The sequence below is a fragment of the Squalius cephalus genome (genome assembly GCF_949319135.1).
Source record: "Squalius cephalus genome assembly, chromosome: 17".
In the NCBI taxonomy this organism is placed as follows: Eukaryota; Metazoa; Chordata; class Actinopteri; order Cypriniformes; family Leuciscidae; genus Squalius; species Squalius cephalus.
In genome coordinates, this window is record NC_137138.1 from 15,454,002 (window position 1) to 15,598,180 (window position 144,179).

Below are 144,179 nucleotides of genomic sequence, written 5' to 3' on the forward strand. Positions count from 1 at the left end.
CACGGCAAAGTTTGAAGTCCTTAGTGATTTTAAAACACAATTGGATAAATTCAAGGCGCAAAATTTTATGAAAGCTCTGTCTTTTACAATAAGTGAGTCTATTTTGAACTTGACTAAATAAATGAACCAGCAACAGATAAAGGAACAAACGATCATCTAAATCAGATTGTACTTTGCTGTTTGATTATCAAACAACAACTACAGTATCAAATCGATGCGTTATCAAATCAGGTTATAAACCATTTAGGCTTCTAATGTATTCATTCAAAATAAATAAAATAAAAATAATTTAGCAATCGATCTCTCAGCCCCACACGGTTCTGGTGAGCTTTGGATTCCAGTCACCCAGGATAAACCATGGGTCTAGCCATATCCATTGAATTCTGGGCATTAACTTGGATACAGTTAATTTCCAGGCTGCACTGCACTGCAAAGGATATTTCTGGTTTCATCCACCTTCTCAGACATTTTAAACTGTCCTAAACGCGAACTACTATCTTCGCTCGGCCACTTAAACTTCAGATGTGCATAATCCTGCAAGGCTGCCCTCTAAACTCTAAACCTACAAGCTCACCATATCCACCTTTCCCGTAGGATCCCATTTGCTTCTCACATTGCCACAGCAGTGTCATCTCCTCCGCTCCCACAGCAGCTCCGTCTCTGCCGTTCCTCTGGTTAAACTTCTTCACTGTCACAGCAGTCCATTCTGCTCCCACTGGAGTCCAGTTTCTCTGGCTAACATTGATTTCACTGCCGCAGCAGTGATGTCTCCTCACGCTCCTGCAGGAGCTCAGTTTCTCTAGCTAATGTTCTCCACTGCCGCAGCAGTGATGTGACCATTGGCTCCCGCAGGAGCTTAGTTTCTGTCTAACCTTCCTTAAATAATTGAATGGCCTGTCCTTTTTCTATAAAAAATCTGATTTCTCTCCCTGTGGATATCCAACTGTACACCGACGCAGCTCCCTCTATCGGTTTCGGGGGATTCTACCAAAGCCGTTGGTTCAAGTTTACATGGCCCGCCCAGCTGTTAGACTCACCGCAGTCATTAACATCCTCAGCGCTGTTCGAGTTGTATCCTTTAGTGGAAGCAGCTTTCCTGTGGGGTAAAGAATGGTCCTCTAACAGCATCATAGTACACTGCAACAACGAAGCATCCGTGCATTGCATCAATAAGGCCGCTCAAATTTCCCCTGCAGTAATGCCTCTCCTAAGATGCCTCATTTGGATTGCAGCCTGCGATCAGTTCATCATAACTGCAAAACATGTTCCCGGGTCACGTTTTGCTTTCCAGAAATTCAGGTTGCTGGCACCAGACACGGACCCATTCCCAACCTCAGTACCTCACTTCAGAGCTGATATCCACATTAACCACCCATTGAAACCACTTCTTGACGCCTCTCTTAATTCCATTCTTCAAGCCGTTTCACCCAGCACCCTACAATCCTACTTAACCGCATGGAAGCTTTATAAGTCTTTCCACTTCCCATACAACCTGCCTTTTCCCAATTTCTCTGCTCGCCATCACTTCATTCATATCCTATCTCAACAGCATCAAGAACTGCAATGCTCTTCTAGCTGGACCTCCATCATGTGCAACTAAACATCTACAAAGGATTCAGAACGCTGCAGCTCGTCTTGTCTTCAACGAGCCCAAAGGGCCCACGTCACTCCTCTGTTCATCTCTCTGCACTGGCTACCTCTCGCATCAAGTTCAAGGCATTGACGCTTGCTCACAGATCTATCACAGGCTCAGCTCCCTCCTACTTTTACTCACTCCTACAAGCCTACATCCCTACCAGAAGCCTACGGTCGATCAACGAGGGACGTCTCGTGGTTCCATCACAGAGAGACACAAAATCACTTTCCAGAACATTATCATTCACAGTTCCATGCTGGTGGAATGCTCTCCCCACCCTCATCCGGAATGCAGAATCCCTGGCTACATTCAAAGACAAATGAAAACCCATCTCTTCCATGAGCAATTAACCTCATAACCCAACCTACTCGCCCAGATGCCAGACAACCAATAACGTTAGACATACTTACTATATGCATCTCCACCCTCCGCCAAGGCTACCACTCTACCAACACTGCCCGCACACTGGACGCAATGTTCATAGTGGCTTTTTTCAGTTTCCTCAGATGCTCAGAACTCACCATCACTTCCAGCTTTAACCCAAAAGTCCACCCCACAATCACAGATCTATCAGTGCTAGACAATGAAACCATCTCCTACTCCATAAAGCAAAGTAAGACAGATCAAATTTTGCTCCATTCAGGCATCCCAGAAGACCACTTTTCCAGCCATTCATTTTGCATAGGCGCAGCAACAGCTGCCCCCAAAAAAAAAAAAAAAAAAAGGCCTCTCTCAGCAGCAGATCCAAGCACTTGGCCACTGGTCAGCGGAGGCTTTCGAGTTACATCTGCTCAAATCGCTTCCATATCAAAGAAGCCCAACGAACCCTCATTAATTCTTTGACAACTTCTCATACACCCAACCCTACAGACCACCACTCCTGCAGGAGCCACGTTCCCCATCCTAACTCGCTTTACTGCAACAGCAGTGCTATTTTCCGCTCCAGCAGGAGCTCAGATCTCTGTCCCACTCACCTTTTGGATCACAGTTTGAAAGCAAGTTGTTTCCAACACCACAACAGCAGCATCATCTCTTTCAACAGGAGCCCATTCTCCACCCAACTGGCTCATCGGACAGTTAAAAGCAAGTCAACCAAGTCTACTACAGCTAACCTACTCCACTCCCGCAGAAGTTCCGTCACTCCATCCAAACTTGCTCTACTGCCGCAGCAGTGTCATCTACTCCGCTCCCGCAGCCAGCTCCGTTACTCCGTCCAAAATAGATTGGATATTTAAGAAAGCAAGTTTGGTCCACTGCCGCAGCAGTGTCATCTAGTCCGCTCCCGCAGCCAGCTCCGTTACTCCATCCAAAATAGTTTGGATATTTAAGAAAGCAAGTTTGGTCCACTGCCGCAGCAGTGTCAGCTACTCCGCTCCCTCTGGAACTTCGTTACTCCGTCCAAACTTGCTCCACTGCCGCAGCAGTGTCATCTACTCCGCTCCCGCAGGAGATCAGTTCTATATCCAAAATTGTTTTGGATATTTAAAAGCAAGCTTTGGTCCACTGCCGCAGCAGTGTCAGCTACTCCGCTCCCGCAGGAGCTCCGTTACTCCATCCAAACTTGCTCCACTGCCGCAGCAGTGTCATCTACTCCGCTCCTGCAGGAGCTCAGTTCTATATCCAAAATTGTTTTGGATATTTAAAAGCAAGTTGAAAGCAAGTTTGGTCCACTGCCGCAGCAGTGTCATCTACTCCGCTCCCTCAGGAGCTCTGTTACTCCGTCCAAACTTGCTCCACTGCCGCAGCAGTGTCATCTACTCCGCTCCTGCAGGAGCTCAGTTCTATATCCAAAATTGTTTTGGATATTTAAAAGCAAGCTTTGGTCCACTGCCACAGCAGTGTCAGCTACTCCGCTCCCGCAGGAGCTCCGTTACTCCATCCAAACTTGCTCCACTGCCGCAGCAGTGTCATCTACTCCGCTCCCGCAGGAGCTCAGTTCTATGTCCAAAATTGTTTTGGATATTTAAAAGCAAGTTGAAAAGCAAGTTTGATCCACTGCCGCAGCAGTGTCATCTACTTTGCTCCCGCAGGAGCTCCGTTACTCCATCCAAACTTGCTCTACTGCCACAGCAGTGTCATCTACACCACTCCCGCAGGAGCTCAATTCTATGTCAAATTGTTTTGGATATTTAAAAGCAAGTTGAAAGCAAGTTTGGTCCACTGCCGCAGCAGTGTCATCTACTCCGCTCCCTCAGGAGCTCTGTTACTCCGTCCAAACTTGCTCCACTGCGGCAGCAGTGTCATCTACTCCACTCCACCAGGAGCTCAGTTCTATGTCCAAATTGTTTTGGATATTTAAAAGCAAGTTGAAAAGCAAGTTTGGTCCACTGCCGCAGCAGTGTCATCTACTCCGCTCCCGCAGGAGCTCCGTTTCTCCATCCAACTCGCTTTCACTGCCGCAGCAGTGTTTCCTCTTCCGTTCCCACAAGTACTCAATTCTCCATCCTTCTGCATCAGATAGTTGGAAAGCAAGTCGAAATCAAGTTTGATCCACTGCCGCAGCAGTGTCATCTCCTCCGCTCCTGCAGGAACTAATTCTCATCACACTTGCTCCATCACACTGCAGCGGTTATACCATTCTCTTCCGCAAAAGTACATTACGTACCATCCCTAGCCTACTACCGGAGAGGCACAACCATCCAACGTCATGACAACCAACTCCCATCCGATGTTACAAGAAGCCTTCCAGCGACTAACCCTTTCCCACTTCTGATACCTTAAGCTTTGCACTCTGCAAGTTTTTGGGGGGTCATCAACATCAACATCATTCTGGTGGCTGTCCGGCATTTATTTGCAGCTTTTGGGGGGAGTACTCTGGGTTCGGGCCAAATACCGAGCCCGGAGCCCTCTCCTCGGACAGCATGCCAAATACGCATTTATTCTATCTGACTTATTTGTAAGTGTGAACTCGTGAAATGATGTTTTATTAACAAAGTTCGGGAGGAGCACGTTCAAATAATCAAGCAATCAATCAATCAACTCATCAAACAATTACCATGTCTACCCTATCAGCATGAGAGGAAGCATATATATATATTCACTCTGTCAACTCACCTAACTTCCTTGACAGTTTTCAGCATCCCTCCACCACCCCGACTCCTCACTCTTGGCTTGTTCTTTCACAGCCAGGAATACGGGGGGAGTACTCTGGGTTCGGGCCAAATACCGAGCCCGGAGCCCTCTCCTCGGACAGCACGCCAAATACGCATTTATTCTATCTGACTTATTTGTAAGTGTGAACTCGTGAATTGTACTATTTTTAATCTGATATATCTAAGCCTATAGCACGTCACGTGACAGGCAGTGTTTAATCATATATTTTGAATTAGAAAGCAATGAAACGTGGAAATGTCTCCGTGGAAATGGCAGATATATTTGGCAGATTAATATGGACAAACAGAAAAGACATTATATCACACATTATTAGGACAGCGTATTTAGGTATTTATTTACTAGGCTACTTACCAACAGCTGACACCATAGACTGTAAAAAAAGATGGACGACGCCCCTTCGTTCTCTTCCATTGATGAAAACTGAAGCCGCCAGAGTCCCGATATGGCGCTGACATATTGGAACTTGAGTCTGCGCAGTAGCGATCTCGGGACCAGACCTGCGCAGTAGTGAGCAGGAAGTAAAGCCGCGAGATCAACGCTCCGCCTTCACTCTCGCAGAACGCACTCAGGGAAAGTGGATTCTGCACACTTTTTAAAAAATTGATTGCAGTACGACGAGAGGCTTGTTAAAATAAAGTAAATACAATCTCCTCAGTCCTCCGAAGATCCCGAAAAAAATGTCCGTTGGTGCTTCAGTGACTACTTCGCACGAGAACCTGTCAATCACAGCTGTCAATCATGACGTTACACCACCGCATCACGTAACTAACTAAAAAACAACTTATTTTTGAAACAGACACTTGAACTTACATCAGCGTGATAAAAATGACAGCAAATGAAAGAAACCACCTTTGGAAAAAAGATATTTGAACTGTAATTTAATTGTTTAGTTGGTCTCACGTCCCGTTGAATAACACGGGGAGGCGGGGCTTATGACCTATACTAGGACCAGCCACCGGGGGGCGATCGAGACGTTTTGGCTTCACTTTTCAGTGCTTGTGCGGCACGCTTGGCTGACACACGTGAACTGATGCCAAATATCGCGATGTGTTCGGAACGAGACTTCTTCAGGGCGATTTCCTACTAATAAAATATCATTTAAAAAATATCAATAAACAGTAAAACAATCCAGCTTCCCTGGCAATAAGACCGAAATAATAACATAAAAAAAAATACATAAACCACGATAAGATCTCGTGAATAAATGTTGATTAAACAGCTTCTCTGCTGCAGCCGACAGGCAGAAATAATCGAGCTGTGATCACGAAAGACAAAAAATTACGAAATAAACGTGTCCGTGACACGAATCAATAGATTAAATTACGTGACCATACCACGAACGTTGGAGTTATCCGTGGTCTCCCCACAGACTCAATCCGTGCTCCTATCACAGATTTTAGATCTGACTATAGCCAAGCGAGCAATAGGTGTAAAACGCCATCAAACTGGATTTTATGATGACAGGACAAGACAAAATTGCAACACAGTCGACATAAAGCTTTCAAGTGTCTAAACAAGTGAGCAACATCACACCATCCAGTGAGTGAGGTCAGGTTGTTGAGGTCCGTGGTGCCATCACGGGACTTCAGTTAGGCTAAGAGAATCAGACTGAATTTTTATGATGGCTGGACAATGCAATAGCTACAATAACACAGAGGTTAAAGTCTTTATGGTATTTGGTGTTGGAAAATAAATAAATACTTAAAATGTTGTGTTTCCAAATGAGAAAGCACGTCCATTGAGTGAGATCTGTTCTCGGTCATTGAAACGAATATCCGTGTGTGGACCACGGAAGATGAGTGTCATTGACTTGCGCGTTGGAGTTATCCGTGGTCTCACCACAGACTCAATCCGTGCTCCTATCACAGATTTTAGATCTGACTATAGCCAAGCGAGCAATAGGTGTAAAATGCCATCAAACTGGATTTGATGATGACAGGACGAGACAAAATGTCAAGTTAATTACATGCCATTGCAACACAGTCGACCTAAAGCTTATAAGTTCCTAAACAAGCCAGCAACATTACAACGTCCATGAGTGAGGTCAGGTTGTTGAGGTCCGTGGTGCCATCACGGGACTTTGGTTAGGCTAACTGAAACAAACCGAAATTTTATGATGACAGGACAATGCAATAGCTTCAATAACAATCAGGTTAACGTCATTATGGCATTTGATGTTGGAAAAGTTCACAAATACTTCAAATGTTGCGTTTCCAAATGAGAAAGCACGTCGATTGAGTGAGATCTGTACTCCGTCATTCAAACGGGTATCCGTGTGTGGACCACGGAAGGTCAGTGTCATTGACTTGCGTTGGAGTAATATCCGTGGCCGCATCACGGAATTTGGGGCGATTCCGTGATGGCTGCACGGATTTTGAGTTAAGGGCCCGTGGACATTTCACGGAATCCTGTGAGACCAGGTTGCAACAACGGTGAAAGATGAAGATGACCTAGTTTATGCAGCCTAACATTTAATTATTGAAGTTGATAATGTGTTGTGTGTATGCTAGGTTAAAAATATGTTTTTAGTCCAGATTTAAACTGACAGCGTGTCTGCTTCCCGGACAATGTTAGGAAGACTGTTCCAAAGTTTAGGTGCTAAAAAGGAAAAGGATCTACCGCCAACAGTCAATTTTGATATTCTAGGTATTATCAACTGGACAGAATTTTGAGATCGCAATAGACGTGAAGGACTATAATGTGTTAAGAACTCACTCAAGTACTGCAGAGCTAAACCATTTAGTGCTTTGTAAGTAGTCAACAATATTTAAAAATGTATACGATGTTTAATAGGGGGCCAATGCAGTGTTGACAGAACAGGACTAATATGGTCATACTTCCTGGTTCTGCTAAGAACTCTATAGCTGCTCCGTTTTGGACCAGCTGTAGTTTGTTTATTATGCGTGCAGAGCAACCACCCAGAAGAGATATGAATGCATGAACTAACTGTTCACCATTTGTCATTGAGAGCATATGTCATAATTTAGATATATTTTTACAATGGAAGAATGTGGTTTTACAGATACTAGAAACGTGACTTTGAAATTAAAGATTGGTATCAAAGAGCACACCCAGGTTCCTAACAGACAACAAAGACTAGACAGTCAAATGTTAGACAGTATTCTAGGTTATTATGTGCGGAGGTTTTTGGTCCAATAATTAGAATCTCTGTTTTTTCAGAATTAAGTAGTAGGAAATTACTAGTCATCCAGTTTTTTATATCAGCTATGCATTCCGTTAATTTTGAAAATTGGTAAGTTTCGTCAGGGCACTAAGAAATATACAGCTCATATCATCAGCATAACAGTGAAAACTATCCTCTTAGTTGCCAAACATCTCTGGTTGATGTGGTCCAGTGTGAAGGTCAGCTATCTAGTGTTTTTCTGCTATGACTGGGTGACGTTGGTAGTTCCTTCACTGATGAGTGAAACTAAATGATTCAAATTAAATCCTATACTAATTCAACATGTTATTTGGTTTGAATAAAATAAGAAAAATAAGGATTGCAAAGTTTGCAAGGATCATATTTATAATTAATCCCAAGATGCTTTATAACATCTTCAAATAATTTCCCAACTGAATTTTTTTCTTATAAGACGTTCAGCTCTTCACACGCAGATACACAGCTCGAGATTTGTTGATCTGACTGTTTGCCTTTTTTTCTAAGCTCCATCTTTGATTGTCTGATTGAGTAGATTGTAAATGAATGTAGTCATTTTACCATATATTTTTTATTCTAATATATTTTTTTATTATTATTGCAGAATATCATTGTTTTGTGTGATTTGAAACAATATCCATAACTTGATGAATAACATGTCTTATCCTGTGATACTGACTCTTATGGTGCCCAAATTATCTAAGTCATATAGGCATATCTATTTCACTTGCTTTCTTTTCCTTTATCTGCTTATCTTGTCAATTAATATTCGTCTTGTTATGGTCATTATCAAGACAAAAGCACTTCATGAACCAATGTACATATTCTTGTCTCATTTGTGTGTAAATGGGGTTTATGGAGCCTCAGGATTCTACCCTAAATTTCTGTCTGATTTAATATTGGATTCATATGTGATCTCCTCTCACATGTGTGCTCTGCAGTCCTTTGTTATTTACAGCTCTTTACTGTGTGAGTTTACAATATTAACAGTGATGTCTTATGATAGATATGTAGCCATATGCAAACCTTTAGACTATCATTCCAAGTTAACTAAATTCACCTGTGTGAAATTAATTCTGTTTTCATGGATTGTTCCCAACGTCTCTGTGATTCCAGCAATACTGTTATCAAATCTGAGGCCATTTTGTAATTATTACATTGATAAATTATATTGTGACAATTGGTCAATTGTAAAACTTTCTTGTACATCAGCTTTTGTGAATAATATCTATGGATATATTTTTGCAATTATATATCTTAGCAGTGTTGTTTTCATCATAGTGTCCTATATTAAACTGATCTCTGTATGTAAAGCATCTTTAGAAAACAGAAGGAAATTCTGGCAAACGTGTCTGCCACACATATTATCGCTGATAAATTTCACTTTTGCTTTGGTTTTTGACGTTATGTATAGCAGGTATGGCTCAAATGACATTCCCGAGAGTCTGCGTAATTTTTTGGCTTTAGAATTAGTTATAGTTCCACCTGTTTTTAATCCCCTAATCTATGGATTAAATATTAGAGCAGTGCGCAGAGTTTTTGTCTCATGTATTTCAGCAAGAGTGAATGTTTTAGAAGCTAAAAAAGGCTTAAATCCTTGACAATTACTTGATGTACTTGCAAACAGACATGCAAAATAGTATATTTTTAAAAGTAAATGAATTACAACAAAAAGTAAGAAAAACAAGGATGTGCTGTCAACATTATTTTTATGTACATCAGTGAATATTTTCATAAAACATTCAAAAGAAAATGAGGCCTATTCTTTTTTCTTTCTTTTTTTATGCTTTCACTGCTCCCACATCCACTTATAACATTTATTGTATAACATTTTACATCCTTTGTTGATTTATTTGCTGATGTTTGTCTAAATTACCAAAAATATATTAGAAAAGTCCTGGGAATTTCCTGAGATGTGTATAATGTGTTTACATTTTACGGTAACACTTTATTTCGATAGACCACTTTAGACATTCTACTAACGATAAGTAACTTTGCAGCTACATGTCAACTAACTGTCATTAGAGTATTAATAGACTGTCTGTTTAATATCTGCTAACACTTTATTTTGTTGGTCCCCCAACAGATATTCTACTGACTATAAGTAACTAGGCAACTACAAGTCAACTTATTCTTCTAACCCGAACCCTAACACCTAACCATAACCTAACAGTCTACTACAGTCTACTAATACTTTAATGATAGCTAGTTGACATGTAGTTGAAAAGTTACTTATAGTTAGTAGAATGTCTAAGTGGACTATCAAAATAAAGTGGAACCCATTTTACTTATATTTTACTTTAAATATTTTACTTTTTAATTATTTTACTTCAAATTATACTGCTATTTTACATGTACACCAATAATGTGATTATTGCCAATAATCAGACTTAATAGAATCTTAATAGAATCTCACGTAAAACCTTAATTCTGAACCTCCATTATTCTGATGATAAAATAAATGATTAAACCATTGGTTTAGTTGTGTATTTTTATTTTACATTTTTGTTTTAAAAAATATGCCACCTTCAAGCCCTTACAGTGTACATGAACCTATTCACCGGTTCCCTGGTATTTGGCCTTCCTATGAAGGTAATATGATGCCATAAAGAATCACATGCGCAGGGTAAGATTTGTGAAAGTGTACATAAGATTGCAAGCCTAAATAAAAATTTGCATGTGCAAGAGAAGATTTGTAAAGGTGTAAATCGCCTTTCAAGTGCAAGAAAAAAATATTTGCAGCATTACTGTTATTCGTAAGTGTAATGGATGTATTGTGAAACTGCAGCTTCATGTTTACGCAAAATAAATATTATCTGTATTCTTCTGACTTCCATTTTTCCGCGCTTACGATGCAATTTGCAACCAAAAAAACAACAGAGCCAGGAACTGCGAAACAGATTGATCGCTTAAAATCAACCTTTGTGTAAAAAAATAAACTGTTGCAAATGTCTAAATTAATTGTTGTGAACATGAGGCAAAAAAGTTCCCGTAATAACCCGATTTGTTGCGTCTTTCTTTTAGTTGCGCTTACAGTTTTGGTACGATTCTCTCACGCATTGGGCCCTATTATACACCTGGCTCAATGCAGTGCCAAGCGTGAAGCAAGTGTTTTTTGCTAGTTTCAGCCCGACGTGGTTATCATTTTCACGTCCTGCTGTTTAAATAGCAAATGCATTTGCGCCCATTTGTGCGCCCATGGGCTTGCTGGTCTGAAAAAGAGGTGTGTTCAGGCACATTGTTGCCTTGTTGCTATTTTGAGGCAACTGAAATAGACTGCACCATTGACCAGGATGGTCTGCTTAACCTTGCACACGAGCAGATCAGTCTTTCCGTTTGCAAAATGCGCCATGTAAATAGCGAATCCGCCATGGCGCGAGCACAACTGGCTTTTAAAGGGAATGGGAAATTACACTCTGATTGGTTTATTGCACTTTATGCCCAAAACACACCCATTAAGAGAATAGAAACAACCCTTTTAGGCGCGCCGACCATTTTTCCTGTCGTTAAACTAGCAAAAGTGGATTCGGACACGTCCTAAGTGCTCTTGCCGTGCACTTTAGACCATGTGCTTAGATCCTTAAAATAGGGCCCATTGAGTTTTGCAAGCGGGAGGAGGAGGGCGGGTACACCTTCTTCATGTAGCCAATCAAATGATCTTCTCGCTGACTCTCAATTTACTCTTATCTGATTGGTTCAATAAACACGCCAGTCGCCAGAACACATCTTTATCTTCTTTTGGCTCAGCATCGTTCTCGTTGCCGAAATGGTACTTTTAATGCACACATAGCCTACATGTGATTTTTCTTACGTACCTGGACCTAATTACCTGGGGCATCGACACCCAAGCGTCTACAGTCGACACTTAATAAATAAATTTACCTAGTCTCCAGTTCTATTTTTTATTTTTACACTAAGTAATTTTCTATGTATTAAAACCAAGTATACAATTCATCAAGTCAGTATTTTTACATTTATTCCAAAATAATAACCAAAGGCAGTAACAATTTAAACAATATATATTATTTGTGTAATGTTCATCTTTTCTTTTAAATAAAAAAAAGACCCTCCTCCCATTTTTCATTAACACCATAATTATCTTTAACAAGAGGCGGGATTTACTGCACGAACCAATCATGTACGATCATAACCAATCATATCCAATCATAGCGCGATGGAGCCATTGCCTCCTCTCACGTGACTTTCCCCCATTCATTCTCAGTTACCCCCCACTAAACCCACCGCACGCTTTTGGGTGTCTGTTTTAAAGGAACACTCCACCGTTTTTTGAAATAGGGCTTATTCACCGTTTTTCCTACATTTAGATAGGTGGGAAAACGCATTTTTGTCTCAGTACATGCATTGTTTTAGTTTGGCAGCGCCATTTTAGCATAATGAATGGAATCCTTTGTTGCCAGCTAGCATGTCGTGAGTAAAAGTGATAAAAAAATAAATAAATAAAAATTACTTCTTGTGGCCTGCGTATTCACAACGAGTACAAATAGCAATGCAGATTAAGACTAGGTGATTTCCTAGGCAGATATTGACATGGGACTATATTGGGGTGAAGCACAGGCGAAGCACTGCTACTTGGGCGCAGAGATATCACGCAACACCTGAAATCCCCAAACTTCCGTCAACATATCAGCGTGAATAGTAGCCGGCTATTTTTCCTACAGTAGACATAGTGAATGGCGATGAACATGGCGGATTTTGTGAGAGACGAAGAGGGTCACTTCTCAGACAGTCGAGAGCCAGAACCTATGAGCCAGAGTTTTCAGAAGATGAGCTGCGTGCTTTGGAAATAGAACGACAGGGGGAGGAGGTTGCGATCGCTCAACAGCCTGAGGACTTGAGGAGGATGAGAGTCAACACGAACTGGTGGTGAGTGTGTCTCTGTGCCCAAGTAGCAGTGCTTCGCCTATGCTTCACCCCAATATAGTCCCAATATCTGACATGCCAGAAATTCATCCGACCATCCGATTGCCGGTCGGGAAAGGTTAATTGCCTCTCGTTTACCCCTGTACACTGCACGAATACTGCACTACGACAAAGCTGAAGATCGGCCCGACCCGAAAAAGAATCGCACGAGTCAGAATTCGGCTCAAAATTGGACGAAAATCGCACAGTGTATGCCCACCCAAGCGCTAGGATTGTTAAAATGGCACCCAAAGACTCATTCATCAACACTGACTTGTTGCCACCTACTGGCGGTTTTAATTTCACAATTAAAATATCTTTTAATTTTTTTACATAATTTCTAATCTCGGTATTCAACGTTTTATGTTTAAAACATCATATATTATTTATGCATTTTCTGCATGTTAAATGCATTCATGTCCATCTGAGCTGTAAATGCAAGATCAATTTAGTTGATACTGATTTCATTTGATTGTTAATGCCCGTGCAAAATCAGTTTTTGTGTGTTTTTAGTAATTGTTGGTTTGGTGTGTGCTCATTGTTACAATTGCACAGCAAAAGTTCAGTGACTTTTTTTATTTGTGCATGTTAGAAAGCACACAGTGAACTCCGAGAAAACGCTATGCTTGAGCAAACAGTTTGTGAATAGGCAACTACAAATGATGCCCATGAAAGAGACTGTGAACACACTGAATAGGATATGTTTAGTTGGTGAATAGCATAGGCTACTATTACACAGTAGCGATAACGTTAAGCGCACCAGAATGAAATATAATATTCAGAAGTAAACAGCATAGCTGACTTACAGATTCAGTTAACATCCACAAATGAATAAGCGCGTCGATTCAGGGAGTAGTGCAAAGTGCCCGTGCAAAATCATTTTTTAGCGCAATTTTCCACCGGACAAAATTGCGATTGTTAACTCATGATTTCTGTTCTGTCTGTGCGCACCAATCTTGCACTTCTATCTCCTCCTCAACCAGACCACCTAGAGACTTCGGGTTTTCGGCATTATGTTAAGGAAGGTCTAATCTCGGGAACGCACAAAAAAAATCCAGGAAAAGATTTACTATCTCTTAGTGTTGTGATCCCATGACGTCAGAAAATTGCGCTAAAACACTCACTGAGTTTTTATTACTTGTTTGTGTGTGTTTTTAGTAATTGTTGGTTTGGTGTATTTGAGTGCTCATTGTTACAATTACACAGCAAAAGTTCAGTGACATTTTTATTTGTGCATGGTAGAAAGCAAATACTGATACTGACATAATGACATACAATAAATGTGGAAAATTTAACTGCACGATTGAGGGAGCAGGCTACGCAGTGAACTCAGAGAAAACGCTACTTAAGCTCCACTGCTTTCTTTTTTTTTTGTTGCTTTTCTGGTCCTGTGCTGTGCTCACTCAGTGTGCAGTGTGAGAAGGGGAGTGGCCAGCAGCTAGAGTGGCAAAAGCCAGTGTGTGCTTCTTTTATCGATATATATTTAACAATATATTTTGCATTTCTAATCCAAACAACGTCAAACTTGGCACTCCACTTACTCATGCCCGTAGTAAGACACCTGTCAAGTTTGAAATCCATCAGACTAACGGTTCGAGAGATATGCGAATAACACACACACACACACACACACACACACACACACACACACACACAGATGTTCCCATAATTTATAGATAGATATAATATACAGAAGTAAACAGCGTAGGTGACTTACAGATTCAGTTAACATCCACAAATGAATAAGCGCAACGATTCAGGGAGCAGGCTACACAGTGAACTCGACGATTCAGGGAGCAGGCTACACAGTGAACTCGACGATTCAGGGAGCAGGCTACACAGTGAACTCGACGATTCAGGGAGCAGGCTACACAGTGAACTCGACGATTCAGGGAGCAGGCTACACAGTGAACTCGACGATTCAGGGAGCAGGCTACACAGTGAACTCGACGATTCAGGGAGCAGGCTACACAGTGAACTCGACGATTCAGGGAGCAGGCTACACAGTGAACTCAACGATTCAGGGAGCAGGCTACACAGTGAACTCGACGATTCAGGGAGCAGGCTACACAGTGAACTCGACAATTCAGGGAGCAGGCTACACAGTGAACTCGACGATTCAGGGAGCAGGCTACACAGTGAACTCGACGATTCAGGGAGCAGGCTACACAGTGAACTCGACAATTCAGGGAGCAGGCTACACAGTGAACTCCGAAAAAAATGCTACGCTTGAGCAAACAGTTTGTGAATAGGTTACTACAAATGATAGCTGTGAATAAAATATAATATTCAGAAGTAAACAGTGTAGCTGACACTGACAGTGTAGTGTTTATGTCAGAATGTTTATTTTTAAACCACAACCTTCTTGGGGCTTCTTTGACCGATACAACCCTCTAATGTCAGAATGTTTATTTTTAAACCACAACCTTCTAAGTGCTTCTTTTACCGATATATTTAACAATATCTTTAGCATTTCTAATCCAAACAACGTCAAATTTGGCACTGCACTTACTCGTGCCCGTGGCAAGACACCTGTCAAGTTTGAAATCCATCGGACTAACGGTTCGAGAGATATGCGAATAAAAGACACACAGACACACAGACGGACAGACGTTTCTGTAATTTATAGATAGATTATTCCAATAGAATTTGATTTAATTTAAGAATTTGACTAATTAAATTGCATGCATTTAATTAGGTTAAAACGTTTATTTTTAAAGGAAAAAATGCCCATAAAAGGTACAAATCAATTTAATCTTATTGGAAAAGATGATTTCTGTCACTGCTGCAAACTGATATAGAATATGAAGAATATCCAAAATTTTAGGATTCAGCGGTCCACGACAGTCCTAAACCTGCAAAGGTACCAACACAATAAAAGCACTCAGCAAAATACCGTCTAATTATCGTTATCGATAAAATCCCAGAAAATATTGAGAATATTTGATTTGAGAAATATTGATTTTTTGTCAATATCGCACACCCCTAACATGACATTTTGAGAGCTATAAATTATATGGTTTCATTTAGTAAGATTACAACAAAATCCTTTAAATATGGGGTGTTCCAAACTTATTAAATGTGGGGCTGTTTTTGCAGGTATTGTTACTAAAATTGACATTTATTTTATTTTGACATTTATTTTAACAGATCAAGACGTTTGCAAAGTGTTGTGCTTGAACCCATAATTAGTCCCAAGAAATGTTAGAATATCTCTCAGAGTCAGAGATTTCCCTAATGAGAAATCACTAAATATAAAACTAAGCTAGAGTCCTCATCACTTTCAGTTGTAAACACATTTTTGGAAACTGTTAACTTTCCCCTTTTTTTCTGACTGCTTTATGTCCTTAGGCAACTTTGGTAATTGAAGCTTAATTAAATGTCTGCTTTAGTTATTCATTTACTGACCATTGACTAAAATTGTCTTGTATTAGGTTGTTTTGGTTGATATTTGTTTGTTTCGTGTGATTTAAAGGACTATCCATGACATACCTTGACTTCCATGATGGATAACATGTCTTATCCTTTGATACTGACTCTTATGGTGCCAAAAGAGACTAAATTATATAGGCATGTATATTTTATTTGTTTTCTTGCCTTATATCTCTTTATATTGTTTATAAATATTGTTGTTGTTGTGGTCATTATCATAGAGAAAGCACTTCATGAACCAATGTACATATTCTTGTCTCATCTGTGTGTAAATGGGGTTTATGGAGCCTCAGGATTCTACCCTAAAATTCTGTCTGATTTAATATTGGATTCATATGTGATCTCCTTCCATATGTGTGCTCTGCAAACATATGTTATCTACAGCTCTTTACTTTCTGAGATCACAATATTAACAGTGATGTCTTATGATAGATATGTAGCCATATGCAAACCTTTAGACTATCATTCCAAATTAACTAAAAACACCTGTGTGAAATTAATTCTGTTTTCTTGGATTGTACCCAACATCTGTGGTGTTATAGCCACCCTATTAGCAAACTTGAGATCTATTTGTAAATATCACATTGACAAATTATATTGTGACAACTGGTCAATTGTAAAGCTGTCTTGTGTATCATCTGTTGTAAATAATGTATTTGGATATGTCATTACAGTCACATTTTTTAGCTTTATAGTTTTCATCATAGTGTCCTATGTAAAACTGATCTCTGCATGTAAAGCATCTTTAGAAAACAGAAGGAAATTCTGGCAAACGTGTCTGCCACACATATTATCACTGATAAATTTCACTTCTGCTTTCCTTTTTGATTTAATGTATAACAGATATGGTTCAAATGACATTCCAGAGAGTCTGCGTAATTTTTTGGCCTTAGAACTGGTTATAGTTCCACCTATTTTTAGTCCTCTAATTTATGGATTAAATATTAGAGCAGTGCGCAAAAGAGTTTTTACTTCATGTGCTGCAGCAAAAGAAAATGTTTCACAAAAGGTCCACAACTTAATTGTGTACAAAAACTGATACAGGCAAAACAAAACACATGTTTGTTTTTAACATGCATACTTCTGGTGTGATGTATGTACAGACTGTAAAAAATAAAATAAAACCGTTTTGAATCCACCCAGCCTAAGCATCCTGTCAATTGGATGTGATTTATACATCAAGTTGTAAGATCATATTACAACACTGTATTTTTTTTGTCTATAGAATGGAAGTCAAAGGGAACCGAAATTGTTTGGTTACCAACATTCTTCAAAATTTTTATGTTCCACAGAAAAAATAAAATGTATTCAGGTTTGTAACATGAGGTGAATGAGGACATAATTGATTTTTTTTGGTGAGCTATCCCTTTAAGCCAGGGGTTCTCAACCTTTTGCAAGCTGGGCCCCCCCAAAGCTGGTTCATTGCAGTTGGGGGGCTAATAAACTAATCGAATATTCAAAAATCGTGACTCATCCCTGCATGGAATCTCTTGTTTCTTTTCCCAAATCTTCACTCACGTCTCACCCATTTTCGCAGGGGATTATAAACGTTTCTTCCTTGGTTCGCTTTTAAGCATATTATATTCGTATTCTTGTGGTAAAGTAGAAAAACGCTGTAGGACAGATAGCCCACATTTTTACTTGTAGGCTACGTCAAATTCTTTTTTAACACAGTTTGTGCTTGTTATTAGACATGCGGCGTCTCAAGTTTATTTGTAAAGCGTGTTTCATACGCGCGGGTGATTTTTGTTTCACTTTCTCAGTGCATCACGTATGTTTTTTAAAATAGATTTAACTTTATTAGCCTATATTATTTAAGTTTCCAATATTTAATGATATTTATTTTAATACTTTACAGGCCTAGTGTGTTGTTTCTTTGATGGAATTGCTCAAAACAACCCCCCAACCACCGCAGGTAGGCCTAGTTGGTCCATTACCACCGCGGTGGTAAAAAAACTCCCACCGTCACAGCCCTATAACCCGAAAGTAAAACAGATAATTTTATATTTAAATACTGCAATATTTTGCGCTACTGTATTGAATTGCGTGCGCAAAATATCGTGATACTGAACAGAATCGATTTTTTCCCCCACCACTACCAATAACACCATGTGATTTTTTTTTTTTTTTTTTTGCCTACTCAGGGGATTTTGCAGTAGGAAGGTTGCCTCAAAATTCATTTTAGTCTTCACAGAATGCGGGTCTATTGAGGCTGCATTAGCTACAACTGAGCTCCATGCCTGCAACAATAACCCAAAGCACTGCCTATTGTCTAAATGACTGTTTTGCTGTTGGTTAAAAATGTATGACTGTAGTGACGTCTCCAAAACTTCAAAGGCAGAGCAAGTTATTTCAAACTGATGAAAGCAACTTTTTTCTTTGGAATGACTTCCATTAAACACAAAGGAGTCAGTCGATCCCATAAAGAATAGATGAGAATTAAGATTTGACTCCATTGAATCACCTAACTTAAATACTTAGATTACCAAACTACTACACATCTCAGAAGAACCTTAAAGTAGTGGCAAAGCATGTTATTTAATGAATTATTAATTAAAAATAACCCCAACTGTGGGTTATTTTAACCCAATGCATTGGGTTAAACGCCAGTTGGGTTAATTAAAATAACCCAACAGTTTAATTCAATATACATTTTTATTTATGACACTATTTTAATAAATAAAATGCACTGTTTTCAAATTCAGATTGTTTATTTGTATAAAACAATACATGTTTCAACAAATATATTTTTAAATTACAAACTATACATTGGGGAGTCTAGCATTTAAAGGGTAACTCTCGCCAAATTGCATAGGCTATTTTTGTTAATCTACCCAAGTCAAACATTTGTGTAAAAGCATAATTAGAATGGAAACTCCACTTTTAAGATTGACCGTATTTTCGTATTCGGTCAAATTGCCTTTTGAATGGGAGTGCTAGGGGCACTACAATGATATAGCATCAAAATCGCTATTTTTAAAACACTAAGAAGGCTCGACACAACATGAAACTTTGCTCGAAGTATCACCAGGGGTTCTACACATGACCTCGAGCATTGACAACATTGTTTGTGTACACAAAGTTTACTAAAAAGAAAGGTTTTGTACGACTCACTTTATCAGTTAGTGTTTCCGGTGGCTGGAATTTTGTCAGTCAGAAGTAGTCGATCTCCGAATCATTAACACTATGATGCTACATAATGCAAAAAATATTGAATGTATTGAGTTACATTTTCAACCCAGTGTGCATTCCTTTATGACTCTCATGTTAGTGTTAAGGTAAATCATGTGATCATAGATGATCATATGCACTGGAGATGGGTTCCATAAGTGGACTGTTAGCAATAACATGATAATGGATTTAGTTCTTGTTAAAAGCATCTGAATGTCTTAAATTAAATGGTAAATGTGTGTTTACTCTTTATGTTTTAGATACATTCCCTTATTAAGACACTGTACATTTTCTGTCTGATTGTGCAACACATTCTCACTCCCAATTCGTCACATATGGACATTTGGTCAGGACTCCTTGGCGTAACTTTTTAACACGCAGGGTAGCTAGCATACATTTTTGATGTGCAACTTCATTGATTTCAAAGAGAAACCTTTGGATATAACTCTGCACTGCCATATTGGTATTACCACACATTATATTGAATTAATAGGAAATCATCTGATTTCAATGAGATAACATACCCAAACGAGTCTCCCTGTACATTCTTTCATCTCAATAGTCCTAAACAGTTAAATTATTTAATTAAAGTTGGGAATTTTCCCTGTTTATAAAAAGTGTGAGCAAGTTATGTTCTTCTTCATTAGTGAACAGATCAGTGGACAGACAACAAGACACCTCAACATTTAGGCCTACTGCAATTCGCTCATTCTGAAATCTGAATACAGATTTACTTATGTTTTGTTTTTTTGTTTTTTTAAGCGCCTCCATAACCATAACTCTCTGACCTGCCTGTGTTCACATAGTGCAGGATGAGGGAGAGAGGCTGACGACTCAGAATGCATAAGAATAAATTACAATTGAAGTTGGGCATTTACCCTGATTGGTCTGAATAACTCGTTCCTGCTCTGCCTTGTCATTGTCTGTATCCTCCTTTTGTTCTTTTTTTCTTACTGTGGGAGAAAATGGATGTGTGGCCTGAGAGTTTGCAGCCTTGATTTAAGACAATCAATATAAAATATAATATAATAGCCTACATAAATATAACACTTCATTCATATGCATACTTACACGCTAGTGAAATGCCAGAGAATTTGCGTGGTCCATTAGCCCATTAACTGTCATTGTTTCCAAGTTCTCCAAGATTTTGAAGTGGACGTTGGTCAATAAAAGACATCTGGGAAAAATACACGTTTCACAATTTCATGAAAAATAATAATGCTTAATATTTCCTGCACAATTGCGTTCATACAGTGGCAGCTCGTCAGGAGAGACAAGGAAGGCACAGCCTACCCAAGATTTTAAGGAGGAAAATAGGAGAAGAACAATTTCATAATATTAATAAAATTCCTCATTATTCATTTTATTTCACCTCTCAGAATGTGTAGTCCATGTTTGTAATTTCATCATTGTAACATCATAAAATATTAGCCTACTGAAGTTGACTGTAAAAAAAACAAAAACGTGGCTAGTGAACACGACGCACAGCGGAATTGATTACTGGAAGTGCTCATCGAAGCAGTGCATCAATTCTTTCGGTTATGTATATTTGCAATGTGTTTTAATCACCTAGTAGAATAAACGGCTCTTAAAACGAGCATCCGCAGGATGATTTCAAAATCCGGAAATTTCCAGAGACAGGAGAAAATATATTCTTATGATTAATTATAAATGTGTTCAGCATTCTGAAAACAAATATATTTTTGGGATTTTCTAGACTGTTTTAAGTCGTAAAGTGAGCAGAATATTAATTTAGTGCATGATGTTTCCTGATTCTAAGCGGGGCAGCCGATCTTGGAGCCCTCCCTAGCTCTACAGCGCCCCACAAATTTCCAATGTAAATCTGTGGTGACAAATGGAACTGCAGTGAACTCTCATAGAGAGCCATTATCCGAGCTCGGAGCCCTCCCCCCAGACAGCACGCCAAATATGCATTAAACTTTACTCTCTAATTGTATGTAAGTGTGAACTCGTGAAAGTGACTTACATAAGGAAGTACATAAGGAATATCAGCAATTCAACAAAAAGCTATAGACAACAATAATGGAGTGACATCACCTTTTGTGTATTATTTGCAGTCTAAAAGCATGAACCGCCTAATTATCAAAGGGCCGATAACCCATCCCATCCTCTGACCCACTGTTATATAAACTTTACAGGTGATTCAGCCACGAGCACTCTCCCTCAGAGCACAGAGCGGTATAGGAAGAACTTTCGAGAAAACCTCAAGATTAAAACTCTCTTTTTTTTTCAGGTACAAACACAATTCAGTTTATTAGTTTTCTCATCAAAGGATTTTCTCTGCTACATGAAGTATTTGACTGTAAATAATTATGTGTATGACCAAAATGTGTGTGTACAAAAAGAAAATGCATGTGAGGAAGTGTAAAATAAGCATTGATTATGATTGTAATTTTCCTAAGATGCTTTTGTTTATGCATTTTTGTCTGGTCTGCATTAGTTTGTCAAGTGGAATGGACAACGTCTCCTCCTTCTCCTTGTTCTCTCTCACAGCTCTGAATGACACCAGCAGGATCACTATATTCTCTTTTGCCCTCCCAGGATATTTTCTGACCATTTTTGTCAACGCAGTCTTGATTTTCATAATTGTTCTGGAGAAAGTCCTTCACCAGCCTATGTACATTTTTGTGTGCAATTTATGTATAAATGGATTATACGGAGCCACAGGATTTTATCCACCCCTACTGTATTATTTACTGAATGAAACCAATGTAATCTCTCTGGAAGAATGTGCCATACAAAGTTTTGCCATTTTCACCTATGCAATAGGGGAGTTTACTAATCTAAGCGTAATGGCATTCGATAGGTACTTAGCAATCTGCAGACCGCTATACTACCAGACTGTCATGACAACTATCACTGTTTGGAAGCTGCTGACTTTCATATGGATGTTTCCCTGCTGCACTGCAATACTGATCATACTGATGACACTCAGGTTTCCAATCTGCATGAATCAGATAAATAAACTGTACTGTGAAACCTGGGTCTTGGAGAGACTTGCCTGCAGGGTGGACACTGCTCAGTTTGTGATCAATGGAATATTAACATTTGCTGTTAATGTTCTGGTATGGTTTGTGTTTTTGTCATATATTAAAATAGTGATCGCTTGTAAGCACTCGGTCCAAAACCACAAGAAGTTCATAACCACATGTCTGCCACATTTGGTAGCTTTTTTGAATTATGTGGTGTGGTCACTTTTTAATTCCCTATATGAGCTGTTTGGAACTAGCAGTCTGCCTCAGGGTTTTAAAAACTTGTTGTCAGTTTCCTTTGTGATTGTTCCACCTCTGGTTAATCCTATAATATATGGAATTGCATTAACTCCTATTAGGACCAAAGCAAAGTGTATATTCCAAAAACTGAGCACTGCTTATTGATTCATAACACATCAGACCTGGAAAAATAACATGGCTCGCAAGTAGGGTTTGCGTGCTCCCTGATGATTCATGACTGTTATGATAAATATCAAAATAAAAAACATGAGTTTGTGGTAAAACTGTATGATATTGAATATGAATACAATAAATACATAAATATTAATAAAAAGATTGCAATGCAACTATTGTGGATTTTTGAAAATGACCTTTCATGTAGTGAAACATAGCTCTAAGTGAATGAAAACATCCTGCAAAGTTTTAAATCTGAAAGTGCACCGTATAAAGCCAGTTTTTTTTTTTTTTCACTGCCCAAGGACGAGCATGTGAAGAATCAGTGGTTAAAGTTAATCTTTACCACGATATCACAGCAGTACAATCCCAAACTTTTGCTGTGTTCCCTTTATTTCACTGACGACTGCTTCTCAAATCTCGGAGTTCAATGCAGGATTCGCAAACCGCTGGGCTCTTGTAAGATGGTGTTCAAAATACTTAGTTTTGAGTTTTATATTGTGTAGGTCTCCTGCTAACTGGCTAACTCACGTTATTACTGTCTTACTGAAATACTTGCTAATCAGTTGTGGGCCACGATTATAACTGTGTCAATTAATGCAGATTGTCTGTCGTTCTCACTACTTTGAGGAAATATTTGTTTTACCAACGTTTATGTTACATCCAAGGGGGTAATCCAGCAGCCGGAAAGCGTACTTTCCCTGGGGGCCACCATTGGTTAGTAAGCGAATAACTTTACATCTGAGGCGTTTAAAGACTCTATTTATCCATTGTTTATTTCTAAAGAAACACAACAATGTATAAAAGGCTCCATTACCTTGTATCTTACGTTATGGCCCCGTAGAAGCAGTTTTTGTAAAAATAGGCTAACAATTGTGTCATAACCACGCGACTCTCTGTCGCACAGTAGAGAAATTACCGGAGAAGCTCGCGGGCAATTGGGGGGACGTGGAGGCATAAAGTCCGATAAAGTCAAGGGAGAAGCCCATAGAGAGTCATAAAGTTGCTCCTGCTCCTAGCTCATGGACACCTCCTACTCACGCTCTCCGTCTCTGCAAGATTCGGAAGGGAATGATTCAGATTTCTCTTGGCACAGCTACTAGAAGACTTACAACTGTCAGACAGGTTGCTCACGTCACATCTACGTCGTCAAGCTCAGTTTGAGGCTGCGCACGCTCAGCCATCAGGAAGTGAGTGCTTCTAACTGACTTCACTTTTCTCCGTTGAAGAAGTCTATGGGGTCGCTGTGTCCATTTCTTATACTGTCTATGGTTACATCAGGTTTATTTATTTATTTATTTATTTAACAGGGACCATACAGTCAAACATAGTTACAATACAAAGCCTGTAACTGATGCGCAGCATATAGAGTTTATAGCTAATGCTAATTTTCAACTCGTGTCCCTCATTCACTCTAGAGCTCTGCTAATGTATACATGCACGGTTATTGATACAGTTTCCACGTGTTCACCGCAATATATTAGAAAAATACTCGGTAAATAAATTAGTACTAGTAAAATAATCGGTTTGTTGATGGACATGCACATGTTAATGCTGACGGTGACGAATTAAAGTTGCAACATCTCATATAATGTACCTCAAACTGAGTAGTGTTTCACTGAGAAACGTCCTGTTCGAGTCGTCCTTGCGATGGAGGTTCGGGCTGAATAACAGTTCTTCCAATGTTTCATCATCGGACTCGCGCTCGCATTGATATGATAAAATCGACGTCATTGTTCGTTACTGTGTTTAGTTTACGGCGTAGGAAGCCTCATATCAGGACAAGCAGAGCTGACGTTGTTATGGCAATGGGCGGTTTTGTTTTCGATGCGCTGTACACGGTATGCCAATCACAACAGACTGAGCTGTCTGGCCAATCAGAGTAGAGTATATCGTGGAAAGGAGGGATTTAGAGAGATTGATTCATTTTACGAGTTGTTTGAGAGTCATAAAAAATGTGATGATGTGTAAATGTATATTATGAGGAAATTAAACAGTTCTTTTTTTTTTTCTTTGATGCGTGTAAACATGTTGTAGGAGAGTCCATAACAACATTAGGAAACTTTAAAATAGCATAATAGGGGCCCTTTAATCATTAGAACACTGATCCACTTGTCCTTCCCTAGAAAAGATAATTAATCAAGTTAATAATCTACATTCACTTTTGGAACATTTATTTTATATAAACAAAAAGCAAATCATAAAAGAGATTTCTAAATAAGTGTCCATTTCTGCATTCATGTCTGGCACTGTACACGGCAAAGTTTTATCAATTTGAAAATGACTAAAAAAGGGCTACTAAATAACAATAAAAATATAATCTTGGCTTGAAAAAAGTTATAGACTTTGAAACACCCATTTGCAGACATGACATAAACTTTTCTGTGAAAGCATTTCCTTGTTGAATCTTGGATGCAAACAAGATATTTTTCAAAGGATCTATAATAGATTTATCTATATCAGCATGTCTGTCTTTTTTGTTTTTGTTCTGGTTTCCTATTTAAAAATAATTCTAGCTTGTAGAAAATAAAGTAAATCAAGAGAAGTTGTATGCCACACTTGATTTCCTTTCTGAACACAATCTGTGGTCTTTTTTATTCTCTCTGCACTGTTTTTAAAATAGAAACATTGTCTTATTATATACATTTTTTGTCTGTTATATTCCTGACTGTTCCCCCTATTGTATATACAGTATATGGTATACAATTAGCTCCAATCAGGGCAAAAATACTGTATATTTTCTCAAGTTCGAGGATTAAAAACATGTAGCATTTTGCGGTTAGGGTTAGGGTTAACCAGTTTCTGGTCCCCATTGAATTCCATAGTATTTCTTTTTTTTATATGGAAGTCAGTGGGGACCAGCAACTGTTTTGTTACCTAAAATATTTTATTTTGTGTTCAAAAGGAGAAATAAACTCAGGTTTAGAACAATTTGAGGGTGAGTAAATGATTACAGATTTTTTACTTTTGGGTGAACAAAAGTATCCCTTTAAAAGTGACAGTGATAGAAGTTTTATTTTGAACTGCAGAAGCAAGTGTGCTCAAATAATGTTATTTAAACACGATAATGTATTCTTTAAGCTGTACTAAATGTACATGATTTAATAGCTAAGAAATATATGTAGGCCTATATATGCCTTGCTTATGGATTGGCAATTGACACTGCATATAACACATCTATAATGCTATTAAAGTAAATAAAAATGAATCAGGCCTGTATCACATGCTTTAACACAGCAGTGTTTTATCTAGATCTGTATTGGATGTTATGAACAATGAAAACACTGAATCTCAGACAAGAAAACGGATATCAATGTAACACTTAAATGCCATCTTCTGGTATAAACCTAAATGCCACACAGGATATTTGTAAGATTATTGGCAAGCCATATTCTTTCCTCATCTTTTCACACTAGCTCTATTTCACTGCCTCCAACCAAAACACAATGAAATAATAATAATAATAGTAAAAATAAAAAATACAATAAAAAATAAAAAACCTTACCCATCACACCCTATAATAAAGTCCAGTTTTCCTTAAATAAACTATTAGTTCTCTCACCTGTTCTCTTTGTCTCATACTTAGGGTTGTTTAAGTGAGTTCCTGCACCCCTAGCTCCTTATATTTTCTACAATATAGAACGACATGCTCCACAGATTCCTCTTCCTGGCAATCCTCACATAGACCAGTCTGATGTTTCCCTATCATTTTTAATGTTTTATTTAGAGCACAATGTCCCAACCTTAACCAATACAATTTCCTCTCTCCTGTTTTCACTTCTTACCTTATTTACTTTGATACTCCTTTGAATATGGTAAAGATGTTTCTTTCCCACATTTCTTGCCACTTTTGGTTTATCCACCCACAACGATACCATTCAAATATGGTAAGAAAAAAAGAGAGAGAAATTAACACATTTATTCATAAAGGATGCATTAAATTGATAAAAAGTGACAATGAAGACATTTACACTACAAAAGATTTCTATTTAATAAATGCTTTACTAAATTTAATAAATAAATTTAATAAATGCTGTTCAATTAACTTTCTATTCATCAAAGAATCCTGGGAAAAGTATCATCATTTCCACAAAAATGTTAAGCTGCAAAAACGGTAATAATAATAATAATAATAATAATAATAAATGTTTCTTGAGTATATCAAATCAGCATTTCTGAAGGATCATGTGACACTGAAGAGTAATGATGCTGAAAATTCAGCTTTACCATCAGAGGAATAAATTACATTTTTAAATGTATTTAAATAGAAAACTATTATTTTAAATTGTAATACCATTTCATAAAATTTCTGTTTTTACTGTATTTTTTATTAAATAAATTCAGCCTTGGTTGAGCATACGAGACTTCTTATAAAAACATAAAAAGATGTAATGTTTCCAAACTTTTGACAGATACCGTCAAAGTGTGTGTGTCTTAGCATTTGACACTGCCTATCTTTTGTGGTATTAAACCCAATAAAGCAGGCCTGTATCACATGAAAACAGTGGTTAGTTTTCATAAATATAGTTGCTCAATATAGAATGTCATGATCAATGATAACACTGAAACTATCAAAAGTATCAAAGTAACACTTTGGTGCCATCTTCTGGCTAAAAATCTACATGTATATGATTTTTGCAAGAATACTGGCAAGCCAAAATCCAAAGGTTTGAATATCATTCTATTGTTCCATTATTATATTGTTATTTGCAGACACCCATCACTGATTAAACTGAATCTGAAAAATGCTATAGTGCAAGAAGATGATGCTCCAAATCATACTTTAAATAATGTATGGGTATTGCATGAAAGATATCCTAAACAAATAATGTAATGTCCCAATGATATATATATATATATATATATATATATATATATATATATATATATATATATATATATATATATATATATATATATATATTATAGTTATATATTTGATCACTAATGATAAATGTACATTGATGATATACTTTTAAAATATATTTCTAATTTAAAGTTTACATTATTTCACTTTAGTTAAATTTGATTACATTTTTCTGAATTTTCTCCTTCTTCTAAATTTCTGTTACATCAACTGTGCTGTATTGTTTGCCAAGTAACTTTTTAAATTTTGCAACAAGAGCCTATATTTCAAATGAAATACATTAAGGAATTTACTGGACATTATTGGAAATGAAATAGTATTTATTGTAGAAATGAGTCTATAATGTCCTGTAAAAAGCAACTAATACAAGGGCCATAACTATAACTATAAGGTTTGAGTAAAAAAAACAAACAAAAAAAAACAACAACATCTATCTGTTTCAAACATCTATTTTTGTGAATTCTTTCTTCCAAACTAAAATTCCAAGTTAGCGTTGAGAAGTGAACACAATAAAACCATATTGGCATATGCAAGAGTCAAGAGGGTCTCAGCAATGTCAGGATACTCAAAATTAAGGCACATAAAAATTAAAGCCATCTGGATAAGCATGTGTTTCGGATCAGGTGATGATTTTTTTAAGTTGATAATTTGCTGCAGCCTCAAACACGTGATGGTGTGAATGCCTCTTGCGTTTTGGTATTTTCTGATTACACCAAATAAGATTAAGAACAGTACGTCTATTCATTCTGCTGCATAATTCAATTTTTAACTAAAAGTCTGATTGGAGTGGTTTCAGATGAGTTACTCCTCCTTCTAGAGACACATGGAAAATAAGACCCAGCCTGACCAGAGTACTGAGCAAACGTCTCAGGAGTGCCATCAACCGAAGAAACCAACATGAAACCTCAGAGTATACTTGTCTTGCTTGTCCTTGCCGTCTTAGCATTGCACTGTAAGTTTTGTATGTTCGCATGTGGTGCTAGAAGTGTTTAAACTGACTTTTACTTTTTATTTAAAGCATATGTGCTTGTGTGAACCTAAAACTTTAGTTTACAGTGGGAAAAACTTGAATGGTAGAACAGCAAAACTCATGGCTAAAACTCATGGATACATGGCTTCTTTTTTGTATCATTTTGGTAGAATTACAGTGCTAAAACATTTCATTTCTGTCTAAGGCAAAGAGAACGAGGCTGCATCATTTCCCTGGAGCTGTGCAAGTCTCAGTGGAGTTTGCAGACAAGGAGTGTGTCTGCCTTCAGAGCTTTACTTTGGACCCTTAGGCTGTGGCAAGGGATTCTTGTAAGTATGTTACATTTATATAGCAATAGACTCTTAGAAAAAAGGCCCAATGGGGTTCTCTATTTACCCTATGGGTTTCTTGACTCAATTTTAAAGAACACTTTATGCCAAAAAGGTTCTATATATAGGTTCTATAAGTATGTTTACAAGCTTTTTCATTTATCAAATTTGATGGATCCCATGATGGGAACCCTATTGACAGAACCCTGTATAACAATTTCTTCTAACTATTTCATAGTGTCTGTTACTTCAGTTACAGTATAACCTTTTTTTTTTTCTTCTTCTTTTCAGATGCTGTGTATCACATTTTCTTTGATAATTGAAAATGATGTGGCAGAAGTTCCTCAAAAGTCCACCATGTGAATCCAGTCTTACCTATGATAATTCTCTGTGTTTTAACTCATCACACGCCTATATTTAATTTAATAATGTACATGAAGAGATGTGTCAGAGATGCCTTAAGGATTGACATATATTAAACGGTTGTGTATATAACACTGATTGTCATCGAATAGCATCAGATGATCAAGGATTTCAAATCATCATGTTAAGAGGAACCTAATAAACTGTTATCTTGTCTGCATATTTAACAGCACTGATGGAATAATACAACTAATAAACTACTGTTTAACTTTCTGTGATTTTTTTTTTCTTTGTAATAGTCCTTAAAGACAATTATTACTATAATAATAATAAAAAATATATAAGTCTGTGGTTGTCAAATGTCAACTTGAACTGAAACCAAAGGTGGAAAGACTGCTTAGGCCTATGTGTGTGCACAGGTAATATCATTCATTTGAGAAACTACACTAATGAGTTCAGTTAAATAGCTATTTCGAGAGAAATATTTTATGTTTCTGACAGACTTTTGCTGAGACAGCAAATTAAACCATTTTAAACAATGCCATAGAAAAATCATACCACGGTAACACAGTTTTTGCCAAAATACCTATAACTTTAAATAATTAACATTAATAGCCTAATAATAATAATAAATTCTTAAATAAAGTTATAACTTAACATAAATTATAAAATATAATAAAATAAAATAAACTATAAATACCTCTCAATAAATTAAAGATCATTTAATAAGATAAGCTACAATAAAATGTTAAAACTTATAATAGGCACCACTGTCATACTTATAGAAAACTGCGTGTTGCATTGTTTATAATAGTAAGCTATTCATAGGCATGACAGACATCCGATCTGACATCTGTCAGATATGACCCTATGGATATGACAGACATCCGAAAATTTTGTAAGGGTTACAAGAGCCGCACAAACATACAAGAAACTGCAAGCAAATTAAATCGGTGCAAACGTACTCGTACTAACACCCTATGATTAAATATGTCGCGTAAGCATGATAAAAAGCTAATGCACATGTTTTGTTGTAAAGTGTGTAGTGGACTACAGTAGTACCTCTGGCTGCTATTGGACGTTCTAGCCCACATGACCGGAAGTAAATACGGTTCAGCAGCAGTTCCCGCTTTTGGCAGCTCTTTCAATCACAACTTGTAGCTACTAGCAGCAGCCAGTCATTCCGGATATGGATATGGATATGGATGACCTGTATTTAGACAATATTGATGAATTTGTGAATGATCAAAATAAGATCGTAAGTCATTCTTCACAACGAGATCGCTATTGTCATTTGTAAATGTGAATTTGCAGTTGAGATACCAATATGCGTTATAACGTACATGTGGATGCTGTGGTTGAGTGCTTGTTTACTTGACTGGCCAGAGTTGGGAACCAGTACAAATGACCGACTGATTTTATGACCTTCGGTTCCGTTAACGGGTTGTCTTCGGTGCAGTCTGATTTCAGACAGAATGAATTGTAACTTAGTTATGATTCGGTTCTTTTATCGAACCAAGAACTCGTAACGTTACTATGTTATGTTGCATTTAGGTAGCATGAGAAGCATACGACTACAAGTCAGCATTTATATTTTGTTTTTTGCAGGTCACCTACAAATGGCTCAGTTTAACTCTTGGAGTCCACGTGAACACAGCAAAACAGTAAGTCCTGTCCTTTCCATTCATGCCACTTTCAATGTATTTAAGCATAAATTTTAGGGGTGTAACAATATATCGTGTCACAATATATCGCACTACAAAAATGCAACAATATGTATCGTGGATAGTTCACCCAAAATAAAAATTACCCTGTGAGAGTTTTCAGAGACAGTACTACATTAAACTACAATATATTATGTTGAATATAATGTATAATAATGGGGGAATATTAGTGGGTCCTGATAATGCTAATGTTATAAGTCTTATGTTACCAGTAAAAAGTGGCCTACATTATTTTAAATATATCTAGCCAGTGACAGAGTGCAAGCATATTCGTCTAAAATAATTCTGTATTTTCAGGTTCAGAATCATGAATATATTTATTCTGGTGTCACCATTGTCCAAGCCTATTCATTTACACCCACAATATTATATCAAATTTAGCATTTAATCAACAGTAAAAAATTTCTTAACCTTTTATTATATGTCTTGGAGTATCGCAATAATATCGTATCGTGAGTTCAGTATCGTGATATGTATCGAATCGTGAAATTAGGGTATCGTTACACCCCTAATAAATTTCTTAATAAAATGTTGGAGTCGCTAGTGTTCATGTCACTTTGTTGCAGAATGTTGTATCATTACTTGGAGCAGAAACGCAGGGAAAGTTCAGGGACTCCCCTTCATGCCACCTACCTTGTATCTGGCAAGTTTGTTGAGAATGGCAGTACGGTAAGGACTGAGATATGATCATTGCTTCAAATGAATTAACATTATTTTAAGATCTGCCATGAATATTTCCCTTTCCTTTTAGTGCCATAAAGTATCAGTAGTACGTGAGGACAAGCTTGACGGTAAGATTATCATATTTATATCTGTAAATTACAACAAATAGCATTTTATAAATTCAATAATTCTTAGCTCAGAAATGTCGCAGTCTCCCACATCTCATCTGGGTTTTTAAAAATGATGTTCCGTGGTAGCTTACATATATTTGAATTGTTTGAGGGGGTGATTTTATATCAAACAAATTATATTAAAATGTTAAAAAAATGTTTTTGGGGTGATTTATATTATTTAAATTTGTATTTCTATTGTTTATATAAAAATGATCGAGAGCAAAATAAATAGAAATATTATGTAAATCTGTGTTAGCGGTAACCCAAGTGAAATTTCAGGCCATAAGTGTTTTCATGTAATTTTCTATTTAAATTTTTCAGTTGAGGAGAATCTTTTTTTTTTTGGTTTGTTTTTTCACAGCTGTTAAAGCAAAGATGGATGTGACAATCAGTGTGCATGTCTACAGTGTGCAGAGAGCGGAGCTGAAGGATAGTTCTCCACTTTACAGTACAGATTACGATGCTGTTAAGGAGAACCTAAAGAACTGCAACAAGTAAGTGATCCTCATATAACCTGTATGCATGCATTATATGAGCGATCCCTCCACTAAAGTACTGACACGTCCGATATTTCTCCTCTTTCGTCAGGTACAGCGCTATACGTTGTGCTGCGGCGGTCCCCATGGCATCTGTAGAGCTGCAGAGAGCTCAGGAGGTGGCTTTGGTCCCTCCGGTGGAGAAGGAAATCAATAAACCTCGCTTGAATGAAAACACTTCTGCTAACTCAAAACCTAGTGCTAAGCAGCCAGCAGGCATCATGGGAATGTTTGCAAGCAAAAATGCTTCTAAGAGTCAAGAATCCAGCAAGGATGTGAAACCAGAGCAGAAAGATGATTCTTCCCTGGTAAGTTTTTAACTCTGTAGTTTAAGGTTGAAGACACAAGATTGTGTGTAATAATGTATAATGGTTTCATATGTCGTAGGTTGAAACCTCAAAAACCAAACCGGCCTCAAAAGCGAACCCTATGAGTAACTTCTTTGGGAAGCCTGCCCAAAGTGAGTGTTTTTTTTTTGTTGTTGTTTTTTTGTCTTCAACTATCAAAAAAACTAAAAAACCATAACGTACAGCAATAAACAAAACGTTTTCCTGTAAAATTTAGAAAAGGTAGATGAAAAACCCAACAAATGCATCAAAGATGAGACCGACGGTGACTCTGTAGCATCGACTACTGCAAGTGTGAAACTGTCACAGCCGTCTCCCAAATCTGAGTTTGCCATGAAAGAGGAACGATCTAAGGTGTCCAGTGCTTTGAAAGTTGAATCAAAAGACACTCGGAAGTAAGCTTTAAAAGTTTTTTTTCCCCTAAAATGTACATACATACAGACACACACACGCACAGCGATGGAAAAAAATTAAGAGACCACTGCAAAATTAGCAGTGTCTCTGGATTTACTATTTATATGTATGGGTTTGAGTAAAGTTAACATTTTTGTTTCTATATTTCTGGAAAAAAGCGTGCTTCCTTCTGCTTTGACAATGTTTTACCGCGCAAGACATTGTTCCATGCCATCAGGGCATGTGTGCGAAGTGGTAAAATTTCCTCCAGAGCAGAGCACGGCTTTCTGAAGATTCTGCTCCACTCGCTAAGTCCGCACACTCAACCCAGAATGCTCTTTGTGACACGCTTTCCTCTCAATAGCAAAATAAACATACAACAAAAATAACAGCGGTGAGAAAACAGCAGTTAAAAAATCATCTGATCTTAGTGATGTGGATATGTCATTGTCACGTTTATTTATAACCTACTACATTATTGCTTTAAAGCCACAAATATCATAACTGCTTTGTATTGGCCTACTGTAATTGAGAGACATTTATTCAAGTGTTACAAATAGTACATAGTACAGAGTAATTTAATGAGTGAGGATTTGAATGAATGTCGTTTTACCGCTGAACGTGAGCAGGTGGATGAGTGGAGCGTTCGCTCGGGCCGTGAGCTCTTGCATAGAGCCGAATATTGAGTGGAGTGTCACACCACTTTGCTTATATTCTCTGAAATCCACACAGCCAGGCCAATCAAGGTGTGGATGGAGGACCACCAGATCAAGACCCTATCATGGCCAGCCCAATCTCCAGACCTGAACCCCATTGAAAACCTCTGGAATGTGATCAAGAGGAAGATGGAAGGTCTCAAGCTGTCAAACAAAACCAAGCTGCTTAAATGTTTGCACCAGGAGTGGCATAAAGTCACCCAAAAGCAATGTGACCGACTGATAGAGAGCATGCCAAGACACATGAAAGCTGTGATTGGAAATCAGGGTTATATTGATGTCCACCAAATATTGATTTCTTAACACTTCTGAAGTTAAAGCATCAGTATTGTGGTGTTTTGCAATATTCTTCAAGGTCTGAAAACATGGTATCTTTTGTTTGTTTTTTGACCAGTTGTCATTTTCTGCAAATAAATGCTCTAAATGACAATGTTTTTTTCATTTGTCTGTAGTTTATAGAATAAAATTAAATTAAAATTTTACTCAAACGCATACATATAAATAGTAAATCCAAAGAAACTGCTAATTTTACAGTGGTCTCAATTTTTTCCAGAGCTGTATGTGTGTATAAATTGTGTGTGTGTGTGTAGTAGGCTATATATACAAAATAAATATACAGTGTAAACAGCCATTATTTTGCAAATAATGCTACATTTAAAGGTTTAATCAATTTCCTTAAAGAGTCTGGATTTTATGGCATGTGTTATATTTGTCCTCAAAAATGTGAGCTAAAATATGTTTGTTTTCTCAAAAGTAAATCGAAGCGTCCTGAGGTTGTGGACAGTGATGATGAGAAAATGGATAACCAGCAGAAGAAGAGACGGCGTATAAAGAAGCCCCAGCCAGACAGCAGTGATGATGAAGGTACGAAAGAGATAGGGGGAAAACAAGAAGAAGAAGAAAAAAAGAACAGGCTCACGTCATGCTTTGTGGATTTGAATCAATCCAGATGAGGCGTTCTGTGACCCAAAATGAAGAAAAACAAAGAAATAGGTTCTCCCTCTGGGCAGAGTGCTGAATAAAATATCAAAATTGTTCTCTGACAAACAAAAGCTAATTGATAACATTCATTGTGTTTCTTCTCTCATTCTCTCTTTTCCTCTGTCTGTATATTTATCTGATGTATATATGTGATCTGTCTTTTCTTCTTTTCCTCTTCCAGTTGTGCCAGATTCTCCACCTGTGCCAACCAAACAGATTCCCAGCCCCAAAAAACACGTGAAGAGAGAGCCTGTTTCACACCAAGTAAGCATTACCAAAACTTTTATTTATTTTATTTCGGTATTTGTTGACCTAGGTTTGCCTGGTTAGCATGGCTATTAAGCTCCTTCTGATAGATAACCAAACTCATTGATGGTCATTCAAAGTTAGCCATTGAACAAAATGTATTTTTTTGCAAGGAAAAAAAAAAAAACTTAATGTGTGCTATTTCCTTGTTACTAACCTGTATTGAAATACAGGTCACATTAATTTACAACACAAACATCTCACTTGTATTTTACATAAAGCAATATTGTCATTTAATTATGTTTAGGAGAGCTCAGAGGTGAAGAGGAGGAAAAGGAGGCGTGTTTTGAAGTCTCACACATTTGTTGATGAAGACGGTTCCTTTGGTAAGTATAATTTCAGTTGACATTATCCATTGTCTTGATTAGTGATTGACCTGTATGGATTTTTTTGATGGCAGATGCCTATATCTTAGAGAGCATTGTGTCCAATGGCTGATATATATGATGATTCTGATTCTGTAATGCTATTATAGTATTTTTCACAAATAACAAAATAGTTAATTAATGAAGCATTAATTAATGATGGAAGTAAACACTAGCCAACAGTGCACTCAGTAAACTGGTAAGTTTGTGCTGGACATGGACATCAAGGATTTAAAGTGAGGATACTCATAATTAATTGGGTAACTGTTAAACAACAGTAAGAATTTTGACAGATTAATACTATCAGTTAAATGGTTGAAAAAGTAATTTAAGTCATGCTTAAGGTAATTTTACAAGATGTTTTAAAACGTTTGCTGCATGGTAAAAAAAAAAAAAAAGTATAATTGTATTTTATTTTGATAATGAACAGGCTGTGATGTCAAGTTAGCAATGCTAGAACTGATGCGTTGTGTGTGTGTGTGCGTGTGTGAGGCGTCTGTGTGATCATTTGAATTTTTTCCTTATAACAGCGGAAGCAACTTAAAATAATCCATAATTTATGGTCATACAGATAAGAGTAAGACATCATCATCATCATCATCTGTAGAGTAGGGATTAAGGTTTTAATGGTATTACTACTCCTACGATACTGCTTATCAATCCGATACTTTAACGGTATTCTTATCTTTTTTTTTTTCTTTTTTTTTTTTTGCTATATTTTTTTAATCAAAAAAAAAATTAATAACAAATAAAATTGCTTTATATTCTGAAATTTAAAATAAATATCTATAACAAAAGAAACGGCAATGTTTGAACAAAACAAATATAAAACAATTATTTGTAAATGCACCAGTGTGCAGGCATCTATTTACGCCCATTTAAGGCATAAACTGTAATTTGGCATTATGCTTACCCTTTCTTTCCTATTTAACCAGGAAGATCCCTTTAAATAGCCGTGAATGTACTGAACCCTCTCCTTTTACAAGCACATTTTATGCGTCCTGACAGAAACTCTTGAATCATTGAGTAAATCATAAGATATATGAAAGAAATACAGAGTGCTGACAAACTGTTTGTGCAGAAACTATTTTTTACAGATTATTTTTGTCTTTGTTCATGCGAAGGAAATCTTTGTATTTGAAGACCAAAAGCATGAATGTTCGTGTTCGATTCCTAGAACTTCGAGGCTCTGGTATTATTTTTGTACTTAGCACAGTGTCTAATATTACACATTCCTTAATGCCAGTTTTCTGTTCAGCACAATAACTCTTTGAAGTGGACATTTTTATTGTATGGTGGTAAAAACTCATTGCATATTTTTGTTTGTTTTATTATTTATTTGCTGGTGCATACTTGGTTGACCAGATGAAGGTTTAGAGTTTCCAGTCAGAAATGTGTATGGTTCTAAATGGTATGGTGCTGTCTACAGATGCAGTATTTAAATTTATAAGCACAGTAACAATGTTAATTATGCCACCTAAGGAACTTTCTTTAGGCTAAAATGTATGGCAACATCTCTTGTGAAAAAATAAATTCAAGATATAGTTCACCACATGCTTCTTGACAGTGTCTCTCTGACAATAAATATCAAATGTATCTGTTTTCCTAGTGACCGAGAAGGGTTATGTGAGCGAGTCTTACTCTGAGAGTGAAGAGGAGCCTGAACCCAAAAGTCAAGCCAAGGACTCAAGCTCACTCAAGCAGTCATTTGGAAAAAGGGAGGAAGAGAAAAAAGAAAAGAGTCAGAAGAAGACCTCTGCCTCTAACAAATCTACAAAACAGCCATCCATTATGGGATTTTTCCAGAAGAAATGATTTTTTATTCTTATTCTTTCATGGACTTTTAAAGGAATAGTTCACCTGTAAATGAAAATCGTTGTTAACTACTCACCTTCATGTTGTTCCTAAACACACACACACATAAATATAACATTTCTCTCTAAAGAAGGGACAAAAATAACAAGGGTGAAGAAATAATGACAATTTTCATTTTTGAGTGAAGTATATTCCTTTTAAGCACTTCATTTTCAGCAGTGACTTTCCTATGAACCACATATGATGCTATAAGGAGGAAGTATATCTTGTTTGTCAATGAAAGGCCCCTCATAGACATTGACATGGAGTAGATTTCTGCTTCTACAAGAACAACATTTATGTGCTGACTATCACTAACTTTACATGCTGGATGTCCTTCCCAAAAGCATATGGCCAACTTCCATTACTTGACTATTTCTTTGCAAGTGCATGTTACATAAGTTTATTTTGTCATTATCTGGACATTTTTTAGAATGTTGCTGGATAATAAATAAAAGTTTGAAATCATTTTTCTTTTTGTTTGTATTAATATTCTTGTAAAAGAAATATTAGTGCTTTAGCCAGAAATTACTCTGACATTAAGTCGTTATTAAGTCCATTAAAAAGCTGCTCAATGGTCAAGAAAATGTTTTTCACTTGCTGTCTTGTTTGGTTCCTGTGAGTCGAGTTGTTTTCTCCTCCAAGCTTCATATTTCTAAATGACATCAGTTTCTGGCACCGTAGTTGTGTTGATCTTGGACATTTCCATTTATCAAAACTAAACTTACTGTGTGGAATGGCATGCCTCTGGAAATGCACATCAAAATCAGTCCAAGCTCTTCTGATCCAGTGCCACAGACATGAAATTGAGCGTCTTGTGCCAAGACATCATTCCCCATAAACTCACTTTTTTTTTCCCCTGAGGAAAGGCTCCTAAACTTAGACCTGAGCGGGTGTGTGCAACCGAACACAAGAACAGTGTTCTTTATATTGTTGTAAAACATTTGTAATTGTGCTTTCAGACATGAAAACCAGCAAAGTGAGAATTTCTGGCTGTTTTATGTATTAAATATTCAGATTTTGTCACTTTGTGATCATTTGATATGGAAAAAAAAAAGTGTTTTTACACTAATTACCTTATCCAGCTGCATTCTGTGAAGGAAAACAATTTGGTTGTGTTTGTTTTGTGCAGTTAGGTGTTTGCTCATTCCCTTAGCTCACCCCATGCAGGCCTCTCATTTATGTAGAGTGGGGTAAGGTGCCCATTCTGGATACCTTATCAAACAGCCGTTTAAAATGTTAGGTGCCTCGTTGTCTGAGAAAATCCTTTGCTCGATTGCATAGCTGGTGTTGGAAAAATGCGCCAATGCTTTTGGCTCGCCGATGCTTCAGGAGAGTGCGGGTAACTGTTTCCAGGTTCACCTTCAGTCTTCAAAGGTACACTTGTTCAGCTACCTGTTTGGATCCTTTTGGTTTCCATTTAAATCACTAATACACAGCAATAATGGAACATTTGATACAATTAAGTCCAATTTCCAGCCTGATTGCCAGTGAGAATACAGGCTGCATTGTTAGATAATGTCATTTTTAATGACTTTATTTTTTCTGAAAATAGACAATATTTTTAAAGGAGTTTTTGTCTGTACAATGTACATCAACGGGGTCCATAACAACCATTCTATTTTTTTTTTTTTTTTTTTTCAATTATGGAAAACAGACATCTTGCATATATCTTTTATGTTCAACAGAAGTCATACAGGTTTGGACCAACATAGTGGGTGAGTAAATCATGACAGAATTTTCAGTTTAGTTAGCTCAAAAATAAAAAATAAAATATTTTTGGGTGAACTATCCCTTTAAGGGCGAGTTTAAGGCTCCGCCATCTGGTGAGATGCTTTTATAAAATATAAGAACGGTTTATTTTCCATAAAATAAGTCTTTATTCCATATGTCATTATTTACCACATCCATTTGTGTAACACTTCAGTTTTCACATCTCCTTATCTTGTTCTGTCCATCCATGAGATTTAACGGTCTTGGCCACCGTACGATTTCAATTAGATTCCTCTTGCATAGCTGCTCAGAAGAATGCATTTTTCAGCCCAGGTGGAATAAATCAATAGACATTTTCAAAATATATCAAGTGAACCCACATTATTAAATTTAAAATGGCCTTGGGCACTCTGCAAAGCCATTAAATATTGTGTTTGAGTGCTTCATTTTTTGCTCCACTGTCTTTTCTGCTCATATAAAAATAAACATCTGACAAAATCTGTGCTTTCTACAGTGCTTTTGGAGGTTTACTGTTTTTCTATCCTAACTCAGGTATTTGACGAACACTATCCACTCAATACCGAATATTTAAATCTTAATTAGTTACATATTTACCCACGTGACCCCTCCCTCTTTCCTTTTGCACACTGACCCTGACTGTGGTTGCAATAATCCACTAAGCATATTCCTCTGAATAACATACACTCAAGATGTTTTGTCATTTTTTTAAGATTCTTTTGAATTTTTTACAGACCCACATAAAAGTTTATTATGTGTAAAACAATTAATACAGAGAATCTGCATCTCCTTTTAAGTGCGGGCAGACCTCGCGGGCACGAGAGAGTCTTGCTTTGTAGATCAACGCCAACAAAACACATCAAACAGCAATAACTCAAACATTCAGCAGTGATTTATTTATCAAATCCCCCTCACTGTTCTCATGCAGAGCTCTTAAAGAATAAATCATTGTGCATTAATTGAAAGCAGATTTTTACACATGCTCGCCTGACTGGATGATATAAGTGCATTTGGCTGAAGAACCACTGTTCTTTGTCAAAACAGGAAAATATGCAGAACATGATTGGAAAAGGCAGAGCATGCATCACCTTTTTTGGGACATGATGTCTTTGGGTTATTTTTAGGGTGTGAGGTGCCTCACATCTGGATTTGTCTTGTTGAAATCAAGCTAAAAAATTGTATTTAGCTGATTTTCAAATGGACATGTGCTCTCTTTGCAAATGTCATTAAATGCATCGAAACAATTCCCATGTGCAACAGTTGGCATGAATCCAAGCCCTGATTATCTCTAAAACACTTCACCTCATCATTCATCATTGTGTCACATTAGTTAAGTGGCCATATGACACCCATCCATCATTGGTTGATGTGGCTTAATTACTGTTTTCCGTGGCAAAGGCTATGCAGTCTGTTCTCACTCAATTTAGTGCCTTTTAGAAGTATACATTTAAGTTATATTCAAAATACTTTCATTTTGGCAGAACGTTAAGCATCTAATACCCTTAAAGTTTCAGTAAAGCATTAATCGTAAAGGGATAGTTCACCCAAAAATGAAAATTCTGTCAAACGCATATGACTTCCTTTCTTCCGTGAAACATGAAAAGGAATTATTTATTGAGAATCCAAGCAGCTCTTTTCCATACAATGAAAGTAAATGATGACCACGGCAGTCATAAGGCATAACAATCATTTAGCAAATTTCAGTCTGTTCCTCACACAAAAATATCAGAGATTTTGGATTTTAGTGCACATTTATCATGGTGTGACTTTTTGGAGCTCGAAAGCCCCTGGTCCCCATTCACTTTTATTGTATGGAAAAGCACAGCATGGACATTCTTCAAAATATTTCCTTTCTTGATCTGCGGAAGAAAGAAATCATACTGGTTTGGACTTTGGAACAACACTGTGCTTTTAATATCGTATAATGTTTCCTTGCACTTTAAGCAGTAGGCATCAGGAAAAAGCAGATCCATGGATTGTTCATGGCAGGCCGCTCAGTGCTTGCTTAACATGATTCAGATCATTGGCTGAAATGATCAGGGCCAACTCAAGAAAGCAGAGAGGGAGGAGGGTGTACAAAACAAAAAAGTGCATATTTCTGAAGTATTTGGATGGCACACTAATTCACAGTTTACATGAACACCTTAATCAGCTGCGAAAGCTAACCAATCCATCAGAGTTAATTACCTTAACCCAGTTTAGCTCCCTTTGAATCTTGTTTCAGTTGCTTAGAGACTGTGAATCTGCAGGCGCCGTGCAGAGCAGCAGTTCAGAGGCAGAAACATTACGTATTCGCAGTGGTGGACATTAACTAAGCATTTTTACTTCATTACTGAACTTAAGAACATTTTTAAAAGTATCTCTACTTTATTTACTTGATCTAGTGTTTTTCTTTCAGAAAACTTTTACTTCGTTATTTCATATTTTACTCCACTATATTTGATAAAAAAAACATTTAGTTCGATCTGAGGAAATCGTCACCTACTCTGAGACGAAATAGCGATGTCTGGTTTGCAAACAAGCTGATTCTTTTAATACCTGTTGAATAATTTTCGCAAATCGCACCGAACAATTGCGAAATGATTGCAGCTGTTCTTAAACATTCCATGATCTGGTCAGAGCAATTCTACATAATTCACTTAATTGACTCAAAATGTGTAAGAACATGTAAAAACAAAAAATAACATTAATGCATCTATAAAATTGGTATGTTTGCAAACCATTCTTAAACCATATTTTAACCATACCATGCAACCATATTTTGTACTGTGTGACATATACATAGTTCAGGCATGAAACTCTAACCGAACGCTGATTGGTTCTTCTAACGCCGTGGCACCAGCCAATCAGAAGTACTTCCAAATCCACGTAACCATATACTGTATATTATACACTAGCCTGAGACTGGCACGTTGCGCGATTATAAAAGCTTCTGTTATCCTTCCTCCTCCCCAGCGCCACCTGTAGAGATCTGCTATGGGGCTTCTACCATTTTCTTGCAGCAGCCTTTCCTTTTGTTTGTTATTTTGACTGAGCTGAACAAATGATTGTACTTGCTCTGCAGCAGCAGCAGCGTAGCAGATCTCGTCCGCCAAAATCAAGCTATTTATGTTCCATGCCGTGACTGATCTGTTTTAATTTTGGATGTTTATACTATTTCTTACAACACATTTAAATGCATTTTGTTTTTCATCTTTTTTAAATACTATATATTTTCATATTTTGTTATTTTCACTTGTTGTCATACTTACATTTTCTGAATATTTTAGTATATTGAAGTTTAATGTTTTGATAAGTGTATGTTTTGGTAATAAAATAAAATGTTATTTGCAGATCAATACAAATGAGTCATTACCACATACAATACATGAATCAATTTTTTCATCCACTAATTTTCCTTTTTGTAAGATGGAATATATAAATGGGCAAAATATATAAACATGGTTCATCTATTAGTACTTTCTACGTGTAATACAATTTAATTAAACTAGGAGTACTTGTACTTTTACTGGAGTAATATTTTATTAGGGTATCTGTACTTTTACTCAAGTGTACATCGTCGTGTTATCACCTGCCTTCACTCAGGATGTGCTACAACATGGCTTACTCAGACAAGAGTAATACAGCAAATAGCACTAGATGCCTTTCAAATAGCTGCAGAACATCACAGCGATATAAAATGCAACTCCCATTTACACTTTTATGTGCAACAATGGGAAGCAAAGCTGAGCAGGAAAACTCACACAGAGAACTGACCCATTCACCTGATTTATACCCAGTGACTGCCCCCAGCTGTTCAGATTGCCAGAGCCAAGACTAAGCATGCATAGCTGAATGCTATTTATTGGGAATTCACAACCATTAGCCGAAAGCGAAGGTGCCAATAGGGCTATGTTTAAAATCAAATTCGCAAGTGTTGAACCCCGGGGAGCTGAAGCCATTTCAGACTCCATCAAATCAACACGGACATAACGAATTCTCAACGAGTTCTCGACGTAACAATAGGCTCTTTTTGTGAAACGACGGCCAGCGTATTGATCAAACGGCATGTCCGACCATCTCCTTAAACTAACATACACAAAGAGAGAAAATGAAATAGGAGCGCACAGTAAAATCCCCTTTGTCCTCCCTCCAAAGCCGTTCAAAGAGAACAAATTGCCAGAAACTGTTAGATCCAACAGCCAGCGGAAATAATTCACAGCTTCATTGTGTGACTATTAAGGTCTGCAACTGAGGGGCTTCTGTTTCAAAATATTTTGTCAGGCCTTCAGTGAGAGATGAGCAGCACCGTCTGGCACTTTGTGTGCGGCCAGCACAATGACTCATTGTGACAGAAGAGGAAAGTGGGCTTTTGGGATCTGGAGAGAAGGGATATTAGTCACAACTCCCTGAACTGCCCCAATCTGGGTTCGGCGGCCCGTCTCGGTTCATTGTGATTAGCACGACCGAAGAACAAACGATGTCAGGAGCTTGTCATGTTGACTGGCCGCAACAGGTTTCTACTCATTTATGCCCGAACGGATTGTTGGTTTCAGCTCAAAGTAAAGATTTACAACATTATGAAATGAGTCTCATCAGTATCAATGATCATGTGAACTAATGACCTGCTTTAGTACATGGTTGTTTTGACACCTAAAAGCCTGTAAAAACTACATGTAAAAAAACCCTATGATCCCCTTTTATAGATATTGCATTAGGCCATAATTATTTTTGAAAACAAGAATCTATAAACTAATAGAAAAAGAAATCTTTCAGCTCCTAAATACGATTTTATATTGTTTAGTCATGGTCATCAGCCCAATATATTTGTCATCATTTTAAGTGCATACGAGTTATACATAACCAGATCAATATACACGCTACATACATTACAATGCAAAACATGTTCTGCATAGAAGATAGACAGAAAAAAAAAGATCTATTGAAATAATGACGATGTTGGCTGCTTTGACTTTACAATAAATAGTGTATTTTTAGTTTACCCATGTTACATAAATGAGTAGTGAATAACTAAGTACAGTGGGGGGGGGGGGAATGTGGCCTACGTCAACTTTATAAAAGCATTCCGGCCAATAAGCTGTCTATATCATCCTTTGTTTTTCCTCTTATGTACATACAGTGGATGCCTGCTAAAATTACATACATCATTTCCTTTATTAATGATGAGGATTGCTTTAAACCTTTTCTTCCTCATAATTCCAGCCCAAATAGCATATATTCACCAACTTTTTTCTTACCAAACGTGCATTTATCAAAGCAACCTGACCTCAAGGCTTCCGAAAAAAAGAAAGAATTCTGGGATGTCAAACTCATAAAGACTTGCGATATACCGACTCATGGTAATAAACAAGATCTTTAGACTACCTGCTGCCAGCATCTGGTTTTGTACTACATGCACATTGTGTGAGTGTGGGTGTGTGTGTTCTTCTTGTAATAAAATGAGTGTCAGACTGGGATGGCACAGTGTTAGAGCGGGGAGGAGACTAAGAAGTGCAAAGACTGTCCAGCTGTTCAGGGTTTAAGTACTTCACCACTTCCTTGATCCCGTCTTCACAGCTCCTAATCTTACTGAAGTCCTTCTGCTTGTCCTCTTCTTCTTTGAACTTTCTCCAAGTGTCTATGCAAACAGAAGAAGGACAGTTTAATACAGATTGCTTTAGCGTACAGTGTGAATCAGGCCTGTCTCTCTGTCTGTCTGGCACAGAATTTAAGCTGAAACAGCCAATGCACAGAAAATGTATCAAGAGTGACTCACTGAAATAGTTAGACGGAAAATTTCCGCAAAAATCTACATGTTAGACGTTCAATTTCCTCTGGTCTCCTCTACCTTATTATATTTCCTGGCAGCTGAAAATACTCCTAGCTCAAATATTTAATGTTGTCCCTAGTCTCTTTTCATGGCTGTTTAAAACACTTATTAGGAGAGGAAAAAGTTTACCTTTTATTCACCTAAAATGTTCAGTGTGGTCAAACTCAATTTTAACTATCAAAATACAGTTGAATGTTTAAATGTCACATTTTGCAAACTAATGCGGAACTAATTTGGTGAAATGCACAAAATTAAACAAACCCTCATCTAATGTGGTCAGCAAGATGTAATTTTCTGGATGCTCTATGAGGTCTTTCTTCTGAACGTCACCTGTCTCCATCAGATGCAAAACACCTGCAAAGATTAGAAGACAGTTTTAAAGGAATAACACTACAATAATAAACATCATATTTCGGAGCGATTCCAATAGGCTCCTCGGGCCTTAATTCTAGTTCCATAGAGTTAAAATAAGCAACCTTGTCTTGCAGCTGAGAGCTGGCAAAGATTTATAAAATTGCATATCTAGGTCAGTGACTAAGAATTTGGATGGAATCTAGAAAAGTGAAAGAATCTCTATTTTTGCTCTCCAACAATAGTTTGTTCCAGGGCTGATAGAAATGATGTGCTTAACACTATAATAGTCTTGAATTACCAAACAAATGTAACAACCTCATGATTAGCTATATTATAACCTGTTTAAATCACCAACATCACCTTCGACAGTTTTCCAGACTTGCACCTCAACTTCAGTGGCTCCTTGTCTCTCGATGGCAATCATCCGTACTTTATCTTCAGACTGAGCAGCTGATGAGGGTTCAACTTTATAAACCAGGAGACTGTTATTGTCCTGAGCAAGATAACACTCAGTCCTGTTGCTCTCTGCTTTGAGCTCTGGAAATGCAAGTTAAAAAAACAACACACACTGATAAAAGTTAAAGTTAAATCATTGCAAATATGATAACACTGATATGCCTACCTGGACAAATCTTACAGCATTTCCCCTCTATCTTTATGGGATGTTGGCATGGATACTGGTTGGGACACGTGATGCGCCTGCATTCTTGAAAGCCGTCCCTGCAGGTGCACAGAATGCACTCCAAGACCTTCCCTAGCGCCGGGTGCCACACGTCACCATGAGAATAGGTCTTGCCACTGTACACACAAGCTTAGACAAAGTCAGAAACCCTACATTACTTTGACAGGATATGACTTTATTGGATTTTGATAAGCAATTCCTCACATTTCCAATCAGTGGTGCATTAAAAGGGCTTTTCATACTGTGCTTAACACCGGGTGGGTTATCGTCGTTCTAAACCTCGCTTTTAACCCTGGGTAAAGGAACGTTTCACACTTGAAATGTAGAAGTGGGGTTAGCACTGCTTTTTACCCGGGGTTATATGCAGAGTTAGCATCGCTTTTGCGGTGTTTACTCCATATTGCGGTGCCAAACCTGTAAAATGGTGATGCGGTTACAGCTAGATGCTTAACAACAGACAGCCAATCGCATGCCTCATATTCACATGCTTTGTGCATCACAGAAACACTACGTGTTATACAAACAGTAGGCTATGTTTCAGCGTGTAAGGTGGAAAATGTGAAATGGTGACATGAAATGTGACAATTGGAGTGAAGAGGAGGCCATTTTATTCTTACCTTTAGATCCAAAAGTCCATTCAGTATAAACTTGATAGTACAGTAGGCAATATATGAGGATGCTCAACGCTAAAGCCTTTATGTAAACAGATCGCATGATGTGCTCGTCCAATCAAAGACACTGACACCGCAAATATGCATATAAGAACGTTAACCTAGGGTTTAAGAATGTACAGTGTGAAACAGCAGCTTATAAATAACCAGGATTAGTTGTTAACCTGGGTTAAAGTGCATGACATCAAAACCCGGAAGACTAATTCACCAGTGGTTCCCTTAAAATTTTCCTATGGGATTTTATAATGGGGTTTTTCAATTTATGAGTAAAGTAAGGTCTGTCATTTTTTATGAAATTAACATACCAGCTTTAAAATCCACGCTTTTGATATGGGTATGTGTAATTTAAGTTGGAGAGCAAAACGTATTCAAGTTATGTTTACCATAGACCTTATTTTACTTATAAATCCAAAAACCCCATTATAGTAAACACTATTGCTCAAAATAATTAATTGTTTTATTTAATAAAATAAGTTTACCCTACTCAAACCAAATTAGTTTAATCAAATTAACTTTAGAACTTTCTTTTTCTATCTATAGTTCACAAAACTGACACATTTTAAGTAATCTGAATCGTTTCATTGTTTTGAGTTTTATGAACTCTTAATTTAGACAAACTAAAATTCTTTGCCCATAACACTCGAAAGGGAGAGTAAATGCTCAAATTAAGTGTATAATAAAAAAAAAAAATTGTGCTAGATAAATGTTAAGTGGGAGATTTAGTAGTGATTAATGTTTTGTTATGCTGATTTTGAAGAATTTCTGGTAATGTTGGTTTTAGGAGAGTTACCATCATGTGACAAGTGTTGCATGTGGCTTGGTTTGAGAGGAAGTATGTTAAAAGCTTTATATTGTTGTACCCATAAAGCAAGTGCTATGCTATTGTTAACATGATAGTAAATTAGCAAGTTAGCATTTATTGAACTAGCTTGTTATAGCTAGCTAAGTTTATGCTAATAAAATTGTTCAATGAGGTTACATGAAAATTTAAGTTAAATGTATGGATTAGTGTACTCAAGCATTTGTAGTTAAGAACAAGTAAAATGTATGAGTACAAAATAAATTGCCAACTTATTCGGGTTTACAGAAATTACTATGCTATGCTATTAAAGCATTGTGTTACTAATTAGCAAGATAGCATTACTGAATTATCTAGTTCAAGATAAGTTCCATTACAACAAATATTTCATCACATGATAATTTTTTGTTAAATGTATGATTTAGCTTGATCAAATATTTCAAGTAAAGAGCAATTAAAATGTATGAGTACAAAACAAAAATCTGCCAGTTATGTTTACCTAAACTTTGAATTTCTTATCTTACTTTTTTTTTTTAATGATTACCTCACATTTTTTGAGTTTCACCAACTTATTCAGGTTTACAGTGTAAAAACCCATAGGGAAATCTTAAGGGAACCACTAGCGAACTAGTCCTCCGAGTTTTGACATCACGCCTGCAGCATTCTTTTTACCTAGGGTTAACAACTATATTCAGTCTTCAGTATACACAGGGTGTAGAAAGACCCAGGGTTAACTAGTTCAAGTGTGAAAAGCCATATTGTTTACCTCTCTGATGTTTGCGCTGCAGAAGAATTTTAACAGTAGTTTCAGCAGCTCCTTTGATGTGTAGTGTCTGCAGGTTGAGGCCTCTGGGAGACCCCCGGAGTGTCGATGGCGTGGTCCTGACTGAGCGACCCCTGACATGTTCTGCACCACACTGATCCACAGAATGCCTCTTGTGTTTCAAGACATATAAAATCAAACGTTGTAACTGCACTTATTTAAATATCATCCTATTAAAGAGTAGCATGAATGAAACACATTTTAAAGAGTCTCTTGAAAAAGAAAATACATACAACTCCTCTGTTCAATTGTTGTCCTCCATCCTCAAATGATGCAGAATTGATATCAATTGCACTTTCTGTTTATTCAAAGGAGGCAATGGCATTTATTTATTTTTACAACAATAAGGGGCTTAAAATATGAATACAGCCTCTAACATCCAATTTCGTCTCAAATAAATCAATTTCAGCAGCCTATAATATAACTGAAATCGGCTACAATACTCTAAATTGGGAAAAATAAATTGCAAATATATTGTTACCTTTGCACACCAAGCAGCAGGTATCCGGGACTGACACTGGTGAGGAGCATGTAATGGGCTGACAGGTTTTCAATGCGCAGAATATATTTCCATTCTTTAATGAAAAAGAATAAAAAATGTAAAAGAATATTAATTATGATTTCATTTATTGTACATAAAATTACAACCATAAACCCAAACTTTCTTAATGAAGACATTATTACTTGAATTGCTTTGTTATTGTTTTAAATGTCTGTGTGTCTGTTACTGAAACTATGTAGTTATTTGGGGAATAGCTAGGAAATGAATCTGCAGTTATGACAATGGTGAAAGCATTATGGTTTATTGAGCATTATATTATCATTTCATTTTAAAAGCAGATAATTTTAGCCAAAAGAGCGTTATGCTCCACTGTTTGAGCTACAGAAATTCAGCATTTTTACCTGCTCTCTCACACTATCTTTCAGGACACTATAAAAACTATTAAACTGTTTGAAGTTAGATTCCCATGTTTGCAGGTGCCAGTCAGTTATTCGTGAGAGATGTACTATGGTGAATGCAACAACAATGAATGCAAAAAAAAAAAAAAAACTTACAGAGCAAGTACACATGACACACTGGTTCGACTGACGGGATGGGAAGAGCTCATGGTTGGCAAATGTTTCCCCTGTTTGATAAATGCTTCCATTATAACTACAGGTTTTAATGGGTGCCCGCAGACCAGCAGGAGTTCTGTGCTCATCTGATTATGACAATAACAATAATATGCATAAGTCAGACGGTTCAAATAAAAATGTACCAGAATCATGCATATAAATTAAATTCACTGAACTCCCACGTTAAAAAAAAAGTGTTGTAATACCTGCACAACGAGGACAACACTGCTGTGAGTTAGTCACTGGATTTTCACATCGCAGAACAGGGCATTTGATGCTGTTGCATTTCACATGACCAGACTATACATACACACACATGAGAGTAGACAGAAACACTGGCACATTACACATACAGTAGTATGTGCATCTGACAAGTGCATGCACACGATTACAACATTAAAAGTAATGGGTAATTCATGAATGATCAGCTAAAAAGCTATGGCATTTTAAAACTTAAAACAGTAAATTAGGCTTGAAAGATGGATACATACTTCTGTGCACGTACAGCGCATGCAGAACATGAATCCAAAGGGCTCCAAATAAGGATGCCAGCTATCACCTGGCCTGTATGACTTCTCTTTAAAAGTGCAAAACACACCTGACACTGCATGCAACACAAACACATGATCATTTGATTGCTGGGATTTACATCAACAATGTTAGCAATTATAAATGTTTTAATTCCAGAAATGTATTCTGTAAAGCTTTAGCTTTAGGTCATGACACTAATAGATATTTATTTAAAAGACAATTAAAGAGAATAAAAATCAGTTGTTTGTTGTAAAGAAAACTAAGTAAACTAGATTTAAGATTTCCCCATACTAACAAACCTTACAAAATATAAGTTAGTGATAAAAAAAAGTGAGACAATGGAAAATCTCCTGATAGGATGATAATGTCATTAGGACAGTTTTATTTGAATCAAATTGTACATTAAGGGGGAGTTATGATCATAACTGATTTGACGCATAACCTGGAAAGTCTTTTCTCTAAAATTAAATGTTCACTTAAACCTACAGTTATAGTGAGGGAGAATAAATACATAATTAGCAAACATGGATGGGGAGACCAAAACGACGTTTCACTGGTTACTGGATTTTTGTTGTTTCATTAAAAAAAATGTCAATAATAATCTCGTTGTTTACACATAAGTTATGCTAATGTAGGATACAATGTCACGGTTTAACGGAATGACCTATAATTTGCATTACTTTAAAAACACTGAAAGGACCGTTAAAAAGGAACTTGTATGTATTATATAACTTAATCACGGTATTTTCAATACAGTCGCATCGCTGGCAGAATGATGCATGCCCATTTACTAATAAAATATTCTTTGATGGAGTCACTTACCTTTTCCTGGTCGTATTGCATCTGTTTCACCTTGAACGACGCATCGTATTGTGACCAAAATGAAAAGATGTCTCAAGTAGGTCATTCTTTTCTTCATATTTCAGAAAACCGTGGACATGCAGGATTTGTCTTCTCAAACTTCTCCGCACTTTATAACTACGATGGTCTGTGGGAGTTTCTGAAGCGCCTCTAGGTTTTATCAAAAGCGCCTCCTACAGGAAAACCGATTTGTTCGCTGTCTTGAACAAACATTATTTTAAAAACTTCACAATTAATGTTTGGTTATGAAAAAATGCGAACTTCTGGATATTATCACGATATATGCGCATGAAATCAGATATTTTAAAATCTATATTTAATATACTAAATAATAAAAGCTTTTATATATTCAAGAAAAAAAACAAGCATGGAACATTTTTTTTAATTATGTAATTATTTTCTGGAGCAGCTTACCCCTTGTTAATGTTAGTCCTATTGTAAATATATTAAAATGAAAAGTGTGTAATGACAGTAATATAAAAAGTACGCATTGAGTTCCTATTCCTTTTTCCCTTTTAAAAAAAAAAAAAAAGCAAACTGTTGCACACTATCAATATAATGCAAATTTTGAGCTAATCACATGAAATCTGTTATTATCCTGATATATGCTATGATATATGTTATACATAGTGTATATTATATATACTATATGTTATATAAATGTTTTATTGTTGGTCCTGTTGTAAATATATTAACATTAAAATTGACAATGGTATAAAAAACTACTCACTGAGTTACAATACATTTTGTTCCTATTTCTTTTCTTCACCTTTCAAAACATTAAAATTCCATAATGACAAATGCTAAAATATATATATATATTTTTTAAGTATACTTTCTGCAAATTACCAATCATTTATTTTATTGTGTCAAAACAATCAAAAGACCTAACAGCCCAACTCTTGCCATATAAAAAAAAAGTAAAAGTTTAAAAAGGGTGACCAAATCTTGATGTGAAAAAAGGATTATTTGAGACTTTTTATGTCAGAGAAGAATATGAGATAAAACAAATGCCAATGAGATAAAACAAATACATGATGAAAATATCATTATATTTCTGACAGCAATGACATTTACTGTTTATTTGTATTCAATACAAAATATCACATTTTGTCGCCATCTCTCCAATATCTTAATGGTGATATTTCTCTAGTAAAAGCAGAAAGTAAAGCACCTGTTAATTTAGATTACACATCTTCTCAGTCTCAATCTGTGCTGCTTGTTCCACTCTTTTCAAATGGGCCGTCCTGTACTTCCTTTTCATGTCCTTCAGCAGAGTTAGAGCCTCTTCATATTCTCTCTTACAAATATCATTCCCTCCTTTGAGTACATGATCTGCATAGAGAATATATGAAGTTGCATTTAATATCGTTCTATGAGCAATGCTGCATTGAATGTCATTTTATTCATATTAACAGTAGTCTGGAGGTTCCCTAGATGGCATATCCACAATCACTGCACTGAAGTTCATTTATGCAGCACAGTCCAACACACTAGCAATCTGTTAAGTGTTGAAATAATAGAGGAACAGCTGCAGAGCCAAATAGATCATTTCAAAGTAAACAGTGCCGCACAATCACTATAACATCTCAGTAGTGTTCTTGATAGTTGACCTGCAAGTTGATGATAACATTTTAATGCTGCTCCTGCTAAAATAGCATCTTGACTTGCTTAATTACACAGGTTTCCATCTCGGTTTTGTCATTTTAATAAATAATTGACATTTCAAAGCCTGCTATAAAATGACAAAGGAAGCATCGGTTACCTAAGGGAACTTTGCTTATTGTTTTCGTCTCATTTATTTGGGCGAGAAGTTCTTCAACTTTTTCTCCCTTTGACTTCTTTGGTCTCAAAGGTGGCAGATTTCTAATCTGTGAAAAGAACGTTCCTGCTGTGTTATTCATAACAGATGACCCAGGATTCAATAATGGCATTAATATCTTATTCGGTGTAGATGATAACTGCACCATATAGAGCTGATGAATGACCACAGACCCTTTTCTCTCTTTCGGCGTACGGCTTCTGAGGAAGGTCCAGATTTGCTTTAGAATCTCTATACACAAGCAGGTTCTTGAGCGTGTGCTCCAAAACCCTTACGGCATGTTGAATTCCTGCGTCGAGAGAAATCAATGACCACACGGACAAAAAAAACAGCACTGAGTCAAACAAAGCAACGGGTCAAACAAAGAGTTCAGGAAAATTCTTACCAGAAATCTTAGGCATTTCTGGCTCAGATGTGTCATCAAGTAAGATTTCGTAACCAGTCAGTTTTTCTGGACATGCTTTACTGGCTTTCATTTCCAGGCTGGTTTGCTTTGGATCATCCAGCTCTTCTTGGTATTCAGACTGATGTAGGCCATTAATCTGGAAAATAAAATAAAACAAAAAAAGTTTTCTAACATGCATATCATACAAGTCTTGCTATGTAGATGTAGGTACAAAAAATTACCTCTGTCACAAAGAACGGCTCTGCATTTTGATTCGCCTCAAAGGATATGTCTGCACTTGCCAAGTCTAAATGCTCCTGGCCCATCGCAATGTCTACCTCGTCTTCAATGCTCGTTTGAGACGATAAGCCAAACTCTGAGGGTTGAGGACTATCTTCTCCAGTGTATTTCTTTGGGCAGAGTGGTTCTGTAGCATGTTGATTTTCCATGATCGAAGGAAATTTTGGTATGTTTGGAATTGTAGTTCTCACCTGAAAATGTAAGTTGAAGGTAAACTGCTTCTGAAAAGACTTCGAAAACATTAAGTGCTAAACCCAAACTTTTAAATTTGTGACACCTTTCTTTTAGGATTGACAGGGAGTTTAATATGTCGCTTAATGCGAGCCGTTGTCTTTTTTCGCGTTATCTTAATACCCAGCTTGTCTTGAAGAAAACAGGTCAGCATTGGTGGGTCGCCTGTATTGAAAAACACAGAAAGAAGATGTACTTCTTTTTTTTTTTGTCAGATTTAGTTCATTTAATGCCCTGGCAATGAGCCTGCCCAAGGATGTGTGAGCTTACCACTTCTCTGTGTTGTCAAGGGGTTTGAGTGAATAACAAGCTCACTGAGCTTTGGAAACAATGCCACAGGCAACAATGCCTCTTCCTCAGCTATCTAGAGGGAAAAATTGGCAAAAAAGCTCTGCTGTCAATGACTTAATTCAGCTGTCTATGTTTGTTAAAAATCAAAGACACAGATACAAATACACAGACCTCATTGTTGGCCAAATTCAGATGACGAAGTTCCTGAAAAGGTAGACCGAGATCCATGGAGCATCCATCCTCCTTTCTCTGATCATCACAGTATTTTAAGGGACCAGAATGAAGACATGCTTTGTCCTCCTATTGCATATAAAAGTTACATTATAAAATGCTGATGAATATCAATGATAATATTGAGGAAAAAAAATGGATATGACTTATATAGACTTCCGATCCTACTTCCAATGTTTTTTCTGTTTTTTGCTGGCTCATGGTGATTTCAGAGACTATTTGGCAAAGAAAGGGGAAAAAATGAACAGACAAACAAATTGTTTTCCAAACTAAAATTACTCATTATTATTATTAAATATACTAACACTTTATCCTCTTGTCATTTGTCAATCTCGCGCTCTGTCCGATGCTCTGTGGCATAATGCCTGTCAGGTCATCTTGTAATGTTGCCATTTGTTCCAAGAATGGGACTCCTGAGATACAATTTCCTTGTAAGTTTAGATGACAAAGCCTAAATGCACAAAAAGTAAGATAAAACGAATTTAAGAGAAAATGTGAGAATCACTTTAATGGTTCCTAAACAATAAAATGTCAAATGTAAGCATCATACTTTTGCAGTTTCCTTAGTTAATACGTTTATAAATTATACATTTAAAAACAAAACAGAGCCCTCTAATCACTTAGACATGTTCTTTCATGTTTACAACACGCGTAATTTCCTCGGGCTACAGCATTGTTTGGTTTAAAATTCTAAAAGGCTGTGCCTCAAGGGGTCAGTCTCCACCGAGAAGAATGAAATCAACTGAGACTGATTTGATAGGCTACCTAATGTTACTAATAACTGATTGTAATGAGTGCACATTTTGTTTAGAAAATTAGGATTATTTAAATTTTTATTCTTGTAAGAGAGATTTTGTGCTAAATAATATTGCTATTTTGGCTAATTATAATTACATAGATAAATGTAGATTATAAACTCAAATGTTCTTGCATATATATAAATATATATATATATATATATATAATGATCTGTCTTGTTGCATGAAATGAATTAATTTGAACACTTCAGAAACTTCATTTATGCCACATATTTCTCTAGAAAAAGCTTACTAACCTTTGTAAGTTAGCAAGACTCATAAACACTCCTGGAGATGATAATTTGTTCTCATCAAGCATCAATACTTCAAGTTTTTGAAATAGCAAGGAACCCTGTTGTGTGCTCCTAAGAAAAGGGAAAACTGTTCTAAGGTAATTTCAAACATTCAAAACTGCACTGAATCTTCTTGTTTAGTTCTTTTACAAAACTTTAGGCAAAAAGCCACTTGTGACTTAATGTTCCATACTTTTAAAATAAAGGGTAAGCATAGCATTTCTAAGCACATATGCTACTTAGATAAAGTCTTTAAAAGAGATTTTAAAGTCTCTTTTACTTTTCTCCAGGGCAGGTACAAGGTCCAGCCATATTGAGTGGAAGCATCTGCAGTTGGTTTCCAGTTAGATGGAGCACCTTCAGACGTGCTAAAAGGCCTAGATTTAATACACTTTCTCCTGATATGTTGTTGAAAGATAAATCCAAAACCTGAAACAAAGTAATAATGTCAAGCTTTTTAGATCATCACAATACTCACATCTGCTTTAATCATTCAAGAGCAGAATACGATCACAACCCAGTATTTATGCAAACTGACCTCCAATCTCTGGAATTCTTCAGCATGAATCTCAAAATTATAGAGACTGTTCAGTGATAGTTCCAATTCCCTAAGTGCAGGAAACCTGTCAAAAGGCTCTAGAAAAATTAATAATAATAAATAATAATATATACACACATAAACAAATTTTACACTTGTCACACTAGAAATATAAAAAATATATAAAAAAATTGGATTACCTAAAGTTAAATGGTTATCAGAGGCATTTATGTAAGCAATGTGATCAAATGTTTCCAAACCCTCAAGTTTGACCTGTTTAAAAAAAAAAGAAAAATCCTTTTGTGATGTAATGGCAGATGGCTTAAACCATTGGTTCTTAAACATTTTGACTGTCCACAATAATAGATAACAATCTCCATAAGTCATTATCTAAAATTCAAGTTGTTTTATCTTAAATTAAAGCTTGTTTCCTGAGTCCCCCTGGTAAAGAACCACTAAACTAACAAATGAACTTTAAATAATGTGTTTTACACAGGGCTTACCATTTGCAAATGCTTGCCACTGATGTTAACAGAACAGAGGTCGGAGGGTTTATCCACACAATGCAGTGTAATCTGAAGTATAGTGGAAGTGTGTGTTAGTAAGAGATATTGAACATCAGAGTCACATGTGAAACCAATAAATGAAATAATTAATAGCAGACCCAGTTACTAATGTGAAAGCATTCTTACTAAAAGTTGAGCATCTAAAGTGTTGCTTGCACTCTCTGGTCTTCCCTTTTCATGTTTCCCAGAGTGCACTTCGAAACATGATCCTGAAACGTTTTTCCTTTTTGATATTCCCTCTTCCAATGTATTTCTGTGTGCTACGAGCCAGTGTCCTGCCCCTTTAAAAAATATAGAATACCACAGTGCACTGTTTAGTAGATGCAACTATTTATTTTAAATGTTAAAAATTCAGAGGCATGTTTGGACCATAGTCCGTAATATAAAAAAAGAAAAAAAAAGAAAGAATACTTTTATTTAGCAAGGGTGCATTAAATGGATTAAAAAATGACAGTAAATACTTTCACATTGTTAAAATAATTTCTATTTAAAATAAATGCTGTTCTTTTGAACTTTCTATTCCTTAAATAATCAGATTAAATCATATAAACATTAAAGCTATTATAAAGCAAAAGTATTAACTGTCTTCGACATTGATAACAATAAGAAATGTTTCTTGAGCAGCAAATCAGCATATTATAATGATTTCTGAAGGATTATTTGACACTAAAAACTGGAGTAACGATGCTGAAAATTCAGCTTTGCCATCACAGGAATAATAATCACCTTCGTTTCTTGGATGAAAATATGATCTTGTTGGGAAGCAATTTGATGGGTAACTTTCTCCATTTCCAAATTTGTAAATCCCCAGTCCTGTCATCTCCTTTAGTGAGCTGTTAACTTAACGTTACCTCCTAGACCTAGATAACAATAATGTGATTGTGAACTATTAACGTTACACAGCAAAATAAAGACCAACCAAGCCGTTAACCAGATACGTTAAGATTAAGTACTATTTAGTAACTCTGGAATTGTAATTTACATTAATTCGGAACCACTAAGACCCTTCTAGCATGTCTCTCGAATAAACAATACTCGAAGTCTGTTTCTTACCAACCGTAGTTAAGCGATATGGGAAATGTAGTACTTTTGCAGCGTTTACTGACATCGTTGTGATTTTAACTCTATGAATACAGTTTGAAAAAAATAAATTAATAGAACAAAGAGTTATTCAAGATCCCACTGAATTCATACATGTGAATGAAAAAAGATACACCGTGCTTGTTGGTTCGGAACTACATGTCCCACAATGCACAGCGTGTACTTCGTTTCCTCTTTCGTCTTGTCCAGCTGGAGGAAGCTGGAGACGGAAAGCTGCATCACACACGGATTGAATTTAATTCAAACGGATTGCTAATGAGATGCAATGCACGAAAGGTGAACTGTATAGACAGTTCTTATGTATTTATATGTATGTATTTCATATTTTCATTAAAAAAGGTTTGTGGTCGTATCGTTTGATTGAACCATGCACATGTAAGCGACGTACCACTGAAACTTGACTAAATGTTTCCCGTTCAGGACGTTTAAATCGACTTAAATGATTGTTATGTTTATATTAATTAAGCAGGACAAGTTTTCTCAAGACGTCTCAAAACGAAGAAGTGTCTAGATATGTGCATGAACACTCCAAAAGTTCAAAGTCTACTGCATTACAACGTGTCATACTCTATACCTATATGTTTGCCTACTTGTTTTTCTAGGAATGATTAACAGCATGGCGTCAAAAAGCTACCCAGAAGAACCCCAGCAAGCTCTACCTGCACGAACAGCATTATTCCAGCAGAGGGATGGTAAAACATACAGAATCCCTGCTCTGATCTACATCAGTGATGGTCAGACTTTCCTTGCTTTTGCTGAAGAGCGCAGCTCTCCACGTGACAGTGATGCAAAAGTGTTGGTCATGAGGAGGGGATTACTGCTAAATGGATCTCTTCAAGTAATTAAAATATTTTCTGTACAATATATTTTAATGTATTCATATTTAATAATATACTTTAGGCCCGTGATCTCAAACTCAATTCCTGGAGGGCCACAGCTCTGCACAGTTTAGCTCCAACCAGCTCCAACTCACACCTGCAAGGAAGTTTCTAGTAATCCTGAAGACCTTGATTAGCTGGATCAGGTGTGTTTGATTAGAGTTGGAGCAAAACTGTGCAGAGCTGTGGCCCTCCAGGAATTGAGTTTGAGATCACTGCAAGGCCCTACTGTTAAAAAGTTGGGGGTCAATACGATTTTTGTTGTTGTTGGGGCTGGGGGTGGTATATAAGAAATTACTTTTAGTCAGCAAGGATGCATTTGATCAGTGACAGTAAAGGCTTTTACATTGTTAAAGAGACTTTATTTCAAAATAAATTCTGTTCTTTTGAACTTATTTTCTTTTGAAAAATTAAAATGGTTTTCACAAAAATAATAACTGTTTTCAACATTAATTATAATAAGAAATGTTTCTTGAGCACTAAATCAGAATATTAGAATGAGGATAACGTGACTGAAGACTGCTGAAAATTCAGCTTTACCATCACTGGAATAAATTACATTTTAAATGTTAAAATGTAATCAAATAGAAGTCATTTTATAGTGTAATAATATTTCACAATATTTCTCTTAATGCATTTTGATCAAATAAATGCAGCCTCAGTGAGCATTTTAAAAACATAAAAAAAAAAAAAAAAAATCTTACCAACCCCAAGCTTTTGAATAATAATGTATGATTTCATAATTCAATATTTGTATGCAATTTAATGAATTGTCATTGTGTGCAGTGGTCTCCTGTTCAAACACTCTCTTCTGCCTGTTTGCCGGATCATCGCACTATGAATCCTTGTCCAGTCTATGAGAGGAAATCCAAAATCATCTATCTGTTTTTTGTCTGCATATTGGGCAATACCACAGAGCATCACCAGATTGCTACGGGTAGGAACAAAGCCCGGCTGTGTTACATCACTAGTACAGACTATGGCCAGAGCTGGAGCAAGCTAACCGATTTATCAAATAGCGTTATTCGAGATGAGATTTGCAACTGGGCTACTTTTGCAGTAGGACCAGGACATGGGATTCAGATGAAAAGCGGAAGACTAATCATTCCAGCTTATGTTTATTACATACACTGTAGGTGTTTTCATTTTCCACTCAAAGTCAGGCCTCATGCTTTATCATTCTATAGTGATGATTGTGGTGTCACCTGGCAGATGGGGGAGAAAATCCAAATGAAATCCTGTGAATGTGAGATGGCTGAGATAATAGACTATGCTGATCGGAGTCATTTGTACTGCAATGCCCGTAGTACAGGCCACAGAGTAGAGGCTTTAAGTAAAAGCAACGGAGCAGATTTTGACAACCCTCACTTTGCAAAGAAACTAGTGGAGCCCCATCACGGCTGCCAGGGTAGCGTGTTGAGCTTCCCCGTGCCAGAGCCATCGGAGGAAGGGGAGCAGAAACCAAGTGATTGCTTGACACAGTCAGACACAAAAACTTGGTTACTCTACTCCCATCCAACTAACAAAAAGAAAAGGAAGGATCTTGGAGTTTACTTGAATAAATCACCCTTGAATTCTTCTGGTTGGGGCAGTCCATGGATCATCTGTAATGGTCCCAGTGGATACTCAGACTTGACGCAGTGTGAGGAGCGATTTGCATGCCTCATGGAGTGTGGAGAGAAAAGTGAGATTGAGGAGATAGCCTTTGTGGAATTCAAGCTCAGCGATGTATTGTGCACTTGAAATGATACAAGAGCAAATTAAATTCATTTTGGACTTCCTGTGGGATCTTTTAACATTTGCTTCTGGGTTAGATTTACATCTTTCAGCAGTATAAAAAAAAAAATAGCATTTTGAATTCAGATAGATTTATCTAAGGTGAATCCTAGCAGCTCTTGAAATCATGAAACTGTCATGATATAAAAACTAAGCTGTTATTGTGATCATTTAATTATGCCTTTATTGGTGCTGGCTTAATAATGTAAAGCATGCTTTACCTTGTATTTATTTATTGTAAGACAAATGCCTCATATACATTGACTAGCTGTAGGAGTGAATGGTGGTCACTGCTCATTTGTATGTCAAATCTCTTTGAGGGCATTCACTGAAACGAAGTGTCAAACTGTGCATGCTAAAATACTGATTATGCTTGGAAAATAAAAACATAGGTTATTTATATACTTGCATATACATAAATACTTATTTACAAAATGAAAAACCTGCTACTGGCTTGGGGTGCAAAAGTTACTTTAGCTCGTCAATTTAACACGTACTAACTTTGGTGTAGAGTTTACTTTTTTCTCTTCATTTCATTGTAGCCTAATAGCTGTGTTGCGTCTGTAATTGCCACACAGATTCATTTCAACCATCTGGTTTAGGTCAAATAAATTAGTGTTTTCATTTAAAGTAGCCTACTTCTCTGTTTTAGACTGGTGTCACTGAAACTTTTGGAATGATATGGATAATTTTAGTGTGGTCATCATTTTAATCAAAATTGACTGATTGTGTTAGATATAATCTGCAGCCAAATACACTTATATAAGGTGGACATTATATTGTACTAATATAACATTAAAACGATTGTAAGCAACACAGACGCGCTACGCTTAAACACTACGTGAAAAGACCCGAGGCCCAGAGAGAAGGAAATGAAAAGTGGAATAAAGTCGTTATTTTTGTTTGTTTTTGCGCACAAAAAGTATTCTCGTCGCTTTATAAACTTAAGATTGAGCCACTGGAGTCACTTGGACTGTATTAACGATGTCTTTAATACATTTTCTGGGCCAGCAAGTTTCAGTCCCTTAGAAGCCTATGGAGGAGTGAGACAGCACTCAGATTTAATCAAAAATATCTTAATTTGTGTTCCGAAGATGAACGAAGGTCTTACGGGGTTGGAACAACATGAGGGTGAGTACTGGCAGAATTTTCATTTTTGGGTGAACTATCCCTTTAAGTTGTCAGCCCTGTTACCATGATGTTGTACAGTAAATTGAAAACTGAATATTTGTTGAAATCATAGACCGTAAAAAAAAAAGAAAAAAAAAAGTAATAAACACGCAGGGATTAAAGTTATCCGTCGCTATGGCGGATTCCCGTTAAAGATAGGGTAGGTAGGAATTTTATAAAAAACCTTTTTCCAAATTTGTTTAAACTTTCTATATATATCAATACATAATTAAAATGTAAGTACTCTGAAAAAAAGAGTCTAAAAATCGAGTGACTCTAGACCGTTTAATCTGCATTAAACACAGCTCATTATTTCCATTCGGGACGAAACAAAGGATTGGCTTAGGCGACTGTCACTCACTCTCGCAACCATGGCAACCACCCTTTAGCTAAAGGATCTGCCCACTTGCGCGCAACCGGCCGTTTGATTTGAGGAATTCAAGAGGCACGGAACCTAGGAATAGGAGATGCAAAACTCGACGCAGGTCCTCATGTCCAAGAAGTGCTCCTTGCCCTGCACTTCGACCACCCCGTCCTCGGCCTCTACTTCCTCGGACCCTAGTTGCACGGCTGCTTGCACGACCTCCTCTGCTTCGCCCTCGACCCCGGACCTGTCCTCGAGCTGACGATGCGGTACTTGTCTCTGGAGTGTAGTCCTCATCAGAGTCAACAATGCTTTCATCATGGAAACTCTTACATGCAGAACACCATATATGTTATGAATCTTACACGAAATTCATCTTCATCACAGTGTAACTGATGGTAATGGAAAAACGTGTATCAATGCAACCTGTTTTTAGCTTTGCCTTATAGTTATAACTAGCTCGTTAGCGAATCAAAAAATATATATTTTAAACTTTACCAATATCGATATGCTAGCTTGATAGTGAGTACTAAAATACATCTTATTTGTTTATATTCATAATGATAAAGTTAGATTTTTTTTATTACATGTGATTCTGACATGATGTCACTACATCCACAGTGCTCCTTCCTCTCCACTTGTCTCAGATAAATAATGCGTCCAGCTCAGCGGTCGGAGTCTCGCGTTCATGCGTTTTGGGGGCGTGGCTTTGGAAGGAGCTCAGAAGGGAGGGGGTGGAGTGAATGGAAATAATAAGCTGTCTTTAAAACAGTCGTGAGAGGTCTACAGACACTCGATTTTTATACTTTCTTTTTCAGAGTACTTACATTTTAATTATGTATTGATATATAAATAAAGTTTAAACAAATTTGGAAAAGAAGTTTTTTAGACAATTCCTACCTACCCTACCTTTAATTGCAGCGAGTCTACGACGGATTTCCGTCAATTGCAGGGTTCCCGACTGTCCTATATGTGTTAAATTCACTCATAATTTTAAGGCCGTAAATATGCTTACATTTCTCAAATAGTGTAATAAATGTTTTAATTTCCGTTTGAATAGGTCTTACTCTTAAATTAAGGAAAGATGATGAGGTGTATATTCACCCTGCTGAGAGGAATGTGATCAAAGCCTGGAGTGGAGCACGTTCCTCTCTGCACTCTTCTGTAATCACTCCGCTCTGAGTCCACTCCGGGTTTTCCATTCCCGCTCAAGCGGGATATCGTGCCTGTAAAGTAGCCTGAGTTTCGGTTCATTTATGTCTCATATGCCCACGAACCCCCATAGCAGGATCACTATAGCAAGGACCTCGTATTTATAAAATCCTGCGTAAGGCCCTGCTCATGCTGTTCACTTTTCATATAGGCTAATCAACATAGATAAAATAAAAAAATAACATTATATTATTTATTTATAATGGCTATGTTAAAACAGATATTATATTATGTATAGTTTGTGATAGTATCTCACTTTTCGGCAAAAGCTCTGTTGGCTTTTATTATTTGAGAAATAAAAACTTGCGTTAAAGTTATGCAAATGGTTAATTATTTGTAGGCTATGACTACATCACAAAGAGTCAAGTACGGTGGCCGAGAGGTGCAAAACAAATCACAATTACAAAAACAAAATAACAATTCAGAAAACACAACGACAATTTAGAAAACAAAATAACAATTCAGAAAACACAACGACATTTCAGAAAACACAACGACATTTCAGAAAACACAACGACAATTCAGAAAAAACGGAAAAGGTAGGTATATTTTGAGAATGACGTACTTTTCACTGATTGGACGAGATACCTGTCAATCAACAAATTTGTGATCAACTTTGTTTTGCTATGCGAAAATAGAACACATTAAACTTTTACTTTGAAGAAGGACATTCATGTGCCGTGATTGTGGACATGCTGGCGACATACCACATAATATTTACTATATTAATAGTGTGTCATGAGTTTAGTATGCCTGAGCACATGGTTAGCATGAGTGTTTCGCGATTAGCGCGATAGCCCGCTATTCATTATAACTGGTCATAATGAGTGTATGAGAGTACATGATGTTGTTTCAGTCATATTTAGTTTGTAAAAAGCATGAGATTAGAGTGTTACTACCAGCTGTCACACGTCATTTTGGGGCTAGCTAGAGCATGAGAACTGCACAGAGAGAGTGTTAAATAGCTTGTTGATCATATTTTTCCTTCTAGTGTAATGGAATGTGTACAACGGTCATTACTGTAAAAAAGTGATATACATGTTGAGATTGTATGTTTTGAGCTTTTGTTATGCATATTCTCTTATGCTTCATTCTGAGTAAATACACCAACAAAGAAGCCTTCACTGCAATGCTCTCTTTTATTTCATTTTTCGACATACCACTACATTAAAAGCTGCGTCGACCAGGACAGTTGTTCGGCTACCGGACAACGTGGTTAGTAGCCTACTTCTCTGCAGAAGTTGCGTGTTAAACGTGATGACATATGCGGCTGCTGCAAGAACTCGACCCACCAGGGACAGAACAAGGACACGTCGTAGATTCGTTAGGCGTACCTATCACTCCATGGGACCGAACTATCTTTGGCACGTTGATGGGTAGTCTACGATTTGTTTCTACCGGTACTTCCCATAGACAGTATATAAACCATAGACATCATGATATAAACGGTACTTCCAGACAGTATCGCTTGATTCCGGTTCTGGCTTGATTGACAGGTATCTCGTCCATTCAGCGATAAGTACGTCATTCTCAAAATATACCTACCTTTTCCGTTTGTTCTGAATTGTCGTTGTGTTTTCTGAAATGGCGTTGTGTTTTCTGAAATGCCGTTGTGTTTTCTGAAATGTCGTTGTGTTTTCTGAATTGTTATTGTGTTTTCTGAATTGTTATTTTGTTTTCTAAATTGTCGTTGTGTTTTCTGAATTGTTATTTTGTTTTCTAAATTGTCGTTGTGTTTTCTGAATTGTTATTTTGTTTTCTGAATTGTTATTTTGTTTTTGTAATTGTGATTTGTTTTGCACCTCTCGGCCACCGTAGTCAAGTCTTGAAAAAGCATTCGATTGAAAACTTAATAAAATTTGTAAATAATAGAAACGCACTTCAAAATGGCCTTTCTTTAAATGCAAATGTTCTTGGTGTAGGCTATTTCATTTGTGAAGGTAAAACAAGTCAGACTATACTCCTAATTACAAGAAGAAAAAACTGCCCGGGTGTGTGGCTGTGGAATGGGGTTTGACCGAGGAAAAGTTTTCAGTCAAAAAAAAAATGTAAAAAAAAATATTTATTTATTTATTATTATTATTTTTATTTATTTATTATTATTTTTTGCTTTAACCTCTGAACACGTAAGCACAAGGGGATAGGAGTGACTAAAATCTATTACCCTACTCGTCTAGCTGTCGCAGTAAAAAAAAAAAAAAAAAAAAAAAAAGACCCAGCACGTGTGTAAGATCAAGTTTGGTTTCTGGTTGAAGTCTGTGGTCAAGTATTCTGCAGCTCACGTTTTTGTAGCAGAAAAAACAAGAACATTTCTGTGAGTAGGCTATGTCATTCATGCGGTATCATATCAACATGTTTCACGTTGCTATTTAGTACGCTTTAGTACTACTGTACGCTTTAAAAGGCAGCTACAGCTAGTCACTGAAAAACAACGGGAACAAGTTTGGCTAAAAGTAGGCTAACTTTCAAGGCGGCAAGCGTCGAACCGTCACGTTTGCTTTCATGTTTCATTATTTGTCGTGCACGTGCTTCGTGGTATGGTTAGTTTTATGACCGCTTGTAATTTGATCGAAGTAAGGGAAATACACACTTTCCAACTCCAACAAACCCACACACTGCACAATGCAATCTCTCTATGAATAGTGTACGGGGAGATAGCCAAATGAAGGAAGGACGGGGTACAGCAAAAAATATTCTATGCAGTATTCTTTCATAAATGTAGCTTACAAGCCCTCTATAGGACTTCACCAGGTGAATGCTAATATAAAACTGCTTATTCTATTTCTAGGACTTAAATTTAATAATGGACAAAACACAACCAGGAAGCAAATCAAGACCCTTTCCACTAACAACATTATTCAAACAAGAGAGTCAAAACTCTGAAAGAAAGCAGGTGACGTACAGAATTCCAGCTCTCATCTATATCAGTGACAATCAAACCTTCCTTGCTTTTGCTGAAAAGAGAAAAACTGCTGACGACACGGATGCTGATGTCCTTGTGATGAGAAAAGGAATATGGAAAGATGAAAGAGTTGAGGTGAGACTTTACATTAATATTTAGTCAGTCTTGTACATTATTACACAGTTCTCTGGAATTTGAAATAATGTTAGGCCATAGCCTAAAAGTAAAATTATCAAATCATTTCAACTCGAATCAGTATTTCATGTCCATTTATTTATTCGGTGAGTAGCATATAATAAGCATAAACTTTGTATTTTAATACAAGATTTTTAATAAGACATGAATAATATCACAGTGTTTATTATTGTATAATTTATTTATTTTTTCAGTGGAATAGTGGTCATGAGTTGCTCACTTCAGCTTGTCAACCAAACCGCCGTAGCATGAATCCATGTCCGGTCTATGAGAGAGATTCCAAGACCCTCTTTCTGTTTTTCATCACTGTTCCTGTTGGGGTCTCTGAACACAAACAAATACATAAAAATGAGAATCAGGCACAACTTTGTTACATAACCAGTAAGGACACTGGCAAGACCTGGAGCCATATTACAGACTTGACAGCAGATGTGATTGGTGAGCAGTTGAAGGACTGGGCCACCTTTGCTGTTGGACCAGGACATGGTGTTCAAATGAAGAACGGGAGACTGATTATCCCGGCCTATGTGTATCCTTGCCACCCACTCAACTGTAAGCCCACAGCGCATGCATTTGCATTCTACAGTGATAATAAAGGAAGCACTTGGCATGTTGGAAAACGTATGGATGGTGAGTCTTGTGAGTGTCAGATGGCTGAGATCATAGACGACAAAGGTAACAGTACACTGTACTGCAATGCTCGAAGTACATCCGGCCATAGAGTCGAGGCTCTAAGTAAGAGTGATGGAGAAAATTTTGACAAACTTTCATCTGAACATAAGCTGACAGAGACTGGACATGGTTGCCAAGGAAGTGTGTTGAGTTTTGCTCCTGATAAAGCTCCTGAAAACACATGGCTACTTTATTGCCATCCAACCAATCCAAGCAAGAGAACGTGCCTTGGCGTCTACTTGAATAAAACCCCTTTGGATGCCTCTGGATGGGAGGATCATAAATTGATCATCCATTTTGGTCCAAGTGGATACTCAGATCTGGCTCAGTGTGGGGATGGAAAACACGTTGCCTGTCTCATGGAATGTGGAGAGATAAGTTATGTTGAAGGCATAGCTTTTGCCCTTTTTAAACTCAGTGATGTCATCCAGGCCAAAGGCGTTGAATGAGACAGCAAATCAAGTTTAGATAGTAAATTATTAAAATACTGCTAAAATAATGGACATGTACTCACAAAACTGAAATTAAACATTTTTAGATCTTCAAAATATGAAGATCTTATACAAAACTGTTCAAAAGTTTGGGTTCAGTAAAGTATATAGCCAGCTGCTTTCCTCACTACCGCAACAGTTCTTCTTCCAACCCTCCAACCCTCCACTGCTCTTATGCTTTTTTTCTGTTCATTTGTTACAAACTTATTTAAGTAGTCCTTTAGTGCATAAGTTGTATCTCAAGCCCTCTATCTTGGACAGCATTAATTATGTGAACATGCAAACTTCTAAAAATATTAAAGTGAATGCAACCCTTCAATGCCTCAGGTTGTCATAATTGAGCATCCATTATGATCCCAATGTAAAATGTGCAAGCTGTAGTTTTTCTGGAACTCTTGAAATCACTGAATATCTTAGAAACCCTGGGTATTAGTATTGTGTTGCACATTCTGTTGCTTCTGCTGTATCACACCTTATACTTTTCACTTACTGTTACTTTTGAGTGCTCAGTTAAGATAAGGGCCTAGTGTTTTGATAAATTTGTGCAGAGGTGTGGCTGTCAACATAAGGGGTGGAGAGACCATAAATCCTTTTTGACATGAGAGATAAAGTTAATGAACTAAATTAGCCCAGCATTTATAGTTCATGCATATAACATGCATTTGACAAGTATTAGGCTCTTCATTTATTTAGTAATTCTCCTACACCAAATGTTGCCATTACAAATGAAGTCTTAGTGATAAAAGAGATTCTCTTCTGTCAATGATTTGCCTACCCAGTTCGGTAAACATGATGGATCCGTAATAGTTCAAAGATTTTCATATTGTCTTCTTAATGATTAAAATTGGATAGTTTTCTTCTAGAAAGACAAAACGTTCAGGTGGAGAAAAAAGCTTTTTTCTTTACCTTGACATGTTTCGACTGCAACCTGCAGTCTTCCTCAGAAGCGTCTTCTGACAGCTGTGACGTGTCGTTTATCAGCTGTTATTTCCTGGGCGTGACCATCGAGCGACGGGGAACGTTTTGTCTTTCTAGAAGAAAACTATCCAATTTTAATGATGGATCCGTCTGAGAGTACTGTAAGACTGGAGGAACTGGAAGAACTGGAAGAGAGGGCAACTCTCTGATCCATACCATATCAAAACCATATGGATCTCTCATCCATACCATATCAAAACCATATTTTTTATCCAACACAGCCATTTAAGATTGTGTCAAACAGGAGAACTAATGCAATTTATCTCTATTTTGCATTGCAGTCTTTTTCCTACCATTTCCAGAAATAAAACATACTGTATACTTCACATTCCAGGAGAGTATTTCTCAAAAGACTAATGCCCTGATGTTAAAACGCAAGAACATCACATCCTTCCGAGAGAGAGAGATAAACATGTGTTGAGTGTCTTTTAAAAAACCCTAAATCTCTTAACAGGGTTCAAAGAAACTTTTCACCTTTATCAGCATTGAAAGGTGAGATATTTCTCAGAAAATACTGAGTGAAAGTTAAAAAGATTAAGCAAAAGATTAGTTGAGGAAAAAATGTCAAGAATGTACAGTACTTCAAATGTACACACTTATAGGTTTTCCATGTTTGTTGTTGACTGTGAATCACCTTGTCCCAGTGTGGTGAGAAATAAAAGAAAAAAAATAATGAAAAAGAAAAAATATTGTTGTGCAATGGAAAGAATCCATGGATGTTAATGGTTGTGGATAGCAATAAAGAACCTTTGTTTTATGTGTTAGCCTAATCAATAATTATAAATATATAACCACATGCTAACTGTTACTTATCCTGATGTTTAATGTTTAACCTAGCTTCAGCAATTTGTTGATATAGGATATTATAAATACAGGACGCTCAGCATGTTTTGGTTAGACCTGATGAGAGCCTCCTGTAGTGTCTGTGGTGACAAACCTGCTGTGAGAATCATTTGCTGCTTTCTGTGAGTATTTTTTCTAATAGTCTTTTGGAGAATTATCAACAAGGACAGAAACCATGGAAGTTCCCCATATAGGTTATGGTAAACAAAAATGTTGTCATTTACTGAATTTTAAGTATAAATTAGATAATAATAATAATAATAGTAAAGCACCCCTGTAAAAAAAGACATAAAATAAAAAAGTGGCATCATTGAATTTGCAGGTTGAAGTTGTGTAACTTTTGTCTGTACAGTGATTGGATTCATTGTTTTGTTTTGGACTTGAGACAGTGATATATGATTCCTACTTTGTCCTACCTGTGAAGGAAGGCATGACGACGTTTTCATTCGGGCTGAGTCTCTCTTGACTGTTTTTATTATTGAGTATTGTGCATTTTAGAAGGAGCAAGGAAAATGTGGCAGCAGAAGATATATACTATATTAGGTATACTGTATATATTCACCTCATAATGACAAAGCAAAAACAAGAATCGTGACATTTTTGCAAATCAAAAAAAAATTTATTAAAAAAACTACTTGCATAAGTGATGCGAGGAGAAACAGTCAGATGATAAAATCAATTTTTATTTCTTAGCAGCAGATGATCAAATAATAAATGAGAAGTAATAATATTTCATCCATAATCATGAGTAAAAGTTTAAAATATTTTATACAGTTAAAGATGAGCAAAGCCAAGTTCCTCTTTTAATTGCCTACTGAAACAAGTTAGCCTCACCAGACACAGCTGCAAAAGATACCCTTGGGTGAAAGTACAATTTGTCATATTGTTCTAGACCATATGCGACAGAAATTAGTCTCACTACACATTAGTATCTAAAGAAACTGCAGCTGTGCACCTTTCCTCTACTTGCTAGATGTTTTTTTCTGAAAACATGATACAAACTTATTTAAAATAAACATTTGTTTCAACTGTGGTCTGGCTGTTCGACTTCTGCACACGTCTACTGAAAAGAAAAGGTCAACCAAGTCAATACAGAGAGACATCAAGGATAATAGATGAAAAGAGCATTAAACATACATTTCAAATGATATTAAGAATAAACACAACAAACTATATGATTTCTTAAGATATGATTGATAGATTTGATTAAATGATAAAACATAAACAAGATATATATATATATATATATAAAAAAAAAAAAAAATTCTACTTCAATAAGTATTCACACCCTTTTCTGGCTACTGTCTTGTTACTGATTCTGATGCTGTTTATTATTTTTCTAGAGCTCAGCTTTAACAAGAAGCAATTTAGACACAACAACAATATACAAACAGGAACAGCCTCAAAGTTGGTGTTGCTGTTGTAAAAAACAAGTGACATACAGAATTCCAGCTCTCGTGTATTTCAATGACGATCAAACCTTCCTTGCCTTTGCTGAAAAGAGAAAAACATTAAGTGACACAAGTGCAGAAGTGCTTGTGATGAGAAGAGGAACGTGGAATAATGGCAAGAAGATTAAAGAAGTTGAGGTACAAATTCATTTTTTAACAACTTCGCTATTTCATAGATACTTTACACAACCTGGCATGAAAACAGCCATGATGCTTTTTTATTTCAGTGGGTCAATGGTCATCAGTTGCTCACTTCAGCTTGTCTACCAAAACACCGCAGCATGAATCCATGTCCGGTCTATGAGAGAGATTCCAAGACCCTCTTTCTGTTTTTTGTGTGTGTTCCCAATGGGGTCTCTGAATACGAACAAATACGGTCAAATAAGAGCCAAGGACGACTTTGTTATGTAACCAGTAAGGATGCTGGCAAAACCTGGAGCCAAACTACAGATGTGACAGCAGATGTGATTGGTGAGCAGGTGAAGGACTGGGCCACCTTTGCTGTTGGACCAGGACATGGTGTTCAAATGAAGAATGGGAGACTGATTATCCCGGCCTATGCGTATCGATACACTGGCAAACCTGATTGGACATCATGTTGCTGCTTATCATTTTGCTGTTTCACACCTTATGCTTTAGCGTTCTACAGCGATGATAAAGGAAGCACATGGAAAGCGGGAAAACAAATGAATGTTGAGTCATGTGAGTGTGAGATGGCTGAGATCATAGATGACAAAGGTACCAGTACTCTGTACTGCAATGCCAGAACCCGCCTTGGCTACAGAACGGAGGCACTAAGCTACAACTCTGGAGAGGATTTTGACAAAGTTTTAACCTCAAATAAACTAATAGAGACTGGAAAAGGTTGCCAAGGCAGTGTGTTGAGTTTTCTTGAACAGAGTAGTCCTCCAAATACATGGCTGCTCTACTCTCATCCATCCAATCCAAAAAAGAGAGTGGATCTTGGTCTCTACTTGAATAAATCCCCATTGGATTCCTCTGGGTGGCCAGATGAACCTTTACTTATATTGCATCATGGTCCAAGTGCATATTCAGATCTGGTTGAGTATGAGCCTGGACACTTTGCTTGTCTCTTGGAGTGTGGGAAGGAACATGAGAATGAAGAAATAGCCTTTTTGCTGTTCGAACTCCCTGAGAAAAGACTGTGAACGTGTACATTTAGTATTAATTGAATCCTCAAGAGTCAAGTACTTTCAAATGAATTGTTGATCTAATGTAACCTTTTTTTTTCATTTATAGCATTACATACTTTATAGAGCTATTACAAAATATGTATTTTATTATAATGTTAATTTCGTTAATGCCAGTATCTCCTAATTTGTTAATTCATAACATTATGTAAGCTGAAAAACTTCTAGAAAATATAATTTCCTATACTTCATGTCATCAAAAAAAAAAAAAAACCAGCAGAAATCCTTTACATACTTCTGTTAATAACATTCTGGAAACTATCTATTTGGAACCAGAGATTCAACATAATAGTCACTGTCAGCAACTTACAGTAGATGATATGTGTTGTGTATAATTCTTGAAATGATCTATTACATACTAAGCTCAAATATTGGACAATTTAAAGCATATATTTCATGTTTCATCTCTGATTAGTGCGAAATGCAACTGACTTCTAAATGCAACAAACTGTGGCAGATATTAATATATAATCAAATGTAACATGAATAAACATTCAAATGCAACCTAAACATGGTTTCCTCATTTTTAAACTTTATAAATATCATCACACATAATGGGTTTTAATCTGTTTTCCATAATTGACAATTAAGTCCATTGCCAACACAACAACAAAAACAGTCACTGGACAAACACTGAAACAATATTACATAATATGAACACTGACGTCCTCTGAGGTCATTTCACTACAATCGATAATTGAGATGCAAGATGATGCCAGCTGTTTTTATGAAGCAGAATAAAGTATTCCAGAGAGCCGTGTAAGAATATAGTTTATTGACTTAACAGTCATTGTAAAAGCCATTATTAAAGCCATTAAGACATTATTTTTTAATTGTTTGATATTACTTCATATACTCGTACAGAAATATTGTATGCAAATCTGTTAAAAACATGCATATGGTTTAATTGCATGCATCACAGAACAGTTTTGTCTAATGATCAGCAACATCATCTGTCAGTGATTATGTCCACCCAGTCCCATACATGTAGAGATCCATCGGTAGCTGCTGAGAGAAGAGTGTTTGGTCGTGACTGATGCCAAGAATGGGTGGTGATAACAGCTGGGGAACCACTGTATTTTGAATCATGTGACATTTCATGACCTCTGTGTGAAAAAATTGGCTGAGGGCTCTGGGCCTCTGTGCTCCAGTCTGTTGTGTTATAAATGTGTACTGTTCCATCAAACCCTTCAAAAAAGAAAATTGTCATGTCATTGGTGAGCAATCAATGGTCTTCACACAGGTTCACATTATGAAATACGTATACAACAATTTGTATCAATTCAATCTTAGAAGACTAAATATTAGCTAATTTCAGAAAGAAAAAAGCTCTACTTACCAGACACAGACAGACAACTGTCGAGAACAGGAGCCCAAGAAACGTTCAGAAAGTCATTGTTTGGTGGACTGTGTTGGACATTTAGTTGGGTTTGACAAATTGGACTCTGTAAATCTCTTATGTCTGACAGCAGAATGTGAGCGGAGGATGAAAGTCTTGCTACAATAGAAGGTTCGGACAGGGAGCTGTCACTCCTCAACCCAAATGACCAGTGCAAACCACTCTTACTTTCTTCCAGAGGATAATGAGCAGTTGAGGGGTCTCTTGTGTCACCCATGAGCAGAGTGCCATTGCTTGCACAAATGAGAAACGCATGAGCATTCACAAACTGTAAGCCACTCACTGAATCTAAGGACTCATTTCCTGTAAAAAAAAAAAAAAAAAACATAAATCATATGAAATGATATATATATATATATATATATATAGTACTAATATTTCAATTAAACTCATTAACTAATGTAAAAAAATATATAATATTTAATAAATACATAAATATCTTATATTTCAACTAAAACTCATTAAAAACAACAGTGAAAAAGGTTAAAGGTAATAGGTTTTGATATTACCTAATGTATACAGAACCCGCCCTGTTGCGATCTCTGTCAGCTGAACATCACTTATACAAGAACCATGAAGAACTGTTGGATCCTCTGTCAATCCAGGTGCTATTTTAATGCCTTTTGCTGATGTGCTCTTGAGGTTTATGACTCCAGTCCTTTTTATAACATCTGTATTGAAAAATGGTAAGATACTATGTAACATGAATCCAAAAATATAAGAAAATTATATAATAATAATTAAAAAAATAAAGAAAGTACACAATTACACAGGACTCAAAATATACATCATTATTTTCCTATTGGTAATCCTGGTATATCCTACCACTATCATCGCCTCCAATATCCCAAATCTGCAACGTTGAGCTAGAACTTCCACTAGTCGCCACACACCTGTAAAGAGCAACTGATATAAATAACTAAAATAAAATATTACGTAAGAAAAACAAAGGGGGGGGGGGGGGGGGGGGGTTGCAATGCTAAATGAAAATAGAAAAATTTAACTAATCATATTATCATGCACATACATAGCAAAGTAAATAGGCCTATACATTTTGAAACCTGTGAAGAATTGAACATTTCTCAATATCATGCTGTTGTAGACAGTCAACTCAATTAGCAGTATTTTTACCTCAATAAATAGTTTGAATTAAATAGTTACAATAAATAAGATTTGATAAATTATTTGATAGTATTATCAAATATCCCATTAGCAGATGACATTAATGTCCACTTTCTGTTCTGAGCATATCTAATTCTTACCTCGTTCCAGGGATATGTATCAAACACTCAACAGGTTCCTCTGAAAAGCCACCACGCTGTACTTTGAAGTCTCTTTCTGCACAAAGACCCTAAAGTTGTGACCAATAGGCAGTTAAATGAATTGCACATTCAAAATACATACCAGAATTGCATTTCTAATGTCTTCATTCACCTGGTTGTCACCAGCATATAACTTAAGAGGCAGAAGTAACTCTAAAATTTCACTTTTTGCTCCAGTGTATCCTGCAACACAAATACCTGGAACATAAAAAAGAAAACTGCCTTTATCGGATTTGATATTTTAACGGTCAACAATGTTTCAGGGATTCAGAGATGTTTTACTTTTGTCACCCGTCCACTCTATTACTTTTGTAGGATGCTCCAGTTGAAACACATGCAGGTCTTTGTATCTGAAATCAAGAAGACGCAGAGTTAGCGGATGATGAAACGTGCCCCTGATGCCCAAACATGCCGTCTAGGCAGGGAACACAGTGGATGTTGAGACACAACCACTATACAGGCAATTAAATGCAAGTCTAGTCTACGGCTGTCAGACTCACGTGTTTAGAGACTCCATAAACCAGTCATCAGCTTCATCAGAGGATATGTCCATGCTCAATGAGTGTTCACTTCCAAAACAAAGTAAAAATAATTATAATAGAAAAAATCTCTCAGTCCTCCTTAAGTTTATTCATCGGGAGATATTCAAAAACAGGTTAATATTTCCGGGACATGTTCTTCTGTAGCCTACTGCTGATGTGTTTTTTAAAGTCCGTGTTGCCTTGCCGCCATCTGGCGGCACGAGGTTAATGTCGCGCATTCCGTTTAGGACCTTAATTATGTCCACTACAAAGATGATTTTTAAGCAACATAAAGTTCAAAATAATCATCATTCATTCAACTTTTGTTTTCGCTTAAAATAACTTTTGTGGTGTAATTTCATAGGCATTCATTGGCTGATATAAGTTGATAGGTTTGGGCCTCTTCAGCCTGTCAGGAAATCAACATAATTATGATTTGATAGAGATGGCTGATACCTAGAATCATTTATTTATATTTGTTTAATAGAGTCATTTTTTTTTTAATAACTTGAATATCTCCAACAAGGCAAACAAAATGCACCTACCTCTATCTTGGCTACAAACAAGCTGTTAGATATGTTCACTACTATTCCCCAAGAAAATAAGGGCATAGTTTAATGAACAATAAAAGCTGATTTGAGCACACAGGGAATGGCAATTGTTGAAAACCATATATTCTGGTTTATTGTGTCGTATAAAGAAACAAAGTAGATAAATAAAACAGAAAAGCTTGGGATAGTAAACAAGAGTAAAAACTGTTGGCATTTCATTTAGAAAAGCAGCATTCCACAAGTGCTATTGGGTTAGACCCTTCATTGGATGTGTTATTGTCTCTATAGTGGCTGTACAATGCAAAGCAAAGCCAGCGCCACTTAAACCAGACCATCCTTTGACTTTCATAGGATCACAGTCTGAATAGAGTTAAATGTTGGAAATGTTTGGCATGCCTCTCTTGAAAAAGAACCATGTATTAATTGTAATCCAGGATTTACAGTGGTGGCATGCTTTAGCTCTCCCATCAGCTTTACTCACTTTATGTTTAAAACTGCACTGTTCCACACCTCATTACTTCATCTGCTTTTTATTTTGTGTCTCACAATTTTCAGATGATTTCTTTGTTTTTCAAACAAGAATAATTTTTACAAGAACATTATTTTCATATTTTTAAAATCCTTGTTAAATGTCAAAAGACTCACTACTTCGAATGATAAAGAAATTGTTTCTTTCACCACATATAAGCACTTAAACCCAAATAAAGATTTCTTTGGTGATGACATTATTCTTCTGAGGATGTAGCTTTTAAATCAATCATCAGTTGAGGTCTAAGATTATGTTATTTTTGCTAAAACCGCACAGCACAGCATCTGAAAAAAAAATGGATAAATCATTGTTAGGAATTATGACCTTTACATTTGTTTAATGAATCCTGAAGTATTATATACAATACTGTTTGGGTTTAAAAAAGACATTAAGAAATTTAGCAATGATGCATTAAACTGATCAAAAGTGACAGTAATGTTGCAAAAGCTTTCTATTTCAAATAAATGCTGTTCTTTTGAACTTTCTATTCATCAAAGAATAAAATATATATCACAGTTCCACAAAAAAAAACATTCCAACATTGACAATGAGAAATGTTTCTTGAGCATGCAAATGATTATTTTTCAGAAATTCAGCTTTGTCATCATATAATTAAATTACATTAACATAGAAAACACTTATTTTAGATTGTAATATTTTACACTATTGCTGTTTTTACTGAGTATTTGATCTAATAAATTCAGCCTTGGTGACCATTTATAAACAGATACAATATTACATATTTATATACTATTTCATATAAATATAAAATATATTTTCAGTAATTTATTGTAATCTTATATCAACATACCTGTATCTGCGTGGACAAGCATGGTGACCAACAATGTATTCTTGGTCAAAACAGAACCGACGGCAGAGTCCTCCATAGCCACAAGTCCAATTCTGAATCTGCACTTCAGCATTATGCACTGAGACAAAATCATATCCAAAATGTATTGTTGTGCATGTATAAAATGTTAGTATCATCTGTGCACACAAGTTTTAATGCTATTGGTTAAAACAAACAAATGTTATGAAAAATTCCAATTAGAAGTTATCCAGAAAAGAAAATATGTGCGTCTAATAAGCAACACTTTTACAAACTCATTAATTTTACTATAATAAATGTATAAAATCAATCTTCTCTGTATTCTAAATTCAAATTTCTCATCTTTCACTTTAATCCACAAAGATACACATGCAAACACCCTACCCACAAAGACAACATGCAGCAAAAAACAAAAATCCTACCATTCCCTGCAAAGAGTGCAAGCAATGTAACAAACAGAATCATGGCAAGTTTCTTCATAGTTTTACAGTCTCAGCCTCTTCGGCTGTGTTGATGGCAGTGCCAATGTTTCATTTATACAACATTGAGGCAAAGGGGAGGAGCTTTAGTGCTTTACACTTTCCAGAAAAGGTGTCTTAAAATTAGGAGAATAGATTTTGTCCAGGAAAACTGCTGGCCTGAAGATTTACCAGAGTATATAGCATCTAAAAAAGCAGTGTCATACAGGATTGTCAGAAGGATTTTTATCTAAAGCTATAGTCTTTTCCATTCTAAATTATATGGTGTAAAATATTTAGAGACCATATTCATGCTGCCAGTAAACTTAAGTCCCTCATATCCTACCTAAACACACACACTTATAATGTATCATCCATTGTATGTATTGTTTGATTTTAAGGATAAATAAGTTAATGAATTAATATCAGCCAACCTTACTTGGATGATCTCTGTTTAGCCTGAAAAATGTGTTTTATGAATGAACCAGCAGATGTCACTGCAACTTTAAAAGTCAAGGAGCAAAATGAACTCACTAAATTGATTATGACAAAAAAAAAACTTCTCTAAATTCACTTTTTGTCTCAGTATGTTTCATAAAACCGTTCATTTATGGGAATACAAATTATATGAGTATAAAATATGTTCTTTAATAAAGCTGTATTGTTTTATTTAAATCAAATCTTAGCACACCTCCCATTTCTTTTTTTCTGCAGGAATTTTAGCTAGCTTCCTTGATGTGTTCATGATAGCAATCAAACAGTCTTATCTGTTATTAAAGCAGATTATTCATGGTTCTCACATTGTTCAGTGAAATGAGGGTAAAAACCACATCCTTTAGAAGACAGAGCGCAGCTTATGGGGAATTGTACTGTATGAGTTAAAGCGAGTTAAGTTGCTAAAAAGAGTGAAAATGGGTCACGGCATTATTAGCCTTTTTCTAATGTGCGTCATCTAATGCATCACAAGGCCATTATGGAAGGACCGAATACAAAAACATTCCCCCTGGAGACCGAAGGGAACATTAGAGAGATTTGAAATTGATTTCACTGTTGTTTTTGGGTCTAAGGACTAAAACAGATTCAGTTTGGGAAAAATATACTGGTTTAAAACTTCTCTAAGGTGCACACGCATGTGGTTACAGACACTTTGTTTCTGACTTTGCCTTACTGCTGAGGAAAATTATACATAATAGACAATTATGCAATGTGACAGGCTTTTAAGCTTTCTGTGTCTGCTAATGGTCACATTTCCCTGTGTTTTTAGTCTACCTTTATTTCAGATGGGGGAAACCATGGCGACTGCATCTCCCACATACTGCCCGGCATAAAAGAAGGAAAAAAAAATGGAGCCAACGGCTTCCTGATATACCGTGGAGAAGGTTGAAGTGCCTCGAGTCACGACAATGAGAGCACAACTGACCTTGCTTTCAAACTCAGAAGTCCTCTTCAAATCTGATGCTAAGGACAGTCTGATGCAAATGAGGACATTTAAATGACAATTCATAAAAACCAAAATAAAGACACAAAGATTTTCTGCAAATGTCACAAATGTGATTTTTTTAAACACCAGGATGGATTTGAAATGCGTCATCGCCACTATGTGCTTTGACATGATGTTGGATGATGAACTCATGGGGAGACTTTTTGTACACACACACACACACACACACACACACAGCCACAAATGAAAAGAGACATCCCTCCTGTCAGTCATGCTGTAATTATGACCATGAAATGATGTAGCAGAATGGTTTGTCGTATATTGTAGTTTTGACTCCAGAGCTTTTTTCCTGCAGCACTTGTTAAATGTCAAAACAATGATGATTGGGTTACAGTTCAAAGTTCTCAGAAAACGTACTTTTATGCAACACACAATAACAAAGTTGTTCTGACGTGTCCTCTCGTGATGACTGTCTCTATTGCGCATTTTCAGTCTTCCCACGTCTCTTCATATTTGGGTTCATGTCATAAATAATCAAATATTCATTGATCTTTTCAGACTAGATCATATGAGTCATTCTTTTCTTTCTGTTGTTAAAGTCCACATGAAACGGAAGTCTGTTCTTCCCTATTGTGACATATCCAAGTGAAACGTCATCAGTTAATTTTATTAAAGATTTACGAGGGCACATTATTATTTTGTGCGGGATAAATCATTTATAGTAAATACTGCAAAGCTTCTGTTTATGTTCGCTGATCAATGCGTTTGAATAAAAGCCTAAATTAAATCTGTTTATCATAAAAAGCGATTGTGTCTCTTCAGAAAATTTGGACTAAACCGCTCAATGGGGTAACTCATTACAAGTAACTTCAGTTACGTAATCAGATTACTTTTTAACTAGTTACTAAGTAATTCATTACTTTTAATTATATATATATATATATATATATATATATATATATATATATATATATATATATATATCAGTGTTTTTTTTTTTGTTTTTTTGTTTTTTTTTTGGGCAAACCTTTTAAAGATATGCATTGAAGCTGAAATCTACAGATGCAAATAGATAAAGTGCAATAAAATGAAGGCTTAAATGTGTATTTTGGATGTTTTTCCACTTGTCTGAAAGAAAAACATGTTATGGAAGCAAAGCCCAAAATCTCAATTTGCCAGTGCATGAAAAATAAAAAAACAATGGTGTTGCCTGTAGTGTCTTGATTTTAATTCTAAAGGGAAAAGAGGTCTTAAAGATGTCATGTAAAGCTAAATTGCATCTATTTTTGATGCAGAAAACAACCCTTGACAAGCATGTTGACCTAAGGGGAAAAATAAAATGATTAAAAAATAGTATATGTTCCCTTTAATTGTGTCAGAACTCCAATATCATCTTAAAAATCAGTATCACTCTATCAACAGGACAGCACTTATTCCTTCAATTGGGTCATCTAACGTGTAGCCTAATGCTGAAATTTCTACATTTGGATTTTGCATGGGGTTGCATCCATCCTTATGTTATGTAGTTTTAAAATGTAATTTCAATATAAATTTCCGAACCACAGTCAGATTGGACTTTCATAATACTGAAATGACACATTGAGGTGCCATATGCTGTCCTTGCCATAGAACTAATTTAGAGAACTAGAATTCAAGGGTCAAACTTATTAAAACTGGTCACATGATTATCTAATGGACTGCCTCAAACCTGTACAGAAAATGTTCTTCATAGAATAAAATGTCAAGTGTCAATCACACTACTGGAGACTTAAAACGACACTCAGGAACATTGAAACGACTTCTAAAAGGTCTGTATTTTATTCTTCCAGCAATTATGATTCCCTAAATTTCAGTTAGGGTCTTCATATAATTTCAGTTAGGGGCTCTTTATAAATTGCACAGAAGAAAATGAAAATGACTTTGGGAAACGGTTACATTTGTAGCATGAATATTTAGTACACAGTGGAAAAATCAGTTTGGCTCTCGTTCCAGACCTTTTCACAAGTAATTTGTAAGATTAACAATTAGATTAGCTGTGACTAAAATCCTTCATTAAATACGGTATATAAAATAATATTTTTCTAGATTTAACAGTGACAGCATAAATGTTATAGAATAAGAAGTGTTGCCCGTGTGCAAACTCATTCACAAATCAAAGGGAAGGTCTCTGAAAAAAAATTAATATTGCTCCACTTTGATCTCTCTCTCTCTCTCTCTCTCTCTCTCTCTCTCTCTCTCTCTCTCTCTCTCTCTCTCTCTCTCTCTCTCTCTCTCTCTCTCTCTCTCTCTCTCTCTCTCTCTCTCTCTCTCTCTCTCTCTCTCTCTCTCCCATTAAATGCGGGTATATTAACAAAGTGAAACTTCCATTCCTTCAGCTGAGATTAGCCAGCAAACTAATTCCCTCTCTAACCCTGCTACTTTGAAGTGTTCAAGGGAGCCAAGAGCTTTTGTGCATGATTTACATAATCTGACAACTGCATCCCATCATAGAGATGTCTATTAACAGGAAAGTGTTCTAATTTCTTACCAAGATAGCATCATCATCATCATCACTACTGTTATCATTTTTTTCGGTTCTAAATCTCCTACTAAATATTTGCATTTGACACTTTCATATTGCATTCAAGGATCACATTATCTATCTATCTATCTATCTATCTATCTATCTATCTATCTATCTATCTATCTATCTATCTATCTATCAAAATATATCTATGCACAAATTTGTGCGTGAATTGTGCGTACTAACGATTTTAAGAACAAATTAATGTGTGTACGAACGTGTTGTGAATTAGGCAGAGATTTTTCGGGAGAAGTTCTCCTGTACGTACAAATACGAAATAATCCACGCAATTATTAGTGAATGAGACCCACTGTCTAGTTTTTGTAAAGCATGCAAATTCACATTCTTTTGAACAAATTTCAAATGCTTTGGTACATTCATGCGATTATGTACAATTAGACTATGTACAAGTGTCTGCTGTTTCCTACATTATCAATTGCTTATGTCATGTTGATCAAAATATGTCATTACAGTTTTTCTCATTCGCTTTGGTGCATTTCTCAGATCAGAAATGAAATACTCAAAACTACTTGTTCAACCTCCACATCATCTAATACACATTTCTATGAGACTTTTTTTTGTAATGTGTCCTGAATTGATGAATTGCAGAGGTGATTTTTGAATTTCACTAATGAAGGGAAATGTAAAGGGCTAGATATCGAGTCGAAAGGTGCAGTCGAATGTTGGGAGAACAATCACTCAATCATTCAAGCGTAGACAGAACAGGTACTGTATGTAGTCAGACAATGTTCACTATATGTGATACTGTATACTTACTGTAATGCTATATTTCTTGCATTTTACATTAAATACAGTATATATACTTTATAGAGACTAAATCAATGTAACACACAAACACACACGTATATATACATTGTGTGTGTGTGAGAGAGTGTGTGTATATATGTGTGTGTGTGTATATATATATATATATATATATATAGTCTTGTCTTTTTCTTTATATCGCAATGACATTTTACTGTAATTTGTCGACAGACCAACAGTAAAAGTGTGACTGTGAATCCTGTCCAGTCTTTTGCAATCAATATCATAGATAGATACAGTTACAGGCTTTGCAGGTAATCTATTGTGTGGTGCTGTTTTGAGAAATGTACACTGGTCAAGCGACTGAAAAAAAACTGTATTAGCAATATAAGGTAGAGTTGGGGAAAATGCACTCTAGGGGTAACCGCCCCTACTGTTTTTCTCAAAATAACCAATAGATAAAGACAAGATACTTTGTTGCTATGACTAAGTTGAAAAGAGTGATGTAGAAGTACTGACTGTGAAGCTTACACTGGCGACGTACCTGAGAGAAACAGATTTCACAGTAAGTGATCAAAAAAAAAGTAGTTGGCCTGTAGTTAGGGAGTACATGTTATTTAAGGAAAATATAATTATATTTTTAGAATGACATAAAAAAAAAAATAATCCAAACCTAGTCTGTGGGGTAAAACGCCCCAGGGGGCATCACTTCCCACTATCATAATTACTGTATGGTCTGAACATCACATCCTTTGTTTTTCCATCAAATGTAATCTAACTAGGTGGTTGAATAAAAATATTTGGACTTTATATTTAAAAATTACCTCAAGTTAGCTAGCCAGTTAGCATCAACTAACAATATTTTTCAAATAGGCTGATTTTCAGCATGGTTCATTAAAGGGGTCATGGATGTCCATTTTCCACAAGTTGGTATGATTCTTTAGGGTGTTCATGTAAAGTTTGTAATATACTTTGGTTAAAATTCCTCAATGGTTGTGTAAAACAACACCCTTTTTACCTCCTCAAAAACAGCTTTGTTCACAGTGACCTGTTTGTGCATGTCTCTTTAAATGATAATGAGCAACTGCTCACCCCACCCCTCTCTTCCATGGGGGCTGTTGAATCGCTAAGGGCAGAAATATGCTAATACGGGACAGTCCGTCAGTGGTCGTGGGTGGAGCATGAGCATAATGACATCATAGTGCTCAGAAAATCCAAACGGCCTGATTAGACTTTTTGAGAATGAAAAAAAAAGGAGTGAATGGATTTGTTTCATTGTATGGTGGTTGTGTCCACACACTGCAAAGACACATTTATATGCAAATACCATATAAAAGTGAATTTTGCATCCAATGACCCCTTTAATAAATATTAATATTTATCTATACTGTTATTTTGCCTTGTCTTTTTAATTTTAAGCTAAAACTGCTTGCACTATGAATTTGCTGTAAAAGTATAAAGCAAATTGTTGTTGTTTTTTCAGAAAGGGGGCATTTTACCCCACCTGTGGGGCAATAACGCCCCCTTGGTACAAATTAAATTTTTGTTAAAAATCGAATTACATGAAAACTCTGGCCTTTTTTTCACGCATAGTTTCTACTACTCTGCCTAGGTCAGTGCTGTTGAGTCTTGGGAATGTTCAACAAACTCATGGCTAATTTGAAATAAACGTTCAGTCCATTTTACACTTTAAGCAATTTAAGTATGGAGAAATTAGTTTCGGGTTCTCAGAGGGCAGAAGAGAGCTTTGATGTTTCTTAGTGAGCTGTCGTTCTTTTTCCTCTCTCACAAATTAAAGAGGGAGTTTGGAACACACAATATGGAGTTCAAGGTGTCAAGGGACATTAGTCAAAATACTGGCTCTTCGGGAGGGAGATACTGAAGGAATTAAGCTGTGCTTGGGTTCAGAAACTCGGCCAATAGAGATATGCTCAGAGGTATTTATGGGAATCTGCCATTAGGCAAAAAAAAAAAAAAAAGAAAACAGAGTACACTGGGATCATTTAAGGATTTGATTTTACTGTAAAAGACAAATATGGTTTGTCCAATTAATAATACAGAACTAAGTCATTCTTTAAATACAGATAAATTGCACATACGTAATGCATTCTGGGAAATTAAATGTTCTTGGTGTAAAAAATATTATATAAATGTATACTATAAAGTTTCAAAAGGTGAAATTTCAAACATAATAATGAATCATTTTACATATTAAAGGTGACATGTAATTGAAGTAGCAACAGATAATTTCTTCCATATTGTGACACATCCAAGTGAAACAGACTTTTGGAATTGGAATTTTGTGATTAGAAAAGCCTGGAAGATCCGGTTAAGGTATTTTGATAAAAAATGTGATTTTAAAAATGAAACAAATGCAAGGATGTCTTGTTCACAATAGGATCATTAAGATGCATTTAGTAAATAGATTCGGTGAATTTCCATTTCATACAGATTTGAAAGATTATGTCAGGGGCATGATATATTACATTTGATCCTTTTTATTATTAATTACATTTAATTAATCACAAAAATAACACATTAAATTGACAGCGTTTATTTCGACATAAAACATCTGCAGTATATAAAGCATTATGTTGTTCACACTAGTCCCATATGCTTGCTTATTACTTAACCTTCATAAATAAATGCGAGAATCACTCTTTGACGGTCCTTTGGTAGTGAACCCACTTCAAACAATAAACAAATGAAAATGTTCATTGTCTACCCGGCCCTATAAAGAGCTGTGTTTGTAAAATGGAATGCAGTTAGTAGCGTGTCCAATGCAGAGGGCACAGCTCATCTTTGGCTTCACCAAAGGCTGCATGGTGTTTGATAACCCCCGGATTTGTAGGAAGGCATGGTTTGCATTTGTAATCAGGCCTCCAGCACTATGTCCTGATTGCTAATTGTATCCTTTGGGCCCTGCATGCTTCCTGCATGGTTATTACTGTCCTTACTCCTTCCCTCTCCTCTCTCTCTCTATCTCTCACACATGTGTTACTTTTGACTCTTACAACCACACATCCCCCACACCCCCCACTATGCTTTTTTATACAAATAATTCTCGCCTATTTAACAAACCACCATGTGAGCTGCCAGTCACACTGGGCAATCCCCATTCAGTAATCAGAGCGGTTCAGTTGCACATGAGTTTTTACTGATGTGCTGTAATGGTGAGCTCTCAGCAGGATCCGAGTCTTTCGGTAAGGTGCTAAATCCTCATGTGTCCCCTGGAAGTCTCAGCAAAATAAAGGCGGCAGATTGTGGTTAAAAGGTGCAGCAGTTTTATTGACACAGCATTTCTGTCATGACAACTCTCAGAGTGTTTGGCATGGATATGACAATGTTTGGTCTTGGTGGAATAGATCTGCAACCCTGCTGCTGCTGTTGATTATTGCTGCTGCAGAGCAAGTACGGGACTTGCTACTGCCAATACACACGACATCCTGCTGCTAGACTAAGGATATACGTGAATTACCCATAGCAGATCTTTACAGGTGGAGCTGGGGAATATGGAGGGTTTTAGTGCTGCAAAATTCTCCAGCAGATGTTGACCAATTATTTGAAAGTTGAGCTGCAATTTCATTGGCTACTGATGTGATACGGCAGGAACCAATCAGCTGTCTCCTATAGAGTATGATGTGATTGCAAGCAGATTTAGTTATAGCGGTCAATTATGCTTTTTCACTTTGTTGCTGTTTGAGCATAAAAAACATCTGCAAGGTTACAAAGCTCAAAGTCCACTCCAAAGTCATTATAATCAGTCATTATAATCAGTAATTATGTCCCCAATGAAATAAAACCTTTACAATCTGATACGTTCTGGTCCAGTCGTGCTGGCAAAGTTGATCAATCAGCTTGGTCATCTGGATATTCTGGATCAGATTCGGGCTCGAATTGATAAGGTAGTACCGACATCATCAACTGTCATTATTGCTTTGGGAGCTAATGTTCCAAATATGGTAAGGGGCGTAACATTTCCCTCCCACGCTTAAGGTATTCGGGCCAATCACAATGCACTGGATCGCTGGCCAATCAGAGCACACCGCGCTTTTCAGAACGATGATCTTTGTAAAAATCGACACGTTTCAGAAAGGCGGGGCATAGAGGAGCAACAAAAACTTTTTTAACCTAAAACCACGTAAAGACATTGCATTAAACCAAATACACAAAATAATGTTCTTTTTAGAACTGTCATATGACCCCTTTAACAGAATCCACTTTCCAAGAATTACAATGAACATGGTTTTGACTACAATGTGTTTTTTTCCGGATCTTGTGAAGTCACAACGTTACTCCTTTAGATAATTCCCGACCACGGAATACGCAAAAAAAAAAAAAAGGTGCGATGCCTGGATGTGGGTAAGTTATCATAAAAAAAGTTACATTTTGAGCAAAAAGCTAAGAAAATAACGTTTTTGTAAAAGACTACATCTGGATCAGATTCAGTACGATGATCAAAACATAGATGGAGTCGATCGAGTCCATCAACACAACTAATGCTTGCACAGTCCTATAGGTCGACATTTCATTCGGTAAGATTAGGCAGTTTTGATTTATATGCTGTTTATGATCGCGTCATTTTACATATGCATTATTAAAAATTCATTTTAAAAATCGGTCATGACTCCTTTAAAAGACAGAAAAAGGAGAAACGCTTAGAGAGAAAGCATGTTGCAGTTACACTATAGTGCCGCTTACAGGCTGTATACATGCGGTGTGAAACGGGCCTAAACATTGTACAGTGATTAAATTAATAGGAGCTGAATGTGAGACTTATGGGATCCATCTAGGCTGCTGTATAAAACAGCTTATGACTGTATGTGCAGTCACCCTGTCTTTTATACTTACTCCCCTCCTTTAATCAGGAGAACATCCAGAAGAAGCATGACAGGTTGGTGGAAACAGCTCCGGACTGCTCAGGGACTGTGTCAGCGTCTTCAAAAGGGCACACTGTGCATTTCCACCGGCCATGCTGTGAAACCGTCGCTCAGGCCTGCTCCTTCAAAGCCTTACATGACATTTCTGTAAGACACTGATGCTGTTTGATGGCCCATCAAATCTAACAGAAGCCTCTTTGTCCCTCATTTGAATATCAATGGGCTATCTTTTCACCACACCTCCTTTAGGAAAGTGGGGATGATTTAAATGAATGACATGAACCCTGTGAGGTTACTTATAGGCTATAGAGCTTTTATGTGGTGACATGGTCATAATGATAAATCAAATTTCAACTCCATATAGGGGTGGGTGTATGACCAAATCTTACACCATGCACGGTATGAGTATTATTATGTGTGTATAAAGTTATTTAATGTAGAATATTAATATTATTCATAACAAATTTATGAGTCTAGCATCATTTAAAAAAATTATGTTCATGTTAAAGGGGACATATCATGAAAATTTGAATTTTTCAGTGTTTAAGTGCTGGTCCCCGGTGCATCTACCAACCCAGAAAAGTGACAGCCCATTAACTTTGTTTTGGTACGCCTTTTATCTGCAAGCACGTCCAAAAATAAGCCGATCAGATTTCGCTCCCCTCTGATGTAGGAAGGGGATCTTCTATAATATTACTACCCCTTAATTTGCACGTTTCCACCCATGGAGTCGCCATTTGGATCGGCCCTCTTCTGAACGGAAGTGGGGAGCAGCAGCTCATTTGCATTTAAAGGGATACACACAAAAACGTTTTTGCTCACACTCAAAAAAGGGCAAATTTGACAAGCTATAGTAAATGATCTGGGGGATATTTTGAGCTGAAATTTCACAGACACATTCAGCGGACACCATAGATTTCTATTACATCTTGTGAAAAGGGGCATAATATGTCACCTTTAAGTAACACCAGAGCTAGAAAGACTCCAAACAATAATCAATTATAATTGTCTGAGCCACATTTGATGGGTCTTGATACCTTCCTACCTCCATGCTTTCAGATGACACATTTTCAGCTTTTAAATGTAACCTCTGGAAGCATCTCGCGTGGCACAGCTCAACTGAATTGCTCCCATTATAATCAACAAAGTAGTCTGCGCACGAAGTGCCCATCTGCAACAGCTTGGAGAATAAGTTACTGGTTTGCTTAGTGTTTTGATTTTTAAATTGTCCCATGGATATCACAATATAAACAGCAGATTTTTGAATGCTTGATTCATTTTTTACCAGCACACAGCGTATAGTGTCACTTAACCATACCCCCACTTTGGACGTGGCAGCAGCAAGAAGTATCAGGATGCAAGAAAAACAATGAGTTAATGTCTCACTTGATGTGCACTGCCAAGAGCCTAATGTGTAATTTATTATCCTCAACTAATGAAATATTTTCTTTAAGGGGTTCAGGTTGAACAGGAACAGAAATGTCGGTCATGCTGAACCTGTTTTGGCACGCATTTGCACCTCCTCACTGGCTTCTGATTTCCCTCTACTGGAGCAAACCAGCTTTTGTTGACAAGCTCTTCGCTGAATCACAAACAGACAAGAATACCAGGCTTTTTTGCATACTGATTCTTCTTTCCTTCAAGTTCTGATTCTTTTTTATACTCGGCCTCATGGGAGATCATTATGAGAGGAGAGCACAGAAACAAAGCAGAGAAAGGAGGGTAGCACTGAAAGGCATGAGAGGGCATCGTGCTTGCCCTCAAAGACAATTTTACAGTCTTGCAGCCAGGTTTGAGCTGTAATATAATTGTAAAGATCTGATTTGAGAAGGAAATATTTAATAGAAAATTAAATATGTTTTTGTTTTTTATAAAATATACTTCTAACAAAACTTGTAACAGGCTACACTTGTCATACAACGAGTCAGAAACAAAACTGATTTATAAAGGGGTATTTCACCCAAAAATGAACATTCTGTCATCATCATACTCATGACATCCCAAATCCATAAGGCTTTGGTTAATCTTCAAAACACAAATTTAGAGAAGTTTCTGTCTGAAATTAGACCAATCAGCTGTGAGCACAGTGACACACCGCTGACAAAATAAAGTTTCCCCGTTTCTCTTGCATGCTCCAAATACAAAGGTCACTAGTAAAAAAAATTTAAATACAAAAATGCCTGGCTTTTAGCAATGATTATTTATTATAATTATTTTATAGGATTTATATAATTATTATACCCCTAATCAACATGTGCAATTTTAGTTTAACAATTATTATTAAACATTTAGTTTAAATTAAATATATAGGCTACTGATAACATGTAATATAAATAAGATTTAAAATTGTATACCTACATTAACAACTATAAACTAACTTCACAACTTTCACTTGCACTGATGTAGCAAGATATTTTCTTGTTGTTGTGTAAATGCATTTATGTAGCCTAGGCTACTTTGTATTCTTCATATTCGCAAACGTTCGACAGAGGAGAGAAAAGTTCTCTCACAGTAGGCTACTCTAAACATATGTCTGTATTAAAGTAAAAATGATTGATAAAGGCGTATTTGGAATGAAATTAAATAACAAGCACTTCGGGTGTCTTGTTCATTATATTTATTTTCATATAGGCTAAAAGCAACAGAACTTAAATTACATCCAGTTTATTAGCAACACTGTGCACGAGCGTGAATCCCGCGATATCCGCGATATCTCACAGATGTCTGATCCACTGCGAGAAGAGAGATCTTTCCGTCTTTTTATTCAATAATAAAGGATAGACCAGTAAATATCACGGACCTCTTGGGAAAGGGATTGAGAGATTTTCAGATATATGGGGCTATTTTACCTTTTTAAAGAGTAGCCTACAGGATTAGAGTATAGGATAGTGTATGGGGATTGTGATGCTTCTGCCCACCTTGACAGTTGAGGAGCCCAGGGCGGACGTTGGAGGAGCTGAACACGCAGCGGCAACAGAAGGTGGGTGAGGCATTACATCCACAAATTAAATGAGAGAAGAGGGAAGGAATGTATATAAAATAAAAGGAATATACAGATGCATCACCCATGTAGGCTGTACAGTAGGTGGCAGTAATACTCCTGTGAGCGGCCAGTAACAAGAAGAAGAAGAAGAAGAAGATCTTGCCCATAGACAGTAAAAGAAATGGACACAGCGACCCCATTGGATTCAAAGTCAATTAGAAGCACTCACTTCCTGATGGCTGACCGCACTGCGCAGACTCAAACTGAGCTTGACGACGTTGATGTGACGTGAGCAACCCGTCTGTCTTCTAGTAGCTGTGCCAAGAGAAATCTGAATCATTCCCTTCCGAAACTTGTAGAGACGGAGAGTGTGAGTAGGAGGTGTCCATGAGGAGCAGGAGAAACTTTTGCTAAGTATTCTGATTAATTATTTTGTCATTTTGCCTCCACGTCCCCCCGATTGCCCGCGAGCTTCTCCTCCTGTCCATACGGTAATCTCTCTACTGTGCGACAGAGAGTCGCGTGGTTATGACGCAATCGTTAGCCTATTTTTACAAAAACGGCTTCTACAGGGCCATAACGTACGATACAAGGTAATGGAGCCTTTTATACATTGTTGTGTTTCTTTAGAAATAAATAATGGACAAATGGAGTCTTTAAACGCCTCAGATGTAAAGTTATTCGCTGAGTCAATGGAATGCTAACAGCAGGTGGGGGTCCGCTAATCAATGGCGGCGCCCGGGGAAGCTTCAGTATTTTCCGAAACATTGGGGGCTTGGTCTTGCCTGCACTTTTTTCACTCCTCCCCTCATTGCAGCCACCTACTCTCGACTACATTTCAGGCGAGGCAAGGCACAGGTGAATCGTGGCTCTCTATGTTTCAAGGCATGTGATTGGCTGTTCGCCACTGATGTCACACATGTGCAAGCGCTGCATGAACTCAGGATCAAAGCCTGAGTTGACAGATAAAGTTGATGATCAGCGAATGGGTACGTTTAAATGTTCAGCTAGTTTCATTTTCATGGACTTTTAGTTTGTTTGTCTTCAGTCACATGTTTCCTTTGTTCTAGTTTCCTGCCAATTATTTGTCACCATGGACATTTATTGACGATCACATCTGTCTGTAATGAGTTCATCACCATGTTTATTTACGTTCCTCCTCAGCGCAGTCTTTGTCCGGTATTGTTTGTGCTAGCACACTGTCACTGTGTGTTTCTCTCATATGGATTACCTGCGTTTACTTTGTTTATTAAAACGAAGCTTTTTTGATCTTTTCTCATCTTCATTGAACTCAAAGCATTACACCAACAAAGCCTGATTGAGTTTGTCCAGCAACTACCATCATGGTATAGGCCCAAGGTAATCCAAAAGGGTTATAAGTTTTCTTTAAAACGAATCAAAGAATCAAGCAGTTAAAGGACAAGTTCGGTATTTTACACTTAAAGCCCTGTTTACAGATCGTTTCTGATGAAATAGAACAGTTGAGATAAAAATGTGGACACATGCTGCTGTCCCGAGAATTTTAGGTTTATTTCGCTTCTCCCCCCCCCACTTACACAATGGCAGCCTATGGGCACTGGAACAATCCTTCCTAAAACGCATTAAACTTTCGATTACAAAATGTCACATGGCTGTCCTGTCTTGTCATGCACATGGGTGTTTTATTGTTTTGAGCCATGTGCTCGTGTCTGCCGTTTAGCCCCTCCCATCTTGTTATCCAGTTATTGGTTAATTTGCCCCACCTGTTGTGTTCGTTACCCTCCTTTGTTTGTTCCCCTGTTTAGCCTCCTTGTGTTTGTAGTCTTGTGCTGGTTCGTTGTCTTGTACACGTCTCCCGTTTCCCCGTGACCCGTTTGGTATGTTCACTTTTGAAGTTGTTGTTGTTTTGGTATTTAGTAATGTTTTCCCCCTCGTGGGTTTTGTTTTGTGTTTAAGTGTTTCTTTTTCCAATAAATATTATTTTCCTTTGCACTTGAGTCCTCTCTTAGTTTTCTTTAGTTAACGTGACAGAACGAACCAGCCTTTTTTGAGGACTCAGCAAAAGGAATACACTATGTCTAGCAGTGGGATTTCTCAAACTGGAAAGTTGGAGCCTCGTATGAACATCTTCCAGTGTTTCGCACTATGGGCCCAGCAGACGGAGGAGATCAAGATGGCCAAATCCCTCGAATCTCGGTCCATCAAGAGGGAACCATCTTTTGAGGGAACCCGTCTGGCCAGATTTTCTGGTACCCGTGGTGGCCACAGAAGAGGAGGTTCTAGAGACGACATCTGTTACCACTCTTCGCCTCAGTCTTTCATCGACTCTGAACCACTGATGATTGACCCAGAGCCCTCTTCATCGTGGTTCCTGGCCGATCTGGAGCCTGCTCCTCGCCATCCGAGACGGAGGAGGAGAAGGAGGAACCCCTCTGTGACTGCTCCGGTGGACTCAGTGCCGGTGGTCCCAGCGCCGGTGGTCCCAGTAGTCCCAGTGCAGGTGGTCCAGAGTCCGGTGGCTCCTAAACACAGGAGGAGGGGAAAGGCTCCCTCCGTAACGGTTCACGTCGCGTCTGCCCAGCCAGAGACTGTTCACGTCACGTCTGCCCAGCCAGAGACTGTTCACGTCATGTCTGCCCAGCCAGAGACTGTTCACGTCACGTCTGCCCAGCCAGAGACTGTTCACGTCACGTCTGCCCAGCCAGAGACTGTTCACGTCACGTCTGCCCAGCCAGAGACTGTTCACGTCACGTCTGCCCAGACAAAGACTGTTCACGTCACGTCTGCCCAGCCAGAGACTGTTCAAGTCACGTTTGCCCAGTCAGAGTCAGTCCCTGAGCCGGTGGTGTCTGTTCCTGAGCCGGTGATGTCTGTTCGAGTTCCTGAGCCGGTGATGTCTGTTCGAGTTCCTGAGCCGGTGATGTCTGTTCCAGTCCCTGAGCCGGTGGTGTCTGTTCCTGAGCCGGTGATGTCTGTTCCAGTGCCTGAGCCGGTGGTGCCAGTTCTAGTGCCAGTTCCAGTGCCTGAGTTGGTGGTGCCAGTTCCAGTGCCAGTTCCAGTGCCTGAGCCGGTGGTGCCAGTTCCAGTGCCTGAGCCGGTGGGGCCAGTTCCAGTGCCAGTTCCAGTGCCTGAGCCGGTGGTGCCAGTTCCAGTGCCTGAGTCGGTGGTGCCAGTTCCAGTGCCTGAGTCGGTGGTGCCAGTTCCAGTGCTTGAGCCGGTGGTGCCAGTTCCAGTGCCTGAGCCGGTGGTGCCAGTTCCAGTGCCAGTTCCAGTGCCTGAGCCGGTGGTGCCAGTTCCAGTGCCTGAGCCGGTGGTGCCAGTGCCAGTTCCAGTGCCTGAGTTGGTGGTGCCAGTTCCAGTGCCTGAGCCGGTGGTGCCAGTTCCAGTGCCTGAGCCGGTGGGGCCAGTTCCAGTGCCAGTTCCAGTGCCTGAGCCGGTGGTGCCAGTTCCAGTGCCAGTGCCGGTGGTGCCAGTTCCAATGCCCGAGCCGGGGGTGCCAATTCCAGTGCCCAAGCCGGTGGTGCCAGTTCCAGTTCCTGAACCCTGGCCGCCCGAGGGAAAGTCTCCGCCCTGGCCGCCCGAGGGAAAGTCTCCACCCTGGCCGCCCGATGGACGGTCTGTTCCGCCCTGGCCGCCCGATGGACGGTCTGTTCCGCCCTGGCCGCCCGATGGACGGTCTGTTCCGCCCTGGCCGCCCGATGGACGGTCTGTTCCTCCCTGGCCGCCCGATGGACAGTCTGTTCCTCCCGTCCCACCCTGGTCTGTCCCTCCCGTCCCGCCCTGGTCTGTCCCTCCCGTCCTACTCTGGTCTGTCCCTCCCGTCCTACCCTGGTCTGTCCCTCCCGTCCCACCCTGGTCCGTCCCTCCCGTCCCGCCCTGGTCCGTCCCTCCCGTCCTAGTGGAGCGTCTGGTAGCCGCTCCTTAAGGAGGGGGTTATGTCACATGCCTGTCCTGTCTTGTCATGCACATGGGTGTTTTATTGTTTTGAGCCATGTGCTCGTGTCTGCCGTTTAGCCCCTCCCATCTTGTTATCCAGTTATTGGTTAATTTGCCCCACCTGTTGTGTTCGTTACCCTCCTTTGTTTGTTCCCCTATTTAGCCTCCTTGTGTTTGTAGTCTTGTGCTGGTTCGTTGTCTTGTACACGTCTCCCGTTTCCCCGTGACCCGTTTGGTATGTTCACTTTTGAAGTTGTTGTTGTTTTGGTATTTAGTAATGTTTTCCCCCTCGTGGGTTTTGTTTTGTGTTTAAGTGTTTCTTTTTCCAATAAATATTATTTTCCTTTGCACTTGAGTCCTCTCTTAGTTTTCTTTAGTTAACGTGACACAAAGACGTGAAACTCACCGAGTGGTCAGGGGTGTTCACTGATATGCTCACACAAAAATCGCTGCAAAAGATGCTTTCCAACAGGTTTTATCGTAGTTTTTGTCCAACTCCATTGACTTGAATTGGATGGGCTGTGTGCGGTACGGTATTACTCCGCCGCTTCTTCTTCTGCTTCTTCTGTGTATTCAATTAAATGCCAGTGGTTTGCTTGTAATTGGCAAAGGTGCATTATCGCCACCAACTGGGCTGGAGTGTTTATTATTCAAGCTCTCAACGGAAGAATCTACGGGTGTGAGACGTTTGGAAAAATAGGTCCACAGTTTTACAACGAATGGTAAAACACCTGTTGGAAAGCATCTTTTGCAGCGATTTTTTTTTTTTTTTTTTTGTGAGCATATCATTGAACACCCCTGACCACTCGGTGAGTTTCACGTCTTTGTAAATGAAAGTTTTATGAAGGATTGTTCCAGTGCCCATAGGCTGCCATTGTGTAGGTGGGGGGGAAAGCGAAATAAACCTAAAATTCTCGGGACAGCAGCATGTGTCCACATTTTAATCTTAACCGTTCTATTTCATCAGAAACGATCTGTAAACAGGGCTTTAAGTGTAAAATACCGAACTTGTCCTTTAATCCAAGTCTAGTGAAAAAAACCAAGTCGTTCGTTTAAGAAACGGACCACAATGGTAGTGCTGTTTGATTCACTAAAAAGAACCAGTACTGTACACACTGTAGTTTCATGTAGAAAGCGCCAAAAATGTGCAGTGCCGCTGACTCAGAGTACTTCAGGAAGCATATTTCCATCTGCATCGGTGGACCCAAATTGAGTACTTGAGTAAAAGTACAGATCATACCCTAATTAAATAATACTCCAGTAAAAGTATTAAGTAGGGCCTACTACTATTCAATTTTAGTAAAAGTGCAAAAGTACTTGATTTTCAGTGTACTTCAATATTAAAAGTAAAAATGTGCACTATTGAGGGTAGCCTACTCATGGCCAGGGTTAGAAACCACTGTTTTAGGAATACAGTTTATAACCTGCCAGGATTACCTGGCTACAAAGGAGGATTGTTTTCCTCGAATTCCGGTTCCCCTCTTTACCTTTAGATGATTCTTAAATCAGCTCCTGAATAATGGATCTTATCTCACGCAAATTAAGTGACAGCCAGAATCCCCTCAGTTTAGGCATGATGAATGTTTAAGTGAATCCATGAATGTACTAGAGACTGGGTAGAAAAGGAACAGATAAAGAAGCAAGCCTACAGCAAATTAGAAGTAGCCATGTTTAATTTAAAATGTGTGCTACCATGAAATCAGTTCAGTTGCGGTGGTGAACAAGCTTAGAAAACCAGCATTAATCCAGCCAGAGTAAGTGTGCCCTGCCAGCCATAGTGTTCCACAGCAGCTGGAACCTGGTGCAAGAAACTGATAAGGTCACGAAAAAGCTGATAATAATTTCAAGCGAATCAGTGAGTAATCAGTGTTGCTGGCTAAAATGAAATGCCACTGCAATTCCACAATTTAAAACATTTCAAAAGGTTACATAGCACATTTCTCATGAATCTCACTGGTCATATGACTCAGAGTAAATTATTGGATGCTTTGGTCACACTTATAAAAGGAAAAATTCCCACTACATTATTAGGTGACAATGGAACCTTCCAGGTGGGTTGACTAAATCCAGGAGGTAATGTGCATTGAAATTGATTAAACTGATTTAAACAAATCACACAATATGCTCCCTCTAAATAATTTGCATGCTCTCTTATTATGAGTTAATCCTTCCAGCCACTGGCTTATTGAGGGATCTGACTTGGCATTATAACATCTGGCTGTTAGATCCAGAATCAATCCATTTTAGCTGAGTCAGAGGTGCCAACAGCAAACCCCATCGCCATCACAACCAGCATTGTAGAAAACAAGCCAGTGATAGAGAAATGAAATGTGCTAAATTAATTTTCTTGCATTTAATCATGAAATTCATCTCTAAAATATATTGGTATACATGTTATTTGACTCTATGATTAATGTATTGTGAGTGCAGATTTTTGAAAACTCCACTAGTCTCTGGTCTGAAATAGATTGTCTTTTGTTATGAAAAAGAATGGTTTCAATTAGGAGTGTCCAGCGACACCATTATCTCTGTCTGTTTTTGTGTTGGTTACAATGACAAAATGATTTGTGTCTGTATTCAGATAGCATACATGGAAAGTGTGTTGAAACAGAATGAAGAGCCTATTTATGTAACTCTGTTCCATTCATAATATGCATCAAATTTGACAAGTATAAAAAAAATCTGGAAAACAAAATCTGACAAAGAAAGCTTCTTAATGGCATAATAGTATATGGTTTTTCTTTGTGCAGTTTGCGGGTGACTTCAAATTGTTTTAGAAAGAAATCGCTCCTATTTTTTGTCAGACATTTATTTTTTGGTATTCATTATCCTTCTTGATGTGATTATTCATGTCTTTTTGAATAAGGTATTCAGGTTCAGGCACAGGCACAGGCTTCGTTTCAATAAATAATTGATTTGCCGGTTTTACAGTATAGGTAAAGTATTAGAATAGCCTATACATTATTGATTATGGAACTTGCAGATAAAAACGTGTCTATCAAGAAACTATGTCTTCAGAAATAAAGGCAAAACGTTTTGTGGTCTAACTCACAGCTGTGGTTTTCATCCTGATCTTGCCGTTCATACTAAATATATTGCTTTTAAATTTTCAAGATTTATTTAGCTTGAACCATCATTGAAGCACTACAGAGGACTACTAAGAAAATATTCACTTTTTTCTTCACCCATGCATTAACTTAGAGAGCAACTTTGCTTAAAATTGTTGTTCATATTTTCTAATGAACTCCACAGCTGTGCAGCGAGTTCAGCTCAACCTGCGTGCATCTGCAGACCGTGGAAGTGATGATTTCTCCAGGCTACAGTTACTCAATCATTACCCATACTGCCACGGTTTTAACGAGGTTGGGATTGTCGTTTTCTCAGAAGTGTACATCCCCTTGAGGCAGTATAAACCTTTCCAACAGTTTTGTTGTCTCGGGAGACACCGAGGCACAGCTGTTTTATCTCAACAACATGAGCAGAGCAGCAAGTGCAACTAAGCTCAGAGTAATCAAGGTCTGACTTACACGGTGAGTCTGGTGCCTCCTCCAGAGAGAGATAGACATTTTTAAGTATTCCGGATCTTTCGGCGGGACAGTTCGCACCTCCCTGTAGAGATTTAATTCTGGGCTGTAAGTTGTGATGCATCACCTGATCTGTCGGTTCCCCCTTTGTGAGCACTGTCGGCGTGTAATCGGTCCATCTGCTCGGTGTGTTTGAGGTATTGCCTCACCTGGCAGGAGACTCAAAGTTAGTTTTTCCCCACACTCAGCTGGGCCTATTTGACTGACAGTAATGGGAACATTTTGGGGCAGTTTAGGACTGTAATCACACTGTTTTTGAGAGTTACCTATATTTAGAGATTGTAGAAAATATGTATAACCACTTTAAAACTATACTTTATGTTTATTTTTATGCACTTGAATCTGTGGTCTTAATCGTATAGATATGGAAAATATCCATCCATCCATCCATCCATCCATCCTCTTATGCTCAGAAAGGCTGCATTTTTTTATTAAAAATACAGTGAACACTTCTGAGCATATATAAGCATTTTTAGAAAGGAAAATTTAATTTAAAATATAAAAAAGTAGTAGGGAGAATCAATGACCTATGAATAATTTACTGTCAACGTGAGAATAACTTGTAATCATGTAATCAAAAAAAAGTAACTGTAGTCTGATTACCAGTATTTTAAAATGTAGTATAATCAAATTACAGTAGACTATTTACATAGCTCTGGAAAAAGAGACCACTGCTAAATTTGCAGTTTCTCTGGATTTACTATTTACTATGTGTTTGGGTAAAATTAACATTTTTGTTTTAATTCTATAAACTAAACCTACTGACAACATTTCTTCCAAATTTCAAATAAAATATTGTCATTTAGAACGTTATTTGCAGAAAATGGTTCGGCTTGATTCCAGCCTTGCTGAAGAACCCCCAGATCATCACTAATCCTCCACCAAATTTCACAGCGAGACCTTGTGTATTGTAGGTCTCTCCAGGTCTCTGTCTAAGAGGACCATGTGTTGGGCAAAGCTGAAAGCTGGACTCATAAAAAAAGATCAGAATAGTGCAGATCCGCCTGTGAAGGACACGTGACTCAAGCCACGTACAAGGTTATCCTAGAGGAAAACTTGCTTCCAATGTTCCCCAATGTTTTTTTTTTTTTTTCACAGGACAATGCTCCATGCCACACAGCCAGGCCAATCAAGGTGTGGATAGAGGACCACCAGATCAAGACCCTATCATGGCCAGCCCAATCTCCAGACCTGAACCCCATTGAAAACCTCTGGAATGTGAGGAAGATGGAAGGTCACAAGCCGTCAAACCAAGCTCAGCTGCTTGAATTTTTGCACTAGGAGTGGCATAAAGTCACCCAACTTTAATGTGACCGACTTTTTTGTTGAGTGTTTACTGAGTAATTTTTAGACATCTACAGCACTTTGGCCAACTTGTGTTGTTTTTAAATGTGCTTAACAAATAAAATGTTGATTGATTGATTGATTGATATAGAGAGCACCGCCAAATATTGATTTCTGAACACTTCTGAAGTTAAAACATTAGTATTGTATCGTTAAATTAATATAAACTTCTTTTCTTTCTTTGCGTTATTCAAGGTCTAAAAACATGGCTTTTTTTGTTTTGTTAGTTTGACTAGTTGTCGTTTTCTGCTAATATATGTTCATATTGACAATATTTGATAAGAAATGTTGTCAGTAGTTTATAGAATAAAACAAAAATGTTCATTTTACTCAAACACATACATAGTAAATCCAGAGAAACTGCTAATTTTGCAGTGGTCTCTTAATTTTTGTGTGTGTGAGTGTGTGTATCTGTATATATATGTATTGTATACTTGTGAGTACAATGTGGCTCTGTGTTTTAGGTAATATCAACCATCCCTGACTAGAGCACAGTGAAAGAACCCGCAGGAGACAGATCGATTTTGCCTTTGCTGTTTTTCCAAGGTCTGTTGCTGCACCATCATAAAATGCTGTCAGTTTTGTTACACTGTCATTCATAAAAGATCGTTGCTGTCAATGTCACATTTTCTCCACAGGCATTGTGATGTTTGAAAGCAACATGACACTTTGATAACTGGTATCACTCTCTTCATTTAGTGCAAAAGATGAAATTTCAGATGAAAAGAATGTAGACTACAGTATCTTGCATCTTCGTTACTTTCCTATCTGAGTTGCCTCTCTGAAGTGTCCATCTGTTCCAAGCTCAGATTTTTTTCCTGAGATGTGAGCCTGGGATAGCATCATTCCAGCAGTCAGCCGCTTGTTCATTGCTGATTACACAAACACAGGGCTCGGACCCCCTCCACAAGAGCTGTGTGTCTGCTCATCAAACTGCAACATCTGCTTGCTGTTGTTCCAATCATGCTGGGAATGAATGAAGGCTCGGTATGCGGAAAAGGAAAACAACTTCATTTTTGTTTAATTTAGCTCTTTATACAGTTGTTTTACAAAGCGTTTTTACTGGCATAATAAATCTCCTACGTCATATTGAAGTCGGCTTCAGTAGAGCTACTCAAACAAATGCATTTCGTATTTTTAGATGAATTTGCCTCTACTCAATATTGCATGACCGAGACTGCAGTTTTAGCTATTTTTGATTAAACGATTTAAATGAATCTCTTTGTAATCTCACAGTTATGTTCTGGATAAAGTATTTGAAAGTGAGATTTATTAGAAGATGAAAGTTAAATAACCTTTCAGTCATGCTTAGATTAATCAAATGTGAGCCCTGAATCCAGAGACATTAAAGGCAGGGTAGGCAGGATTTTTCTAAAAAACTTTTTCCCAAATTTGTTTAAACTGTCTTTATATACCAATACATAATTAAAATGTAAGTACTCTGAAAAAGAGAGTATAAAAATCGAGAGTCTGTAGTCCTCTCAGGGATGCAATAAACACAGCTACTTATTTCCATTCGGAACGAATGAAATGATTGGCTGGGCGACTGTCACTCTCCCTCGCTACCATGGCTACCACCCCTGCCGCTACAGGAGCTGCCCACATGCGCGCACCCGTTTGACTCGAGGAGGGGAAGAGGCACGGAAGCTAGGAAGAATCACAATTATGGCAGAGAAAGAGCAGTCAAAATTCCCAGTACCTGCATATACAGTCAGCGAAGGCAAACAAGGCAAAAAAAAAGGAACTAGTAAGGTAGAAAGGTATAGGCTACTTGTCTCCGGAGTGTAACGTTAGTCCTCATCAGAGCTAACAGTGCTTTCATCGTGGAAGCTCTTACATGCAAAACACCGTATATGTTATGAATCTTACACGAAATTCACCTTCATCACAGTGTAACTGATGGTAATGGGAAAACGTGTATCAATGCAACCTGTTTTTAGCTTTGCCTTTTGTTACTAGCTCGTTACTGAATCAAACTCAATATATTTTAAACTTTACCAGTATCAATATGCTAGCTTGATAGTGAGTACTAACAGCCATGTTAGTTGTTTATATTCATAATGATAAAGTTAGGTATTTTATTACATGATTCTGACATGATGTCAATACATCCACTGCGCTCCTCTCCGCTCGGTGCTGGCAAACGCGTCCTCCTCCATCTGAGCGGTCGGCATCGCGCGTTCATGTGTTTTGGGGGCGTGGCTTTGGAAGGAGCCCAGAAGGGAGGGGGTGGGAGTGAATGGAATAAGAAGCTGTGTTTATTGCAGCCCTGAGAGGACTACAGACACTCGATTTTTATACTCTCTTTTTCAGAGTACTTACATTTTAATTATGTATTGGTATATAAAGACAGTTTAAACAAATTTGAGAAAAAGTTTTTTAGAAAAATCCTGCCTACATAGAAAGTTCCCTTTCGATACTTTACTTGTACTGCGTCGCTAGACGCTGTTATGGGGAAAACTCCTTTTGAATCCTTTTCTGAATACTTCTGAAGCCTTTTTAATCACGCAGTGAAACTGCACGGCCTGAACTGGTTCGTGCAAAGTAATAAAACGAACCAATGGCGAAGCAGCGGAGCTGCACGAGCCTATGGCAGAGAAGCCATATGTGCGTGGCATATGTGCGTGACATTGGCAATATGAGCGTGGCATCTGGCTATAAAAGCAGGCGATCTGGCATAGGATACTCAGATCAATTCTCCTTCAGCGACGACACTTCTCTTCACTGATACTCCGAGGATTCAAGCCTTCTCGCTGTTGACCAGCAAGCTCTTCGCCGATCCCGCCCACTGCTCGCGAGCCGCTCTGCGCCTGCAAGCAGCTGATTCAGTGATCCCCTGCCACCATACGACGAGTCTAAAAGAGCCTTAGTTTTTTTCTAAAAGAGCAAATTGCGATGTTGATGCAAATGGGGCGCCATCAGGCCCCTCATCAGTGAGCAGCGACGAGTCCACGACGAGCTCACAAAGTCATGGCGCGTCCCCTACTCGGCCCGTCTGCGAACTTCCTCTTCTTCCGCTCTCACCAGTGTTGACGGCACAGAAGAAAAAGGCTATGAGAAGCTGCCCCCCCTCGATGAAGCTGTGGCCGCACACCTCTGCCCTCCCACGGCCATCGGATAGAAAGCGAAGGTGGTTCATCCATCTAAGCCCTGTAGGAACATTTCAGCCCTCGCTGGACGAGCCTACTCTTCGGCTGGACAGGCAGCTTCCACACTACACTCTATAGCCATGCTACAGGTCTACCAGGCCAAACTCCTCCGCAGCATGGACGAGTCTGGACCCGACCCGGCCGCATTTAGAGAGATGCGCAGCGCAATTGACCTGGCCCTGCGCTACTAAAAAGACGGCACAGGCTATTGGGAGATCCATGGCCAGCATGGTGGTGCTGGAGCACCACCTGTGGCTTAACTTGACAGAGATTAAGAAGGCGGACAAAACCACCTTCCTGGACTCTCCAGTCTCCCCCACCGGCCTCTTCGGACCCGCCGTTGAAGGCTTCGCAGAGCACTTCACCACAGCACAGAAGTCGTCCCAGGTTATGCGACACTTCCTGCCCAAGCATTCAAGCTCCCATAATGCTCTGAGTCGCCCCAGTACTGCGCCGACTCAGCATGCTGTAAAGCCCGCGCCCTTGACTGCTCAGCCTGCACCACAGCCTGAGCTTTGGCAGTGCTCACGTTCTGGGCGCCAGGGACCCCGGCCTAAGATAACGCTAGACCCAGTGCCTCAGAATTCGCCCTGATCTGCCAGGAATGAAGAGGAGGAGGCTATGTCTTGCTGCGGGCCACCCTCCAGAAAGCCTCATTTATGCCCCCTAGCACCCAGTTCAGTTCTCTGTGCTGGAGGCAGTGTGTTTGTTGCAGCCTCTGGGCCCGTTCAGTTTCATGTTCCCATGCAAATAAATGCTGTTATAGCGAACAAAATAAAACATACTCAGAAAGAGAGCTCTTTCCTCTTCCACTTACCACGAGCCCCAGGCCCCTACACAGCGGTCTATTTCTCACACTAATAGAACTGCTTGCCACACGGACCGAGGCCTGGGAGGCCATCCCCGGAGTGTCAGAATGGGTTTTAGGGATAATAAAATGAGGTTACTCGCTACAATTCGCTCGCAGACCCCTGCGTTTCAGTGTTGTGGTTCCCACCTCGGTAAGGAGCAACGAAGCTCTCGTCCTCCGTTCAGGATGATTACTTTGAAGCAGATCCTCTCGCAAATTTGCCCAGGGGACTGGTTCTTCTCTCTGGACTTGAAAGACGAATACTTTCACATCCAGATAGCCCCCCATCACAGGCGATTCTTGAGATTCGCCTTCGAGGGAGTGGCATTCAGTATACGGTCCTCCCGTTCGGTCTGTCCCTGGCTCCTCGCACTTTCACGAAGTGCATGGATGCGGCCCTCTCCCCTCTGAGACAGATGGGAATCCGCATTCTGAACTATTTCGACGACTGGCTCGTTTTGGCCCAGTCGGAGGCGGAGCTAAACTCGCACAGATCCGTGCTCCTCAGCCACTTGGAGTTCCTGGGACTCAGGGTCAATTTCACCAAGAGCTCGCTGTCCCCCAGCCAACGGATTTCATTTCTGGGGACAGTCTTCATGTTGCTTCGCTCTTACCATTCAGCAGCTCGCGGCTTCCTTCAAAATTGGAGGCTCTCCCACCGTCAGATCTTTTCAGAGGATGCTGGGCCTCATGGCTTCTTCATCTCCAGTACTTCAGCTAGGTCTGCTGCACATGCAGCCCCTACAGTACTGGATGAAACCTCGAGTACCAGCCCATACCTGGCATCACGGACGCCTACGTATCAGGGTGAGTCAGGCCTGTGTGTCAGTCCTGGCCCCTTGGAGGAATCCTCATAGGTTCCAGTCTGGCGTGGCGCTGGGGGCGGATACCAGAAGGAAAGTAGTCTCGACAGATGCTTCCAACACAGGTTGGGGAGCTCTGTGCGAAGGCAAGCTGGCCTTCGGCTCCTGGTCGAACGAGGAAAGTTGGCTACACATCAACTGCCTGGAAATGCTGGCAGTCTGTCGAGCCTTTCAGACTTTCCTACCAGACCTGAAGGGACACCACGTCTTGGTCCGATTGGACAGCATGACAGTGGTATCTTACATAAATCACCAAGGCAGGCTCACCTCGAAACTTATGTTCAAACTGTTGAAACATCTCCTGGTATGGGCACACCACAACCTGCACTCTCTGAGAGCAGCACACGTGCCGGGCAAACTGAACCAAGGGGCAGACATGCTGTCTCGAAGCAACATCCCCTCGGAGGAGTGGATCCTTCATCCCCACACGGTTCACAAAATATGGGAGATCTTCGGGGAGGCAGAGGTCGATCTCTTCGCCGCAGAAGACAACTCTCACTGCCCAACTTATTTTTCAAAGAGCAGGGATGCGCTGGCCCACGACTGGCCCAGCCTTCTTCTATATGCTTTTCCCCTGATCGCACTGATCCCTGAGGTCATCAGATGAATCAGGAAATACAAACATGTACTCCTCTTTGTGGCCCCCTTCTGGAGGAACCAACTTGGTTCTCAGAACTGACGCAGCTGCTCACAGCAGCCCCGTGGCCCATCCCTCTGAGACGGGACCTCCTCTCTCAGGCAAACAGGATGATTTGGCACCCCCAACCCGAGTTGTGGGCACTGCACCTTTGGCCTTTCGATGCGAGCCTATGGACCTCCCAGAGAGAGTCTTAAACACCATTTCCGAGGCTAGAGCCCCATCTACACGACGCCTCTATGCCCTTAAATGGTCTGTGTTATCCGCCTGGTGCACAGCCCGGTGCGCAGACCCCCTCTCTTGCGGCAAATCTCTGATATTGTCTTTCCAACAGGAGCTGCTGGATAAGGGACGCACTCCCTCCACGCTCAAGGTTTATGTGGCAGCCATAGCAGCGTTCCACGCCCCGCCACATATTCTAACAGCATGTTTTTCATGCACCATATGTGTGTGTGTGTGTGTGTGTGTGTGTGTGTGTATCTCTCACCTCTTTGTATTTCTCAATATTCAAGAAACTCACTGTTCGAGCGTTGCTCATGATGTTGAAATAAGGTCAATTCCAGTGTTTTCTTTTCTACCACGTGGCATTTCTTTATGTTACGACAGCTTTGTATAGCCTTGCATCACGCCAAAATATCCAGAGGCAGTGACAATCAATCTTTTTAAGCTTAGAATAGAATGGCTCGGTGGCTCTTAAGATCCGTGAGAAGAATCTGTTCTTGTGGCTTAAACTGTAAAAATGAATGGCTTAAATGGTTACTGTCTCAGGGGATGATAGACCTGGATGATGTATTAGCGAAAAGAAGAGAGGGCTCTTATAGTGTTACAAACACACTCTTAAATGTGATGTTGTCTGCCTGTCTTTTTGAGGAACTGCACTGTTCATTGCTGTCAACATGTCTCTGTCTAAATCCTTTTCCTCCTCTCGGTGGAGTGTACAAAAACTTGGAGGATAAACAGAAGAGAAGGCAAAAGCAAAGACACCGGAGTCCCCTGATAAGCTGAAATCGGTCCTCAGAATGGACAGGCACTGGTCTCAGAGCCTTTAGAGTATAAGCAGTTCCTTGCAACCATGGAACATAAGCAAAAAGGGACCAATGACAGACAATAAAGCCAATATATATTTACATACAATGCAACATTGACTGTAGTTGTAAATTGAAAAAAGTATTTACAACAGGAATTACATGCATCACAGATGTACATAGTTTACATTTTACAACTATTTACATTTGAAAATTCTGTCTCAACGTAATAATACATCCATGTAGATGTTGTGATAAAAATAATCTAGCTTCTGTCGTATTGAGTTGATGATCTCCTCATCCCTAAATATTCTTTCAACTGTGAAGTCAGTTTGGGTATCTGTTATGAAATCACACCACTGAAGTCTGCTTAAGGCCAGCTGGCCTTGAACCTGATAATAATATTTGTGGCAAGCCTGGCCTCGAACTGTGATCAGGTGTTTAACTTGAGCAACATTTTCAACATCACAACTCTTTACCTCTGCCAACCCAAATGGCGGTGTTTCTCTGGGGTTGAAGACTTTAGCATCAGGGCTGACTGCAAGTTGAGGTGCATCAGGGTGGATGATGACCCCACACTGTGTCACAGAGACATCACAAAAATCTGAATATTGCCTCAGTATGTCAGGTTCCAGGTCCAGCCCTCTTTTCATAGCAGCTGTCTGAGGAGTTCCTCTCAGAATGCGAGCAGCTAACGATTTGGCAGTAGACTCTCCACGGACATGGCATATTTCACCAAATCTGCTGGCTGTACGTCGGTTTTTGCGTACCTGGGTCCACAGCTGGCATTCTGACTGCAGTCGTGTTTCTGCCTTAATAGCAGCAGAGATCTCCCTTGACACCTTAAGGCTCTCTAAGTGGCATTGTTGCTTGTAGTTAGGCTCAAATTTGATGAGAAATTTAAAATTGTAACCTTCAACAGGCAACTGAGCAAATCCAGGGGCACCAGGGTGTTTAATAATGTCTCTACTTATCTCAGGAGGGCACTGGTAAGAGAGCAAAGACCCAAATGGCACAGGGCCAAATTTAGAGTCCACAAAATTAAGGGCCTTGCGCCCGTGCAGCAAATGCCTGGTTGTGGGCGTTTGCCTTGCAGTTTCTCACCACTGGCAGTGATGTGAGGATCTGGAAGAGGCCCTGACAAAAAAGTGAGATATATCAAATTAAATTTACATATCCTTGTCACCTGACCTTTCATATTTTAGCAGACACCAACACATGTCACCTCTCTATAGCTACACATGAAAATGTTTTGAGCTGCCCCAAACCCTTATATTAAGAAATGTTCATAATTTGCAGACGATAATATCAACTGAAGGCTTAAAGGGAAAAGATACTAATCATTATTCTGTTATAAATTAAAATATTTGGACAGGTATTCATTCAGACTTACCACCATATGCTCTGTACAGTGTACATTTCACACCAGTTCGGGCATGATCCTTGGTCTTTGGTACTGGTTTACACACTACTATGTCATTTGTTGCCTCTGGAGCAATTCCCTGTAATATATTGATGATAAATGATTAATTGACAAAAGTCATTACAAAATTCTAGTCCAACATCATTAAATGTAATGAATGTTAAGAATGTTATGAAAATCAGAAAAACCTGAAGGTGATGAGCCTCCTCATTTTTCCTCATGGACCTGTGACACTGCCCTCTTGCTGTCACCTCATCGACAACTACATTCAAAACTATTCCAATGCAATGTTTTGGTGAAAAGGCACAACATTAAACATGAATGTGTTACTGACTTTTATTTAACAATACACAATCTATAGCTAACATCAGTAATAAACACGATTGCAACAAGAGTTTGCAGGTCTGTATTACAGTAAATAAATCAAGAATATGGACTTAAAGACTTTCACTGCAGAAGAGAAAGTTAACAACTACCGTTATCCTAACTCCTCTGCTAACGCAAGTTGGACGGGACAATACAAAATGCTTACCTTCATACGCAGAAAGGTACTGCTCAATGAAGAATTTGTATCCTTTATCAAGTTTGGAATGTATCGTAAGTGAAAATTTGTCTGCAAGTCGCTGTACATCATATTCTAGATGTATTTCTGGCAGGTGTAGAAGGGACTGGGTAAACTCCATAGCGTTCCACTATGCTGGCGGAAGTAACCATACACTGCTTTGAGTCAGAACGGAGGTTGACGTCATGTGAAAAGGGCCTATTAGAGGCTTTTGATTCTGTTAGAAGATAACTGCACCTGAAGAAAGCTGTTCTTCATTACACTCTGCCATTCTCCAACACCTTATCCTCAAGCAGGTGATGGCACAACTGTTATTGACTTTAGTTGTGGTCACTGGAAAAGTGCTTATCCTTTTTTAGTTTTTAGAAAAGAAGGATCTGCAGTTTATGTGTTATGTCCCAGATTGTGTGATGTAACCAATAAACAGTCTTTGTTCCTTTAATGGCACATATTCAGACGGTCATTGTGAAACTGAAGGAGTTCAACAAAGGACACAGACATATTCTTTTGTGCTGTGACTAAAAAAATGTGTTTCATTATGAAACACAGCATAGCCGTGTATTACGTTTTGGTTTATGTATTTGAGTGTAGTACGCAGCACACTGCAATGTGATTTTCTCACAATGAGAATGTGTGCTAATGGAAACTCAGTCTTTTATCACAGTACAATAGTCATGTCTTATGTTTTTCATGAAGACTACAATTCAAAGGTTTGGGTTCAGGAAGATTTTTTTTTTTTTAATGTTTTTGAAAGTCGTATTGATGTCCTTTTGTTGTTCTTAGCTGATTAACAAGGATTGGCAATAAGATATCAAAAGACCTAACTATATTCTCCACCAAACAAGATTTGCCTGTTTTTATAACTTGTGAGATATCACAGCTTATGAAACTACTGCAGTGTTTTTATAATCTTATTACGATCAATAAGGTCTTTGGGGACAGCTGTTTGGGACAACAGAAAACAGTTTTGTTCATTTAATGAGGCATCGCTCTCATCATTTCACCTTCTCTAGAGAATTTTATAAAGCAGATCTCCAGAACAATTACAACAACAAAGCAGAGACAAAAACAGAAAAATAAATCATGTTATCGCCGCTCTAATAGCACATCGATTTTGAGTAATGATGCACTTCTGCAAGTTTGTTCCTTGAGTTCTTAAGAAACAGACAATTATTCGACTACTCTTGCCAAGCTCTAATCCCAGTGCATTGCGGATTTCTGCATTTACCTCTTCCAAAGCAACAGAGGAAAAACTTAAACCACAATCTTTTTGATTGAAGGCCCTTTCAGAAGTATACAAGAATAAAAGGCAGGGAAATATAATGTCACATTCTAGTTTTCAACAGTTTTATATTATTTAGATTGTTTCTTCCTATTTATAGGAATATGTAGCACCTTTAGATGTAACACCTCAGCAGATCTGGGCCCTGTTTGTTCTACCAAAGGCTTCAATGGAAAGAGCTGAGGTATCTCTCTCTCTCTCTCTCTCTCTCTCTCTCTCTCTCTCTCTCTCTCTCTCTCTCTCTCTCTCTCTCTCTCTCTCTCTCTCTCTCTCTCTCTCTCTCTCTCTCTCTCTCTGTTGTTATTCCATGGCTTTGGGGTTTTATCCATTTTAAGGCAAAAAATAATTATGTGATACAAGGGGTGTAAAGTCTTGCATTTTAGCTGCAAGAAGGGAATATCTTATGGGTAGAGAGCAATTTAAGTGACAATGAAATATTAAACAATGCACATTTAGCTTTCCCACTTTAATACTTTGTCTTATTAATTAAGAGGGTTCCCAGGCTTCTTAACTGTACAATCATAATTACCTCCAGCCAAATTAAAAAGACCTGGTAAAAGGGGCCATGCTGGTACAGCAAGTCAGAATGAAAACATTCTATTTTCAAAAAGTGCTAAATTTAAGTAAATTACTTGATAACATGGGTCTCTGAGGAAGGTACTGGGTGTAGATGTAGAATAACCACAAAATGTATGTAAAAAGTTTGTCAATGCAATAAATAGAGATCCACTAATAGACTACCACTCAAGCACTTTCAGACCAGTGTTGGACACTGTATAGCAACCTAAATGGGAAATACAATGGAAATTAAATTAGACAAACCGTGCCCTAGACGTTTTCATATTTTTCCCATAAAACTTATTCCAGAAAATGAAAATAAAACCTAATAAGAGTCCAAACTATTCACGCAAATCCCCGAAGCAGAACAGGCTCCATTAAATCCCTAATAAATTATTCTGTGGAACAACGAAACTCCTCCCTGCATGCTTGCACATCAGCATAGAGAGTAAACAATATTATAATTTCTTATTCTCAGAGAAATGTGCACTGCTTTAAGGTCAGCAGATTTGAGATTTATATTATCAAGAGATAGCTTAAGTTTTATTAAGATAGAGCTGTGTAAATGAAAGATATTGTGAAAGACCAATAAAATCTAAATTTCTGTACCATAAGCATTTTACCATCTACCATTGCTCTGTACTAATCTCTCTGGTCTTGTTGCAAAAGTGCAGGGAACTTTATAAAGAGGTCGTCCAGGTCAATAATATTTCCTGCTGTGGCCAATAGATACTTCTCTTTATTGGCTTTTCCTTCACTGTTTGTCCAACTCCATATGTCTAGCTCATAGGTTCTCCTCTCTCTGTTCCATCCATCATTTACTCAGTGTAGTCAATTTTGCCAACCCTGTCCAATTCAGCCAGACCAGACACTCTCTCATACAGTCCCTCTCTCTCTCTCTCTCTCTCTCTCTCTCTCTCTCTCTCTCTCTCTCTCTCTCTCTCTCTCTCTCTCTCTCTCTCTCTCTCTCTCTCTCTCTCTCACACACACACACACACACACACACACACACACACACACACACACACACACACACACACACACACACACACACACACACACACACACACACACACACTTTTCAACAGGAATCCAGCTATAGTGATCTTTTTATGTTTTTGAAAAAATTCAATAAAAGATTGCCATGAATATTTAGATTCAGGCTCACTATTTTCCTCATTCCTTTTATGTGAATGTGAAATGTGTACTCGATACATATACGTATAGTATGAATGTTCCTTTGCAAACAGGATGCGTAAATCCTTAGGAGAGAAAACTTAAAGAAAATGTTATTTATGACTTACAAAGACTGTCAATCCACACAATTCACGTCATACATATTTATCTTCTGTATTGCATTTAGAATGCATTGAGAGTGAACAATTCTATTTCAATGCAAATTGAAGCTCCTCTTAAAGGAGGTTTATGGAAAATTACAAATGGACACTCTATGCTTTAGCGACACTGCGTCTAACAAATGTCTGGGGATGTTTGCATATTTTAAAGCAGTGTTATTGTCGAGTTGAAATAGGTATTTTAATATAGAAAAGAGAGGAACAAAAACACAAACTGAAAAAGAGGCCCTAGTGTTATCTGAAATGGGTGGCTTCTTCATTTTCTGCAGTAGTAGTCCACTATAGATCTGTAAGACTCAATTTTGTCCCCTCAGCTTCGTTCCTGACACAGACACACATATAAACCTCTGCAGTGTGTGACAGCTCCCATATTTTTTAGCCAAGGAGACCCAACATGGCCTACATCGTGTATCACTCTAAAAAATGTAACTTAAAGTAATCCTATTATGCTATTTTAAAGGTTTGTAATTTGGTTTTGGAGGTCTACTACAATAGGTTTACATGCATCCAAGGTCAAAAAACACTTTAATTTTCTCATAATATATATTGCACATCACCTCATTTCTCAAAGAGTCTGAAATGATTCATTGGAAGATTCAGTCTCTCTAAACCTCTCCTTTCTGAGAGCCTACTCTGCTCTGATTGGTCAGATGGCCCAGTCTGTTGTGATTGTTCTACCGCTTACAGCACGTGTCAGAAACGAAACGGCCATTACTATATCTGAATTTCAGCTCCGGAGACCTCCTCATTTCTCAGCTATTGTTCACACTGTAAGGACAGTACAGATGCCGTCAATTTTAACATATCAATTCAGTCCGATGATGAAACATTGAAAGAGCTAGTTGATCAACCCGAACCTCCATTCGCAAGTATTGCATATAACTAAATATTATATATATATTAGGGCTGGGCAATTTTCTTTATTTTTCGATGAATCGTTTTTTTTTGTTTTTTTTTTGTGGTTGATTCGATATCTCAAAAGCCATGAATCAATCTTTTTTTCCGTATTTATTTCCGCAAACATTGAACATAATAGCTGATTGACGTTAATCATATTACTAGTCTTCTCCACTAGATGTAATCCTCTTATTACCTTGCACGATGTTGAGAGTGTTATAAAAATGTGATAAAACCAGAGTTGATCATTTAAGAGGAAAGCTGGCTAAATTTATTTAATCATCCCATTTCTGTGATTTTTGACATAACACTCCATCTCCTTAGCCGAACCTAACCACACTGGTCTGGATTGATATACTGAGTTACTTTAGTAACCGAGTAACAATTGAAATAGGTGTAACAAAAGCATTGAAAGATCAATTCAAGCCCTGCATGGAGCACTCTTCCTTCAGTGAGAAGAAGAAAAGTAATTAGCTTTCGTTTGAATCTGCCCATGATTATTCAGGTAAGGAGTGGATTATCTGAGGGAAAGGGATATATGCATTTGTGTGTTTGCACGTTTAGCTGTGCAGATGGTCTGAATATTAATGCAGTAGTGGTGGTGGTGGGGAGCATAAACCCGTCCTCTATTGACCTATTTGGATCTCATACTTCCCATCTTTGGCCTAAGAATGAGAAACGAGAAAGAAGAATGAGTGCAGGGCTGAATTCCCTCTGAGCAGGACCACCCCCTGTGCAGGGAGCATGTAAAGGATAATGTAGAATAAAACATTTTCGTTTCGTTTGGTAGGATAAAGGGTTTGTTTCTGCATCTCCTCTGAGTCATTTCTTACTGTATTTCATCTTAAATGAAATGACCTCATCTAGTCCCAATTGTTAGGTCATAAATGAGCAATTTTTCAAAATTAGTTTTAACAGTCAGCAGATGGCATTGTAATAAGTGCTGAGTGTGAATTCTGCCTATAAATATCGACTATTTTAGGATGAGTGCCTTATGTGTTCTTTTTTATAATTTTTTGTGGCATTTTGTATTACCATTGCAGATCTGGAAGACATGCAGAGCTAAAACTGTGCTCGCCGCTTCCGCAGGGATTTGATTGAATCAGCAAAATTACTTTGAATTTGAAATGAACACGACAAATCCGCCTCAATTTTACTGCATTTCTCCCTGTGTGCATCCGCAATATATTTCCATATGACTGTAGTTCATGTTTTGAACATGAAAGGAAAGAAAAATGTCTTTGCAAGCACATTTCAGTGTAGAATGTTAATAGTGAATAGCAATGAGTGATTAAAAAAGAGAAAGCATATTAGAGGGTATTGAGGTCAGAAATACAAGGAGCGAAAGAGAATGTGAGAAAAAGACACTAATGATAACAATAGGAGAACTTTAATGGATGCTGCACTAAGAAGCAAGTTAAACCACTGGTGGATAATGAATGGTCTTCTATCGCCCTAAAGGGGTTTATTTTGCAATAATGTCTGTTTGTACATTATTAATCATATTTCATGGCTAGTTGAATTATGTTGAAATTATTTTATTGTGTTATCTTTATATTATCTTAAATCCACATTATAATGCACAGACAAAGTCAAAATACTGCAACATTTTTACAGTAATATGAATGCCAAAGTCCTCTGAGGTCATTTTCAATACATACAATAATTGAGATGCAAGATGACAGCAGTTGAAACAAGAGCAAGTGCGTGGTGTGTTAGTAGAGATATGAAAGTATAGTGTTCAAAATATACTTTGGTTCTCCTTCGTCAGTTAGACATACGTCTCCGTTCCCTCCTCTGGGAACGAGGGTTACCATACGTAACCGAGACGTTTTTGAGCATACTAGCGTATGTACATTTTGTGAGAGTATGCAAGTGCTGTACACACATACCTGTAGCCCTGTTTTTCTTAAAGGGGGGGTGAAATGCTCATTTTCACTCAATCTCCTGTTAATCTTGAGTACCTATAGAGTAGTATTGCATCCTTCATATCTCCAAAACGTCTTTAGTTTTATTATATTTAGAGGTGAAAGATTGGCTGTACCGAGTCTTTCCGGAAAAAACCGAGCGGCTGGGGGCGGGCCGTGTGGGCGGTGTGCTATAGCTGTGCTAACTGATCTAACAATAACACAGAGAGACATTTGAAGTAGTTTACTCACCGTGACTGCTCGATCCTTAAGCATTAGACGATCTGCAAATAAGTCGATCTGGGCTTTGTTTATAAAACAATCATCGTCGAAATGCAGGGAACAAAGAGTCGTGCACAACCTCCGTTGATGCTTCGAAAAAACAAACTCCATCCACTATTCCCTTAACGCTGGGTTCTTTGGGAATCTGTGCAGGGTTGTCTTGCCCTGCCAACCAAAAACCCACTTCTTTGGTGACATTGACTTCCCTAAAAGCCGAGCATAGCGCTATGAGGTAACGTACTGCTTTCGCTCTCTTCTCTCTCTGGTCTGCGAGTGCGCGCGCGGCCGCGGAGAAGTGCCCTTAGGACCCATATAAGGAAATTCCGCTCTATCTTACGTAAGACAGAGCCATACTCGAAAAAAACTTTCCGAAACTTGTGACAAACCGGAAGGAGTATTTTTGGAACAAAAATACTCCTTCAAACGTACAACTTAACTTTTGAAACTTTGTCCATGTTTAGCATGGGAATCCAACTCTTTAACAGTGTAAAAAACTCAGTATGCATGAAACAGCAATTCACCCCCCCTCAGTCAGTATGACAGAAATATTCTCGTGGATCATAACTATTTTACATTTTGGGATACATAATGGCTAATTCCTTTGAATTCGCACAATCTCATTTGTACATTTTCGTACAATCTGCTACTCCCTACTGACAGTTAAGTTTAGGGGTCTTTCACAAAAGATGAATCATTGGCCATCTAGGATATCAGTATGGACTATGGAGATAAAGGTTAGAATCTGTGTTGGGGAAAACGTACTACAAGTAATGCAAGTTACGTAGTCAGATTACTTTTTTCAAGTAACTATATAAAGTAATGCATTACTTTTAAATTACTTTTTCAAATAAGTAGCGCAAGTTATTATTATTATTTGTGTTCTATTTTATTGACTGACAGCTTTCCTGTCACTCAATTTTTCCTTAATGAAAAATTACTTCACATGACCAAACATTACATTTTTGAATATCTCGATCCAGAATGGCAGCACAGCAGAAAGGTTTGAGCTGCGCCCTCTACTGGGGTATTAATAAAAAACAAACAAGCAAGCCCAGTCCAGGTGACAAAAAGTAACGCATTACTTTCCATAAAAAGTAACTAAGTAACGCAATTAGTTTTCCCAGCACTGGTTAGGATCATGATTTTTTCAGTTGTTTTGGAGCACACTGTGAGTGTATATTAATATCATTTGTTTGCTTTTGGCTTGGACCCAGAAACTGTGACGCGTGACATCAGGCTTGACAAGCGGATTGATTCTACATTTTTTCTTTTTTGATAATCTATTTCCCTCGAATATAGCTACTTAAGTGTGGATGAAAAGATCTGTCGCTATATCACCAATTTAAGCTTGGATGAGTGGAATGACATGCTAGTGTTGTCGCCATGGATGACAGTGAGTAATACATTTTCAGACCGATGGATGACACGATTGAGCAATGAGAATCAAGCTTTCTAGATAGCTGTGTAATCAATAGTGCTATAATATTACTTAATGAAATGGGTCGAAAAATAGCCTTAATGAAATAAATAAAAATCATCATGAACAATCTGTCCATTTTCCATCAGTTTCCTTTTGTTTCTTGAAATTTTTGCCCAGTCTGTCACAGGTTAACATGCCCACAGTATTCAAAATAAGTTGTAACAGAAAAGAAGGTTCAGATAAAAGAGAAGGTTGAGGCGAACAGAAACCCCCACTGAACTGTCTACTAACCTGGCAGCAGAGCGTCGGCGAGCCAGCTGTCCGCTGATAAGAAAAACTCTTAAAAACATGGAAGTGAAGTAGTGCCAGCAGATATATCACGAACATTCTCATCTTCATCCCCCTGCGTTATGTCTGGCAGTCTTGGGAGATAGAAAGACATGTTTGAAGGAACTGATTCGAGAATCGCATCATGTGAAACACCGTCCTGCATGCTTGCTGATTATGTTGTCTCACCCTTTGAAGGTCATTTTGGAATTGTACAGTACTGCAGTGTGCCAATGGGGATGCTTTTTAGTCTTGCAAGAAGTGCCGATTTGTTATCAGAGAGATAGAAAGGAAAATAAGAGAAAAAGTGACAAGGAGAGGGAGAGAGAAAGAGGCTTGCCTTTGCTGCGCCCGTGACTTGCAGAGGTTAATGCGTCTCTGCTGCGTTCTGACACACGGCTGCCTCATTCTCTCTTGCGCATTATCTCCTGTCTTCAGAGGCGACAAAGCTAGTAAGCTTCTCTGACAGGCAGCAAAGGTAAGGCCTTATTTCCTTTCATTGTAAAAAACAAGGCCACAGATTCGTGTGGAAATGGAAATCTGTGAATGAGGAACTCGGTTGCTGACGGACAACAGTCGTGGCTTCCTGTAGTTAGTGCGAGAAAGAGAGTGCAAGAGTCTAAAAGACACACACTAAGAAGACTTCAATTAAAATGTTACGCTTCACAGAAGAACACTGCGTGTATAGCAGGTGTTAGCCTGTGGGTGCGAGACTGAAGCAATCAATCAGTCAGTCAATAAATCGTTAAGTGTGCCAAGCAAGTGCTAGGTTAACTCTCCTCATACACTCACTCAGAGATCCAGAGATGAGAAGGGGTTAGACTGACATCACAATGAAGATGAACGAGAAGTTTCATACTGACAATTTTTTTTTAGCTTTGATGTTTATGCTGAGAAGAAATTAATTTAAGCATGAATGCTGAAATAATTTTAGCTGCAAAAAAGCCTGCTAGTTTCTTCAATGATTTCCTTTATAATGTTCATACCTGAAACATTTATTTTATTTTATAAAATAAATACATATATAAATAGTTAATTATATACACTATGTAATATTCATTATATGAAATATTGTGATATTTAAAAAAAATATTAGCCTACATGTATGCAAAAAATTTTTTTGTATTTATGAAATAAAACACATTTTATTATCTAATAAACAAAATAAAAATTATTATTAATTGTTTATTGATGAATATTATTTATTTATTTATTTTAAGAAATAATAACACTATTAATTTGTAAAAAAAAAAAAAATCCACCTAATTCAACTAAATATTTAAGTTCAGCTGTTCAGCTTCCTTACATTTTTAAGTATAATTAAATGGGCTGTACTACTCATTTTCAACTATTTTTTTTTTCATTTTCTAATTAATCTTGTCTAATTTTGTATAACTTACAAATTGAAATTGGTTTAATTATTTTGATGAGGTAACAGTAACAGAAATTAATGATAAAACATATGTTGTTATATGATCATGCCATTTTTTACAGTGAACAAGAAAAAAATAGGTGTAAGGTTCATGAAGTAACGACCGCTTGTGTCTCTGATAAGATGAGCAGATTGTCCTCGTCTCGTTTTCAGAGATAGTGTATTAAATTAGTGTTCTCAATGTATGAATTGCGTAGCTGTACAATAAGGCCCATCCCACCTAATTATACATTGTGTTATTCTTTAACCTTGCCTGCACATTATTCCTTTCTTTGTTTATTTGACTGATTACTGCTCCTCCTTTCATATACATCACTGTTTGTATTTACCATGCAGGTGCTGATCCCTGAGTGGGGTGGGAAAATGGTAAATGCCATCTAAAAATACCCCACCCCCCCAATCCCTCCCCTTTCCTCGTCTGACTCAGCTCGTCCCTTGGAGTAACCAGCAAAAATGAGCGAGAAAATTGAAGAGTGACGACACTGCTACAATAACACATTTCCAGGGAAAATGTCATGTGTTTAAAATACTGCTTGGCCAGCCTGGCTCTCTAAACAGAAGGGATTTGTGGAGTTATTGTTTATGAAAAGGGGAGAAAGAGCAGAAGTGAACACACCCACATGCATATACACACATTTTTATAGACATGGAAATCAGGTCCTGGTTCACTGAGAGATTGGCTTATGGTATATGATGCAGCAAAAAAACTGATGGCTGAAAATGTTTCTCATTGGCAGTTGTGGCAAAAAGTTCATTTTTGACCCTGTGTGTGAGAATCAGTAGTGGGCTACAGTGGATCAGTGCATGAAATGAGAGCGTTTGACCTTTTCCCTATATTAATCTGCCCTATGTCCGAGAGAAGACCCCTAAGCACCGATTGCTAATCAAAAGCCACTCGCTCCCCCACAGGCCCCCGAGGGGCCGCACCATAGACCTAACGCAACATTTCTAGCCATCTGCACTGAGGAAACCCTCATGAGGCCCACAACAATCATTGATTTACTTTAGTGACTGTAATTCCAAAGAATCTGTTGATGGATATGAATTTACATCAGCTTACTAACATTGCGTTTTTTTGGGGGGTTTGCACCTATCAGTTGCAGGTTGGTACAAATCCATTTGTATTATCTATCTCAAGTCCATAAGGCTTCTGTTGAGTGGTAACTATTTCTGCATCAGTACTTTCTGCAGCAAAAGGATTTATTTGAGATCGAGCAGGCAGACTTTTCCACTCTCCCTTCATCACCAGAAGTCCTTGTTTCAGACTAAAGCACACTTGACATTGCACATATGCCCATAACAAGCTCCCAACTGATCATGCATTCACAATAGGGTGCCGTCAATAGAATTACCCCTGAATTTTTAAAGACATTCCTCAAAAATGCAAGGAAATTCAATTAATCATTGATCCATCCTTCTCAGTGCAAACTGACTGATCTCATTTCAGTTCTGGGTTTGTCCGCAGGCTAAATATTATGAATATGAGGATGTTTAAGATAGGAAGACTCATTGCGCTCAGTGTCACTTGATCTCTCTTGGCTTTGCACTTTGCCTTGATTTTCAGACAAAGATGTAAGTCCTTAAAAACAGTGATTCATCAATTGTTTAGATTCGTCTCAGTGTCGCAGCGCAGTTTTCGTGCGAGAGTCAGTGTCAAGATCAAACGGAATCGTGATGCTAACCCATTACAGAGCCCTAAAGATAATGCACTGTGTCAATACGAATAGCTCCAAAATGGAATAGACTCCTCAGTCCGAGGAAGCCAATGGGATGCCAGTTAGTCAACAAAACTGAGGAATATAATGTGAACCTTCAGCAGTCTCTGTGATGTTGCATTGACCCAGTCTCACGACCCAGTCGAGCCAATTTAATTTTGTACTTCAACCAAACAGGCGATGCAATTGACTTCCTGAGAGTTGCTGAGATACCAGCATATGAGTATATGAAAAAAAGCAGAGAGACTAATGGTTTTGGACACCTCATTTACAACCAGCCTGATAAAGAAAAAAGTTTGTGTCCATGATCTTTAACTGCGAACAAATATAATTGAACCTATCATGGGAAAAAATATTATGATGACCTGCAGGGAATGTAGTCACTATATATTAATACATGTGTGTGTATAAATATATATTTTTCCCTGTTTAGGAAAATGTGTGTCTGTCAATGAGATGCCCTGTGCTCCAGTTAAGTCAATTCTGACAGAGTCGCTCCATAATTGCTAATTAAACGTTGTGAAATGTTATTTGGAGCATATACATACAGTATGAAACCACAGCTTGTGTGGTTTGTAAACACGTAAGCTTCTTTATAGAGATAACATAGAGGTTGAAGTATTTTTTGCACATGCTCTGTTGAATTTCAATGGGGCTGCATAGATTCAGGACCTTGGACAGAGACACTGCAGTTGACGCCACTCATGTCTGTTCACGCACAGTGAATGCCATGGTTGGTTAAAGCTGCGTAATTGATTCAGCCATTCAAATCTGATAGAGGACAAACAACCAAATGATATTTAAAAGTCACTTTTGCAAGTATTTATTCATTTAAAGCCATCATAGACCATTTTTGAGAGAGTACAATCAGAGGGGTCATTGGGTCAACAACATTCACCTGTAAAAAAGAGCTAATACTTTTTGTTATCCAGATTAGCGTATGGCTTCTGGGTTCTCTAAAGCATCAGTAAACAGTTTTCTAAAGAACTCTAGAACTTAACAAGTTGTGACATTAAACTCCCTTTTGTTTTAATTGTAATCTTTATTTTTAAAAGTGTCGCTTGTTGACAGCAGTACAATCAATACATTTGTACAAAACCAAATGTCACTAACCCACTGCTCATTTTTCACAGACAGCGTTCCTTAAACTTAAAGACTAGAGGCTGAAGCCGTAGAGTAATATAGAAAAGGAGGAAATTGAGATTGTGATGAACAGTATGATTAATGGGGCTGAACAGAATGGGAGTTAAATACCAGAAAATGAAAACTCAGTGGTCATTCATTAAATGTCAACAAAATGTGTTAAATGTCTTTAGTCTCTTTCAAAGACTCATGTCTGGCATTTGCTTTATTCCCATTTAAAATCTTGTTTCAGTGCACATTTAGGATTTGTGTCTCAAACGTTGATATATTGTCTACTAGTAGAAATACACTGGAAAGTGTCACAACCCTCCTTTATGGTCAGCCATAATTTTTCTAGTTAAGTAAGTTAGTAAATGAAAAGCTTGTGTGGATGTTGGGATATCAAAATTAAATTCAGATTATTTAATAACATCCTTCAACATGATCACAATTCAATGTGAAATTATAGGCTAGGTTATTTTACCACAGAATAGTTTGTTTGTTCCATAAATCCTGTTTTGCAAAATCTCTCAACTACCTCATGAGGTTGTGTTTTCCCCTTAACTGTAATTTGTTTAACTGATGGTATTTTGCTCCTGTTAATATTAGCCAATGCTGTTAGATAGACACTTGTTTGCAAATTTCAAAGCAAAATAACGCACTTAAAACATTCTGGACTGCACATATAACAGCAAAAACACCACGTATCATTCACCTGTGTGCACCACACTAGTCGCTTTTCTGACTAGTCCAACTTAGCTTTTGTTTCAATGGGATAGTCCAATCGAAAGGGTGGTCGCGTTATAAATGAGCTTTCACTCGGCTGAGGAGAAGTATGCTGTCTCGGAATACGGCATTGAAAGAGAAAGAACACACGAACCCCGGCGAGAAAGAGTGTGTGTGATGGTGTAGAGAAGGCGCATGTGTGATGAGTGTGTATGTGTATGCAGACACTGCCCACCGCTGTCGCGCTCCCCCCATCTTGCATGTGGACCGTCTACCGCCGGACGGAGTCGCACCAGGGTTCGTGCCACTGCAGGGGAAAAACCCGGCAAGAATGGATTTCTAACAACGTTTCTCCTTTCTGTCCTTTACCCAACTGACGTCATCCTCAATGTCTCTCACAAATTTGAACTAACAAAATGAGGATTTCTTGTAATCAGCTCTTACTGCTATTCTCTTGCGTTTGGGGACTCACTATGGGTGCTTTTCCGAGCAGCGTTCAAATCGGTAAGTACGGCGATGCTTGTCAAAGACACGCGCTTCACGTTAAACAGTGTCAAATGAATGACACAAATAAGACCGTCTGCAGTGGGGGTCAACTGCGAATGTCAGTGCGCAAATAATGCGGTTGGAAGTAGATTTGTTGTATGACAGCAAAGGATAATTTTAGAGGCAAATAATGTTTTTTTTGTATACTTTTTGATTGTTTGTTTTTAGCTGTCAAACAGATCAGCGTGCCACGTTTTGGTTATGGCACCACTGCAGTGCTCTCCGTGGCTCTAACGGGATGTTGTTCTGAAGATGAATCATGCTGAACAAGGGCACAAACGCAATGAAAGTTTATTTATTTATTAATGAATGCTTTGTGAAATCAAAATAGTACGGATAAATGATCACAAAGCGACTTAAATATGAATTCACCACCTCGTGAATAGAAAGTGGCTTAATTTATTCCAATACTGCATCAAGCCCTGTGTCATAAGCTCTGAGACTCCTGGTGCCTGTGAGATACATGATCTCTCTTAGCCTATTATTTTACCGAAATGATGTAAAGTGTGCCGTTGTCTAAGGAATGTAATGCCTTAATAACACTGTAAAAATTCCATAAAATTTACAGTAAAAAAAAGCAACTACTTGCAGCTGTGATTTTGTGAAATTCAATATGGTGACGTTTCAGGCATTAAGGGAGGAGTTTTGTTGCCTTTTACATTTTGTATAGGTTTTATTATTAAGTTCTTATTGAAACTATTTAATTAATATTGTGTAGCTTGGAAAGAAAATAGACAGTTAGCTGTCTACATATATTTCTTTTTAGCCAACAAAAATAGTTCCAAAAGTAGCCAAAGTGTCAAGTCTTGCGTGTCACCGAGCAATGCACAGACTAAAATCCAGAATGGAGCTGCCTATAGTGGAATGGAGCAATAGATATTTCCTTGCTCAAAGCATTCTGTAATCACTAGCTAGCTCCACTCTTGGTTTTACATTTCACGCTTCCCGCCCACTAAAGAAGCCCACAAATGTTGAATAACAAAAAATCTTATATTATAATCTTATATTATATTTATATTAAAAACAAAATATTTATTATATCACCAGAAACTATAAAAGCCAACAGAAAATCAACTAAATCATAGTTGGACTTTCCATCCTGAAACATGTAGAAACCTTGCAGTGTTATCAAAACAAACAAACAAACAAACAAACATATATATATATATATATATATATATATATATATATATATATAAAAAAATATATGAAATATGTATATATGTAATATATATAATAATATATTATAATATATATGTAGGCCTACATATAGCCTATATGTAAAAAAGAAGAAAAAAAAAGAAAAGAAAAAGATATATATATAGGCCTATAATATATAATTAATAATTATATATATATAATATACAGTCATTTATATATATAGAAATAGAGAGAGAGAGAGAGAGAGAGAGACACTATAGTATATATATAGACACACACTATAGTATCAGGGTAACACATTTTCAATTTGGCGTTTTAGAATGTCCCCATATTAGCTACATTTTACTTTTTGTATTTCACATCCTGCCCATTGTTCTCCTTCAAATAATATGTAGCCTATAAATGTTGGCTATGTTGCATTTTAGAAAAAGCTTAAAAATATAAACAATACACCATAAAACAACTACTGCTTATTCAATGTTTAAAAGCAGGACAGTGAACACTAAAAAGCTGCAGTCCTTTATAATGTTTTATAAAGGACTGCAAAAAAAGGTAGAACGTTTTGCAGGAACTCACACAGTCCCTCCTCTGTAACACTCTTACCGTTTTACACCCAGGAAAACGGTTAGAGCGTTACAAGGTTCAGAGGAGGGACTGTTTGGGGGGAGTGGGGTAAGATGAGCCAGTGGGTTGAGCCTGTATCTTGGCAACTGTACACTTTTATTGGAACCACCCATTATTTCTGCCAGACTGTGAAAAGGAGAAGCACCTGGGAGGAGTGGAAAGCACCCATTTACTTTAAAAACTGTTTTTGGCTTGTCAAAGTAAAATGTGAGCATAGCAGATGTAATGGCTGTTACATCAAAGCAAATTTGTCCAGGTCTAAAAATATTTATGATGCATGTTGGTGATTTAGCAACGTATAAAACCATGCAAATTATTTAGCTTTGGGGCAAAGTGAGCCAAATGCTGCTGTGGGGTAAGTTGAGTCAGCGTTTTAACTTACCCCACCATTTAGACACTGAAGTTAAATTAAATCTCTGAAATGTAAACACTGGTAATTTCAATGTAATATTATGCAAATCTTTTAGTTTATCATATATATATTATAACCTTAATTAAGCCTTATTAATACATATAGGCCTATATATATACACACACACACACATATATACAGTGTATATATATATATATATATATATATATATATATATATATATATATATATATATATATATATATATATATAGGCCTATATGTATTTAATATGTGTATTTATATGTATTTAATTTATTTGATAGGGACAGCAAATCACCAAATCATTTTCTGATGAGAACCAGATTATGCTTTTCACCATAACCATATTTATCTTTCCACCTGTAGTTCCTAATTGCCTAACATGTTCGACATTGCCAAAAAGCTACAATAATATTTTGACTGTTTCAGTGACATTCATTTATTCATTCTAATTAATTTTTTATTTAATTTTACTCAACAAACTCTCTATTTAGTCTGTGTTTGGGAAGGTTACAACTTTGGTGTTCAAGATATTGTTTCATAAATGCAAACAATTAAAGATATTGAAATTTAAACTTAATTTGGTTGGTTTTATGTTGTTTAAGTTAGCATTAAAGCTACACTGTGTGATTTTTACCCCCATCTAGCGGTGAAATTATATATGACTACCCAGTGAATATTTGTTTCTGTTCCTCTCAATTCCGAGGGCGTTTTAACTCCTACGGTGGCCGTATTATTCCAAGATTAACATGGCTTCCAGTTATCGACTTCGTCCATGACAATAATAAACAATACGTCTAAAATGAATAAAACTACAGGACAGATGTCAGGAGGTAAACGTCACCCTTGGAATCGGCTATCCCAGCATAATCAGATTAGGCTAACGTTACAATGTGTACAAAGTAAAAGCAATTAAAAATAACTAAAATTTACAGTGTCCTTTTTTATATATAGCTTAAAAAATTGCGCCTTTAAAACTATTCATCACCTGTGATCCGTCGCAGCACAGATTTATGTTACAAGGTAAACAATACTTTTTCACCATTGACGCGAGGATGAAGTTATACTAGAGGTCGTTCTGGCGTTATGCACAACCATGCTATGGTTAGACAAGCAACTATAAAAACTTCGAATTTACACAAATGAATTACAACAGGCTGAATTACCTGTCGAGAAGAAAGCAGGCAACCTCGGCGTCCGTTTTAAAATCTTTTCTCCTCATGAGCTCTTTCCATCTGGGAAAAGTTACTCCAATATTGACTATGGTCTTGCTGATTTGTCTGTCGCGTTGACGTTTTTTTTAATTCTCTCTTTCAAATGTGAGTACACACACACACACACACACACACACACACACACACACACACACACACTATCTTTCAAATCTGCCGGCACTCGCGAGCTCGCGAGTAATCTCCCCCTCGCATTCGTCACGGTGTCACTGAGTGAAAAACGCAAAAGGCGAAGCTTGAATTTACAGGCATGTCCCTCTTTGGCTAATGTAGTTTCAAGATGGAGGGGCAACATGGCGACTGGCATTCGAACCCCACACCCGTATGTACTTTCAATGGCAGATTATAAATTTAAGAGAATACTTTATTACTTGAAATAAGTAAATATACATTAATGAGCACATATATTTTTGAAAGAACTAAGTGTTTTTTGCTAAGAATCAACTAAAAAAGTTACACAGTGTAGCTTTAAGAAAAGAAATATGACTATTTGTAAAAGGAAATTTGATTAATACATTATTTTTTAAAAGAGGTAAATTCTTTAAATTTTCACATGGGTTTGAATCAGATTCATTTAGATGGTCAGTGCAGATGGTTCAACTTACCCACTGACTCAGATCAACTTACCCCTTACCTGGGGGAAAATTGAGCCACAGGAACACTTTTTTATAAGAAGACATATTTTTAGAATCCTTTGTCATAGATGCATTCTGATCATTTAAAATGATAGTAAACATCCTGAAATTACTTTAGATACTTTCATTGTACTTCTGTCTCATTTTCCCTTATTTTGAGGACCACATAAGTAAAAATGGCTCATCTTACGCCATTCTCCCCTAAATGTAATCAAGGGACATTTTAAGATCTCATTAAATATTGGATGTTATAATCCCATTAAAGTTACTGTTCTCATAAAAATATAATTTTCTAGATACATAGGATGTAATTTAGTCTTATTGTGCAGTTGCACGCCATCTGGTTTATGCGCATGCGCAATTTTTTTTTTTTTTCCATGCGTTCGCGGGCTTCGCGCTGAGAAGTGTCGCATTTGCTCTCAGGACAAAAACAAAACAAAAATACATTTTATTGTCTGAATCTGACATCTACAGAAAAGAATATAATCGCAAATGGCAAGTTATGCGCGGGGGAAGACAACTCTCGAGTCAAGTTACAGCACAATATCTGCCAAATACTTGCTACATCAACCTGTGTTTATGAGCTCATTGAAATCGTTATATAACGTTAGAGTTCTCTCGTGCTTTGGATAACAGGTCGTGCGCTTGCCACACAGCGTTTTGTCTGCTTTGCGGCTCTTATGCCATTGATTATTGTTAATGCATTTTTGTATAAAATGCGTTCTTGTAAAGTGACGTCACTGATGGAATTTCTCCTCCAATTATTTACATTATGGATTAGCCTAGACATGAAGGCAGGCCTAAAGGGCCACTATGACTAATCCATAATGTAAATAATTGACAATTTAAAAAAAAAAAAAAAGTTTTTTACTTTGCTATATATATATATATATATATATATATATATATATATATATATATATATATATATATATATATATTTTTTTTTTTTTTTTTTTTCCAAGTATTTTTATAGTCCAAAACATACATTTTAATATTCCAGAGCGATGTCATATATGTGCATAATGGGGTTATTCGCCTGTGAAAGCTCACTAGAGTGTGCACTTGACTCATCTGATGTGGCATATGTTACTTGAATCTCAATATCCTTGAACCATGTGTATTTTTGTTCCCATATATCTCTTTTTCCTCTTAATCAAATAGCCGGTTTCCTGTTTGACGTCTTTGGTGCAATGTGTTATTTTTCTTCTCCTGACTTCTTTCTTTGTCTCTCCCTCTTTCCTGCAGGCGGGCTGTTCATCAGGAACACAGATCAGGAGTACACTGCATTTCGGTTGGCCATTTTTCTTCACAACACAAGCCCTAATGCATCCGAGGCCCCTTTTAACCTGGTACCCCACGTGGACAACATTGAGACAGCCAACAGCTTTGCCGTGACCAATGCCTGTGAGTTCAACCTGCTTATACTGGCTATTTACATGAATGCTGCTTAATTAGCAACAGAAATAGGGTTGTGAGAGGATAGTGGGTGATTGCTTATGTTGATGGAAATGTAGTTGGTTCAGATCAAGTCCCACTTCCAATATGAATAGTAAACAGTTTCGGCTAATGAGAATCATACTGGCTACATAAACTGAACAGAAGCACTAAAGGCCTTCCATCCAGTCAGCACTGGTGTGTCTTTGTGAAATCTGTCCTCCGGCTCTCAACTGGCACAAATACAGGCTAAGTGCATGTAGGGAGTGTAGGGTATGTTTGTGTATGCACCCTTCCCCCAATGCCGTGAGCCGGGTATTCTCACTGTGTGTTCATGTGTGTGAATGTTTGAATGTATTTGTGTGCATTCTGCTGACATATGTGCTGACATTGCATAAATTGTGTTTGGATTTTGCAATAATACAGTCTAGGTCTGCCATAGTTTGTTTATAAAACCCTTCTGGTATGTCTTCTGTGTGGTCCCATGTATAGGCATGTGGGCCAGAGTGGTGGTTGTGCTTTAAACCAGTAACAATAAGGTGATGATGTCACATTGAGGTGCTCCATACTTTCAGAATTTTTTTTTGTCACTTGCGATCATGCTCAGTATTTTTTTGACATAGGTAGGGCTGTCGCGGTGAAGGATTTTCCCTTTCGGTAATTTTGAGTGGCTCAATAGCACGATATGCGGTTTTACCGCATTTATTAATTTATTTGGATTTATTTGTTGCTATATAAATAAGTGTCATGATGTGGTCAGCATGCACAAAAACGAGTACATTTTCAGTAACCAATAAACCATAGACTGTAAAAAAATAAAATAAACCGAATCTAAACAGCGTCTCTGCGCATTGAAAGCCTGTCACTCAGCGCGCAGTTGTTATGGCAACGGACTGTCTTTGAGTGAGTCATAAACCATTCATTCAACAACACGTTCAAAAACGCTGATTGATTCATTAAAAGATAGTAGTGAAACAAGGTTAATTATTTTTAACTTTGAGCTCCACTTTTCAAGGCTCAGCTGACCAGCAATGCGTCGCATGGGTAACACTGAAGCTTCACTTAATAGAGACAAATGGCATTGATTCAATGCGTGACTCACTGAGTTTTGTTTCCCGCGACCACGATTTCCTCGCGCTGTGTTTCCTTCCTTGCCTTGCCTTGCCTTGTCTGAAGTTTAAAATCATTGGTTACCCGTAAGCCAATCACATAACGTTTGGTTATGACGTGTGTTATGTGCCGGCTCAGCCGCATCGAACTTCCACTGTAAACACATGTATGATGCGAAAACAAAACCATTGAGCGAAATACTGGAGTGAACATGGCTGTGAACGACTTTTGCAGATTATGAGAAGTAAATCTACGCATCCACGGTACAATCTTAGCGTCTACGTCACAGCTCTCAGCCCGCCCTCTGTTCGTTGATTGGCCGGCTGTTTTGAGGCCGGAGGAAAACTGGGAGATAAGTCGCTATCTCAGACTGAGTACAGAAGTGAACTGAAATTGAGCGGAAGTACGAAGTCTGACGTAGTCAGGCTATCTAACCACAGCATACAGTGTTCCTTATTTTCTACTTCCTTATCTACTGTGCTGTGATGAAGTGATATGACGACCTGTGCTTCCCAGGTATTTGTGCTTTGTGGAAAGTTTGAAAATATGCTACACAAGAAATGTTTCTCTTTAACTTCTTACAGAGACAGCATCATAAACCTCATGAAATCAAAATTTGAGAATTGCAGCTTTCCTGTTACTTTTAAAGCCTTTTAAAAACTGATTGAAGCAGATGCACACATTTAAAATTGACAGTCTCTTTCAGGGAAATTGGAGGAATATTTTGATGACTCCTATTTCACTACACAGTTTTTGTCCTATTAAATTATCTCTAGAGAAAATGACCTTCCCTCTAATATCACCTACAGAGCTCAACAATAAGGATGTCAGAAGTGTTTTGAACTGTATGCCTCTGTTTTTCAGTTGGATACGAATATGAATTTAAGGTTTTTGCTGTATAATTTTGTATAATGCTGTATAATTGTAATCAAAATGATTTAACCCCCATTGCAAATCAGGTTTATTGGCAAAATTTACAGACATTCAGCTGTTTGCAATGAACAAATCAAACAAAAGTAATTGAAATAGCTGGTAAGTGGTTTCCCCAAATTCAACTGAAAATGCAACTTTTAATGACTTCTGCAGTCTCGAAATTATTCAACCCCCTGAAAAGAATCCCTCACAACAGCACAAATCTGCAAAACAGGTGTTGTCTCAAGGACATTTCATGCAGCTAATCAAGGGCTTCATTAGTTGCACCAGGTTTGCTTGAGCTAGAACACATGAAATACTTGAACTGGCTAGGCTTATTGAGTGTCCCGTTTAACTGCATGTTAGAAATATGGCAAAGTCAAAAGAATTGTCCAATTAAGAGAAGATATCATCGCCCTTCACAAACAAGGAACATGATCCAAAAAGATAGCGAAGGCACTAAATGTTCATAGAGACACCGCTGGAAGCATAGTTTGCAAGTTCAAAGCTGGATCACTACCTGAATGGGGCAGAAAAGGAAGCTATCAATGGATGCAACCAGTTTTCTGAGAAGGTAGGTTCAGAAAAAACACTCAAGTGATTGCAAAAGACCTGCAGCAAGACTTGGTGGCAACAGGCACTGAGGTTTCAGCTTGCACAGTAAGGCACATACTAAACTCAGATGGTTTCCATGTCAGAACTCCAAGACGCACACCACTACTGACCCAAAAGCACAAGAAAAGTCAGCTCCAATTTGCTCAAAATCATATAAATAAGCCACAGACGTTTTTGGATTCTGTTTGTGGAGCGATGAAACAAAACTGGGAACTTTTCGGCACTATGGATCAGCGGTATGTTTGGAGGAAGAAGAATGAAGCATATGCTGAAAAGAACACTCTGTCTACAGTTAAGCATTAGGGTTGGGTTGATACACCTATCTCCTGATTCAATGCTATCATGATACTTGGGGCACCACGTAATGGGGATACGATATGTATTGCGATTCGATATTGCAATATATTGCGATAAAAAAAAATACAAAATTAACACTAGACCATGGGGGAAAGTTAAATAATACACTTATACAGACTGTACATTATGTATAAAGATGAGTCATATTTACAAAAACAATTCATCACATTTTTCTGACTTTTATTTCAGAAGCATCATACAGTACTAGGTACATTCTCTTTAATAAATGATTCAATAACAGATACATTTTTTAACAGTCAATTGTCACCACCTAGTGGCGAAACAATGTAATCGATAAATGCGTTATTTTAAGCGGCAAGTTTCTGTCAAAAAGCTGATTTACTCTATTTTGATCGCTAACGTAGACATCAGTGTTTATATTTGAACTTTAAACTTTTATCCCAGTTCTTCTATGAGAACTATTGTATAACAGAAATAATGATACTATTATGAGGTTGAAAAGACCTTTTGTGAAGCTGTTTCATGACAACTCTCTCTGGGTCAGCGGCAGTGCCAACGCAGATTCGAATGTTGCGATATTATTTTGTCAAAGGTTTAATAGACAGACAAATTGGAAGATCGCGTGGGTGTTTGAACCGAGATCACAGCGTGTGGAAGGCAAGATGGATTCATTTAAAGTATCAGGAAATCCTAGGAGAAAATGTCATGCTGTCAGCGAAGAAGCTGAAGCTTGGGGATCATTGGACCTTCCAACAGGACAATGATCCCAAGCATACCTCAAATTCAACCAAGGCCTGGTTTCAGAAGAAGTCTTGGAAGATTCTACAGTGGCCATCATAGTCACCTGACTTGAACCCCATAGAAAATCTCTGTTGGGATTTGAAGGCGGTTGCAGCACGCAAACCCAAGAATATTACTGAACTAGTGGACATTGCTCATGCGGAATGGGCTAAAGATTCCTCAGAAACATTGCCAGAAGCTGGTGTCTGGTCATACATCTCGTTTGCAGCCGGTCATAACTGCAAATTGGTGTTCTACTAAGTACTAAAGATGCTTGCCATGAAGGGGTTGAATAATTTTGAGACTGCAGAAGTCATTAAAAGTTGCATTTTCAGTTGAATTTGAGGAAACCACTTTAAACATTTGTTTTGTTGAGCTATTTCAATTACTTTTGTTTGATTTGTTCATTGCAAAGAGCTGAAAGTCTGTAAATCTTGCCAATAAACCTGATTTGCAATGGGGGTTGAATAATTTTGATTACAACTGTATAAAAATGTGTATATATATTTATTTTTTGTGTGTGTCTTTATGCCAGTGAAAATCTGAACTACTGACCCAACTGGGCCAGAAGAAATTTTTTTACTGCTTATGTTATTGTCTCCATGTTAACTACAAAAACACAAATTTGTGAAAATGATGATGTCATGTGCATGCGTATTACGTGTTCAATATATAGACGCGTGATGTTTCTTTACAAAGTGACATCGCCAACTACTGGCCTGGCATGCATAATAAAGTGGTTCTAGTCGTTTTCGCGGATCTGTGTGAATGCCGATCGTTTTGACAATGTTGTCATCTATACGCGAATAACGCAAAGGAAGAACTTTTCAGTTTTTAGTACATCATTGTCGTATAAACGTACACTTGTACTCCTAATCCGTTATCATAACAGGCTGTGTTCTCTACACTGATGATAGTCCCTGTTCCCTGATGATTGAGTTGGCCCCTTGAATGATAAAGATGAAATTGTCTGAAATTTATATAGCCCGTTTAACCTTCTCAGCAGATTAACGCAGCATCGTCGTGGTAATTTGAGCCAGCCTGATAAGTTCCTGTTCTATTACTGTGTATGAACAATCGGTTTCAGTTAAACAGATTAATCGCCCGGTCCATCACTCGCCATTTTGAGTGCAGTGTAAATCACTGCAGAGGAGCGGCAGCCCTACTTGTATAGTAGTCAGACTACCAGCGATCTGATGTGGTGTGCCACATCCTCGGTATCTCATCCTTTCCTTCCTTCCTCTGTGGCTGTCTGCAGCTCTGTTTGCAGTGTGTTGCACATGATGGCTTTTATTCCTCACTGGGGAGCCATCGCTGCCATGGGAGGATGAGTAGAGGACAGATTATTCGCTCCCAATGATCTTTCTGCCTTCAGCCGCCTGTTTCTTTCCCTCCATCCTCTCAGTTCTGCAGTGTTATTTTACACAGTCAATGGTTAAATTAAGCGGGGAATGACAAATGCGTGTTTTTGGGGAGGGTGAAGGACAATTTTGCATAGTAGGGATTTGTGTGACCTCTAGGACAGTCATGCAAGTGGGCATGTTTTCAGCTTCTCAGCAGTGGGTATGTCAACTCAGCAGCATAGTGCTGATACAAGTCTCTTTTTGTGTAATTCAGTCATAGCCGCGACAAGTTTGTTTCCTACTGTCGCATCAGTGTGCATGATAGCATCGCCACATGGGCATATGCCCCTCTCCACAGAGCTACACTCAACCTATTTACACACAGCACCACATGAGTGAGCGCTGCTTTATAATAGGATCACGGCAGCTGGATGAGGTGATATTGGTGCTTTTAAACCATTTTTTAAGAGGTCAGCAAGTAAAACATTTGTGATGTTTACTTTTCCAGTTGTTCTAGCCCCAGAGAGTCTCTTGTTGTATCAGATATCTTAAATATTATATATTGTTGTGCCACTAGAGCGGGGCTTGGAGTAAAATGGTCACAAATGCGACAATTGACTTTTATAAACTGGTTCAGGTTAATGACTTAGTGGTTTGAATTAGACTGATTCTGTAATTTGATGCACCAAAATTTCGGCAACCGAAAATATTCGTCTGAAACAGCACAAATAATGAATTTAAGATTTCTGCCGAAATAGTTTTGGAGGGCTGACATATTGAGTCTGAAATATCAGGTCTGAAATATTGAGAGGTAGTTTATCACCTCTGAACTTGACAACCTGAACATCATATTGAGCACAGTTACCCAAATTTAATGTCCAGAATAATCAAAACTTAGAAGATCCAAAAAGGTATTTAGATGTAAATAAAAGCCCTAATTAAATATGGTCATTATATAAAGCAATTGCATTTTTAAATGAAAACTCTAATTTCAGTTTCAGTGTTTCTGTAAAATAATAATAATAATTCAGTTCATCACTATTGAAACTTTGGAAAATAAAAATGTCAGTTTGACAATTTTTCATTTTAGAAGCGTGTGGCTTAGAGATGCGCGGATGGGCTATTATTTCATCCGCAACCGCATCACAAAACACATAATCCGTCTGCCATCCATCCGCACCAACGTTTTTGACCAATTTTCAAAACCGCACCCGCCCGCCATCCGCTGATTGGGCGATGCAAGGCGCTGCTGATGACAGCCACGAGACTTGAAAGCTCTTACCTCAGAATATCAGCAGTGAACTCCATCTCTGATTGCCGCACAGGGACAAAAATAAATAAATAGCCTAAATTAAACGCACTTCGGCAAACCTGACCTTATCTGATAGGCTACTGTACAATATTTTCATTGTAGCCTAATAGAAAACGCATTTTGGCACATCATTTCAACATGCTGCTATTTAGCCTACTACTAATGAATGCCTATTTCACTTTATTTTTTAGCAAATAGATAGAAAGCTCGAATAAAATAATAAGTCATTTACATTATAGGCTAATTAACTGTCATTAATACGCACTGTCATGTCAGGGTGATGACTATAGGACGAACCTGTTCTGAAGAGAACGGGAAGAGAGCAGAGAGCGCGTCTTTTTCAGGCACAGTGCAATTCATTTTATACCAACAACAGGCCTAACAATCTTATAATAAACTATAGAGCCTCGATATTAAAGAAACGCCGACTCTATTCATTCTGAAATTCGATGAAATTCCACCGCACAACAGTGCATGTTCACATTTGTAATTGTCCATAACAACCCCAAAAACATACCTGCTTGGCTTGCACATCTAATTAATGGGCACAGTTTTCCGACTATTTTCCTTTTTTTTTTTTTGCTGTGGATGTTATTGAGCTTGTAGAAATCGGAAACAACACCAATTCTGCGACACAGATGAACCTTTATTGATATCTCTATCAGACAATGCCTATTTTATATGCCAAAAGAAACAACAGGCAGTAAAAAATGATTAAAATAAATAAATAAATATCCTAATGTAGTAGGCATAGGCTATAGCCGCATGTTTTGGCAAACAATTGAAGAAAAAAGAAAAAGAAAAAAAACCCCCTTATTGTAGCTAAGCCTTATAGGCTCAGTCACCCCCACAAACTTAAATTAGAAAAATAAATATGCCATCCCTCTTTGAACGAACATAAAGTCTGACCAGGCCATCTCTGATAATAACAAGCAGTCTGCATAGACTCGATTAGGCCATAGTATTGCCTGATGAAAATTTGACTATTTCAAAGTGTGCTCGATTTTTTTTGGATGTAGGTATAGTCAGATAACAATATTTAACAATATATACATATATTTTTCATTTGATTGGTTCAACCGCCCGCCACCTGCCCGAATTTAATTAAAATATTATTTTTCGTCACGTCATCCGCCCGATCCGCGGAGTCCACGGCTGTAACCGCCAACTGTGCATCTCTAGTGTGGCTCCCCCTCCCCCTCTCTATCTTTTTAGCCTAGAGCCCTATAGACTGATTCTTAATTTTTCATTAACCTTGATTTTTGTCAAAAATGTTAACATCTGCAACACTAGCAGCAGCACTACAAGCTACCTGACTTTGGCTCATCCAGTGGTGTGAGTTTAGGGTGAGTCACTATTTTTCAGACCCCCTTGACAGCCTCTGTGTGCCCTTGATTCGCCCTTTTGCCCAGCATATACTAATTATATTTGCAGTTTGCTAGTGGCACAATGTACTTTAAACTGCACTTTTAAAATACTGTGTTCAAGCGTATGCTCTTTCATTCACTGTACTCTTTATTTTTTATTAGCACGTTTCAGAGACAGGATGCTCAGAACAGATTGTTTGAGGGAATTATGCTGTATGGAAACAGTGTGCAAAATAATGTCTTCAGCTAGTGCCTTTTTTATGTTCCATCTGGTTTTCAAATGTTTGAAGCTTTCAATCAGGCCCCTATGAACACCGCAAGAGTCTCTTTGCTTTGTTTGGTCTGTCAACAGAGAAGATTATGTGGCAAACAGATAGGGCTGTGTCCATATGTGTGTTTAAAGCCACAATGTCCCTCTGTCCCCATCATTCTCTCAGAAGACTTTCTCTTCCAAGGGGTTTGGCTATCCAAAAAGAAAAAAAAGAGACAGAAAACCGCATAAGCCAAGCGGTGACGAAAATAGCCAGGGGCTTGTAGGGACTGTTTCTCCAGATTGGATCCCTCTGTGAACAGAATCCATCCCATATCGCTGTTTCTCCCTCTGCCTCACTCTTTCTATCTCATGGATAGAGTATTTCAACACGGTAACTTTCTATCTGTCTTTCCTCCAACTTGCTCATTAATGCGTGGGTCTGGTGTTTGCCTAAGTCTCGCTGTAATTCCTGAATCAATAGTTGTTTCCGGCAGCCATCTGCAGTGAGAGTGAAAAGAGAGTGAAAATCTCCAGTGATCTCGAGTTGTTTGATGGAGAGTCATGCTTCCTACTTGCAGCTCCAATTCTCCTTTTATTGACAGAATGATATCTGTATTGACAAAGATTTGTCAATAATATGAAGCTGTGACAAAATAAGAAAATCTCCTTTTGTCTATATTAGGGGTTTTCAAACTTTTTGATGCTACGGAGCCTCAAATATGAGGATCTCCTTGCGAGGGACCTCTTTACTAAAATATGAAGGCATAAGTATTTGTATATATATAAAGGCCCATTTATACTGTCAAAATATGTGTTTATGAATATTTTAATATTATAAATTTGTACAATATTATCTGAAAAATATTTACTTTTTATTTTTTTTGACACTGTATGTTTTTCTACCCAGTACCCTCCATTAGTGTACATGTACAGTATAAACCTGAAATTAAACATAACATTTTTGCTGTCAATAGAGTAAAATAATTATGATTTAATTTCATGATATCCAAGCAGTCTTTGAAAACATAATGTCAAATTTGATGTAATGCAAACTTATTTAGAGAAAAGATGTATAAAATAAATGTATCCAATTTGTACCCATTTGTCTCGAACCCCAGTTTGAAAACCTCTGGTCTATGTTGTTGTTTAGACAGAATATCTACATTGTGTATTCATGACTTATTTTGTCCTCATCAAAAGTCTGCAGTGTGCCGACATGTTGTAGTAAATGCGTGGCAGAATGTCTTTTTGCACTCTGCTGGGCCATTTCCTCTCTTCTCCCCTGGAGGCAGGGTTCTGGACACCCTTTGAGTGGTTGGGATTCACCTTTTGATTTAAAGTCTCGGGCGGCTGGCTCTCTGAGGATCTTGGGGGTGTATTTTTGGGTTAGGTTCAATCTTACTGCCTCTGAATGAGTTCCGGTTAGGATCTGTAAATCATGAAGGGATGGAGGGGACTGTTTGGGCCATTGGGAAGGAGGGGTGTGTAGTGGTGCAGGGTTTCCTTGAACAAGACATTAATATGGCCAGACAGTGCAGAGAACACACAGGGATGTCCAAAACATCACAAACTACTAACAAAAAATGCTTACCATACTGAAGCTATTTAATGGCACAATATCTAAATATTTATTAATGAAGATATTGTGATTTAAATAAGGGTATTTTTTCTAAATTTATTTTAAAAAGTGATGAACGGAAGTGATTTTGTATATATTTTGTCACAAAAAGAAGATGCAAGAACTTAAGTCAGTGAATCATTTATTTGATCAGTAAATTGTTTATTTACACAAACTATGCACATGAACTGTTTCAGTACAGTGAATATGACTTCTTGGCTCTATATAAACTACTTCTTTTTTTTCTTTTTTTTAACCCCTTGAAAATGTATGCTTTTATTCAGCAAGGAGACATTTAATTGTTCAAAAGTGAGTAAAATACATTTACAATACAATAAAGTATATCTGTTTCCGGTATCACTGTTTCCACAAAAATATGAAGCAGCACAACTGTTTTCAGTGTTGTTAATAATTAGAAAGTATTCCTGAACAGCAAATCAGCATATTAGAATGATTTCTGAAGGATCATGGGGCACTGAAGACTGGAGTAATGATGCTGACAATTCAGCCATTGCCATTGCAATAATAAATAAAAATGTAAAATATTTAAAAAGTGAAAACAATTATTTTATATTGTAATTTTTCACAGTAATACAGCTCTTATTGTATTTCAAAAATCGTACCCACCCTAAACTTTTGAACGGTAATGTATTAGATGAGTTTAGGTTTTAGAGGTGGTACTACTCAGCTCTGATACAAAAAAATATTTGGACAGTATGTCTTCACATTTATACTATTATTAGTCCTTTTTTTCTTGTATTTGGATTTCACAGAGCAGTTGCTTTTATCAAAATTCAATTTTCCCCATGTTTAAAAAAATGCTTGGTTATCTACCAAAGAGTTCTCGAGAAATTCTTTAACTAGTGCAGAGGCCAGATATTTTCTATGGTTTCTTTTCAATGAGTTCTGCTGCATCTATCTTAACGCTGCGCCAATATCTCCACAGATTAGAGCCTTTGTATCTGCCTCAAAGTGTTCGCTTCACTGAGCAACTGTCTCCGTCGAGGCCAGGTAGAGCCGATAGATTGGAAATCCTCTGAACCTCTTTCAAAGTCCCTTTCTCTCCCCGTGGGATTCTTACCTATGGCGTCTTCCTCTGTCCTTCAAGCTGTGCTTCAGAAACACGACGGGGCTGGAATGATGGATCACCTTAGACCCACGCACAAGGACGACAGGCAGGGAGGGATGGGCTGATGCTGGGGAAGGGGTGGCTGTCCCTCAACTCTCCTCTGGCAGGTTCAGTGCTTTGTCAGCCTTCTTTCATAATTTTTTGCCAGTGGATCAGACCACCGCTACATGAGAAATAGAGACGTGGTTGTGGATGTTAGGAGGGGCCAGGGCAGTCTCATGCAATAATAACCAACTGCAGAACCGCAGAGCCATACGTCACAGCAGTCTGAGGACAGCAGCGCCAGGCCAGCAGTCTCGGGCCGATGTTGGGGTGGAGCTTATAGCGTCATTAAAGGGTTAGTTCACCCAAAAATGAAAATTATGTCATTAATGACTCACCCTCATGTCGTTCCAAGCCTGTAAGACCTCCGTTCATCTTCGGAACACAGTTTAAGATATTTTCGATTTAGTCCGAGAGCTTTCTGTCGCTCCATTGAAAATGTATGTACGGTATACTGTCCATGTCCAGAAAAGGTAATACAGACATCATCAAAGTAGTCCAAGTGACTACAGTGGCTCAATCTTAAGTTTATAAAGCGACGAGAATACTTTTTGTGCGCAAAAAAACAACAAAAATAACGACTTTATTCCACTATTCATTTCCTTCTCTCTGGGCCTCGAGTTATTTCATGTAGTATAACTGCGTAGCGCATCTGGGTTGTACGTCACACGTAGGCTCACTATTGGCCGACGCTGGTCATGTGTGTGATGCGTGTGACGTACAACCCAGAAGCTCTATGCAGTTATACTACGTGAACTAAGTCGTTATTTTTGTTGTTTTTTGCGCACAAAAAGTATTCTCGTCGCTTTATAAACTTAAGATTGATATCATTTTGGTGATGCTAGATAAAAGTTGCTAAAGTGATGCTTCCTTAATCATTAGCTCCTTAATGAGTCCTTGTCCTTCCTTGCATTTTATACACCAGGAAGCTTGGCAGAATCAGTACAATGAGATTGGTAAAATCATGTTTGATGAGGTCTTTGGATTGTCATCATCAATGCAATTAAGAATTCTGATTATGAATACATTTTCCATGACTAAAGATGACTTTGAACAAAATGGAGTCACAAAGATGGAGTCAAAAATTTCTACAAAATATGACCTCTGCTGACTTACCTCAATTTGAGTCACTTTTCTTTAAAGGATTAGGAAAAGAATATGATCTCCTTATTCCCAGCTGTCCCGATTTGCCTTGTGCTTCTGATAGCAGCAATTGATAAGTAAGATATATGCATCATATCTGATTATTTTTTAGCGCTGAATCTTATTTCTCGGGTAATGAGATAAAAGCTTTACACATATGCAGCAGTTTTTGCTATGAAGCAAGATCGCTTTTATTTGTTTGTTAGATCTGTCATTTGCCATATGGCACAGCCAAAACGTTTGATCGGTCATGGCCTGTAGCCCCAACCTCGTCTGCAATGACTGTATCAGCACTACACGCCTCCATCTTGATAAGTCAGTCAGCCACCTCTGCGTATTAGCGAGTCAGAATGATGGAGAGGTGTAGACAGCGAAATGAAAAGCTATGGATGGAAGGATGGATAACGCAACAAAGAGCTGACATAGGAGAAAAGATGAAGTGCCTGGTGGTGAGGAATGGCACAGAGTACAAGACCAGACAGTTTTATTATTCCAGGAATTGTTTAGATTTCCCTGTTATGTACACTGGAATTTTAATATTTTCCCTTTGAAATTTGACCAACAAAGAGTAACAACAAACAAGGATGTGACATTGACTTCTTATGAGTGTAAATGTGGAAGGAGAAAATGTAGAAATTTGAATGGGAGAAGCCGTAACGCTCAATGTGTCGGCTGTAGGAATACAGTGTTATTTATTTATACTGTATACTATACACTGCCCAGCCAAAAAAAAGTCACTGTTTGAAATTGGCAAATGCTTAAGAGTCTATGATTGGATCATTATTGCAGTGATTATTATGTTTCTAGCATGTTATATGTTTGGCAACAGTTCTTCTAACCCTAATCGATGGAGTGTGTAGCTTTTCATTTCTTAAACAACCATGTAGGAAGACACATCATGGCCATATTCCAGGATGACAAAGCCAGGCTTAAAATGAAGAATAATTTTCACACATGAATTGGCACTTCTGAGTCCAGACCTTAAATTCATTGAAAGTCTTCGGGATGTGTGGAGTGCTTGACTTTTACATCGTCAATACAAGATCTTGACCAAAAATTGATGCACCTCTTGATGGAAATAACATGACAACATTTATTTCTATCAAGAGAAATAATTATTTTTAGAAGAAATTATTTTTTTATTTTAGTTAAATTGTTTTATTTTTATTAATTGTATGTGCTTTTGTCATTTTTATTCGTTTTTTTATGTCTATTTGCATTAGTGGCCAAAAGTGATGCCTGGAGAAAATTGACATCTTTATTCAAATTATTCAAAATTTGTTAAAGATTTTGTAAGCATATTGTGTAATTGCGCTTGGAGTCAATTGTTTTATTTGTGATAATAATGCAATGAAACATGCCAAATTGTCCACACATAGCCAGACTGCCACAGAAAGAAATTATGAACATATGCAAAAACAAGAGAGAACAAAATAAATGATTGATTTCTGATCATGTTGTAGTCAATGTATGTTTTTCCTGTGAACTTTTTGTTTTTCCTATGCATTTGTTTTTGCATATAGTAAAATAAAACCTGTATTTTTTTGTATTATTTATCTTTTTTGTCAGATAAATAAAACCAAGTTTAGTGTTTTGTTTCCCTCTAATATTTAATGGATTTTAAAATCAACTTATTTTGATGGTTTAATCAAATTTGGGTCATTAAAAACAAATATTTTAATTTATTTTTTATTTCAGTTTTATTTTTATTTTTGTAGTAAATCTTATTTCAGTTAGTTGACAAGACAACATTTATAATTTTATACATTTCCAAGTTTAAGTTTTTCATCTAATGTTTACATTTTATTATTGAAGTGTTACGGTAATATGATTTAAAAAAAAGAAAACAGATTTTTGTACCCTTTAACATTAAATCACAATCACAATTTTTTTATAACCTTTAAAATAATTTGCAGATTATTTTTCCCATTTTATCGATTGCTTTTGCCTGTGCACTTCTTTCTGCTTCTATTAACCATTTTAACTCCAGTTTTGACTTGCACTTTTTTAGGCATTTTGATTAAATGTTAAACTGTTGTCCACTGTTTATTTTAGGGAAGAAGTGTTTCATTTATTTTTATGTTGTATTTATCCTGTATTTTTTTATCCCACCTTGCTGAGTTGGTTATGTAACTACCCTTTCCCTTGACACTCTTAATGGGGGAGGTGTAGATGGGAGGATGACTTGTGTGAACTCTGTTGCTTACTGTTAATTACTTGGATAGTTAGACTAGAAGCCTCTCTTGTGTACTGCCCCAATCTTTCTCATTGCTGTTTCTCATTTTTGTGCTGTTCCCCCCCCCTTGGCAGCATCATTTCTTGACTAAAATTAGACAGGAAGATGCAATGAAACAGTAATCTAAAAGGGGGTACAAAGAGGTTGACACATAATTTGCAGCTTTTAATTGAAAGGAGCGAAGCAATAGAGATGCAAGATGGGATTTGATCAGTAATGCTGTTAGTGAATTTTCGTGTTCACAGATCAGGCTGAACAGAAGTTCCTGTTCCTGTCGGCTCTCTATACCTCATTGAACATGGCCCTTTCTGAATTGCTATTGAAAAATAATCTATTAGTTCCAGTCCTCAAATTTGATTGTTTGAGCAGCTTTCCAAAAGATCTGATATAACAATGCAACAGCACTGGGATGTTTCACTGTTTGTTTCACTCCACTTGTCTGTTTGCACATTACATGCTGCATTCTTATACTTGTTTTAAGAATGTTTCTGTGCTCAAATGTGAGTTAAGGCTCGTTCACACCTTGAACGAAATCTATAAAGATAACTATAACGCTAACCATATTAGCTTCCACACCAATGCACACTAATGTTCTGTTTTTTGTAAGTGGCTAAGTGCATGGTTCAATTATATCATCTGCTGCCTATTTAAATGGTTGAGCTGGGTGGATTCTGATTCGCTGTCAATGTTTTTATCATTCATCAGCTGGAAAAAATTATTTCTGAAAGCAATTCAAATGGTATCGTTCCAAAGTTGTTTTTAGGGCTGTTTTAAAAATCTCGATATGACAATGTATCGTCACATACTCCTTTCCGATATGAATATTGATACAGCTGCTTTTGTATCGTATCCAACTCATGTGCACAGACTTGTGGACCATGCTTAATTTGAATTCAGTGTTTAAAAAGGAATGCAAGGTTTCTGAAATTAATGAACATGATTTATAGGGCTGTGTGATTGAATGAATTTCGAATCGAATTCGCCTTCCAACGATCGTGATAAATGAAGTTCCTTTCCCATAAAGCGGTGCGCTTATCGTCCAAATCAGTCAAATCATGTAACTTGACTCGTAATAATACGGGACGTGCTTGGTATTACAAAATAGTTCGTAAAAGTGTATTAAAGGAACAGTAAGCGATTTCTGAGAAACACAGTTGATATTTGAAATCAGCCCAACAAACACACCCCTCCCTTCATTGCTCCGCCCCCAAATGCACAAACACACATGCAAAAGTGGATGTCTCTATAATAGCTGAAGCGAACCAAAATAATGCTTTGTTAAAAATGAAGATTTTCTGATATATAAAAGGTGCAGTATGCGATCTCCCAAAATCATTGTTGAACACTGTTGATATTTGAAATCAACCCAAACAAACCAACCCCTGTCTTAATTGCTCTGCCTTCAAAATTCACGAACACTTTACTGAGTCGGTCTCGAACCCCCATGCGCTAACAAGGACGCTAAACAGCAAAATCACAAATCTTCCTTTTGCTCACTCTCCTCCACCATCATACGCCACTTAATGCTGATTGGCTACACGTTTGTTGTGGTGCTTGGTCTGAAAACTTTTCCTTACCGTTTTTGAAAATTTGCTTACTGCACCTATAATTAAAGTAAAGCCTTAAAGCTCTTGTCTGTTCATAACCCTTCTTTTTCCAGTGATATTCCTCTGACCTTTTCTCTTTAATGTCTCTCAGCCATTTATTTTTCTACAGTCTTCAAAACTCCCTCTTGCTCACTCTCTCTTCACCCCCATCATGAGTGAGTCATGAGTATTGCTGATTGCCTACAAGTGTGTTGTGGTTCATAGGGCTGGGTATGGAGTTCGATACTTTTTAGGCACCGACCGAATTGCCTCGTTACCATCGAGTATCAAAAAAATGTCTTGTCATTCGGTACCAAATTTTGATACCTGAGGGGTTAATCTTGTCAACGTCAGTGAAACAATAAGCATGCAACATGTATGATGTGCCCAAATTAACTACTACTACTACTACTACTACTACTACTACTTCTACTACATCTACTACTTCTACTACTACTTCTACTGCTACTGCTACTACTAATAATAATAATACAATTATTATTAAAACACATTTTCTTCCATATTATAATTTTAACAGTAAACCTCTGTAACACTTGTTTGCCAAAAAAATTAAAGGGCTTGTTTAATTTTCATTTTAATAAAATATAAATTAATGTGCTATGCCTTCATTTGATTACCAGAAAAATAAATAAATTAAATACACACACACACAAAAAAAAAAAAAAAAAATTCAAAACCATTTCATAGGGCCCTATTATTGTATACAAATTAATAAATTAAGTTGTTTTTATGAATTCAATTAATTAGATATGTTTTTGATTAAACATCAAAATGGAATATAGACAAAATAAAACGGAAAGCACAGAACTGGGTAAAAATATAATGGAATTTGACAAAAAAAAACATTAAAGAATGCAATTTTTGTTAAACTGTTAATAAATTGCTGTTAAGTTTAACAAGTTTCATGATTTAAATTAATAACACATGCTTTTTGATGAATAATTTAAACGGGAAAAATATTGTAAAGTGTGCTTATCCTTAAGGTTAGCTGCATTAACAGTTTAGCTTTCTTGTTTTTTTCCCCCTCTTCACATTAATGTTACAGCCTCTGCTATAACATTATCTGTTCCTAAAATTGGTATCGAAAAAAGTGTCGTTCAGGAACCAATATCGAAGTCATGGTATCGGTATCGTATCGAAGTCATGGTATCTGTATCGGTATCGATCTCGAATATTTTTGAATGATACCCAGCCCTAGTGGTGCAAGGTCCGATCCACTTTCAACAGCGTTTCTCAGAAATGGCTTATTGCCCCTCAAAGCTGAGTTCTCACGCTGTTCCCTAGGCGGCTTTCTGTGTGCGCAGTCAGAGACAGAGCAACAAGCAAGGCTACTTTAAACTTCGGGTACGCACCTAAACAGTCAGTTACACACAAACACAAAAAATAGTACCCAACTTGGCGAGTTTTCATGTCTTAAAGGGATACTTCACCTCTGGAAAGATGAATGTGTATTTAAAATAGGTCATTTATGTAGAAGAAATGTGAAGAAATTTTTTAATTTGGAGCTTTCTAGCCTGAGAAAAGCCAAAAAATGTATTAAAATGTATTTTATTTGTAAAGACAACAACTCCCAGAATGCACTTGCTTCGCTGCCCTAGGAGGCCACGCCTACTGGTAAGAGAGCGCAGTTTAAAACAAGGTTAGGCTACCAGTGAGTCTCCGTGACGAGTCTCCGTGACGAGATTTCGGGATCGCCCAAAATGTCCGGGATTCGGCTTTTGCGTTCTACAGTCGCCATTCATCACGTTTACTGTGGCGAGCAGGACGAGGCTGACGGCCGCGGGAGAACGGCGCGAGGCCGGTGGCGTCATTACTGAGACGCGCCGGTCTCGCAATGGAGGTGCGGGAATTTTCTTAGCAATGTTAAAACGCACATCAACCGATCACTTGTTTAGCGTTCATGTAAACACTACATTCAGATTCACCGATCGGAATGAATTCAGTTAGATTGAAACGAGAGGTGTGCATGTAAACAATGAATGGCGACCGCAGAAAGCAAAAGCCGAATCCCGGACATTTTGAACGGTCTCGCCCGCCGGACAAGTCAGGGAAAAGGAGGATGGTAACCCCTACTACTCAGCTTTCTCTTACTACTCAGCTTTCTCCTACTATTCAGCTTTCTCCACAGAACAAGAGCCTGCTAGCTTAGCTTCCAAAGAAAGACGGCTGACTGTGTGTACATTCTGTGAGTGAGATCCCACCCTGTATGGGCGGGCTGAAAACATGCGGAACAACGCCTTCTACTGGC

The 144,179-nt window shown here is 37.8% G+C and overlaps 12 protein-coding genes across 18 annotated transcripts in view; 8 read left to right on the top strand and 4 right to left on the bottom strand.

Annotated features, from left to right (window-relative positions):
* Positions 1-8,557: 8,557 nt before the first annotated feature.
* Positions 8,558-9,511, top strand: LOC307144775 (olfactory receptor 1G1-like; the record flags this gene model as incomplete). Its single annotated transcript, XM_079847336.1, has 1 exon — positions 8,558-9,511. One exon carries the CDS (start codon positions 8,558-8,560, stop codon positions 9,509-9,511), a length of 954 nt encoding a protein of 317 aa, XP_079703462.1.
* Positions 9,512-16,335: 6,824 nt separating this feature from the next.
* Positions 16,336-17,301, top strand: LOC307144776 (olfactory receptor 6N2-like; the record flags this gene model as incomplete). The annotated part of the gene is made up of 1 exon (XM_079847337.1): positions 16,336-17,301. One exon carries the CDS (start codon positions 16,336-16,338, stop codon positions 17,299-17,301), a length of 966 nt encoding a protein of 321 aa, XP_079703463.1.
* Positions 17,302-21,907: 4,606 nt separating this feature from the next.
* Positions 21,908-22,831, top strand: LOC307144778 (olfactory receptor 2K2-like; the record flags this gene model as incomplete). Its single annotated transcript, XM_079847339.1, has 1 exon — positions 21,908-22,831. One exon carries the CDS (start codon positions 21,908-21,910, stop codon positions 22,829-22,831), a length of 924 nt encoding a protein of 307 aa, XP_079703465.1.
* Positions 22,832-30,457: 7,626 nt separating this feature from the next.
* pold3 (polymerase (DNA-directed), delta 3, accessory subunit) lies at positions 30,458-38,449 on the top strand. The gene is made up of 12 exons (XM_079846802.1): positions 30,458-30,627; positions 30,978-31,033; positions 31,660-31,762; positions 31,845-31,884; positions 32,291-32,423; positions 32,518-32,773; positions 32,853-32,925; positions 33,030-33,207; positions 34,676-34,785; positions 35,084-35,166; positions 35,456-35,534; positions 37,183-38,449. Exons 1-12 carry the CDS (start codon positions 30,559-30,561, stop codon positions 37,386-37,388), a joined length of 1,386 nt encoding a protein of 461 aa, XP_079702928.1. The 5' UTR covers positions 30,458-30,558; the 3' UTR covers positions 37,389-38,449.
* Positions 38,450-39,074: 625 nt separating this feature from the next.
* chrdl2 (chordin-like 2) lies at positions 39,075-50,938 on the bottom strand. The gene is made up of 11 exons (XM_079846602.1): positions 50,766-50,938; positions 49,904-50,016; positions 49,619-49,712; positions 49,353-49,498; positions 48,778-48,871; positions 48,530-48,594; positions 48,240-48,408; positions 45,944-46,132; positions 45,682-45,858; positions 45,229-45,321; positions 39,075-44,775 (listed from the first exon to the last, which is right to left on the bottom strand). The coding sequence occupies exons 1-11, from the start codon at positions 50,860-50,862 to the stop codon at positions 44,642-44,644; spliced, it is 1,371 nt and encodes a 456-aa protein (XP_079702728.1). The 5' UTR covers positions 50,863-50,938; the 3' UTR covers positions 39,075-44,641.
* Positions 50,939-51,644: 706 nt separating this feature from the next.
* Positions 51,645-57,511, bottom strand: xrra1 (X-ray radiation resistance associated 1). Of its 2 annotated transcripts, XM_079846968.1 has the most exons (18): positions 57,312-57,506; positions 56,985-57,118; positions 56,385-56,539; positions 56,196-56,267; positions 55,893-55,965; positions 55,693-55,790; positions 55,435-55,583; positions 55,119-55,226; positions 54,370-54,515; positions 54,233-54,279; positions 54,005-54,133; positions 53,813-53,906; positions 53,589-53,707; positions 53,254-53,502; positions 53,012-53,168; positions 52,800-52,915; positions 52,570-52,675; positions 51,645-52,139 (listed from the first exon to the last, which is right to left on the bottom strand). In XM_079846968.1, the coding sequence occupies exons 2-18, from the start codon at positions 57,076-57,078 to the stop codon at positions 51,982-51,984; spliced, it is 2,070 nt and encodes a 689-aa protein (XP_079703094.1). In that variant the 5' UTR covers positions 57,079-57,118; positions 57,312-57,506; the 3' UTR covers positions 51,645-51,981. The 2 variants fall into 2 exon arrangements, with proteins under 2 accessions (XP_079703094.1, XP_079703095.1); XM_079846969.1 differs by lacking the exon at positions 51,645-52,139 and having other exon boundaries at positions 52,598-52,675; positions 52,772-52,915; positions 56,985-57,511.
* Positions 57,512-57,531: 20 nt separating this feature from the next.
* On the top strand, positions 57,532-61,261 carry neu3.1 (sialidase 3 (membrane sialidase), tandem duplicate 1). 2 transcript variants are annotated; one of them, XM_079846970.1, is made up of 3 exons: positions 57,532-57,635; positions 57,962-58,197; positions 59,024-61,261. In XM_079846970.1, exons 1-3 carry the CDS (start codon positions 57,620-57,622, stop codon positions 59,978-59,980), a joined length of 1,209 nt encoding a protein of 402 aa, XP_079703096.1. In that variant the 5' UTR covers positions 57,532-57,619; the 3' UTR covers positions 59,981-61,261. The 2 variants fall into 2 exon arrangements, with proteins under 2 accessions (XP_079703096.1, XP_079703097.1); XM_079846971.1 differs by having other exon boundaries at positions 57,547-57,669.
* A 2,815-nt stretch (positions 61,262-64,076) lies between these two features.
* Positions 64,077-67,336, top strand: LOC307144315 (sialidase-3-like). 2 transcript variants are annotated; one of them, XM_079846604.1, is made up of 3 exons: positions 64,077-64,278; positions 65,548-65,796; positions 66,051-67,335. In XM_079846604.1, exons 2-3 carry the CDS (start codon positions 65,563-65,565, stop codon positions 66,975-66,977), a joined length of 1,161 nt encoding a protein of 386 aa, XP_079702730.1. In that variant the 5' UTR covers positions 64,077-64,278; positions 65,548-65,562; the 3' UTR covers positions 66,978-67,335. The 2 variants fall into 2 exon arrangements, with proteins under 2 accessions (XP_079702730.1, XP_079702729.1); XM_079846603.1 differs by lacking the exon at positions 64,077-64,278 and adding an exon at positions 64,972-65,073 and having other exon boundaries at positions 66,051-67,336.
* Positions 67,337-68,893: 1,557 nt separating this feature from the next.
* Positions 68,894-72,009, top strand: LOC307144317 (sialidase-3-like). Its single transcript, XM_079846606.1, has 3 exons — positions 68,894-68,962; positions 70,184-70,429; positions 70,519-72,009. The coding sequence occupies exons 2-3, from the start codon at positions 70,382-70,384 to the stop codon at positions 71,458-71,460; spliced, it is 990 nt and encodes a 329-aa protein (XP_079702732.1). The 5' UTR covers positions 68,894-68,962; positions 70,184-70,381; the 3' UTR covers positions 71,461-72,009.
* Positions 72,010-72,012: 3 nt separating this feature from the next.
* Positions 72,013-74,937, bottom strand: wdr73 (WD repeat domain 73). Its single transcript, XM_079846605.1, has 8 exons — positions 74,724-74,937; positions 74,506-74,573; positions 74,336-74,421; positions 74,164-74,252; positions 73,727-73,794; positions 73,411-73,572; positions 72,842-73,204; positions 72,013-72,690 (listed from the first exon to the last, which is right to left on the bottom strand). The coding sequence occupies exons 1-8, from the start codon at positions 74,774-74,776 to the stop codon at positions 72,452-72,454; spliced, it is 1,128 nt and encodes a 375-aa protein (XP_079702731.1). The 5' UTR covers positions 74,777-74,937; the 3' UTR covers positions 72,013-72,451.
* Positions 74,938-76,035: 1,098 nt separating this feature from the next.
* defbl2 (defensin, beta-like 2) lies at positions 76,036-77,133 on the bottom strand (the record flags this gene model as incomplete). Its single annotated transcript, XM_079846607.1, has 3 exons — positions 76,036-76,108; positions 76,636-76,753; positions 77,076-77,133. 3 exons carry the CDS (start codon positions 77,131-77,133, stop codon positions 76,087-76,089), a joined length of 198 nt encoding a protein of 65 aa, XP_079702733.1. The 3' UTR covers positions 76,036-76,086.
* Positions 77,134-120,160: 43,027 nt separating this feature from the next.
* The window catches only part of gria4b (glutamate receptor, ionotropic, AMPA 4b), a 90,974-nt gene continuing 66,955 nt past the window's right edge, over positions 120,161-144,179 (top strand). Inside the window, exons 1-2 of one of the 4 annotated variants that reach the window (XM_079898558.1) lie at positions 120,161-120,622; positions 125,958-126,116. In XM_079898558.1, coding sequence (XP_079754684.1) covers positions 120,535-120,622; positions 125,958-126,116 — 247 coding nt within the window. In that variant the 5' untranslated portion in view covers positions 120,161-120,534. The remainder of the gene's footprint in view (positions 120,623-125,957; positions 126,117-144,179) is intronic. The other 3 variants (XM_079898560.1, XM_079898557.1, XM_079898559.1) reach the window with 3 other exon arrangements.

What these genes read in the sequence shown, in the direction of transcription:
- wdr73 (XM_079846605.1), bottom strand. Translation starts at nt 74,776, where the DNA reads ATGGACATATCCTCTGATGAAGCTGATGACTGGTTTATGGAGTCTCTA. An exon ending in TATATGCTGGTGACAACCAG is followed by an intron (nt 74,253 to 74,335) that starts GTGAATGAAGAC and finishes TCACAACTTTAG; the next exon opens with GGTCTTTGTGCAGAAAGAGA. An exon ending in ATACATATCCCTGGAACGAG is followed by an intron (nt 73,795 to 74,163) that starts GTAAGAATTAGA and finishes TGCTCTTTACAG; the next exon opens with GTGTGTGGCGACTAGTGGAA.
- LOC307144315 (XM_079846604.1), top strand. Translation starts at nt 65,563, where the DNA reads ATGGACAAAACACAACCAGGAAGCAAATCAAGACCCTTTCCACTAACA. An exon ending in GGAAAGATGAAAGAGTTGAG is followed by an intron (nt 65,797 to 66,050) that starts GTGAGACTTTAC and finishes TTATTTTTTCAG; the next exon opens with TGGAATAGTGGTCATGAGTT.
- chrdl2 (XM_079846602.1), bottom strand. Translation starts at nt 50,862, where the DNA reads ATGAAGAAAAGAATGACCTACTTGAGACATCTTTTCATTTTGGTCACA. An exon ending in GTGTCATGTGTACTTGCTCT is followed by an intron (nt 48,872 to 49,352) that starts GTAAGTTTTTTT and finishes TTTTCATTAAAG; the next exon opens with AATGGAAATATATTCTGCGC. An exon ending in GCAGCGCAAACATCAGAGAG is followed by an intron (nt 46,133 to 48,239) that starts GTAAACAATATG and finishes ACTTTGTCTAAG; the next exon opens with CTTGTGTGTACAGTGGCAAG.
- pold3 (XM_079846802.1), top strand. Translation starts at nt 30,559, where the DNA reads ATGGATATGGATATGGATGACCTGTATTTAGACAATATTGATGAATTT. An exon ending in ACGTGAGGACAAGCTTGACG is followed by an intron (nt 31,885 to 32,290) that starts GTAAGATTATCA and finishes GTTTTTTCACAG; the next exon opens with CTGTTAAAGCAAAGATGGAT. An exon ending in GAATCAAAAGACACTCGGAA is followed by an intron (nt 33,208 to 34,675) that starts GTAAGCTTTAAA and finishes TTTTCTCAAAAG; the next exon opens with TAAATCGAAGCGTCCTGAGG.
- neu3.1 (XM_079846970.1), top strand. An exon ending in TGCTAAATGGATCTCTTCAA is followed by an intron (nt 58,198 to 59,023) that starts GTAATTAAAATA and finishes CATTGTGTGCAG; the next exon opens with TGGTCTCCTGTTCAAACACT.
- LOC307144317 (XM_079846606.1), top strand. Translation starts at nt 70,382, where the DNA reads ATGAGAAGAGGAACGTGGAATAATGGCAAGAAGATTAAAGAAGTTGAG. An exon ending in AGAAGATTAAAGAAGTTGAG is followed by an intron (nt 70,430 to 70,518) that starts GTACAAATTCAT and finishes TTTTTATTTCAG; the next exon opens with TGGGTCAATGGTCATCAGTT.
- xrra1 (XM_079846968.1), bottom strand. Translation starts at nt 57,078, where the DNA reads ATGACAGGACTGGGGATTTACAAATTTGGAAATGGAGAAAGTTACCCA. An exon ending in AGTCTTGCTAACTTACAAAG is followed by an intron (nt 54,516 to 55,118) that starts GTTAGTAAGCTT and finishes TTGTGCATTTAG; the next exon opens with GCTTTGTCATCTAAACTTAC. An exon ending in AAATGACAAGAGGATAAAGT is followed by an intron (nt 54,280 to 54,369) that starts GTTAGTATATTT and finishes TTTGCCAAATAG; the next exon opens with TCTCTGAAATCACCATGAGC.